The following is a 144,179-nucleotide window of genomic DNA, read 5'->3' as shown; positions in this document are numbered from 1 at the left end:
TGGGGGAGCCAGGGGCCCGGCGGCAGATCATGGGGGAGCCAGGGACCCGGCAGCTGATCATGGGGGAGCCGGGGGCCCGGCGGCTGATCATGGGGGAGCCGGAGGCCCGGCTGATGATCATGGGGGAGCCAGGGGCCCGGCGTCAGATCATGGGGGAGCCAGGGGCCCGACAGCTGATCATGGGGGAGCCGGGGGCCCGGCGGCTGATCATGGGGGAGCCGGAGGCCCGGCTGATGATGGGAGTCTCAGGGAGCCAGGGGGCCCGGCTGATGATGGGGGGAGTCAGGGGGCCCGGCTGATGATGGAGTGAGCCAGGGGGCTGATGGGGTGAGCCAGGGCCCAGGGGGACAAATCTCCAGCGTCCATGATTAGTAGGCACATTGTTGACTGCCTCCACCTGCAGCTCAGGCCGTAGTCCTATCCTTTTAGTCAGAACAGACTGTGCTGACCAGTACCAGAATGTTGTTGACTGTCTCCACCTGCAGCTCACCCATAGTCCTACATGGGGTATCAGTCTACTCAGGACAAATTGCACAACAACTGTTAGGGTCCAATTTCTCATGTTACACTTGGGAAAATAAAACATTGGGGGGAAAAGATCATTTTTGTGAAAAAAAAATTAGATTTTATATTTTTATATCTCTACATTATATACTGTCAAGCACTTGGGGGTTCAAAGTGCTCACCACACTTCTTGATAAGTTCCTTAAGGGTTCTACTTTACCTTAGTGTTTACTGACCGTGGGAACATACCCTAAAGAGTTTTTGAATTATGACTGTATAAAAGTTAGTAAACTAAATGGGGTGATCAGCCCTTTACTCTTGACTCCTATTTTATTTATTTTTGTTTTTTTACATAATCACTTAGGCTGGTTTCACACTAGCGTTTTATCGCACAGCGCATTGTGCGCTATTGGTCGCCCGCGCAATTGTCCCCTATCTTTAAAATGGCGGGTGCAGTGTCTAGCGATTGCACGCGTGCCTCAGCGTTTTGGTGCGCTGCGCATTTTCCAGGTGTGCGACCAGACGCTACATGTGGCATTTTTTGTTCCGCCCAACATCGTTAAAAAATCGCATGCACGTGTGTGCGCACGCAATGCGCAAAGAAATAGCATTAGAGTCTATGGGGTCGCTGACGTGCGCTGTGAAGTGCGCATGTCAGCTGTTTGTGAGCGCGCGCAATTTCAGAGTAAACAATGTCTAGACACTTGTTTAATCCACCCCCTAAACAAGCAACATTGTTTTGGAGGAGTGTACATAAAAGAAGGGGTCGGTAGTGCCAGACCACACTCTACAGACAGTCTGCAAGAGATAAGAAGCCCTGCAAGAGACAATACACCCACCCAGCAAGAGACAAGACTCATGTTTGGATTACAGCTTCAGCAGCTAAAATGTGAGTATTATAAAATCTATATATGTGTGCCTGTCCTTAAAAATATATTATGTACTAATGTTTTTTTGTTTTTTTTTATTCCAGCATGTCTTCTGGTTCCCAATATTCGCCATCCGAAGAAGAACTGGCCCAAGCTGACCGGGAGGTGAGTATTTTGCTGCCTTTGTGTAAGTATAGCCGCCTCTACAAATGGGTAATAATTTGTGTTCTTTTACAGACCTCAGCATCGGAACCGGCAAGTGAGGCGGAACAGCGGGAGCAGCCTAGCCAAGTTACGGCGAGGAGACGCAATGTAAGTATCAAGTCTTTTAAGGTCCCTTTTTGTAAAAAATTTTATCTTTCTATTACTTTTTTTCTGTCCTGTTTTTCATCTTCTATATCTTTCTTCTTTTCTGTTTCCTTTTCTTTCAATGTGATTCTCATCAATTTCCAAGATTATAATTTTTTTTTCTAGGTTCCACAACGGGATGAAGACATCTATCTCGACAACGAGCACCTGATAGCCTTGTCCAGGAACGTGTCCCGTTGTGGGACAGCCGTGACCAGCAGTACAAAGACACAGTGGTGACCCGGCAGCTCTGGAATGAGGTGGCCGCAGCGTTGATGGAGGGCTGGAACAGCGCCTCTGCAGCTTCAAAAAAGGCTTTTAGTAAGTATTTCCCTGCTATTTGATGCCGCAATGACTCTTGTTCCTGAGGATACTTTTGTGTTTCCTGATAGATATATTCTATCAGGGAACATAACAGTGTCCTCAGGAACAACAGTGACTGCATTGTGTATTGGACTGCTGTATTGATTCTGTTTTCACTCTTGCTCCTGAAGGTACTGGTGTGTTTGTTGCAAGATATATTCTTGCTTAAAACACACCAGTGCTCTCTGGATCAACAGTGACTGCTTTGTGTATTGGACTGCTGTATTCATTCTGTTTTCACTCTTGCTCCTGAAGGTACTGGTGTGTTTGTTGCAAGATATATTCTTGCATCAAACACATCAGTGCTCTCTGGAACAACAGTGACTGCTTTGTGTATTGGACTGCTGTATTGATTCTGTTTTCACTCTTGCTCCTGAAGGTACTGGTGTGTTTTTTGCAAGATATATTCTTGCAGTAAGCACACCAGTGTCCTCTGGATCAACAGTGACTGCTTTGTGTATTGGACTGCTGTATTGATTCTGTTTTTGCTCTTGCTCCTGAAGGTACTGGTGTGTTTGTTGCAAGATATATTCTTGCATCAAACACACCAGTGCTCTCTGGATCAACAGTGACTGCATTGTGTATTGGACTGGTGTATTGATTCTGGTGTCATTCTTGCTCCTGAAGGTACTGGTGTGTTTGTTGCAAGATATATTCTTGCTTAAAACACACCAGTGCTCTCTGGATCAACAGTGACTGCTTTGTGTATTGGACTGCTGTATTGATTCTGTTTTCACTTTTGCTCCTGAAGGTACTGGTGTGTTTGTTGCAAGATATATTCTTGCTTAAAACACACCACTGCTCTCTGGATCAACAGTGACTGCTTTGTGTATTGGACTGCTGTATTGATTCTGGTGTCATTCTTGCTCCTGAAGGTACTGGTGTGTTTGTTGCAAGATATATTCTTGCTTCAAACACACCAGTGCTCTCTGGATCAACAGTGACTGCTTTGTGTATTGGACTGCTGTATTGATTCTGGTGTCATTCTTGCTCCTGAAGGTGCTGGCATGTTTGTTGCATGATATATTTTTGCTTCAAACACACCAGTGCTCTCTGGATCAACAGTGACTGCTTTGTGTATTGGACTGCTGTATTGATTCTGTTTTCACTCTTGCTCCTGAAGGTACTGGTGTGTTTGTTGCAAGATATATTCTTGCAGTAAACACATCTGTGACCTCAGGATCAACAGTGACTGCATTGTGTATTTAATTATTTTGTGATGCCGCATTGAATGTTTGCCACGTTCACACAGGTGTGTGAGATGATACAGATGTTGCCATCAGTGCATTGTATAACGTTTTTTCTTTGTTTTTTCTTCAGTGAACAAAGTCTGCACACGTTGGCGCTCAATGAAGGACCGCTTCAGCACTGATGTTCGTGCTGAGGGACAGGTTCGCAGTGGTTCAGCGGCAAAGACCAGAACAAAGTACCACTATCATCGCGAGTTGGCTTTCCTGAGACCGCTCCTTGCCACTAGAGCGTATTTTATTTTTTTATTATATTTTTTTTAATAACCTGTGCTTTTCTATTCCACAGCTGATGCTTCTAGTAAATGTATGATAGTAGTAATAACCTGTGCTTTTCTTTCCACAGCACCTGGAGCAGCACCCTGCAACCTGTCCCTGGAGCGGTCCTTCATCGATTGACCTCAGACCCGTCCCAGCCATCCGACAGCCAGGAAGCAACTTGCAGGTCAGCAACACGGACAGCTGGTGACCAGGAAGCTGGTCCATCAGGCGTTCCCCTGTCCCAGGTTTCTGCCACTGGTTATGCGGGCACTACCCGCCAGCGGCAGAGGGCCTCGGACAGGCCTGTCTTGCCCGAGTTCATGCACTTGAGCGAGGCCTTTAATGCCAGCCTCAATTCGCTGTCCGACAGAGTGGAAAGCGGTTTTTCACTCATGGAACGTGGTTTTACCCACATGGAACACCGCTTCCACTGTCAACCAGTGCCTTGACCGGCTGGAGGCTGACCTCAACAGACCAGCGCACCATTTCTTTAGTAAAATTGAACAGGGCATGGCGTAACACCTTAGTCCTGAGCAACAGCTGAATGTGTTACAGGCCTGCAACACTACTTTCTTACAGGCTATGCAGCAGAATCAGTACGTGCAGCACTCAGTGGTGTCATTCCCACCTGTGCCACCACTGACTCGCTTCACCACAGTTCTGACTTCTGCTGCATACCACAGCACGGCCACCTGCATTCCTAGCCAAGCCGGACACCACTACACCACACCAATGTCGAGCGCTGCTGGACACTCCACCCCCGCCACCACCATGGCAAGCGCTGCTCCTGTCTGGAGCACCACTACCGCCACCGTTCCAACATCTTGGCGCACCGCCACCAGACAACCAGCTTGGGCCACCACCACCTATTCTCCTGGTCAGAGCACCGACACAACATCTCTGTCTAGAAGCACCGCCACCACTCAGCATCAGCATGGGAGCACCGCCACCACTCCTCATCATTCCAGGAGCACCGCCACCACTCCTCATCATAGGAGCACCAACACCACTTCGCCTCATAGGAGCACTGCCACCACTCATCATCGGAGTACCTCCACCACTTCACCTCATAGGAGCACCACCACCACTCCTCATCATAGGAGCACCGCCACCACTTCGCCAACTAGGAGCACCGCCACCACTTCTTCTCGTAGGAGCACCGCCAGCACTTCTCCGACAAGAAGAACCGAAAACACTTCTCCTTCTAGGGGCACCGACACCATCGAGCAGCAGTGGGGTGACCTACATTCCCTCTTTTTCTCACGGACACGGTCCACCATCTCCAGGCAGGGAAGCAATGTAAGGCGGTCACACGGCGGTAGTTGGTCCAGGCAGGTGACTCCTGCCCCAAAGAAGACCAAAAAACAAAAGACTTTGTTTGTCAGTCCCCCCTCTCCTTCTAATGTTTCTCAACCTGCCTCCGTTTCCATCCCTGATCTCCCTTCCCCCACTACTTTAGTCGCCCCTTCACCTAGAACCCCTTCCTCAACTTCCAGCCGTTCCTTGTCTCTCCACACCCCCAAAGTATCCCACTCTTCCCCCAAACGTCCTTCAAAATAATTTTTTTTTTAAATAAATGTGCAATTCTGCTTTCACAAAAAACTGTTTCATTAATGTGTCTTTCGCTGCCTGCACACACTGTGCCGTACACACACTGTGCCGTACACTTAGTGTTTTTGTCACCACATAGCTCCATTACTGCCACATGTTGTGTCATTCTTGGAGATATGTGTAATCAAAAAAACAAATCTATATGACTTATATTTTCCACACCAGTCTCTTGAGTCAGCTAATATTACACATACTGAATAGAGGATGTTGTTGAGTGCAAGGTGTATCTATTGTTACCTTGCCTGGTATCATCAAAAGTTAATTGACTATGGTGTGTTTTTACCAAAATCATTTAACTTTTTGTGATACAAGGCAAGGTGATTCTAGATATACCTTGTAATTAACCACATCCTCTATTCAGTGTGTTGAGAAACTGAGGAGATGATTGGAAAATACACGCCATATGTACAATACCCTGCCCTTTTATCATAACTATCACACCTGGCCAGGTGAATATACATGAGTTTTAACCTGCAGCGTCGCTTCAGTCTGCATATATTTCTATCAGACTGTAGCGATGCTGCAGTTTACCTCTTGCATCTTGTGTGATAACCTTCTGAAGTCTGGATGCGTTACTTTTAGCGTCCTCACTTCAGCATGTCACCAGGCCTGGGTATTGTATTAGTTGTATAAACTTTATTATGACTACTGTCTGCATTCAAACTGAAGCCACAGTGATGATACAACAAATAATATTTATAGTCACAGCGTTAGGTGTCATAAATAGTGAGGGATGCAGCTGCAGTCCCAAATCACTATTGTTAACATCATGCCAGGTGACACAAAAATTATTTGTATTATCTCCACCGTCGCAGCAAATTGAACTCAAAGTGTAGAGATGATAAAGATCATACAACTTGTGTGTACATATAGTCACCTGGTCAGGAGTACTAGTAAATTCATGATGCACAAAACACAGCATCATTAATTCACTGGTAAACCGGGCCAGTTGATTATTGTATTGAAGTGTAAGAAGACAGAGTGCACTCGGTACAGGTATCAACACAGGTTTTTTTTATAAACATACACACAAAAGAAAACTTGGTTTACACCATTTGATCTTGCCATTCCACCCGTCCCACATCTGAGTTGAAGTAGGCCAAAAATTGGTCCCTCATTTGGCCAACTTCAACGGATGACCTGAGAGGGTGCTGAGTAAATTCAGGCAATGGGTTAGGAGCTGCATCATCGAGTTCAGGTGCTCTCTAACCATGACAAAATTATGTAGAACCACACAGGCCTTCACCACCTCATCCACTGTTTCCAGTTTCAGATTAATGGCTGTGCTGAGAATGTGCCATCTGGAGACAAGTATACTAAAGGCACACTCAACAGTTCTTCTGGCCCTGGTCAGCCTGTAATTAAAAATTCTTTTGGTGTGGTCCAAGTTCCGGCTGGACAAGGGCTTGAGCAGGTTTTGGCACATCTGGAATGACTCATCCACAACATTACAAAGGGCTGAGGCGGACCTTCGGTTTTGGGAAGAGGCCGTGGCCTGGGGAAATTGAACTGGTTGCCATACAAGCTCCGGCCCATGTCAGAGTTCTTAAAAGCCAGGGAGTCATTCCCACGGCCAAATACCCCAATGTCCACTGCAATAAACATACCATCTGCATCCGAAATGGCCATGAGTACAGTACAAAAGTACTCAGAGCCTGTTCTTTTTGGTTTTATAATACGGATGTGTTTCCCATCAATGGCTCCCAAACAGTTAGGGAAATTGCAGACTGTCCAGAATCTTTCAGCAATTTCAAACCACTTTTCCACGGTGGGCAGGGGCATAAAATCGGGACAGAGAACGTCACACAAAGCCCGGCAGGTGTCCGCAACTATTCCAGACAATGTTGATATTCCAATAAGGTACTGGAAGTGCAGTGAAAAGAGGCTCTCGCCAGTAGCCAGGAATCTGTGAAACCGAGAAACAAAAATTGATATTTGTGTATACGGATTGTTTAGAACCACAAAAAATACATAACACAAGAAAAAAAATAAAGGCATCCAAATATATATGTAGCCTTTTCTTTACTACAAGGCATAAAAATAATACTGCAGCCTTTGCTTAACTACATGGCAGAACAATAATTCTGCCAGCTTTGGAATAGTCCATGTGAGAACAAAGAAAACTGTTATGAATGAGTTACCGAAGGAGGAGAAAACAAAAATACAAGCTAAGTCCAGAAAACCGGAGAGGTTGGTAGCTATCGGATTGCAGACCCCTGATCCTATACACCACAACTAACAGTAGCCGTGGGGGGGTTCCTACGGTGCCCTAGACCCCTCGTCACAGCCGGAGAACTACATAAGCCTAAAGAAGGAAAGGGGAAATCTAAACTGCCCCAGAGCAGCCCCCAAAGCAACAGCCCCCAACATGTATTGCCGGTGAAAAACAGATGAAAACACAAACACAGACAGAAAGACAGGCTGAGCAAACGATGGGGCCCAACTAACTAGATAGGACAGGACAGAAAAGATGCTGGCTGCAATCCGCAAAAAACCCTACCAAAAATGTCCCAACCGTCTGATAGGGAAAAAGGCCCTGAAGTCGCTAGACTTCAAAATCACTATATCAGCACTCAGGTATATTCTGAAAACAGAGCAAAGAGATCAACTGATCAGAGACAAAAATGGGATTCAGCCAGTCCCAACCAGGACTGGCTGAATACAAACACTAAGGAAACCAGACAAAATCTCATGGAATAATAGCAGGGCAAAAACTTAGCTTTTAGTAGACAGGAACTAAACTGGATGCCAGAGCTCAGAGCAGAAAGGATCACCAGCAGCCCTGCACGGTGTCGGCTGCCTTATATCCACTCAGAAATTCCAGATGTCCAATCACACTCTGCCTGTTCAGATGACAGGTTCTTCCCATCCCAATCAATTTCACTACCTCTCTTCACCAGCAGAGGGAGTTCATCAGACATCAAAGGTGAAGGGGAGAATGAACTCACAACAGAAAACTATGCAGGCATTGTTTTTGCAATACTACGTACCGTAATGTGACCAGGAGCCGTTCCTCGGGAGGAATCGCACGACGGAGCTATGTGTCCTGTCTCCGGATGGCATCTTGGACACGACCAAGCAAATACCTGAAGGTTTGTTGGAACATCCGTGTGTAATCAGTAAATTTATCCGGGTTTGCCTGGAGCTTGCTGTAGAGGGTGTGGTACGCTCCACGGCTCTCCTGGAGTTCAATAATCAGATGTATCCACAAACTCCGCCGCTGCCGTCTTTGCTGTCTCTCTCTCTCCCTTTGTTGATGGCAAGCAACTGCATAAGCCTGAGTCATCCTGATGTCCAGATCCAAGTTGAAGTGAAAACTCTTCCAGCGCAGATCCATGTTGTCAAGAGAAAATCCAAGGAAATGTGAAGAATTCAGCTGTAAACTGGGTCTATATAAAGAATTTCCATAACACAAGCCCATTGGTGGAGTCTGTTGCAAGAATTTTTCCAGAATTTTCCTCCTGTGATTGTGACACCATGCGCATAAAAAATGCAAAACGCATGGAAAACGCATAAAAACGCATACAAACGCAGCGCTTTTTTGTCGTAATGTGCACGATGATGCGATGAAAAATGCAGCGTTTACAAGCGTTTGTAAGCGTTTTTTGCATGCGATTGATGTGCACTCGAAACGCTGCGCAAAAAGGCGCAAGTGTGAAACTAGCCTTAGAGTTACGTTTTGAGGTGTATTTACATTCTATAATTTATCGGTTTTTAATAATTACCAATAAAGATATTTTTTTGTAGTGTATAATCAGTGATTATATATGCAGTAATATACACTTTCCATTTATTTGGTGGCCAGGCTGAGGCGGCAGCGGTGGGCAGGCTGAGACGACCATTAGATTCTTCTTGACTGGGTGGTGGGTGCGGCGAAAACACCGGCCGTGTGAGTAAATAACAAGTCCATGTATTCCAATAATAAGGATGAGGAGGGCACCACCGACAATAAATACTGGGATACACCAATAGTCAGTACAGATAAATGATACAGTAAAGGAAGAAGAAAGCTACTGACCAAACACTGGGATCACCACAATACATCACTGAATATATAAATTTTATTAAATTTCAGACAGACCAAAACACAGTTTAAAAACATTATAAAGTCACTCAATGACAATTACAATAGACCCAAGGGGTTAATGATATATGGAGGTAAAAAAATACCTGCCCAAAAAGTCAAGCATGCTTGAGTCCAGCTCTCAGCAACCAAGTCCCGCATGCTGAGTGCAACTCTCTCCATAGTCGTCACTCCACCAAGCCATGCAAGCACTTCCTGCCAACACCATAAACTGTGACTCCCCCACGCCATGCCAGCCCTTCTTGCAGACCACCCAGCTGCCACTCGTCCCCTCTGGCTCGGCTGCGCAGGACTCGAGTTCAGCTCCTTCTTTCACCCAGGCTTCCTTGTGAGTGACTAACACACAATATCACCAAAAGTGATTGAACCCACCTGGCTCCCTTTTATAGAGCCTAACACCTGATTTGTAATTGCATGCACATTAACCCTAAAACTAAGGTGCGATACCACTCACCACCACCGGGGCAACTTAGAATGAACGACACCACGTGTAATAATTCCAATGGCAACCGGGGGCAATCAACCCACTTTGGCAGTAAGCTAAAGGAAAAAAAGTTCACTTTGTGCATTTAAACTGGCAGATCCACGCTGGATCATGACACTTTGCCTTAATGAATATATTGCGTGGACGTTTATGCCGCATCATTGAGCATTTGCACATTTGTGTGATTGGCGTCCCTCCTCAGGGAGGTATATATTTGATGACTACTTTGTATGTATGACATCTCTTCAATAAATTTATGCGCGGACGTATGTCTAACAGTGCAGTATCGCTACAAACTCAATGGGAGCAACGACTATCTTCCCATGATACTTTCCCTGTGTATAGATGCATGCACAGCGGTATCACTCAATATTTTTATGTGCGGATGTATATGTAATAATGTGGTACCGTTATCAACTCAGTGGGAGAAATGATTTTCTCCCTATGATACTATATGTATGCGCAGCAATGCAATATCGCCACTAGCTGAATGGGTGAAATGACTTTCTTCCTCTTAGGGAGTTAACTGTGTACATACAACAGAAATTCCTCTGCGCAGGCGCACTAGCCGATTTCGGCCATAGCGTTTCAAATGACCTTCTTCCGCAGGAAGTGATGCTTGTGGGTGCCCCTGGGCCGAGACTGGTCACTAGACTCCGCCTCTCTCTATACGCGACTGTGCAGGTATTTACCGCAGCTGTCTCTTATTTTGTACTTTATATAGCATATATAATCTACGTCTTTCAGACCTTACCTCCAGCCCCTGACGAAGCTACCTTGCGTTAGCGACACGCGTGGGGCATTTCCACAGGCTCCCCCTATCTTTGGTATGGTATTGTTGATATGCACCTAGCGCTCATGGTATGCGCTATTTTGGAGGATGGTTACCTGGTTCTGAACTAATGCAATCAGGGTCCAGATGTACGTATTTTTTTACCTCCATATTATGTCTTTTCTCTGCTTTATAGGGAAACCAGGTTATTGGTGCATTTCTTCACTATATAGCAGCATATTTATTCTGGTCTTTTAGTGCTGCCACTTGGGTTTTATTTAAATGTATATGTGTATGATATTTTTGACATTACATGATCTTGTCATTTATCTAATATATTGACTAGCTATTTTCCTTGCCTTATTGTCAAGGATAAAGGGCTTTATTCAAATGCATATGTTTATGATATTTTGCACATGATCTTGTCATTTATTTAACATATTGACCAGCTATTTGTCTCTTACTGTACACAGGTGATAGGGGAGTCTTACAGGGTTATATCATTAACCCCTTGGGTCTATTGTAATTGTCATTGAGTGACTTTTTAATGTTTTTAAACTGTGTTTTGGTCTGTCTGAAATTTAATAAAATTTATATATTCAGTGATGTATTGTGGTGATCCCAGTGTTTGGTCAGTAGCTTTCGTCTTCCTTTACCAAGTCCATGTATTCGTTTGTCCACCATTTCAGTATGCGATTGTACTTAACGTATATATACATTGCTATTGGGGAGTCGAAGGGGGAGGAGGAAGGAATGATTGTATAATGATTCCTTCCCCCTCCCCCTTCGACTCCCCAGTAGCAATGTATATATAAGCTACTGGATGATCCTGACCTGCTGGAAAACCAAATGCCCAATGACAACATAAGGCAGCAGTGCTCAGGATAATCCGGTAGCTTAGGCCGGTTTCACATTTGTGCTTTATGGCGCAGCGACGGCCTGTGCACGGCCACCGCTAAGCCCCGCCCCCTGCCGGCTCCCTGCCCGCCCCATCTGGTCATCGCCGCCTACTAGCGCACATGGACGCTTGCGATCTGCGCACCCTATCTTTAGCATAGGGTGCGCAGATCGTGCGCTGGCCGTGCGCTAGCAGGATTTTGCTGTGCGCTGCGCACTTTTGAAGGTGTGCCCGTGTGCGCCAAACGCAGCATGTTGCATTTCGGCGCGCACGGCGCACCTTCAAAAGTGCGCAGCGCACGGCAAAATCCTGCTAGCGCACGGCCAGCGCATGATCTGCACACCCTATGCTAAAGATAGGGTAGGAAGGTAGGATTTTGGAAGGTTTGCGTGGTGGAGGAGGAGCTAGGGTGGAGGCGGAACTGGGGGTGGAGCCTGAGTGGAGTCTCAAGGGGGGCCCCATAAATTTTGCCAGTATGGGGCAATTCCTAGTGGCAGCCCTGAGGTGGAGATAGAGGAATACTTGAGACAGGAAGATACTACCCAGCTCTGTCTCATCTCATCTGCTCAGCACGGAGAGAGTAACAATGAGGAGGTGGTTGCTAGCGCAAAAGAGGCTAGTACCCACACAATCTTTGTCCTGTCTCTCCTATGTGGAAGGGCTGAGCAGGGGAATGAGAAGGAAAAATAGAGGATGCAATCATCATGGTAGAGACATATAGGAGTTGGCTGTAGGGAGCTTGGCACATTTGGCCGACTTTATGTTCCACTGCCTTTCACGTGACCCTCACGTTACATTCATCTTGGCCAAAAAAAGAGTACCGGTTATTCAGCCTGCTAGACTCACTATTAGAGTTGAGCGATACCGTCCGATACTTCAAAGTATCGGATCGGAATGGATCGGCCGATCTTAAAAAAAAGTATCGGTATCGCCGATTCCGATACCGGAAGTCCCATTCAAGTCTTTGGGACTTCCGGTATCGGAATAAGAAAAATCCTGTTTTTCCCTTGTACAGCCTCTCTGGGGTCTGTACGGGCCTTTCGGGGGGCTGTGCCGGCCTGCCAGGGGGTCTGTGCAGGCTCCGGTGGTCTGTGCCGGCCTGCCGGGGGGCTGTGCCGGCCTGCCAGGGGGGCTGTGCAGGCTCCGGTGGGCTGTGCCGGCCTGCCGGGGGGCTGTGCCGGCCTGCCGGGGGGCTGTGCACCCTGTGGGGGTCTGTACCGGCCTGCCGGGGGGCTGTGCCGGCCTGCCGGTGGTCTGTGCACCCTGTGGGGGTCTGTACCGGCCTGCCGGGGGGCTGTGCCGGCCTGCCGGGGGGCTGTGCTGATGTCCGGGGGTCTGTGCAAGCATCGTCCGATGGGACTACAAGTCCCATCTGGCGATGCCTGCTACCATGACAGTGATTGACACATTAGCCAATGATGGGACAGTAGTAGTCCCATCATCCGGCTAATGTGTTGAATGTTAAAAAAAAAAAAAAAATACTACATACATACTACATGCATGCTACATACATACTACATGCTACATACATACATACTACATACCACATATATACTACATACATACTACATACATAACACATATATACTACATACATACTACATACATACTACATACATACTACATACATACTACATATATACTACATGCATGCTACATACATACTACATGCTACATACATACTACATACATACTACATGCATGCTACATACATACTACATGCTACATACATACTACATGCATGCTACATGCTACATACATACTACATACATACTACATGCATGCTACATACATACTACATGCTACATACATACTACATATATACTACATGCATGCTACATACATACTACATGCTACATACATACTACATACACTCACTGGCCACTTTATTAGGTACACCTGTCCAACTGTGTGTTAAGACTTAATTTCTAATCAGCCAATCACATGGCGGCAACTCAGTGCATTTAGGCATGTAGACATGGTCAAGACAATCTCCTGCAGTTCAAACCGAGCATCAGTATGGGGAAGAAAGGTGATTTGAGTGCCTTTGAACGTGGCATGATTGTTGGTGCCAGAAGGGCTGGTCTGAGTATTTCAGAAACTGCTGATCTACTGGGATTTTCACGCACAACCATCTCTAGAGTTTACAGAGAATGGTCCGAAAAAGAAAAAAAATCCAGTGAGCGGCAGTTCTGTGGCCGGAAATGCCTTGTTGATGCCAGAGGTCAGAGGAGAATGGGCAGACTGGTTCGAGCTGATAGAAAGGCAACAGTGACTCAAATTGCCACCCGTTACAACCAAGGTAGGCAGAAGAGCATCTCTGAACGCACAGTGCGTCGAACTTTGAGGCAGATGGGCTACAGCAGCAGAAGACCACACTGGGTACCACTCCTCTCAGCTAAGAACAGGAAACTGAGGCTACAATTTGCACAAGCTCATCGAAATTGGACAGTAGAAGATTGGAAAAACGTTGCCTGGTCTGATGAGTCTCGATTTCTGCTGCGACATTCGGATGGTAGGGTCAGAATTTGGCGTAAACAACATGAAAGCATGGATCCATCCTGCCTTGTATCAACGGTTCAGGCTGGTGGTGGTGGTGTCATGGTGTGGGGAATTTTTTCTTGGCACTCTTTGGGCCCCTTGGTACCAATTGAGCATCGTTGCAACGCCACAGCCTACCTGAGTATTGTTGCTGACCATGTCCATCCCTTTATGACCACAATGTACCCAACATCTGATGGCTACTTTCAGCAGGATAATGCGCCATGTCATAAAGCTCGAATCATCTCAGATTGGTTTCTTGAACATGACAATGAGTTCACTGTACTCAAATGGCCTCCTCAGTCACCAGATCTCAATCCAATAGAGCATCTTTGGGATGTGGTGGAACGGGAGATTCGCATCAGGGATGTGCAGCCGAAAAATCTGCGCCAACTGTGTGATGCCATCATGTCAATATGGTCCAAAATCTCTGAGGAATGCTTCCAGCACCTTGTTGAATCTCTGCCACGAAGAATTGAGGCAGTTCTGAAGGCAAAAGGGGGTCCAACCCGTTACTAGCATGGTGTACCTAATAAAGTGGCCAGTGAGTGTATATACTACATACATACTACATGCATGCTACATACATACTACATACATACTACATATATACTACATGCATGCTACATACATACTACATGCTACATACATACTACATATATACTACATACATACTACATACATACTACATGCATGCTACATACATACTACATGCTACATACATACTACATATATACTACATGCATGCTACATACATACTACATGCTACATACATACTACATATATACTACATGCATGCTACATACATACTGCATGCTACATGCATGCTACATACATACTACATACATACTACATGCTACATACATACCACATATATACTACATACATACTACATACAATACATTCATACAATACATACATAGACATACAGTACATATAACATAGAGTAACATACTTACCAATACTTGTCACATTGTTCCCCGAAGCCATTGTCTTTTACGGAATAAATATTAACATAACAAACCACAAAAATACTCACCCACGATCCGAAGCAGTCCACGAGTGTGTCCCACGACGATCTTGGGTAGAGAACTGCAGCATCAGCTGTTGCTGCCGTTCTCTACGGGCTGCAGGAATCCAATGACGGAAGGTAGGTATCCTTCCGCACTGTATTCCTCCGCCACTTAAAAAAAAAAAAAGTCCCTAGTCTCACTTTATGCCATTGCTGCGTGGGAATTTCCCACACAGCAATGGCATAAAGTGAGACTAGGGACTTTTTTTTTTTTAAGTGGCGGAGGAATACAGTGCGGAAGGATACCTACCTTCCGTCATTGGATTCCTGCAGCCCGTAGAGAACGGCAGCAACAGCTGATGCTGCAGTTCTCTACCCAAGATCGTCGTGGGACACACTCGTGGACTGCTTCGGATCGTGGGTGAGTATTTTTGTGGTTTGTTATGTTAATATTTATTCCGTAAAAGACAATGGCTTCGGGGAACAATGTGACAAGTATTGGTAAGTATGTTACTCTATGTTATATGTACTGTATGTCTATGTATGTATTGTATGAATGTATTGTATGTAGTATATATGTGGTATGTATGTAGCATGTAGTATGTATGTAGTATGTATGTAGCATGCATGTAGCATGCAGTATGTATGTAGCATGCATGTAGTATATATGTAGTATGTATGTAGCATGTAGTATGTATGTAGCATGCATGTAGTATGTATGTAGTATGTATGTAGTATATATGTAGTATGTATGTAGCATGTAGTATGTATGTAGCATGCATGTAGTATATATGTAGTATGTATGTAGCATGTAGTATGTATGTAGCATGCATGTAGCATGCATGTAGTATGTATGTAGTATATATGTAGTATGTATGTAGCATGTAGTATGTATGTAGCATGCATGTAGTATATATGTAGTATGTATGTAGCATGTAGTATGTATGTAGCATGCATGTAGTATATATGTAGTATGTATGTAGCATGTAGTATGTATGTAGCATGCATGTAGTATGTATGTAGTATGTATGTAGTATATATGTAGTATGTATGTAGCATGTAGTATGTATGTAGCATGCATGTAGTATATATGTAGTATGTATGTAGCATGTAGTATGTATGTAGCATGCATGTAGTATGTATGTAGTATGTATGTAGTATATATGTAGTATGTATGTAGCATGTAGTATGTATGTAGTATGTATGTAGCATGCATGTAGTATATATGTAGTATGTATGTAGCATGTAGTATGTATGTAGCATGCATGTAGTATGTATGTAGTATGTATGTAGCATGTAGTATGTATGTAGCATGCATGTAGTATGTATGTAGTATGTATGTAGCATGTAGTATGTATGTAGCATGCATGTAGTATGTATGTAGTATGTATGTAGCATGTAGTATGTATGTAGCATGCATGTAGTATATATGTAGTATGTATGTAGTATGTATGTAGTATGTATGTAGTATGTATGTAGTATATATGTGGTATGTATGTAGTATGTATGTAGTATGTATGTAGTATGTATGTAGTATGTATGTAGCATGTAGTATGTATGTAGCATGCATGTAGTATGTATGTAGTATTTTTTTTTTTTTTTTTTTAACATTTAACACATTAGCCGGATGATGGGACTACTACTGTCCCATCATTGGCTAATGTGTCAATCACTGTCATGGTAGCAGGCATCGCCAGATGGGACTTGTAGTCCCATCGGACGATGCTTGCACAGACCCCCGGACCTCAGCACAGCCCCCCGGCAGGCCGGCACAGCCCCCCGGCAGGCCGGTACAGACCCCCACAGGGTGCACAGACCACCGGCAGGCCGGCACAGCCCCCCGGCAGGCCGGTACAGACCCCGGGCAGTCCACACAGCCCCCCCGGCAGGCCGGCACAGCCCCCCGGCAGGCCGGCAGAGACCCCTGGAAGGCCCGAAATGACGGCGCATCATGATGCGCACACACCGCGCATCATGATGACGTCAGGCTGTCAATCAACTTTGAACTTCCGATTCCGATGCCGACTTCCGATATTGAAAAAATATCGGAAGTCGGTATCGGAATTCCGATACAGCAAGTATCGGCCGATACCCGATACTTGCGGTATCGGAATGCTCAACACTACTCACTATCCTTCTGAGGCAGAGGTCTACTAAAGTGGTGCTATACCAGAAGGCCATTGTGGAAAATATGTTGAAAAAATTCCTATCAGACAATACTCGCATCAGAAGGAAAGCGTCCCCTTGCCCAATCATGGATGAAAGTTGAGGGAGACATTCACCAACGCCAGGGACAGCAGTGGCAGGGTTACACTGTCAAAGGCCTGAGCCAATTTCATGACACCCTCCCAGCATTCAGGCCCTGATGACTGGATATTTTTGACAAGGAGGGGAACATTTTTTAAAGATGGTTAAGCAATACCTGGCGACAAAACCAGCCACTCCCTAATTCCTCTGCAATCTTCAGCTATTGGGTCTCAAAGCTGGACACCTGGGCAAGTAACTCTGAAAGCCAATAATGCTCTTCATTTTTTTTTTAGTAGTTAGCCAAGAAATGTAATATTCGTTCACATGCCTTACTAACATATCTGCATGTTGTCAGGATGCTTTGCTGTAGTGTAGAAAGCAGTAACTGTGTGTGGCTCCTACCTTGTTACACTATTTTAGTTGGTGCTATGTAATGTATTCCCTTCTCAAGGATCCTATCCCATTAAGTAGTAGGTATAATATTATTAGCAAATCCCTCCTGATAGAGAGGTATTATAGTTGTCCTGATAACCTATGTCGCTTACCCTATGTGCAGGCATTGCAGTAGCTTAGGTATCCATGGTTATGACCATTCATATAGTGAGTTAGTGGTTGTAACCATGGATACCTAATTTACTGCAATACCTGCACATGGGTAAGTGACATAGCGAATAAGAATAACTATACCACATTTCTAATTTTAGGTATGTTTATGTATATATACTTTTAGAAAAGACTACTACCCTGGGCACCAGAATGTAGGTACCATAGACATTTACTATGTATGGGGCAGATAGGTATTTGTCATTTTTCTCCAATTATTTGCAATGTGTGATGCGTAACACTAGGTGGCACTACAGTTCACACTAAAGGGGTTGTCCTATACTACAACCCTTGCTATGGAAGGACCTGCTGAATCTATGCACAAATGCACTGTAAGCAGGGGCAGACATATCACTGCTGCAAACAATGCAGCTGCACAGGGGTCCTACAGGAAAGGGGCCACTACCACCTCCACAGCAGATGCATTTGTACTTTCTCAAGAGCCGTTGGACTGCAAAGGGCCATATATTGTTCTTGCACAGGGGCCCTCAATATGGCGAAACAATAACTTTTTTGCAATTGTGTCTATTTCAATGGTTCAATCTTTAATAAAGATTTTACAGATATACTGCAAATATAATCAATCACATCTTTAGATCGACCACAGCTTTTCTTCCTGAATTGTCCATTTGTGGGTGGAGTTTCTACTCCATAATCCACATAAAAAAATTATGTACGCTTATGTAAATGGAGAATCCTAAAAAAAAATAAAACAAGGCACAATGGGGTTATTTTGCTATTAAAATCAATAGAAAACTTATTTAAAGGGTTTTGAAACATTATGTGGAATTTGTAACAGATAACGCTTTAGAATCCTCATTAAAGGGGTGTTGCCATCTCCAGGATCCTATCCCGATATATATGAGGTTTAATAATATATTAGCAAATACTTCAAAGTAGAAATGTAGTATAGTTCTTCTGATTTCGTTATGTTGCTTACCCCTTGTGCAGGACATTGCAAGAACAGTGGCATGTAAAAGTTTGGGCACCTGTGGTCGAAATTACTGTTATTGTGAACAGTTAACTAAGTTGAAGTCAAAATGATCTCTACAAAGCCTAAAGTTAAAGATGATACTTTTTTTTGTATTTTCGACAAAACAGATATATATATTTTCATCTTTTACATTTTACACATTACAAAAAGGAAAATAGGCAGATGCAAAAGTTTGGGCACCCTGCATGGTTAGTACGTAGTAGAACCCCCTTTTGAAAATATCACAGCTTGTAAACACTTCTTGTAGCCAGCCAAGAGTCCTTCAACTCTTGTTTGAGGGATTTTCATCCATTCTTTCTTGGAACATTCTTCCAGTTCTGTGAGATTCCTGGGTCATCTTGCATGCACTGCTATTCTGAGGTCTAGCCACAGATTTTCAATGATATTCAGATCCTGGGACTGTATGGGTCATTGTAAAACCTTCAGTTTGTGCCTTTTGAGGCAGTCTATTGTGGATTTTGATGAGTGTTTAGGATCATTATCCATTTGTAGAAGCCATCCTCTTTTCAACTTCAGCTTTTTTACAGATGGTTTATGCTTGTATCAAGAGTTTGTTGAAATTTCATTGAATCCAAGCTTCACCCTACCCGTGAAATGTTCCACATGTCTTTGACTGTAACACAACCCCAAAGTGTGATTGATCCACCCCCATATTTAATGTTTGGCAAGGTGTTCTTTTCCTGAAATTCTGTGCCCTTTTTTTTCAACACATACACTCTTGATCATTGTGGTCAAAATGTTTTATTTTAGCTTCCTCGTTCCACAGGATTTGTTTCCAAAATGCATCAGGTTTGTTTAGATGTTTTTTCTATACTTCTCATGCTGAGTTTTATGGTAAGAATGCAGGAGAGGTTTTCTTTTGATGACTTTTCCATAAAGACCATATTTGTGCATGTGTCTCTGAACAGTAGAACAATGTACCACAACTGTCTGCTAAATCGTCCTGAAGGAGTTTTGCAGTCAAGCGGGGGTTTTGATTTGCCTCAGTAGCAATCCTACAAGCACCTCTAACTGAAATTTTGTTTGGTCTTCCAGACCTTAACTTGACCTCTACTGTTCCTGCTAACTGCCATTTCTTAATTACATTTTGAATTGAGGAAAGGGCAACTTGAAAATGTTTTGATATCTTTTCATGCTTTGTGGGCCTCCACCATTTTCATTTTCAGAGTGCTAGGCAGCTTCTTAGAAGAACCCATGGCTGCTGTTTTTTAAGCATAAGGTTAGAGGAGGTTGGGTTTTTATAAAGCTGGGAAATTTGCATCATCTGGCCTTTGCTAAAGATGATAGTGAACAAGCCATAACCCCAACACGCTAATTAAAGTCTGAAACCTTGGTCAAAGTTATCTGAGCCCACAAATCTCCAAGACTGCCCAAACTTCTGCATTGGCACATTTTCCTATTTGCAATTTTTAAAATGTAAAAAAATGACATTTTTTGTGTAAAATTTAAAGAAAATGTGTAATTTTAAACTTTAGGCCTTTCACAGATCATTTCCTCTTCAACTAGCTTAACTATTCACAAAAACAGTAATTTGACCAGTGGTGCCCAAACTTTTACATGCCACTGTAAGTTAGGTATCCCTGGTTACAATCACTCATAGTGAGTTAGTTAGCTGTTAGTGGCCGGAACCATGGATACTGTATCTAAGCCAATGTAATTCCCTTCACATGGGGCAAAAGCGACATATTAACGCAAAAGAACTAATACTATATTTCTAGAGGTATTTGGTCATATTATTATTAGATTTTGGAGATGGGAGTAGCGCCCGCATCTCTGCCTGCAGTCCCTCTCTCTCTGCAGAGACATCAGCGTACTCACCGCTGAGGCTACCGTCCTGCACCTTCCGGGTCTGCTGCTGCCCGGGGTGTACACACTCCTAGCAGATCACCAGGCACTGTGTTTAGAGTGTGCGAGCACGCGCACTCTTCCCCTTTCTTAAAGGGGCCTTGCATTTCTCTAAAGTGTCCCCAGCCAATATCTGGAGGTCTCTTACTATTTAGAGTGCCTCCTCCAACATGGAGGTCCCCGTTCAATGTTGTGAGTTTGTTCCTAACACGCTTGTCAGTTCTCAGGTCCCTGTACTAGCATCTCAGCCTGCTGCACCCGCCATTGCTTCTTTCAACGGTAGCCAAGTCTGCTGCACCTACCAGTGCTTCTTTCAATGGCACTCGAGTCTGCTGCACCCGCCAATGCTCTCCTCAACGGCAGCCGAGCCAACTGCACCCACCAGTGTGCTCCTCAATGGCAGCCGAGCCAGCTGCCCTGCCAGTGCTCTCCTGAACAGCAGCCGAGCCAGTTACCCCCGCCAGTGCTCTCCTCAGTGGCAGCTGAGCCAGCTGCCCTGCCAGTGCTCTCGTAAACGTCAGCTGAGCCAGCTGCCCCCGCCAGTGCTCTCCTCAACGGCAGCCGAGCCAGCTGCCCCTGCCAGTACTCCTCCACGGCAGCCGAGCCAGCTGCCCCCGCCAGTGCTCATCTCACCGTTAGACTGTCCTGTCTGCACCTGCGGTTCCTGTCATCTTCTCTGCCTGTCTGCATCTGCTGGACATTCCCCCGGGCCATCCCAGCTACCCGTTCCTAGGGGTCAGCTGCCATCTACCCAAGGTCAGTCCTGGAGTAGCACCTAGATCAACTCCCTAGTCTCTCCACGGACTGCGGTATCGTTAGCTGCTGCGTGTCTGTGGTCGGATTGGGTGAGGCTTCTAGTCACGTCCCTCCAGGTCTTCCTTGGGCTTTGGCACGGTGGTTCCACCACCCAGCCCATTACAATGGGAATACCCCTTTAACTACTCCTGAGACTTTTAATGTCTGTCCACTTTGCATATTACTCTGCTTCATGTTTTAGAGCGGTATTGCAGTGTAAACAGCTGCACGAGTTGGGTGTCCGACACAGCCTGACTCCCCACAGAAAAGGCAGAGATGGTACTAAACAATCCGTCTTGCTATATACTGTACATAGTGGCCATTTTCATTATTGCATTTGTTTTTTTGCCTAATTTTTTATATTTTTAGCCTGTTTTTTTCCATCTAATCCTTATTTATAATTTTTATGACCCAGTTTTCCATTGCAGATGTTTTCTTCCGATTCATCAATTGTAATTTTTTGGAAGCGTCGCAACTGTGCTCCAGTTCTTCCCTGGAGTGATTTTGTGTGCCCAGCTATTTTGCTGCAACAGTTTGAGAGCAAAAATCTTTTATTTTTGCACTAAAAAAGCGTCAAAGCAGGTTAAAGCAAAATAAAGAAAATTTTACAACAGAATATTAAAAATGGTGCATATGGTTCATGAATTTTGCCATGACAAAAGAAAAATGACTTGAAAGAAACCCCGCAACTAAAGAAGTGGGGCCATAGTGCCGAAGAAATGAGCTACTGGGTTCTAGAAGACTTAGATAAGCCCTGCAGTCCAGAAAGGAGGAAGATTTTAACTGTGTAACTGGGCTAATTTGTCAACCCCAGTTACAGGGGAAATCGGCAATATTAAAAGGTTGCAGTGCCCCTCAATAAGGCAAAATGTGAAATTATTATTTTTTTTTAAAAAAGGAAAAAATAAAAAGTAACAGAAGCCATCGCCAGTTTCACTGGTGTGATGGGTTTCCTCTAAATTTTACCAGTATAAGCAAAACATGAAATGGAAAAATGGTTAAAAACAATGTGACTATCTTCTTGCATTCATTAATCACTGACGTCTTTTTTCCCGACTTGTGAAGTATATTACAGACCTCTTGTACGGCATTGCCAGTTCTGCTTCATATATCCAGTCAGTTTAATAAGATATCTCTGATGCATATCTGCGCTCAACTATTGCCACTGACACTGGATACGTAAACTAGGCTCAGCATTATGTGCATCACATATGTCAGCCGTAGATACACACTGTCCTCTGCTGCAGTTGGGCCTACACAGCCACATCCAGTGTACTGGTGGCCCACATTGTAGGGTGGACGTTGGGATCATGATGTTGCTTTGATATCACAGTATTCCCCTACATAGATCCGACTTATGATTATTTTATTTGTAGCTAATTTTTCTTTGGAACAGTCGCCCTGTCACCACCATCTAAATCATCCAGTGCACCGTGTTAGACCTTCTGACCAGCACTGATTTACAATAGATTTCTAAAATATATATATTTTTTCCCTCTATGGACCATCGTTTCTGATCAATTACTTTGCTGTCGTGCTACTATTCTGAGAAAGATTTTAAAAATCTCAGGCTTTAATCATCTCTCTTTATTTACAATCACGATTATACAATCCCCATGCAAATTTATATTTGTCTGTTCTGACCTGCTGAGAACATGAGATGTAGCGTGACACCAGATTCTAGCAGTATTCCTGAGGGGGCCTTAGCCTATTCCTCATCAGACATGACCTCCCGCATCAGTCTCTCATACACTACCCCTGACTAGTGTCTGCTCCTGCATACACTACACCCCCTAATATCAGCCTCTCATATATTGCACCCCCAGTATCAGCCCCTCATATATTGCACCCCCCAGTAGTATCAACCTCTCACATATTGCACCCCTCCATGTCAGCCTCTCATATATATTGCACCCCCCAGTAGTATCAACCTCTCATATATTGCACCCCCCAGTATCAGCCTCTCGTATATTGCACCCCCCAGTATCAGCCTCTCATATACTGCACCCCCCAGTATCAGCCTCTCATATATTGCACCCCCCAGTATCAGCCTCTCATATATTGCACCCCCCAGTATCAGCATCTCATATATTGCATCCCCAAATATCAGCCCATCTTGCACTGCAGCCCACGTAACACTTAGTCATCCTAGTATCAGCCCCTCATACACTGCACCCCTAAAAATCAGACCATTGGTTCCTCATCCACCATACCCCCCAGTATCAGTCTCTCACGCTGTACCCCCAATATTAACCACTTATACACTGCACCCCCTAGTATTAGACCTCTCTATCCTAGTATCAGACCCTCATACACTGCACCCCCCAAGATTTCCCCAACTTAGTATCAGACACTGATACACTGTCCCCTGTGTATCCGCGTCTCATCTACTACTCCCCACACGGCATCAGCTACTCATAAATTGCATAACCCAGTGTAAGCCCCTCATACACTGCACCCCCAAGTATCAGCCCCCCATATACTGCACAAACACCCTAACACCTTTCCATCCTAGTGTAGGATACTAGCTGGTGCGTAGGATGCAGTGACGAGCAGGAGGCAGAGCAAGGGTTAGCGGGAGTTTTTTTATATATATTAAAAATGGAAAGCAGGACTAACAATGCTTTCTCCACACAGGGAGTTGGTATACACAGCATGCACAGTAGTGCCGTGAGAACAGATAGGTTGGTAAACAATATAAGACAGTAACGGTGTCCTCAGCTGTAAACAGCGGTAAACACAATAACAAACGGCGGGTAATAGCGTTAGATTCAACTTATCTGTTGTTCAGAGGGAGGTGGTTGGAAAATCCCACGATTGCGCTGCGGTCGGCGCGTCACGACGAGGAAGCGGTCCTGAATGTACCGGAGGCACTGTCTCTGTGTGGAGGCGAAGAGTTCTGAAACTTTCCGTGGTCATACTCTGTGTCCGGGTACTTGTAGCTGCTGTTCCAGGGGAAGAGGAGGAGGAATCCGGTATCACGACAGCAGCCGCAGCTGAGGCTACAGAGTCTCTCACAGGGGCACTTAGCCTAATGCTGACGCTTGGCGCAGGTGTGGTAGGGGCTGGCTGGGCTAGGGGGGTGGACCACTGCTTACCAGACGAGGCAAAGACGAGACGGAGACAGCTTCCACTTGTAACAGTTCCGGATTTATTTGTCGTCCTCCTGACGACCACCAAACACGCACCGCAGCTTCTTTACACCACTGTATCGCCAGGCCCAGGTACCTATTCTTCAGCTCCAGTCGCAGTAACGCACCTCGCGGATCTTTCACTGGGGGCTGTCCTAGACCAATCTACCCCCAGCGCTTCACCTGCCCGAGGTCGTCTTCCAATCGGTACCCCCGGGGCCTCGTCTGTCTTGCGGTACGTCGAGTCAGGGTCTCCCCTCTCGCTGCCTCTTCTCCTTGCCTGTCCTGCAGTCCGTCGAGTCAGGGCCACCCCCGACTGTCTCTCCTTTGTCCGTCCCCCTGGCCGAGCTCTTCTCACTTTCTCCGTCTTCTTCTGAGCTCCTCCTGGGACTAAACTCTCCTGGAGCCCCGCCTTCTTCTATTTATCCCCTCTCTCACAGGGGAATTTCCCACCCGGGCTCCTATCTCCCCGCCCCCCATGACTAAGCGGATTCCTAAGCCCTAAGCTGATGTTAAGTCGTGTACTACTCTCCCCTGCCATCTTGTGGTCATTTCACGGTACTGCACTCCCTTTTCTGTCTTTCCCTGCTGTTACCTTTCTAACCTGTCAATCTATGTCACTAGTGCACAAACCGTCCCCTCCTTCTACCAGTCACGTCTGTCCGTCAAGTCACCTTCCCACACTCCGCCACCCTTTATCCATTGTCGTCCCGACAATCGTACGTCCTACCTATGTCATTCTGAAGCTTGTCCACAGTCTGTTGTCGAACCGGTCGTTGGGCCACACCCGCCACGGGGACCGAACTAAACCAGGAGCACCATGCTCGGAGCAGCCTACTGCTACCCGCCAGCGCGCACGCCATGTGACAACTTCCTTCGGGTTGGCGAGGTCCACCCGGACTACTCTACGGCGTGTACCTCCCACTGCTCTCCCCTTCCACTACCTTCAACCATTTCTTCCTTTTTGGGGTGTCCGTGGTGTTGGGGATCTGACTTGGGACCACTGTCTGGTTCGATATCTGTCATCTCCTCGTCCTTCATTAAAAGAGTCATGGTCGGTGTCTTCGTCACAACTACCTCGTACCCGGAACCTGTTACATACATTTTTTGTTAAACACGCTACTTATTAAATCAACTTTAACATACCATATATATGATTACCACTATTCTAATAACAATAGGAGTTACTCAACCTGAGTACCCCTTTTTCTCTTTCTCTTTTGTTTTTCTCTTTTTTCCCAAAACACATTAGCATATTTTTCCACAGCATTTTCTGCACAGCATTCTTAAAAGAAAGACTCCCCCTCCTTTTAACATTAGCACTTTTTCCCACATCCCCCCTGTATCAGGAGAAAACAATAAACCTTTTCCTCAACTTTGGACGCATAACTGTCCTCTTTAGGCCTGCACAACGGTGCAATGAAATCCCAACAGTCCGGGCCATCTCCTGACGGCGGATGTTGCGCCAGTCCAGCAGGGGAACCCCACAGCCGTGTGGTTCCCGGGATATCTCAACTGTTCCCGAGCCCTGAGTGTTCTTTTTGCCCAGGGCTCAGGGGCCATCTCCCTCCTGAGAGATGAGTCAGAAGGGGTAGAAGGGGCCGAAAGTGGTTCCACGGCGCGCGTTCCACGCCAGTTCTCTGCTTGGGAACCAGCAGCCCACCACCGGTGGTGGCATGGACGCTCTCATTTCTGTCAACGTGGTGGCTTCGCTCCGCCCGGCCCCCAGCTCCTGCAGCTCCAACCGCATGTGAGGGACCGGGGTCGTGGACCGATGAGAAGCGGAGCGGCGAAGCTGGGGCCTGCTAGTGTAGATGGCAGACGGCTTCGCAGAGGCGGCAGAGCCCAATGACCCGGCCGAAGCCGCAATCCGGAGTGAGGCCGGAGCAGCCACGGACCTTGATGGGCAGGCCGCAGCCACAGTATGGCATGCGGCATAGGCGGCCGCGGACATCGGTGAGCGGGCCGCAGCTGGAACCATGAGCGAGGCAGAGGCGGCCGCGGGTGCCACTGGGTAGGCCGCGGCCAGTGCCGCGATCGAACCGGGGCGGCCGCGGAGCAGGCCGCAACCGGAGTTGAAGACGGGGCCGGAGTAACAGCCGGCTTCATGGACGGGGCCGCTGCTGAAAGGGGGAACGTAGCAGTGTCGGCCGAGGGCTGGCTCCGCACCGGCGATACCAGACATGGCGCCGCCGGGTGGGGTGGTTCGAGGACGTGGCAGTTCCGCACCGGCGACACCGGACATGGCGCCGCCGGGCGGGGTGGTTCGGGGACGTGGCAGTTCCGCACCGGCGACACCGGACATGGCGCCGCCCGGTGGGGTGGTTCAGGGATGGGAGCAGGGGCATCGATCAGCCCGGCGGAGGCCGCCAAGTCCTCCGCGGCTGAGACTCCAGGAGCACAGGAGGCCGCGCAGTGCGGCAGGGTGGTGGGGGCTGCTTGCGGAGCCGCCGGCAGAGCCGGGGGGAACTCTTACCTTCCCCAGCGCTGCAGCCTCCGACACGTCATCCCGCAGCTCCTCCCGCAGCCTCCGTTCTTCACCCCGCCGTCCGGCGGGGCTAGCCTCCAGGCTGGGGGATCCCGCAGGGAGGCTCCCTGGCGATGTATTCAGCGGCCGCTCCCGCGGCCCCACAGTCGCTCCTCTTCTCCGCCCGTTGTCTGGCGTTCGTACCACCCCAGATCCTCCGATGACAAGCAAGGATCCGGAGCACAGTCTCCAAATTATAATCCACAGGTCAGCGATTTGTAATCCACAGGTGTTTGTAATCCACAGGCACTTGTAATCCACAGAGGAACAGTCCAAGTCCTTCTAGGTTCTTCAAACGCAGGCCTGCCGCGGAAGGTGTCGTATTAGCGGCAGCGATCCTGCCGACTACGCCAAATGTGGTAGGAGTTGGCCGGGCTAGGGGGGTGGACCACTGCTTACCAGACAAGGCAAAGATGAGACGGAGACAGCTTCCACTTGTAACAGTTCCGGATTTATTTGTCGTTCTCCTGATGACCACCAAACACGCACCGCAGCTTCTTTACACCACTGTATCGCCAGGCCCGGGTACCTATTCTTCAGCTCCAGTCGCAGTAACGCACCTCACGGATCTTTCACTGGGGGCTGTCCTAGACCAATCTACCCCCAGAGCTTCACCTGCCCGAGGTCGTCTTCCAATCGGTACCCCCGGGGCCTCGTCTGTCTTGCGATACGTCGAGTCAGGGTCTCCCCTCTCGCTGCCTCTTCTCCTTGCCTGTCCTGCAGTCCGTCGGGTCAGGGACACCCCACTGACTGTCTCTTCTTTGTCCGTCCCCCTGGCAGAGCTCTTCTCACTTTCTCCGTCTTCTTCTGAGCTCCTCCCTTCTTCTGAGCTCCTCCCGGGACTAAGCTCTCCTGGAGCCCCGCCTTCTTCTATTTATCCCCTCTCTCACAGGGGAATTTCCCACCCGGGCTCCTATCTCCCTGCCCCCCATGACTAAGCGGATTCCTAAGCCCTAAACTGATGCTAAGTCCTGTACTACTCTCCCCTGCCATCTTGTGGTCATTTCACAGTACTGCACTCCCTTTTCTGTCTTTCCCTGCTGTTAACTTTCTAACCTGTCAATCTCTGTCACTAGTGCACAAACCGTCCCCTCCTTCTACCAGTCACGTCTGTCCGTCAAGTCACCTTCCCCACACTGGGAAGGGTGAACTGGAACGTGGTCTGCAGTCTGCTAGGTTTACAGCAGGGAGGGAACTAACCTTCACCTGCAGTCCCTTCTGTCTTCCCGCAAAAAGCCCCTTGTTCCTGCACTCAGCCCTTTTTATCACAGACCCGCCCTTAGCAGCAGGGGTAACAGGTCTGTCCCGGTCAGAAACCTCATCCCCCTGCAACAATAGTGACAGTCCCAATGGTTCCGGCCCAGAGACTGTTATTTTTACTGTCCTGGTCCTTCCTCCCACACTAGAATCAGGCCGTCATACACTGCACTTCCCAGTAACAGCCCCTCATATATTGTACACCCCTAGTCTCAGCCCATCTTACACTGCGCCTTTCCAGTATCAACCCTCATGCACTGCAGACTCGGCTACCATTGAAGGAAGCAATGGCGGGTGCAGCAGGCTGAGATGCTAATACAGGGACCTGAGAACTGACAAGCGTGTTAGGAACAAACTCACAACATTGCACAGGGACCTCCATGTTGAAGGAGGCGCTTTAAATAGTAAGAGACCTCCAGCTATTGGCTGGGGACACTTTAGAGAAACGAGAGGCACTGCAAGCCTCCAGTTTCAGCCCCTTATCCCCTTTACCTGCTCAACTGCTCACACGCTGCGATCTTCCAGTATCACCCCCTATAGTTGCTATTTCTATTTCATTGGCACATGAGCTTACAATTGAAAAATCACAGATTTTGAAGCGTTCTCTTGTAAGGAACAGATGACATTAGTCATTTTCCTGAGACCTGAACCTTTTATGCATACAGTGGAAAACAAGTATTTGATACTCTGCTGATTTTGCAAGTTTTCCCACCTATAAAGAATGGAGAGGTCTGTAATTTTTATCTCAGGTACACTTCAACTGTGAAAGACAGAATCTAAAAATTAAAAAAACAGGAAATCATATTGTATGATTTTTACACAATTAATTAGCATTTTATTACATGAAATAAGTATTTGATACAATAGAAAAACAGAATTTAACCCCTTTCTGACCTTAGACGTACTCTTCAGTCCATGTGCCCTGGGACTTAATGCCCATGGACGGAATAGTACCGTAAGTCATCATCGACGAAGCATGCGGTCAAACACACTGCGCATCTAGATAAGTTCCTTGGGGGGTCTAGTTTCCAAAATGGGGTCACTTGTGGGGGTTTCCACTGTTTAGGCACATAAGGGGCCCTCCAAATGCTACATGGCGTCCAGCCAATTCTGCGTTGAAAAAGTCAAATGGCTCTCCTTCCCTTCCGAGCTCTGCCATGCGCCTAAACAGTGGTTTTCCCCCACATATGGGGTATCAGCATACTCAGGACAAATTGCACAATGACTTTTGGGGTCCTGTTTCCCTTGGGAAAATAAAAATTGGGGTGAAAGGATCATTTTTGTGGAAAAAATTATTTTTTTAATTTTACGACTATACGTTATAAACTGTGAATCATATGGGGGTTCAAAGTTCTCACCACACATCTAGATATGTTCCTTGGGGGGTCTAGTTTCCAAAATTGGGTCACTAGTGGGGGGTTTCCACTGTTTAGGCACATCAGGGGCTCTCCAAAAGCGACATGACATCCGCAGACCATTTCATCAAAGCCTGCATTCCAAAACGTCACTACTTCCCTTCCGAGCCCCGACGTGTTCCCATACAGTAGTTTTCTCCCACATATGGGGTATCAGTGTACTCAGAACAAATTGCACAACAACTTTTGGAGTCCAATTTCTCATGTTATCCTTGGGAAAATAAAAAAAAATTGGGGACTAAAAGATCATGTTTGTGGCAAAAATATGATTTTTTTATTTTCATGCCCGGGCATTATAAACTTCTGTGAAGCACTTGGGGGTTCAAAGTGCTCACCACACACCTAGATAAGTTCCTTGGGGGGTCTAGTTTCCAAAATGAGATCACTTGTGGGGGGTTTCTACTGTTCATGCACATCAGGGGCTCTCCAAATGCGACATGGCGTCCAATCTCAATTCCAGCCAATTTTGCTTTGAAAAAGTCAAACTGCGCTCCTTCCCTTCTGTGCTCTGCCATGCGCCAAAACAGTGGTCCCCCCCACGTATGGGGTATCAGCATACTCAGGACAAATTGCACAATAACTTTTGGTGTCCAATTTCTCCTGTTAACCTTGGTAAAATAAAAAAAAATTGGAAGTAATTTTTTTGTGAAAAAAAGTTAATTGTCCATTTTCTTTTAAACATTCAAAAAATTCCTGTGAAGCACCTGAAGGGTTAATGAACTTCTTGAATGTGGTTTTTAGCACCTCGAGAGGTTCAGTTTTTAGAATGGTGTCACTTTTGGGTATTTTCTATCATATAGACCCCTCAAAGTGACTTCAAATGTGATGTTGTCCCTAAAAAAAATGGTGTTGTAAAAATGAGAAATCGCTGGTCAACTTTTAACCCTTATAACTTCTTAACAAAAAATAATTTGGGTTCCAAAATCGTGATGATGTAAAGTAGACATGTGGGTAATGTTATCTATTATGGTAAGTATTTTGTGTGCCATATCTCTGTGATTTAAGGGCATGAAAAGTCAAAGTTGGAAAATTGCAAAATTTTCAAAATTTTTTCCAAATTTCCAATTTTTTTTACAAATAAACGCAAGTTATATCAAAGAAATTTTACCACTAACATGAAGTACAATATGTCACGAGAAAATAATGTCAGAATCACCGGGATCCATGGAAGCGTTCCAGAGTTATTACCTCATAAGGGGACAGTGGTCAGAATTGTAAAAATTGGCCCGGTCATTAACGTGCAAACCTTCCTTGTGGGTTAAGAGGTTAATATTTGGCACAGAAACCTTTGTTTGCAATTACAGAGGTCAGACGTTTCCTGTAGTTCTTGACCAACTTTGCAAACACTGCAGCATGGATTTTGGCCCCTTCCTCCATACAGATCTTCTCCAGATCTTTCAGCTTCCTCCAAAGATTTTCTATTGGGTTCAGGTCTGGAGACTGGCTAGGCCACTCCAGGACCTTGAGATGCTGTTTATGGTGCCACTTCTTAGTTGCCCTGGCTGTATATTTTGGGTCATTATCCCATTTTCAATGCTCTTACTGATGGAAGGAGGTTGTTGGCCAAAATCTCACGATACATGACCCTGTGGCGCCTCCAGGAGCATGGTCGCCACAGTGTCTTCCTCCAGGGAGGGTGATGTCAGGCTTGGAGGCAATGAAGGGTCTCTCTAACAGTTAACCATGTCATGCAACACAGTTCCCACTCCAGGCCAACAGAGGGAGCTCTGAACCAGAAATTGGGGAGGAGTGCTCTCTGAGGGCCAGGAAGGGAAATCAGGAGTTAGTGTGAGGAGGGCAAAGTGTAGACGTGGGGAGAGAAGCTGGAGGTAGAGCTGAGGATAGAGAGCTCCCTCACAGTGAAAGCGCATGATCTGGAGCCTGGTCTCCACGGTTGTACGGATACTGAAGATCCTGCAACAGAAACCAGAGGAATAGGAAGCTGTAAATGCTCTATTCCCAACTAAGACTCGGAGGCACAACAGCGATGGGTGAGCCGAGAGAGATAGAGGGCTACAGCTGTCTGCCATACGAGGTAGTTCTAAGAGACGATAAGAAGGAGGAACTTCAGTGTAACACTGTACTGTATGTACATCAAGCCAGCGCTAGGAAGGAGACTACACAACCCATCTGATAGAGAGATCCCTGAGTTGCTTCCAGGCTAGCCTGCTCCTGTGCCATCTGTAATCAGGACCCTGGACTGCGTTTGCCAAGTAAAGGTAAAGAAACTGCACCCTGTTGTGTCCTTGCCTCCTTCCTGCAACATCCTCCGCACTGCTACATATCTGTGCCAAACACTGCACCCTCTTCCTAAACATTCCGCTACACTGCCCTGGGACTACAGCCCTACCTGTGGAGGGCTACACCGTCATTGCTGCACCCCACCATCAGTCCCAGAGGATCTGTCTGCAGCGTCGGCTTAACACCTCCCTTGCCGAACACCACAGGTGGCATCACGAATCACTTATAAACTTTATTTCCAACTCAACCCCTTTTACATGGGCGCCCAGGACCACGGACCGGGTCACCGCTGCTGTGACATTCCCCTCTGAGAGACCGGCCCGGTACCGAGTACCCCACAGCCCTGGGAGGGTGACCCAACCCCATCCATCCTCCCGTCAATACGGTGCAGTCTGTAGCAGAGTGTATCTTTTGAGAATCCACCGGTACACAGGAGAACTTCACTGAGCAAGTTATCTTGAGTAAACAGCTTTTACTTCTTATGGGTAAACATAAGATGTGCTGCTGGTGTAACACAGTCAAAAGCAAAAGTAAAGCTTACAATAAATAACAAGAGAGCTTCCCTCCCCACAATACAGCAAACATATAACTTCACACTATCGCCATCTGCTGTCAGGCTAGTGTAAAGTCCTCCTTTATATAAACAATAAGTCCATTTCTGTTGCATATGCCAACACAGTCGTCTTGTGCTTTTTACAGAAAAGCACCCCCAAAGTATGAGGTTTCCCTCACCATACTTCATGGTTGGGATGGTGTTCATGGGGTTGTACTAATCCTTCTTCCTCCAAACATGATGAGTGGTGTTGATACTAAAAAGTTCTATTTTGGTCTCATCTGACCACATGACATTTGCCCATGCCTCCTCTGGATCATCCAGATGGTCACTGGCGAACTTCAAATGGGCCTGGACATGCGCTGGTGTGAGCAGGAGGATCTTTTGTGCTGTGCAGCATTGTAATCCATGACAATGTAGTGTGTTACTAACGGTATGTTTGAGATTGTGGTCCCAGCTCTCTTCAGGTCAATGACCTGATCCTCCCATGTAGTTTTGGGCTGACTCCTGACCTTTTTTCAGAATCATACCCCCTGAGGCGAGATCTTGCATGGAGCCCCAAACCAAGGAAGATTGACAGTCATCTTGTGTTTCTTCCATTCTCTAATAATTGCGCCAATAGTTGTTGCCTTCTCACCAAGCTGCATGCCTATTGTCCTGTAGCCCATCCCAGCCTTCTGCAGGTCTACAATTTTGTCCCTGGTGTCCTTAGACAGTTCTTTGGTCTTGGCCATGGTGGAGAGGTTGGAGTGTGAGTGTGTGGACAGGTGTCTTTTATACAGGTAACGAGTTCAAACAGGTGCAATTAATACAGGTAATGAGTGCAGAGTAGGATGGCAAGTAACAGGTCTGTGAGAGCCAGAATTCTTGCTGGTGATCAAATACTTATTTCATGCAATAAAATGCAAATTAGTTATGTTTTTATATTATGTCTCTTATAGTTGAAGTGTACCTATGATAAAAATTACAGACCTCTCCATTCTCTGTAGGTGGGAAAATGTGCAAAATTGGCAGTGTATCAAATACTTATTTTACCCACTGTATATGTATGTAAATATTTTATGCATGAAAAAGTCTATTTTCTATAACTGTTGGAAACTAGCGCTGCGGCTGAAGAATGCATCGTGTGGGTCAGAGATTGCTGATTGGCAGTAGGAGACTTGCCTTCCTAAGAAATGAAGACAACTCCATCCTGCAGTCCCCCAGAATAAGCCCCTATGTCCTGCTCACCCTTAGCCGTGCGTGCGTGACAGGAGCTGAAAGTTAGGGGAAGTGAGTGCTATAAACAGTGATCAGTTCCAGAGTGCACGCTCCTACTATTCGTGACTGCAAGCTCCCCTGCTCCTAAACGGCCAATATTCTCACATGCAAATATCAAGTACGATCCTGGCTGGCTCCACAGAATAAAAGGGGGTCAGGCAAGAGGAAGGAAGAAAGCATGGGGTGTACAATAGTCTTTATCGGCTAGTAATTCCCAAAATACAAACCCATAAGACAGGAATAAGGAGGGGGCTGTATTAAAAAAAAATGTATAATGGCAAACACACAAGTGAGCTGGGAGTAATTACGATTGGAAACACTCAATGTTTAGGATTCAGTTACAAGAAGTAATTCTGCAGAGACGTCTCATAACTTTCTTTTTTTCTCAATGGAGTGTGGTTGAATGGAGTTTCCCTGCCAATTAACCCCACATTTACCAAAACGCAATATATTTCTTATTTCTTTCCCGTCAGTTCTCAAAGTGAAATATCCAAAATTCTCATTTTTCTTAAAAATCCAACGCAGTGATAACGGGTCAGAAATGAACAAAATCACACAAATGAGAACAAATATTCAGTAGCAGCAGAAAAGATAAATGCTTGTTTCCCTGTATTAATGGAAGTCTGCCAGGTCGCCCAACACCCCAAATTGCCAGTAATATCCATCAGAGCCCTATACACAAAACTTCCAAAACTTGCTCGCTACGTGCAGGAAGTCTCACCCCGGCGCGCAACATTGTGCGCTGAAGATGACGATGAAGCCTTGAGTGAGTAATCACAGCCAGACTAGTCCTGACCCATTTGCAAATCAATTGAGGTGATATAAGATCATCTTCACATGGAGTTTTTGTTTTAAAGGATCATTTGAAGTAGAAATTGAGCAGAAAATCTTCTAAGCTACAAAAATGCTACAGGAAAAAAAAATCTTCCAAAATTCTTTAAGAAATGAAAAACTCCACCAAATACTTCTCAAAGACAAAACGTGACCGGGAGCTGTTTTCATTAGAAAGCTTGTCATTATTGACCACCTCAATAAAAACCTTTTGTGTGCCGAGTCTGAGTGTATTTTGCTGAGTTTTTGGAGTTAAAAGGGTGTATGCACATATTTTTTTAGTAGGTTTTGGAGCTGAAACAGTGGAAACTCCAAATTCTGCTCCAAACAGATTTGTCACATGACATCTTTTTCAGGCAAACTCGGCCTGCGACCCACCTGAAAAAGTGCCATGAAACTACTGCAAACAAATTGCGCGGCATTGTCAAAACAAATTGTTGTGCTCATGTTCTGTCTTTTGTAACTTCTAACCGCTTTAGGCCTATAAAGCTGTGAATCGGCTAAAAGAAGTAACCTGTTCATTCTTCTGGCGGCTTCAGCTGGGAATCTAGCACTATTTTATATATTGAATGCAGAAAAAAGCAGCCACAAAAGATGTCCAGAAGAATGTCACAAAAGGCGCTTCAGGAGAAAGAACACCGACATTTTCCTGAAGCGCCTTAACCTTGGAAAACTCTGTGGGTAGGTTGGTGTCTAATGGACGTTGTGTGCACATACCCTAAAAATGATTTTGCCGCGTATAGCAAGTGAGTTTTGGAACAGCATAGACTTCAGTAGAATGCCGGAATAATGCCCCAAAGGATAATGGTGGCAATCTGGGGACACATGCTCTGAAATTCACATTGCAAAAATCCACAAGCTTTCCCAATTCTGCTGCTCTTTTTGCTTTACGCTGCGTTGCTCCATTGCAGAAATATTCACATTTGTTGCTTTTGGAGTGCAGTATGTGAAATCTCTGCTTGTAGTGCAACTAGGTGTTTCTTCGGAGTCTTCTCTGCGGGTGTGCGCTTTCACCTCTCACTCTCACATGCTGCTAATGCATCTGGAATGGAGGCATAAAAGCGCACACCCACAGAGGAGACTCTGAAGAAACACCTAGTTGCACTACAAGCAGAGATTTCACATACTGCACTCCAAAAGCAACAAATGTGAATATCTCTGCAATGGAGCGACGCAGCATAAAGTGGAGAAGAGTGGCAGAATCAGGGGAGTTTTATATGGTATTGTTTTGAGCTAGTGACAGGTCCTCTCTAATGAGATTTCTGGCCAAAAACCAGTTCTGAGCAGATATTATTTTTGGACCACCTTTATTTTGGATATTTGGTAGCTTAACCCATACATCCTACATGCACATTCAAGTGTACCCGCCATTCATGTTCTTAGGCAGTCCTGGGCTTACCACTTGAGGATTTTTAGACCCTTCAAGGGGTCCAGGTTCTAACTCAGTAGTGGGCTCTTAAAGTCTAGAAGAAACAAAAAAAAAAGTCTGCCAGTACTTACATAGGACTGCCAGTAAAAAGTCTGAAGTATTTATGATATGTAGACTTTCCTTGCCCTCCAAATGCTGATTGATAGATTTATCTCCATGCACGGTGATAAGAAATCTGTCAATTGGGGTCTTGAGGGTGGGGGACTTCTGCAACTCATGAATATAATGGACTCCTCCCTGGCAGCACTCACAATGTGCTGCAAGGAATGAGAAGCAAGTTAATAATAATCTTTATTTTTTTTATATAGCGCCAACATATTCCGCAGCACTTTACAGTTTGCACACATTATCATCGCTGTCCCCGATGGGGCTCACAATCTAAATTCCGTATCAGTATGTTTTTGGGATGTGGGAGGAAACCGGAGTACCCGGAGGAAACCCACGCAAACACGGGGAGAACATACAAACTCCTTGCAGATGTTGTCCTTGGTGTACCGAGGACTCCAGCGCTGCAAGTCTGCAGTGCTAACCACTGAGCCACCGTGCTGCCCTACCCATTCTTCCAAACGCATGTGACCACTGCTGACAATCAGTAATCTCAGCTGCGCAAGTACTTGGCTGCAGCAGTCACTTCTGAAGCTGTGACGGAGAGGCATATCGAGATTATGGGCTCTGTTTGTTATTTGAAGCAAGTGCAAGTCGCCAGGCTTTACAAATGATAACCAGAACCCCCTTCTACATATTACATGTCTGGTCTGACACCGATTAAGTCTTCACGCTCACACCAGTCATCGTGTAGCAGAGAAGAAAGGAGCTTGTTCACAGTGAACATCCACTGCAAATACAATGCTTATACTTCACAATTAAGAATATATATGTTTCTCCGGCCGGTGACGCATTAGATCAGTCAAGAAATGAGCAGGAAGCTCAGATCTGGAGGCAGACAGAAATCTGGAGATTTATTATTCTAACTAGAAAGTGTCGTGAACAGGCCCGTCATTTCCAGCAGAGGTGCTGCGCCAAGCACGGCCCCATCCATACACTCTGGACTCGGATCTTCAGCTTTCCTTATCAAGGAATGTCGCTCAAAAGGCCGTGCCATTGTGGCGATAATAAAGGGGGGGGGGCTAGAAATACATCAGCAGGTATAAAGCAGTGATGTGTATGTCGTCCGTCTCATGTCCACCTATCTACAGCAGCTGTGACCATACCCATAGGTGAATTTGCTGTATATGGTCTGTGCTTGGCTGTAATTTATGTATCTCATATCTATATAAATATCTAGCCTAAATCTATTTTATCACAGAAAATAACCTCATTACCAACACTAGGTTACATCACCAATGCACTGCTGGATGCAGCAGACCCTGATGATGAAGGTGGGGGCAGCACAGGTGCAAAATACTGATGGAGCAACCACTCACACACCAACCATTCGTGGAGAGGGTGGCTGCCTAGTAAAAATGCACACAGATATAGGACGCCAGTCACACAGGTACATGTAGTGCACAGAGTCCGGCTTACAGCCTATTGATGATGCCCATACTTTTAGATCAGGCGGGCTGCCCAGCAATATGAGTGCACTGTCGCGGTCACGCGGGCCGGGCATACTCGGTAGCCAGGCAGGCAGTACATTGGGGAAATCACAGTGGTGATTGCCCAGCACAGTGACCCTAACTGGACAAATGAAGGGGGAGTATTTACAGGGGACAATAGTTTATGGTTGTATCGTGATGCCAGCTGAGGTGTCTGGCCTGGGGTAGCCAGCACTGCAAGTTGGGTCCCCAGGGAATAGATTGTAATGCAGCAAAATGGATCACTCCCCTCAGCAAGAGCATGCCCCTGGGGTGATGATGGAGGTTGTAGGGTGCAGTGTAGCAGAAAGAAGCAAGGAGGCGAAAGAATTCAGTTTGATGGTAGATGCAGGTTGAATCCAGGGGTCCTGGTCGCTAGGTTGAGGGTCCAGCTAGTCTGAAGCAGCTGGAATCCACTCCACCAACTGGGTAGAATGAGCCTTCCTTTGTATGCTTGTCTGTCTGAAGATTCAACCGTTTATGAGCTGATCTGTAATCCTTGCTTGTGTGCTCTATGGCATCTACATGTGTCATTCGCGAACAAACCAAAACAAAGTGCCGGCTCCCTGCTGTGAACGATGGGAGTCGGCAGCCCAGTTAGAGCCACTTAAATCCCTGATGTTATGAATGGGTAACTGAGGAGGAAAAAAAGACAACAAGCTAAGTCTCACAAAACCAGAGAAGTTGGTAACTATGCAGATTGCAGATCCCTGTTCTTAACCGCACAGCTAGCAGCAGTCGTGGAGCGTTCCTACGTTGGTCCTAGACGCCTTGTCACAACCGGAGAACTACATAAGCTTAAAGCAGGAAAAGAGGAAAACTAACTGCCCCAGAGCAGACCCCAAAGGAAAGACAGCCCCCCACATGTATTGACGGTGAAACAAGATGAAAATACAAACAAAGGCAGAAAAATAATCTGAGCAAACGATGGGGCCCGACTAACTAGAAAGGACAGGAAAGGAAAGACACTGTCTGCAATCTGCCAAAAAAAACCTACAAAAATATTGTCCAACACTTCTGATAGCAAAATTAACCCTGAAGTCACTAAACTTCTAAACCTATATCAGCACTCTGAAATATTCTGAGACAGAGCAAAAAAGAGGCCAATCTAATAAGGGCCAAAAAGCAGATTGGCAAATACTGATTAATAGGAGTGGAATTTCAGCATAGCCCCAGCAGGGGCAGGCTGATTACACAAAAAACTGAATAGACCAACAAGCGCAAGTGTGAACATTAGCAAAAAACAAACTTAACTTGAGAAGACTGGAAGAGAGCTGAAGTCCAGGACCTGAGAAGCAGACTGAATCACCAGCACCCGGATAGGGCGTTGGCTATCTTATATCCAGGGTACCTCTCTTGCGCCGAGTCCGGAACGGTCTGGTCTGTCACCATTGTTGTCCGGGAGAAAGCTTAGAAACCAGGACCGACCTTTGCACTTGACAGCAGGGGGCGTGGCTAAGCCAAAAGAGCCGAAGAGCGCGAAAGAGTGGGGAGACTTGGCGGGAACATGCACCACGCAGCAGGGGAAGTTTGGTGCTCAGTCCTCCGAGCACCGTGACAGTGCGGGCCTGCGCTATAGAGTTCCTGTGACCACTTGCAAAGACTGTGACATAAGACATGCCAAGTGCCCGTTGGCCCCCCCCGCAACTGAAGATGCCAAACGCTCTGGGCCAGCAAATACCGCACGTATGCCGCTTAGGAAGGACCGGGTGACTCACCGTGAACAGTGCCCTTTCTCACCCGCATACATCTGTAGAGCTACATTAAGCTCCGGCAGTGTTGGAGACTCCGCACAACCAACCCTGGACCCCATACAAGACATCAAGGACTCACCATCACCGCCGGGAACCGGATCATCAATGCCTTCAGGACGACACCGGACTCCTCACGCGCTAACCGCATTATCGCCACCGTTTGAACCTAGGACGCTGCAGTTAGGAAGCCGTCGGACTGATAAGTTAACCCTTAATGAACAGTTGCTTTACGTATTACAATTGTTACCTGACCCTGCACACCCTTTGTGCTAATATCATCTGCTATACCTGTTTTCTCCCTTCTCCTGTTCAAGTAAAATTAACGATAACGATAACGATAGCTCTGCCTCCTGACCGTTACTGCATCCGGCAACCTTCTCACATATGGACAGATACTCGAGTCTCTGCTGCGCCTTCAGCTTTACCTTTTGTCTCTGGCTTCCTCTCGGACTAATGCCCTCCATAATAATAATAATAATAATAATAATAATAATAATCTTTATATAGCGCCAACATATTCCGCAGCGCTTTACAGTTGAACAGTTTCAAACACAACAGTCATAAGTAACAACGTTAACAATACAATAATTAAAGCGAAATAAGACAACCCTGCTCGTGAGAGCTTACAATCTACAATGAGGTGGGGGCGATACAGAGTACAGGTGTAAATATACAATGGTGTATTTACAATGATGGTCCAGCCATCTTCAGGGGGTGGGGGATAGATGGAGATAGTGAATGGGCAACACACACACAAGCATAAAATGACTTTGATTACTGAATGTGATAGGCCGCTCTGAACAAATGTGTTTTGAGCGAGCGCCTGAAACTATGCAAATTGTGGATGGTCCTAATATCTTGGGGTAGAGCATTCCAGAGGATTGGCGCAGCACGGGAGAAGTCTTGGAGTCGGGAGTGGGAGGTACGGATTAGTGCAGAGGTTAGTCGAAAGTCATTTGCAGAGCGCAGTGGTCGGTTAGGCCGATAGACAGAAATGAGGGAGGAGATGTAAGGTGGTGCCGCACTGTGGAGAGCTTTGTGGGTGAGAACAAGTACTTTGAATTGTACCCTGTAATGAATGGGCAGCCAGTGTAATGACTGGCGAAGAGCGGACACGTCCGAGAAACGATTAGCCAGATAGATGACCCTGGCTGCTGCATTAAGGATGGACTGGAGAGGGGAGAATCGAGTGAGGGGGAGGCCAATTAATAGAGCGTTACAGTAGGGAGTGGATCAGGGCGACAGGGAGGGTTTTTGTTGTTTCCATGGTGAGAAAAGGGCGGATTCTAGAGATGTTCTTTAGGTGTAAGCGGCACGAGCGGGCAACAGACTGTATATGGGAGGTGAAGGAGAGATCGGAGTCAAACATAACGCCCAGACAGCGCGCCTGCTGTCGGGGTGTTATTATGGTGCCACCCACGGAGATGAACGGGCTGAGAGGTTTGGTGGACCCTCTCTCGGCAGGTTTGTTGTGGTACCATGTTATTTCCATTTGATGATAATGGATTTGATGGTGCTTCAAGGATCATCAGAAATGGGGATAATTTTTTTAATAAGCTTACCCCTTTAACGACCAGGGATATTTTTGTTTTTGTGTTTTCGTTTTTTGCTCCCCTTCTTCCCAGAGCCATAACTTTTTATTTTTCAATATGGCTATGTGAGGGCTTGTTTTTGCTGGATGAGTTGTACTTTTGAATGACACCATTGGTTTTACCATGTCGTGTACCGGAAAATGGGAAACAAATTACAAGTGCGGTGAAATTACAAAAAAGTGCAATTTCACAGTATTTTTTTTTTTTTTTTTTTTTTTTAAACTATGTTCACTAAATGCTAAACCTGACCTGCTATTATGATTCTCTAGGTCATTACAAATTCATAATCTAGGCTCTTTTTTATTTAAGTGGTGAAAAAGAAATCCAAAGTTTGTAAAAAAAAAATTGTGATGTTTTTATTGATATCATTTTAGTGTAGATATGATCTTTCGATCGCCTGTTATTGCACTTTAATGCAATGTTGCGGCGAACGAAATAAAAACAACAAAACTCAATTCTGGCGTTGACTTTTTTTTCTCATTACTCCTATTAGCGATCGGGTTCATCAGGTTCACTATCTTTTTTTATATTGATAGATCGGGCGATTGTTAACGCGGAGATACCAAATATGTGTATGTTTGATTTTATTGATTTATTTTGAATGGGGCGAACAGGAGAGGGAGGTATTTGAACGTTAACTTTTTTTATTTTAATATTTTTAAAAACTTTTTTTTTTTTACTTTTTGCATGTCAATAGTCTCTATGGGAGACTAGAAGTTGCACTACTTTGATCGCTTTTGCTACACATAGGAGATAATCAGATTGCCTGTATGTAGCAAAAATGCTCACTTGCTATGAGCGCCGACCACCGCGCGGCAATCATAGCAATCCGGCAATGACAACCATAGAGGTCTGCTGGAGACCTCTGGTTGTCATGCCGACTGATTGGTGACCGGCAATCACGGACAGTTTAACTGGTGGGTGAGATTAGTGACGCGCTTCCGGTAAGCGTGAGTTAAATTCTGCTGTCAGAGATTGTCAATGGCATTTAACTAATTAACAGCCTCGGGTGGATCGTGATTCCACCCGCTGCTGTTGCAAGCACATATTAGTTGTATATATCAGCTGACGTATCAGAAAGGTGAAGCCTCAGTGCCATAACCCGCACCAAACAGGGGGAGTCTGACGTACAATTACGCACAACATCAGAAAGGGATTAAATAGAGAATGGACAGTATCTCCAAAAATCATACATTGATCTAATGCCAATAAACAAAAATACATATAACTGAACATGAGGTTCTTAGGTAACATTCTGATCAGACTGTATGAAGCCCACTGCCACTTCACTGCGAACCTCTCAGTGGGTCCCTATTACCCTAACAGAACGGAGCAGTGTGTTGACCACGGCAGCAGCAACAATGTACCGGCAGAACGGGTGGCCTGGTGCCTCACAACGCCCATGCTGCAAGACTGAGTCCCCATGACTCCAGGCCGTGCCACACCACCAGCACAAAACCACAGCAACAATGGCCAACAGCACCTAAACATATGAAAGGAGCATTGAAACTCTCCTTCAAGCTCTCCAGTGAAGGCAAAAATAGGCTAGACCCTTTTCTATGCAGTCTTTTGCTAATTTAAAATCACCTGTGCCAAATGGGAGTAGTGCACATCCGAAAAGAAAAAGGACAGATCATGCAACCCACTGAGAGTGAACCTCATAAACGAAGACCCTCATGGTCAGTTAACAATATATATATTTTTGTCTAGCGGCATTAGATCGATGTATGATTTTTGGAGGTGCGCTCCAGGTTCTTTTTCTGCATATTGCATGATCTGTCCTTTTTTTTTTTTTATTTCGAATGTGCACTCCTACCATTTGGCACAGGTGGTTTTTATTAGCACGAGACTGCAAAGAAAGGGGTCCATCCTAGATTTACTCTCACCGGAGAGCTTGATGAAACTGAATTTCAATGTTCCTTTCATTTGGTGTGGGTGCTGTGTAGCGTCCATTGTTGCTATGCTTTTGTGCTGCTGGAGCGGCGTGGTCTGGAGTCATGGGGACTATGTCTTGCAGCATGGGTGTTGTGAGGCACCAGGCCATCTGCCCTGCCGATGCATTGTCACTGCGGCAGTGGTCAGCACACGGCTCTGCTCCATTAGAGCTATAGGGACCCACTGAGAGGTTTGCCATGACGTGGCAGAGGACTTCATACAGTCTGAATGTTAAACGAAAACCCTCATGTTCAATTATATATTTTTGCCTCGTGGCCTTAGATCTATGTATGAATTTTGGAGGTGTGGTCCAGGATCTTTTTCAGCATATTGAAAGATTTATTTTATACCCCAACCCTAACATGTACTTCTCAACAACTTTGTCCATGTTTGGGGATCTCCTTGGTCTTCATGGTGATTTATAGAGACCTCCTTGGTCTTCATGGTGTGGTTTGGTTAGTGGTGCCTCTTGTTAATGGTGTTGTAGCCTCTGTGGCCTCTCAGGAAAGGTAAAGTGTAGTGTTGAGCATTCCGATACCGCAAGTATCGGGTATCGGCCGATATTAGCGGTATCGGAATTCCGATACTTAATTCCGATACTTTTTTCATATCGGATTCCGGGATCGGAATCGGAATAGGAAGTTCCCATCATGCTATGAGCCTGCTTGCTTTGATTAAGCCAATGGGAATCCTCCGAAGTGTGGGCACATCCTGTTAGGCATGTAGGCATGTTAACTATTGGCATGGCTGTGATTGGCTGCCGAAATGATGTCATGATGCACTATAAAAGCCACCGCAGCCGCCATTTCTGGTCACTCTGCTGTGAATTCAGTTAGGGACAGGCTGCTGTAGAAGACTGTGAGGGACAGTTAGAAATAGCGATTCCACCAAACATCTAGTGCTTTACCCAGGCTACATAAACCACCACTGTAGCCTTCTTTGCCCTAGCAGCAGTGTTCACAGCTGTCTGCAAGGGCTGTGTGAGTGCAGCTCACGCTGTGGAGTGGGTCCTGCAGCCACGTCAGGCTGTAGGCCACCCAGTGTGATCACTGCTGCCTCATACATCTTTTATTTTTTGAGCTGCATTTTTTAAATAATTTCAATCTAGTGTGCTTCCATCCGTATCCATATACGTTGGTTGCAAACACTAGTAGTAGACAGCGGAGCCTTTCTGCAGCCTTTCAGTGCTAGTGTCCACTTTGCTGCACTGTTCACGGCTGTCTGAGAGGTCTCTGACTGTGTGTGAGTGCAGCTCACGCTGAGTAGTGTGTCCTGCAGCTACGTCTGGCTGTAGGACGCTCAGCGTGCGTCACTGCCTCACACATATTTTTATTTGAGTGCAGCTCATTTTTTCTTCTATTAGTGTGCATCCATCCGTCTCCATCTACGGTGGTTGCAAACACTATATAGGAGTACACAGCGGAGCCTTTCTGCAGCCTGTCAGTGCCAGTGCCCACTTAGCTGCACTGTTGACGGCTGTCTGAGAGGTCTCTGACTGTGTGTGAGTGCAGCTCACGCTGAGTAGAGTGTCCTGCAGCTACGTCTGGTTGTAGGACGCTCAACGTGCGTCACTGCCTCACACATATTTGTCTCTGAGTGCAGCTCATTTTTTCTTCTCCTATTAGTGTGCATCCATCCGTATCCATCAACATTGGTTGGTAGGAGTAGATAGAGGAGCCTTTTTTTCTGGCTTGTGCCCTGCCGGCGCAGCCAGATTAGTATTACCCAATTTTTTTGGAGCCTCATCTTTTGCATTGTAGGTTACCTGCCTGCATTGTAATAGCTCCAAAAAGTTGGTGATACTATCAGTTTCAATTCTTTGTTCTCATACTTTGAGTTTGTTTCAAACAAAGAAACCACATAAAAAGTTCACCAAACACTACATTTTGAACTTGTGTAGGCCACATCAGCTCCTATTAAAGTCTAGTCCACACACACACACTTCATAAAATTAGTGTTTCTTGTACCTGTAACCAGCTGTTCAGGAATAAGCACACTAAGGCCCCCCTTTGTACTTTTTTGCCTATCTTAAGCAGTCTTGCAAGATGAAGAAGGCAGGGAGTAAGGCGCGGGGGCGTGGGCGTGGAGTTTCAGCAGGGAGAGGACGTGGGGATTCTGCAGGGAGAGGACGTGGGGATTCTACAGGTAGAGGACGTGGGGATTCTGGGCCTGCTGCGGGCACCAGTGGATCAGCATCCCCCAGTTTTAGCAGGCAACAGTCCTTTATGCGCAGCTTTGTAGGACCTCAACGTACCCCACTGCTGCGGGAGGAACAAATTGAAGCCGTTGTCGGATGGATGGCAGCTAACGCATCGACTTCAATTACTTCCGCATCCTCTCAGGGTCAGAGCACCGAAGAGCAACCATCTGTCTCTTCACCACCTGCCAAAGTGCCCAGGCAGTCAGAGAGACATGGACAGGAGCCATCACAGTCTCTACTTCTGTTCTCGGAATCTGTTGGCTTGGAAAGAGGGGGCCAGCCAAGCAGCATTCCTGAATGTGAAGAAGAGGGAGTATGCAGTGATGCGCAACTTCTTTGTCCCTCTGAATCTGAAGAGGCGAGTGGGCCAGTGCCTATGGTCAGCACACCTCAGTACGCATCAGATGATGACGAGACTCAGTTGCCACTTTCTGGTGCGTACGGTGCTGGCGAGACAACCCCGGAGAAGCAGCTGTTTGAAGAGGGGAGGGAAGATGATGAGGTCCTTGACCCATCATGGCGTGAGCAACAGGAAGGTGGTGGGAGCAGCTCGGAGGAAGAGATTCCCCTACCGGCCAAAACAGGAGGCAGAGGGAGGGGGAAGACTTGGTTGCCTGTACCCTCCACTTCGGCACCCGTTAGGAGCATTCCTCCTTCCAAAGGCAAACCGGGCGCTCACAAGAGTTGCAGTGCGTGGTCCTTTTTTGACACAGTTGCAGATGACATTTGCTTTGTCAAATGCAAGCTGTGTCATCAGAGAGTCAAAAGAGGGAGAAATGTCAGCAACCTCAATACCACAAATATGTGGAAACATGTGCGCACCAAGCACGAGTTGGAGTTGCAGAGACACCCTGAAGACGTAGGCCAACGTACAGCACCACCTACCACCTCTTCAGTTCGTGTTGGGCCCTCTTCCTCCAGCTCACACACTGCTGGTTCGGCTTCCTCACAGGATCGCCAAGGAAGAACCTCTGCCACTGTTGTCCGGAGACCCTGTCAGATTCCACCCATAACAGCACGTTCCCATCCATCACAGCCATCGGTAGCACAGGCATGGGATAAAAGGCGCCCTTACTCGGCAAACCATCCCCGAGCACAGTCTCTGAATGCTGGCATTGCCAAACTTCTGGCAGTTGAAATGCTGTCATTCAGGCTGGTGGACACTGACACCTTCCGGGACTTAATGGCATTGGCAGTCCCCCAATACAACGTGCCCAGCCGCTTTTATTTCAGCAGGCGAGCCGTCCCTGCCCTGCAGAAACATGTTGAGGGCAAAATAAAACATGCGCTACTAAACGCCGTTAGTAGCAAGGTCCACCTGACCACCGATGCGTGGACCAGTAACCATGGACAGGGACGATACCTTTCCCTCACTGCCCACTGGGTCAATGTTGTGGAGCCGGGTACGGATCTGGAGAGTGGCGCTGTACGTGTTCTTCCAACGCCACGGATTGCAGGACTCCAGTCTGTACACATAGACTCCTCCTCCTACTCAAGTTCCTCAGAAACAGCAGAGCAGGAGCCTGTTACGACCGATATGAGCACAGCCGTGGCCAAACGTCAACAGGCTGTACTCAAATTAATTTCTTTGGGGAATCGAAGCCACACAGCGCAGGAGCTCTGGAATGCTATCAAGCTGGAGAGCGATGTGTGGTTTGGGCCAGCGAATCTCCAGCCGGGCTTGGTAGTGTGTGACAATGGCCGAAATCTGGTGGCAGCTCTTGGCCTAGGCAACCTCACACACATCCCATGTCTGGCACATGTTCTTAACTTGGTCGTGCAGAGCTTTCTGAGGGACTATCCGGATCTTGATGCACTGTTGCACAAGGTCCGCATAGAGTGCGCTCACTTGCGACGTTCCAGCACGGCAAGATCGCGCCTCGCTGCTCTGCAGCGACGATTTGGCCTTCCGGAACATCGCATCATATGTGACCTACCCACCCGGTGGAATTCAACGTTACATATGTTGGAGCGGTTGTGTGAGCAGCAGGCAGCAGTCATGGAGTACCAGCTGCATCAGGCGCAAACAAGTCGCACTGTGCGCCGTTCACACTTCAGCACCATTGAGTGGGCCTCTATGAAGGACATCTGCCTCGCTTTGCGTGCCTTCGATGAATCCACGCGGATGGCGAGTGCAGATGATGCACTAGTCAGCATGACTGTCCCCCTTATCTGCCTGCTTCAACAAACACTGCAAGCACTAAGGGATGAGGTTTCAGAAGAGGTGGAGGATGAGGAGTCCCAAATGCCATCTGCTTCTGGACAGTCTGCGCTACGTGTTTCCTCACAAAGGCCTAGGCAGGGGACACTTTGTGAGGAGGATGAGGAGGAGTCGATGGAGGAGGAAGACATCTCTCCAGAGGAGGGAGGTACACAAACCTCTACTCAGTATGTACAGCGAGGGTGGGGTGATGCAGAGCAGGTCGAGGTCACGCCTCAAACAGGGGACAGCGGTTCTTTGGCAGTTGGGAGTCTGCAGCACATGGTTGATTTCATGCTGCAGTGCCTGAGAAACGACCGCCGCATCGCCCACATTCTCGTCTCGGCTGATTATTGGGTGTACACCCTCCTAGATCCTCGCTACCGGGACAGCGTACAAAGGCTCATACCAACGTTGAACCGGGAGCGTAAAATGCGGGAGTACGAAGAGTCACTGGTGCAGTCCATAATGTTTTCCATTCCACCCGACAGCATTGTTGCTAGTGCTTTACAAAGCAGCTCTGTGCGTCGAGGCAGTGGAGGAAACTCTGCACAAAGAGGGAGCAGAGGCAGTGCCGCAGCACAAGGCAAGACCACTATGGCCCAAATGTGGCAAAGTTTTGTGTGTCCACCACAATTGTCTACACCATCAGCGACGCCTCGAGTCAGCAGGAGGCAACGCTTCCGTCAGATGGTGTCAGACTACATGTCTTGCCCTGTCGCTGTACTCCCAGATGGCTCTTCCCCCTTCAAGTTTTGGGTCTCTAAGCTGGATACATGGCCAGAGCTTAGCCAGTATGCATTGGAGGTGCTGGCTTGCCCTGCTGCCAGTGTATTATCGGAACGTGTCTTTAGTGCCGCAGGTGGTGTACTAACAGACCGTCGCACGCGACTATCTTCCGATAATGTTGACCGGCTGACTTTTCTGAAAATGAACAAGGCCTGGATCTCCAAAGACTTTGCCATTCCTCTTACAGACTAAATTAGTGGTTGGCAACTGTATCCAGGTCTGCTGGTGTGTTCATTTTTCTACCACCTGAACTATAATCCCTGTGCTTCAACACAGCCAGTTGTCGCTCAGATGTGTCGTCTGCACAGAGAAACACACTAGCTCCTGTGTTACTGGGGTTCAGTAATGCCAGCTGATCCCCTGCTGTGTGGACGGCAGAGTCACCAGCTCCATCAACATTCAAACCACTACTGATTTTTAACCGTGCCCAACTTAGGTCTCTGGCTCCACTGTCTCTACTATTTCCCCTGACCTCCAACCCCGCCATCTACATCTCTGAAGTGGCGTCAGCACAATCTACACTTGTTCCTGTGGCTCAGTCCCATCAGTTTATCCCCTGATGTGTGTCCGGCAAGGTCTCCTGCTCTGTCCACATTCCCATAACCAGTAGTGGGAATGAGGACAGAGCTGGCGAACTTGCCGGACAAACATCAGGGGATCAACTGATGGGACTGAGCACCAGTAACACAGGAACAAGTGTAGATTGTGCTGACGCCACTTCAGAGATGTAGCTGGCGGGGTTGGAGGCCAGGGTAAATAGTAGAGACAATGGAGCCAGAGGCCTAAGTGGAGCATGGTTAGAATCAGTAGTAGTCCACAACCTCCATAAAAACCGATGCCCATTGGCCTCTGCATGCGGCATGCGTAATCCTGGGCTCCAACAGCGTCAGTTGGTGTTCAGAAGTGTCGTCTCCACAGAGCCAAACACATTCGTTCAAGTGTTAGTGGGGTTCAGCACTGTCAGCTGTTCCCCTGCTGTGGAGATGGCAAGTCTCCTGCTGCATTCACCTGCCAAAATCAAGTAGGCCCCAGCCTGCTCCTCGCCTAATCCTGGGCTCCAACAACGTCAGTTGGTGTTCAGAAGTGTCGTCTCCACAGAGCCAAACACATTCGTTCAAGTGTTAGTGGGGTTCAGCACTGCCAGCTGTTCCCCTGCTGTGGAGATGGCAAGTCTCCTGCTGCATTCACCTGCCAAAATCCAGTAGGCCCCAGCCTGCTCCTCGCCTAATCCTGGGCTCCAACAACGTCAGTTGGTGTTCAGAAGTGTCGTCTCCACAGAGCCAAACACATTCGTTCAAGTGTTAGTGGGGTTCAGCACTGCCAGCTGTTCCCCTGCTGTGGAGATGGCAAGTCTCCTGCTGCATTCACCTGCCAAAATCCAGTAGGCCCCAGCCTGCTCCTCGCCTAATCCTGAGCTCCAACAACGTCAGTTGGTGTTCAGAAGTGTCGTCTCCACAGAGCCAAACACATTCGTTCAAGTGTTAGTGGGGTTCAGCACTGCCAGCTGTTCCCCTGCTGTGGAGATGGCAAGTCTCCTGCTGCATTCACCTGCCAAAATCCAGTAGGCCCCAGCCTGCTCCTCGCCTAATCCTGAGCTCCAACAACGTCAGTTGGTGTTCAGAAGTGTCGTCTCCACAGAGCCAAACACATTCGTTCAAGTGTTAGTGGGGTTCAGCACTGCCAGCTGTTCCCCTGCTGTGGAGATGGCAAGTCTCCTGCTGCATGCACCTGCCAAAATCCAGTAGGCCCCAGCCTGCTCCTCGCCTAATCCTGAGCTCCAACAACGTCAGTTGGTGTTCAGAAGTGTCGTCTCCACAGAGCCAAACACATTCGTTCAAGTGTTAGTGGGGTTCAGCACTGCCAGCTGTTCCCCTGCTGTGGAGATGGCAAGTCTCCTGCTGCATTCACCTGCCAAAATCCAGTAGGCCCCAGCCTGCTCCTCGCCTAATCCTGGGCTCCAACAACGTCAGTTGGTGTTCAGAAGTGTCGTCTCCACAGAGCCAAACACATTCGTTCAAGTGTTAGTGGGGTTCAGCACTGCCAGCTGTTCCCCTGCTGTGGAGATGGCAGTCTCTCCTGCTGTCTCCGCATTACAAAGACAGTAGGCCTCTGCCTACACCCTCCTATTTCCTGGGCTTCAACACAGCCAGTTGTAGTTCGGAAGTGCCGTCCACACGGAAAGAGATACTTGCTCCCGTGTCTCAGTGGGGTTCAGTAACGTCAGCTGATCCCCTGCTGTGTGGATGGCAGTCTCTCCTGCTGTCACCTCATTCAAAATACAGTAGGCCTCTGCCTACACCCTCCTATTTCCTGGGCTTCAACACAGCCAGTTGTAGTTCGGAAGTGCCGTCCACACGGAAAGAGACACTTGCTCCCGTGTCTCAGTGGGGTTCAGTAACGTCAGCTGATCCCCTGCTGTGTGGATGGCAGTCTCTCCTGCTGTAAACTCATTCAAAATACAGTAGGCCTCTGCCTACACCCTCCTATTTCCTGGGCTTCAACACAGCCAGTTGTAGTTCGGAAGTGCCGTCCACACGGAAAGAGATACTTGCTCCCGTGTCTCAGTGGGGTTCAGTAACGTCAGCTGATCCCCTGCTGTGTGGATGGCAGTCTCTCCTGCTGTCACCTCATTCAAAATACAGTAGGCCTCTGCCTACACCCTCCTATTTCCTGGGCTTCAACACAGCCAGTTGTAGTTCGGAAGTGCCGTCCACACGGAAAGAGATACTTGCTCCCGTGTCTCAGTGGGGTTCAGTAACGTCAGCTGATCCCCTGCTGTGTGGATGGCAGTCTCTCCTGCTGTAAACTCATTCAAAATACAGTAGGCCTCTGCCTACACCCTCCTATTTCCTGGGCTTCAACACAGCCAGTTGTAGTTCGGAAGTGCCGTCCACACGGAAAGAGATACTTGCTCCCGTGTCTCAGTGGGGTTCAGTAACGTCAGCTGATCCCCTGCTGTGTGGATGGCAGTCTCTCCTGCTGTCACCTCATTCAAAATACAGTAGGCCTCTGCCTACACCCTCCTATTTCCTGGGCTTCAACACAGCCAGTTGTAGTTCGGAAGTGCCGTCCACACGGAAAGAGATACTTGCTCCCGTGTCTCAGTGGGGTTCAGTAACGTCAGCTGATCCCCTGCTGTGTGGATGGCAGTCTCTCCTGCTGTCACCTCATTCAAAATACAGTAGGCCTCTGCCTACACCCTCCTATTTCCTGGGCTTCAACACAGCCAGTTGTAGTTCGGAAGTGCCGTCCACACGGAAAGAGACACTTGCTCCCGTGTCTCAGTGGGGTTCAGTAACGTCAGCTGATCCCCTGCTGTGTGGATGGCAGTCTCTCCTGCTGTAAACTCATTCAAAATACAGTAGGCCTCTGCCTACACCCTCCTATTTCCTGGGCTTCAACACAGCCAGTTGTAGTTCGGAAGTGCCGTCCACACGGAAAGAGATACTTGCTCCCGTGTCTCAGTGGGGTTCAGTAATGTCAGCTGATCCCCTGCTGTGTGGATGGCAGTCTCTCCTGCTGTCACCTCATTCAAAATACAGTAGGCCTCTGCCTACACCCTCCTATTTCCTGGGCTTCAACACAGCCAGTTGTAGTTCGGAAGTGCCGTCCACACGGAAAGAGATACTTGCTCCCGTGTCTCAGTGGGGTTCAGTAACGTCAGCTGATCCCCTGCTGTGTGGATGGCAGTCTCTCCTGCTGTCACCTCATTCAAAATACAGTAGGCCTCTGCCTACACCCTCCTATTTCCTGGGCTTCAACACAGCCAGTTGTAGTTCGGAAGTGCCGTCCACACGGAAAGAGACACTTGCTCCCGTGTCTCAGTGGGGTTTAGTAACGTCAGCTGATCCCCTGCTTTGTGGATGGCAGTCTCTCCTGCTGTCACCTCATTCAAAATACAGTAGGCCTCTGCCTACACCCTCCTATTTCCTGGGCTTCAACACAGCCAGTTGTAGTTCGGAAGTGCCGTCCACACGGAAAGAGACACTTGCTCCCGTGTCTCAGTGGGGTTCAGTAACGTCAGCTGATCCCCTGCTGTGTGGATGGCAGTCTCTCCTGCTGTAAACTCATTCAAAATACAGTAGGCCTCTGCCTACACCCTCCTATTTCCTGGGCTTCAACACAGCCAGTTGTAGTTCGGAAGTGCCGTCCACACGGAAAGAGATACTTGCTCCCGTGTCTCAGTGGGGTTCAGTAATGTCAGCTGATCCCCTGCTGTGTGGATGGCAGTCTCTCCTGCTGTCACCTCATTCAAAATACAGTAGGCCTCTGCCTACACCCTCCTATTTCCTGGGCTTCAACACAGCCAGTTGTAGTTCGGAAGTGCCGTCCACACGGAAAGAGATACTTGCTCCCGTGTCTCAGTGGGGTTCAGTAACGTCAGCTGATCCCCTGCTGTGTGGATGGCAGTCTCTCCTGCTGTCACCTCATTCAAAATACAGTAGGCCTCTGCCTACACCCTCCTATTTCCTGGGCTTCAACACAGCCAGTTGTAGTTCGGAAGTGCCGTCCACACGGAAAGAGATACTTGCTCCCGTGTCTCAGTGGGGTTCAGTAACGTCAGCTGATCCCCTGCTGTGTGGATGGCAGTCTCTCCTGCTGTCACCTCATTCAAAATACAGTAGGCCTCTGCCTACACCCTCCTATTTCCTGGGCTTCAACACAGCCAGTTGTAGTTCGGAAGTGCCGTCCACACGGAAAGAGACACTTGCTCCCGTGTCTCAGTGGGGTTCAGTAATGTCAGCTGATCCCCTGCTGTGTGGATGGCAAAGTCTCCTGCTGCCTACACTGTCGTACCACTACTGATTTTTAACCGTGCTCCAATTAGGCCTGTGGCTCCACTGTCTCTCGTATTTCCCCTGTCCTCCAACCCTGCCAGTTACAGCTCCGAAGTGGCGTCTGCACAATCCACACTTGTTCCTGTGTTACAGGTGTTCAGTCCGGTCAGTTAATCCCCTGATGTGTGTCCGGCAATGTTGCCTGCTCTGTCCACATTCCCATTATCGGAATGTGGACAGAGCAGGCGACATTGCCGGACACACATCAGGGGATTAACTGACCGGACTGAACACCTGTAACACAGGAACAAGTGTGGATTGTGCAGACGCCACTTCAGAGCTGTAACTGGCGGGGTTGGAGGACAGGGGAAATACGAAAATCAGTGAAGCCACAGGCCTAAGTGGAGCTTGGTTCAAATTAGTAGTCTACAACCGATCTTAAAATTTCTTCAATGCAGCCTAAGCCTGCTCCGTGCTTGTCCCTGGGCTTCAACACAGCCAGTTGTTGCTCGGAAGTGCCGTCTTCACAGAGTAAAACACTAGCTCCTGTGTTTGTGGGGTTCAGTAACGTCAGCTGTTCCCCTGCTGTTTTGATGGCAATCTGTCCTGCTGCCTCCCAATTGACAGCACATCAGGCCTCAGCCTGCTAAGTGCTTGTCCTGGGCTCCAACATCGCCAGTTGCTGCTCATAACTGACTTTGGCACGGGTACTCCCTCCTGCCCAGCTTGGTTCCAGCCCTGCCTGCTGTTTCCGGGAAGTGTCAATGTCAGTTTGCCACCCCAAGTTGCCATGTCGTGTTGCGGTTGGGTTAGCCGAGGCTAGGGTGCCAGCAGTTTAGGTGCTTCCTATGTGGACTGCGGGTTCTGGTAAGAAAGGTTTGTTCCATAGTGCCAGTAGGACAAGCACCCCCTGTAGGACTGTGTGATTCGGTAACTGCGGCCAGCTTGCGGCATGCCAACTTTGCTTTTCAGGGGTAACTTCTGATACCCCTCCGGGTTCCAGCACCGTCAGCTGGTTCTCATCAGAGCCTTTGGCCTAGGTGCCTCCATCTCGGTATCCGAGTTCCGGCAACGTCTGCTGGTCCTTGGTAGTGCTTTGTAGCACAGGTACCTCCTGCTTAGTAACCGGGTTCCAGCACCGTCAGCTGGTCCTCGGTTGTGCCATTGGCTCTTATTCCTTCTGCTGCCCGTCCGGGTGCCAGCACTGTCAGCTGGTCCTCGCTATTTCCATTTGCTCTTGCAGCTTATGCTACCCCTCCGGGTTCCAGCACCGTCAGCTGGTTCTCGTCAGAGCCTTTGGCCTAGGTGCCTCCATCTCGGTATCCGAGTTCCGGCAACGTCTGCTGGTCCTTGGTAGTGCTTTGTAGCACAGGTACCTCCTGCTTAGTAACCGGGTTCCAGCACCGTCAGCTGGTCCTCGGTTGTGCCATTGGCTCTTATTCCTTCTGCTGCCCCTCCGGGTGCCAGCACTGTCAGCTGGTCCTCGCTATTTCCATTTGCTCTTGCAGCTTATGCTACCCCTCCGGGTTCCAGCACCGTCAGCTGGTTCTCGTCAGAGCCTTTGGCCTAGGTGCCTCCATCTCGGTATCCGAGTTCCGGCAACGTCGGCTGGTCCTTGGTAGTGCTTTGTAGCACAGGTACCTCCTGCTTAGTAACCGGGTTCCAGCACCGTCAGCTGGTCCTCGGTTGTGCCATTGGCTCTTATTCCTTCTGCTGCCCCTCCGGGTGCCAGCACTGTCAGCTGGTCCTCGCTATTTCCATTTGCTCTTGCAGCTTATGCTACCCCTCCGGGTTCCAGCACAGTCAGCTGGTTCTCGTCAGAGCCTTTGGCCTAGGTGCCTCCATCTCGGTATCCGAGTTCCGGCAACGTCTGCTGGTCCTTGGTAGTGCTTTGTAGCACAGGTACCTCCTGCTTAGTAACCGGGTTCCAGCACCGTCAGCTGGTCCTCGGTAGTGCCATTGGCTCTTGTTCCTTCTGCTGCCCCTCCGGGTGCCAGTACCGTCAGCTGGTTCAAGAGGACAAAGAACAGGAAGACAACCACCAAGATGCAGAACAACAAGAGAGAGAAGACAAAGAAGCATAAAAAAAACAAAGCAGAAGAACATTAAGCATAAGACTAATACTCTGAGCAAATGATATTATCTTATTTATAAGCAGAAGAAGACTAAGCAGTGTATGGGGGTGAGTCCGTTCCTCCTCGTGGTGCCCCTGGAAAAGGCCTGCTTCTGCAGGCCAAACTGAACGCGGACAAATCCTGTTGTAAATCTTTTGTGACAGGCAGAACGGAAGGTGTAAACTTCTAACTTTTCTAGATAACAACTACAGGAATGCCTGACACAAACAAGAATATGATGAAGAAGAATAGGAAGAAGATGAAGAAGCTGAATATGTAGAATAATAATTGAAGAAGAAGAAGAAGAAGAAGAAGAAGAAGAAGAAGAAGAAGAAGAAGAAGAAGAAGAAGAAGAAGAAGAAGAAGAAGAAGAAGAAGAAGAAGAAGAAGAAGAAGAAGAAGAAGAAGAAGAAGAAGAAGAAGAAGAAGAAGAATGTAAAAAAAGGAAGAAGAAGAAGAAGAAGAAGAAGAATGTAAAAAAAGGAATAAGAAGAAGAATGTAAAAAAAGGAAGTAGAAGAAGAAGAAGAAGAATGTAAAAAAAGGAAGTAGAAGAAGAAGAATGTAAAAAAAGGAAGTAGAAGAAGAAGAAGAAGAATGTAAAAAAAGGAAGTAGAAGAAGACATACATGTCTGGCAAAATATAAATGAGGCTAACATAGTCAATATCTTTGTAACTCCTAACATCTTTAAAAAAAAAAGTTTAATTCCTGCTATTCCATTTGATTGGGCTAAACCTCTATGGCTTTAATGTCTCCTCCACCTCCCACAATACATTCTACATTATTCTTAGTTGTTTTTCTTCATGTAGAATTAACCTACAAGGAAAGAAAGGGTTTTTTTTAATTCCGATATTTTGGCCCCATTGACTTGCATTGGTTCCCGGTATCGGAATCGGCGATACCGACACTTTTTTTAAAGATCGGCCGATCCATTCCGATCCGATATTTTCAAGTATCGGCTGGTATCGCTCAACTCTAGTAAAGTGCATATACTGACAAACACGTGACACTTAGATTGCAGACAGGGGGACGTCCTGTCACTAAGCATGAGACTGATAAGGAAATTGCTTGCACCAGAAATGTTTAGGGGCTTCATCACAAAAGGGGGTGAACACATATGCACATGACAATTTTTAGTTATTTGGTCCTATAACTGTAATTTATGCCTATAAAAATAGGTAAAAAGCCAAGAATACTTTCACAAGCCACTGTATGGGTATTTTTTATACCCATATCTATGTCTAAATGAATATCCACCATATATCTATCCTTTGCGCTCATAACGATTTATCATATCTACAGTGTATCCACTCCCAATCACCAAGTTCAGTGACTCCCATCCCTCCCTGCATTTCCCCTGGCTCACTCTCCACATTCGATCCCATCACAGAAGAAGAAGTCTCCAGTCTCCTCTCCTCTTCTCGTCCGACTACATGCACAACCGACCCCATTCCCTCACATCTCCTCCAGTCTCTCTCTCCAGTCGTCACAACTCACCTAACTACAATCTTTAATCTCTCCCTCTCCTCTGGCATTTTTCCCTCCTCCTTCAAACACTCTATCATTACTCCATTACTAAAGAAACCCACCCTCGACCCATCCTGCACAAACAACTACAGACCAGTCTCCAATCTCCCCTTCATCTCTAAACTCTTGGAGCGCCTGATATACTCCCGCCTTACCCGTTACCTCTCCACTCACTCCCTCCTAGACCCTTCACAGTCCGGTTTCCGCCCCCTACATTCGACAGAAACTGCACTCAAAGTGACCAATGACATTCTGACAGCAAAACGTAACGGTGACCACTCTCTGCTCATTCTTCTTGACCTTTCTGCAGCTTTCGACACTGTTGACCACCCTCTCCTACTCTCTAGGCTCCAGTCACTAGGCATTAAGGACACTGCTCTCTCCTGGTTCTCCTCCTATCTTTCTGACCGCTCCTTCAGTATTCTGTTCTCTGGCTCCACTTCATCTCCTCTTCCTCTCACTGTCGGGGTACCTCAGGGCTCAGTCCTTGGCCCCCTTCTCTTCTCTCTCTACACAGCCCCAACTGGACAGACCATCCGCAGATTTGGCTTTCAGTACCATCTTTATGCTGATGACACACAACTATACACATCATCCCCTGACCTTACCCCCGCTGTACTACAAAACGCCACTGACTGTCTGTCTGCAGTCTCCAACATCATGTCTGCTCTCTATCTGAAACTCAACCTCTCCAAAACTGAACTTCTTCTGCTCCCGCCATCTACTAACCTCCCTAAATCTGATATTTCCCTCTCCGTGGGTGGCACCATAATAACACCCCAACAGCAGGCGCGCTGTCTGGGCGTTATGTTTGACTCCGATCTCTCCTTCACCTCCCATATACAATCTCTTGCCCGCTCGTGCCGCTTACACCTAAAGAACATCTCTAGAATCCGCCCTTTTCTCACCATGGAAACAACAAAAACCCTCACTGTCGCCCTGATCCACTCCCGCCTGGACTACTGTAACTCTCTATTAATTGGCCTCCCCCTCACTCGACTCTCCCCTCTCCAGTCCATCCTTAATGCAGCAGCCAGGGTTGTCCATCTGGCTAATCGTTTCTCTGACGCGTCCGCTCTTCGCCAGTCATTACACTGGCTGCCCATTCATTACAGGATACAATTCAAAGTACTTGTTCTCACCCACAAAGCTCTCCACAGTGCGGCACCCCCTTACATCTCCTCCCTCATTTCTGTCTATCGGCCTAACCGACCACTGCGCTCTGCAAATGACTTTCGACTAACCTCTGTGCCCTAAACCGTACCTCCCACTCCCGACTCCAAGACTACTCCCGTGCTGCGCCAATCCTCTGGAATGCTCTACCCCAAGATATTAGGACCATCCACAATTTGCATAGTTTTAGGCGCTCGCTCAAAACACATTTGTTCAGAGCGGCCTATCCCATTCAGTAATCAAAGTCATTTTATGCTTGTGTGTGTGTGTAGCCTATTCACTATCTCCATCTATCCCCCACCCCCTGAAGATGGCTGGACCTTCACTGTAAATATACAATTGCAAATACACACCTGTACTCTGTATCTCCCCCACCTCATTGTAGATTGTAAGCTCTCACGAGCAGGGTCATCTTATTTCGCTTTAATTATTGTATTGTTAACGTTATTACTTATGACTGTTGTTTTTGAAACTGTTCAACTGTAAAGCGCTGCGGAATATGTTGGCGCTATATAAAGATTATTATATTATTATATCTAGGGGGTATCTTTTCTTTCCTTCTCTCCATTCATCTATAGCTATTCTTCGTTCTTATATCTATTATATACAGTGACTTGCGAAAGTATTCGGCCCCCTGGATCTTTTCAACCTTTTTCCACATATCATGCTTCAAACATAAAAGATACCAAATGTAAATTTTTGGTGAAGAATCAACAAGTGGGACACAATTGTGAAGTAGAACGAATTTTATTAGTTATTTTAAATTTTTGTGGAAATTCAAAAACTGAAAAGTGGGGCGTGCAATATTATTTGGCCCCTTTACTTTCAGTGCAGCAAACTCACTCCAGAAGTTCATTGTGGATCTCTGAATGATCCAATGTTGTCCTAAATGACTAATGATGATAAATATAATCCACCTGTGTGTAATCAAGTCTCCGTATAAATGCACCTGCTCTGTGATAGTCTCAGGGTTCTGTTTCAAGCACAGAGAGCATCATGAAGACCAAGGAACACCACAGGCAGGTCCGTGATACTGTTGTGGAGAAATTTAAAGCCGGATTTGGATACAAAATGATTTCCAAAACTTTAAACATCCCAAAGAGCACTGTGCAAGCGATCAAATTGAAATGGAAGGAGTATCATAACACGCAAATCTTCCAAGACCCGGCCGTCCCTCTAAACTTTCATCTCAAACAAGGAGAAGACTGATCAAGAGATGCAGCCAAGAGGCCCATGATCACTCTGGATGAACCGCAGAGATCTACAGCTGAGGTGGGACAGGCTGTCCATAGGACAACAATCAGTCGTACAATGCACAAATCTGGCCTTTATGGAAGAGTGGCAAGAAGAAAGCCATTTCTCAAAGATATCCATAAAAAGTGTCATTTAAAGGTTGCAACAAGCCACCTGGGAGACACCAAACAATGGAAAAAGGTGCTCTGGTCAGATGAAACCAAAATCAAACTTTTTGGCAACAATGCCAAACGATATGTTTGGCGTAAAGGCAACACAGCTCATCAACCTGAAGACACCATCCCCACTGTCAAACATGGTGGTGGCAGCAGCATCATGGTTTGAGCCTGCTTTTCTTCAGCGAGGACAGGGAAGATGGTTAAAATTGATGGGAAGATGGATGGAACCAAATACAGGACCATTCTTGAAGAAAACCTGTTGGAGTCTGCAAAAGACCTGAGACTGGGATGGAGATTTGTCTTCCAACAAGACAATGATCCCAAACATAAAGCAAAATCTACAATGGAATGGTTCACAAATAAACGTATCCAGGTGTTAGAATGACCAAGTCAAAGTCCAGACCTGAATCCAATCGAGAATCTGGGGAAAGAGCTGAAAACTGCTGTTCACAAACGCTCTCCATCCAACCTCACTGAGCTCGAGCTGTTTGCCAAGGAAAAATGGGCAAGAATTTCAGTCTCTCGATGTACAAAACTGATAGAGACATACCCCATGCGACTTGCAGCTGTAATCGCAGCAAAAAGGTGGCGCAACGAAGTATTACGTTAAAAGGGCTGAATAATATTGCACGCCCCACTTTTCAGTTTTTGACTTTCCACAAGAATTTAAAATAACCAATAAATTTCGTTCAACTTCACAATTGTGTCCCACTTGTTGTTTATTCTTCACCAAAAATTGACATTTGGTATCTTTATGTTTGAAGCTTGATATGTGGGAAAAGGTTGAAAAGTTCCAGGGGGCCGAATACTTTCGCAAGGGACTGTATCTATATAAATATCTAGAGTATATCTTCTATTTATATTCTTTGCTTTCATATCTACAATATGAGTATGTGCTGCTTATCTATATCTATCCTTTGTTATGTCTATCTCATATCCATGTAATCGGTATATATCTAATTTTGTCTCTATTCTTTGTGCTGACATCTAATTTCTATATGAATATCTTTTTGCTCTCATATCTAAGTACTTGGTGCCTATCTATTCTTTACGATCATCCATTTATCTAATATATCTATATACAGATATCACAATATCTAATGTGTATCTATTTATTTCTATTCTTCTATTTTTCTCATATCTTTATGAAAAATCTAGTGCATCACTATTTTTCTATCTACTACATCTATATTCCACATATCTGAATAGTTCATGTATACCTTTTTTTCTATCACCTATTTATCTATTATCTATCCATTAATCTATTTTATATCAATTATCCATCATCTATTATCCAAATATTATCTTTCTCAGATCTATTCAGAAATCAGCTTCAGCATCTATCGCAGTGACGGTCCATAGCATACATCCTCTCTCCATAGAGGTCCATCCGGATTGTCCTCTGTTGTATATATATACGTTTTATGTGCAGCTTTATAGTGTTCATTTTTCAGCATCAGCATCTCTACAGGGAATCCACATAAGTAAAACGTCTAGTAAACATGCTATAATATCTGGTTGCAGTTTAACATTTTCTGTACATTAATGACCATGTTTCTTCACTTTTGTATCTGTTCCTTCCAATATTCCTATTTTCTTTTCACTTTGACTTGTGAGGAAGTACTGGAGTTATGTGCAGAGTGGGGCTGGAGGAGATGGAGGGTCCAGAAGATTGGGAGGGGTAAGGCTCTACCCACCTCACTCCTACATGCTATAAATACATGACAGCATTGCACATCTACAAGTAGGCATAAATAAGAGCAGGATACGCAAAAAAAAAAGTTTTTAAGAATTTACAAGGAGTTAGATACATCTTATTCTTCAAGTTCTAAGGAACCTGTGATATGGACTGAGATATTTCATTTTACTCACATCCAGTGATAACAGAAATTTGCAAGATGACTACATTAAGTGATCTAGATGGAACTGGATCATGGGAAGACTGGAGGAGCAGTGTCCACCAAGCCCTGATGTTCTCCTTTTTGTTACTCATCTGTCTAGGAGCTTGGTTGTGGGTCCGAGGTCATGGACAGAAAAAATGCCTTCCAGGACCTATGCCTTGGCCACTAGTGGGTAATGCCATGCAACTAGGGCAAATGCCTCACCTAACATTTTGTAAGATGGCGCAAATATACGGAAATGTCTTCAAGATCAAACTGGGTGCACACAATATAGTGGTTCTGAATGGAGAGTCAACCATCAGACAAGCTTTGGTGAAGCACAGCACAGAATTTGCAGGTAGACCCAACTTCCACTCCTTCCAGGTGATATCAGGAGGCAAGAGCATGGCTTTTGGTGCATACAGTGACTTATGGAAAGCTCACAAGAAAATTGCCCATTCAACCCTTAGAGCCTTTTCCACTGTGAATACAGAAAGCACCAGGCTGTTTCAGCAACACGTGGCAGCTGAAGCTGAAGACCTCATCCAGGTGTTCCTGCGCCTCAGCTCTGGTGGTGGTGAGTACTTTGACCCTTACCATGAGTGCACAGTGGCCATCGCCAATGTAATATTTGCCCTATGCTTTGGTAAACGTTACAGCCATGATGACCTTGAGTTTAAAGCTCTTGTTGGAAGGAATGACAAATTTGGGAAAACAGTGGGTGCAGGAAGCTTGGTGGACCTTCTCCCTTGGCTACAATCCTTCCCAAACCCAGTGAGGAGCCTCTATCAGAGTTTTAAAGACTTAAACATTGAGTTTTTTGACTTTGTGAAGGATAAGGTAAACCAGCACAGAGAGACATACAACCCTACGGTCACCAGAGATATGAGTGATGCATTTATAGGGCTCATTGATCATGGGCAAGGAGCAGGAGAGGTGCTTGGCAAGGAGTATGTGGAGGGCACAGTTACAGATTTGCTAGGTGCTGGACAGGACACTAATTCTGCAGCCTTGACCTGGATCCTTCTTCTGCTAATTAAGTATCCTCACATACAGAAGAAGCTGCAGGACGAGATAGATAAAGTGGTGGGACAGGACAGGACTCCCACTGCTGAAGATAAAGCCCAACTTCCTTATGTTCAAGCCTTTATATATGAAGCAATGCGTTTTAGCAGTTTTTTGCCAATGACCATCCCTCACTCTACCACCAGAGATGTCATCATTGAAGGCTTCCACATCCCCAGAAACACTATAATTTTTGTCAACCAGTGGTCAGTTAACCACGATGTGGACAAGTGGATAAATCCTAACCAATTCCAACCCGAGAGGTTCTTGGATGAGAATAACCAGCTCAACAAAGACCTCATCTATGGAGTGATGATATTCTCAGTGGGGAAAAGAAGATGTATTGGAGATCAGCTTTCCATGCTGCAACTTTTTCTCTTCACATCTACTCTCTTACATCAGTGTTCATTCCACTCAAACCCTAAAGAAGAACTGACCATGGACTACAGCAATGGCTTGACCCTGAGACCTCTTCCATTTGGACTATCTGTGAGATCCAGAAGACTGCACAGAAAGCAGGATACTCAGTACTGAACCAGCACCTTCAAACCACTTTACTATCTCAGTTTCCAGCAATCTGGGCTGGGGGGAGGGGGTATGTGGATGATCTACACTATACTTGTTTGCAGTAAGAACACCAATTTGTAAAAATACCATCCTCTAAATGAAAAAAGAACACAATGCAACAATCACAGCTCTCAGCATCTGGAATTCAATAATGAAGACATCAACCTTGTAGTTCTATGTGACCCGACAGCCACATGTTACCTTATAAAACCCGTGCACTACATGGGATGCATAGAACAAAAGCACTTACTTATACTCCAGCCGTCGAGCGTCTTCAGCTGTCAATTCGGTTAATGAAGAACAGTCCAAAAATAACATAATACAAGGAGACCAATGTACTGCCTCCTTACAGGACCTGATCACAAAATCCAGCATCTATAACTGTAAGGACTCAAGACGACTTTTGTGTTGTACATAGAATCAGAATTATCTACTATTATCAGTCTATTTTATACCTATGTGATATACATACATAGGTGTTTATCTAATCACTACATGCACATAATGTATACCTCATGTTATGCACACACCTTCTCCGCCCCATATGTTATGCGTATACCTTCTCTACAGCACAAAAGACAAGTTACAATATTTTCCAAAAAAGTACAATTCTCTCCAGGTCATGCTGTGATAGAGGAAATTACTTCAAAGTCAGACAAATAAAAGTTTCTAACTTGTATCGGCACTAAAGAAAGTGACCTTCATATTAAGCAGCTGTGGATGTGTATATGTTTATATATTCCAAAAACGGAGGCAGCAGTTCAAAGTCAAATGATGAAATACAAATATTTTGATCAGCCCATGCGACACTTTGGCTCCAAATGGTAAAGCATGGGCTGATGAAAATCCATTTTTACATCATATAAGTTTTGACTGCTACATCCCAATATTTATAATTCTTGTATGTAGGAGGCTGTGGTGATAACTTTGGGGGCTCTGCATATATACATACACACTAACATACAGACATCTATATATGGACACACATTCTTAAACTTATGGAGCACATGTATGAAAACGATTTATACTGTACAGCCTCTCATCTTCCCTTGGTGGTGACTGCAGCAGCCAGAATAGGATGAACAGTCCCAAAATTACACCTCTTTATACAGCCACAGGATAGGTGATAAGTTGATCGCCAGGGGTCTCAAAGCTGGGAGCTCATCGGTTAATAGGAATGGGGGCACCACATACCCCCACTTTAATGTGGAATGGGGCACCAGTGCCCAACCTACACCTCCACCAAGTCAGGACCCCATTCTTGTTGCCGAAGAAGGTCCTTGTGGTTAGAACTGGCATGATCAGTAATTTCTCACCCATCATGTGGATATGTGATATACAAGATCAACATCTATCAATGTATTAGATTGTTGGTCTGTCGTCTCTATATTTTATTAATTTTATAACTGTTTTGCTTCTTGTGAATGTACTTTTATATGGTACTTTTGTACATTAAAATGTTAATGTTTGTTCCTTGCTTATTTAAGAGAGTGTGTGTGTGTGTGTGTGTGTGTGTGTGTAAGTAAAATGGCGCTTTACCCAGTGTAGCCATCTCGATGGCTAAACAAAACGGGTCCGCTTAACTTTTTATTTGGCCTCTTGTGATAAGAGTGAGTGGACGATCCACCAGTAACCAGTGCAGTGAATGGGCCATTTATAGCATATACAATAACCCCACATACCAGTCTCAATATCTACTAGACATATACACCCTTATTGTAAGTCAGAGACTAACAATGTAAAAAAAATACTTCCAGATAAAAGCATAGTGCTGCATTAAAACAAAAATAAAAAATTTTTGGAAATCGCCAAAATCTGTGTGCCATCTTTACTTCCCAGGACCAGAGTATTTAATGAGTTAAAGCGCTTTCTAAGGTTAGAAAAAAAAATGGCCCGATTGCCAGAAATGGTGCCATTCAAGCAGTTCAGGAGTGCCATGCTGATGTATATGCTCTGACTCGGGCTTTCACCAATGAAATTCCCACAAATAATCCCTACATGTCTTACTGTTTTATCACTGCAGAGAAGAGCGACCAAGGTTATTAGGGAACTAGGGGGTCTGCAATACCAAGACAGGTTATTACACTTGGGGTTATTTAGTTTGGAGAATCGAAGGCTTAGGGGTGATCTTATTACAATGTATAAATATATGCGGGGACAATACAAAGAACTTTCTAATGATCTTTTTACTCTTAGACCTGTGACGGGGACAAGGGGGCATCCTCTACGTCTGGAGGAAAGGTTTAAGTATACTCACAGACGCGGATTCTTTACTGTAAGAGCAGTGAGACTATGGAACACTCTGCCGTATGATGTTGTAATGAGTGATTCCCTAATAAAATTTAAGAAGGGCCTGGATGCCTTTCTTGAAAAGTATAATATTACAGGGTATATACACTAGTTTCCTTAATATTGCGTTGATCCAGGGAACTAGTCTGATTGCCGTATGTGGAGTCGGGAAGGAATTTTTTTCCCCAATGTGAAGCTTACTGTTTGCCACATGGGTTTTTTTTGCCTTCCTCTGGATCAACATGTTAGGGCAAGTTAGGATAGGATATGGGCTGAATTAGATGGACTTAAAGTCTCCCTTCAACCTTAATAACTATGTTTTTTAATTTACAGGACCCCAGCGGCCAGACACATCAAAAATGTCATACTCCACATCACCCCCACCTATTATTTGTGTGTGCATGTTGCTCTTCCAAAGACAAGTTCAGCAATACTTTTACATGACCAGTCCTTCTGTTACTCACAAATTAGTTGGTACAGATATGTAAATGAAGTTTAAGAGTTATGGTAGATCAGAAGCCTCTGTCACTCCAGCTCTATTGTCTGCCCAGTATCATCTAATGCTTCTTCACTAATGGCTTCTTTTCCTGAAGTCACACAGTATAGAGGCTGTCAGTCAAGCCGGAGGAGGTATCGATGGGTGAGAAATAGAGCTGGAGTGACAGAAGCTGAAGATCTAATATAGATTTTCAGCCTCATTTAGACATCAAGTCAAACACAAATTTCTCAGGTCATGTAAACAAATTGCTGGACTGGTCTTTGAAAGGGCTACATGTGCATATAAATAGTTTGTGGTGTGAAATCCTGCTTACTGATTCCCTTTAAAAGGGTTAGAGCCATAAATACAAGTAATCGCATATCAACAGGAAAAGTCACCCCATTGAAGCCAATAGCCGGGCTCTGAAGTGTTCCATTTGGTTGGAGTGATGGGAGCCTCCGCTTCATTCATTGTCTATGGGACTGAGGGGAGATAGCCGAGGACTGTAAAGTGAATATTAATAAAGAACGAGAAAACTTGGGATTTTACAAAGGAGTTACAAGGAAAACGGATATAAAAGGCTCATGCTACAATTACGTATGAGTAAAAAAAGCCTCTTTCTACCCTCAAACACTTGATAATTGGCTACAGCGGTAATGTCTTGAGACTGGCAAGGAACAGGTTCAAAGCAGAGGAGTAAGTATATATTTTTAATTTAAGCAGCATACTGATGCACTAAATAATGGGTTGTCCAGTAGTAGACAGCCCCTTTAAGAAGGCCTATCTTACAATAAAGGGTATTGAGGGGTGCACATAATTTACCAATAAATGATACACAACTGATTTGAGAAATGTTGAACTTGATACTTGGGTTAAAAAAAAAAGACATCTAACGACTTTAGCCTATTAAAGGCAATTAGGAAAGTATATTTGTATTACCAATAGCAATGTCGGGAACCGGTTTTTGCAATTTTATGCTTTAGAATCAAATAACAAGTGTAAAATAGAAAGACAATAGTATATGACTTTATTAGTAACATCATTATATCCAAACCACCCCATTGCTCAGTGCACATTTTACACATATTAGAGATAGTTAAAAACATAATCAAATTAAATGTCAATATAAAGTAAATAAGTTTTCTAGTGAAATTATACATTTATTTTCACATAGACTTTACTATTTCCATTATTTTTATTGCATCTAAAATAAAAAAAAAAAAATCAACTTAGCAAAAAGTCTAAGATGAAATCTGTCAGAAGGTTTTTGCCATGTAATCTGAGAGCAACAAAATGTAGGGGCTGAGACTCTGATTCTAGCAATGATTCACTTACTGGGCTTCTTGCTGCAGTTTTGATAAAATCCCTGCTTTCTCTGCTGCAGCTGTAGCAGAGCTCAGAATGCTAAGTTGTGTATAACCCCACCCACACCACTGATTGGCAGCTTCCTGAGTAACATTATCTGCAAGCTGCCAATCAGTAGTGGGAGCGTGGCTACACAGAGTCTAGCTGACTGTCTTGTATGGGACCTAGTCCAGCAGTGAATTGTCTGCTGATAATACACTGATCGTATTAAAACTCCAGCAAGCAACTGAGAACGTGATATCACTGGAATCAGGCTTTCTGCCCACACATCAGGCTGCTGTCAGATTACATATCAAAAACCTGCTGACAGATTCCGTTTAACATAAAAATACTTATTCTGTCTACAGCTCATAAGCAGGCCTGAATGTTTCTATGGTAACACACTACAAACAAAATCTTTGTAGTCTGATCTTCGAGTCATACTAAATCTGTTCCCTACTGCTTACTAACTACTAATTTACTGAATGGAGAAAGATGGAAGGGCGATCGACTGCAGCATCAGACTAGAGAGGATTTGTATAGTATGTTACCATGGAGACACAATTCTACATAGAAGCTGCAGACACAAAACAGATTCTTTGCAAAATTGCTTTTTTTTTTCTATTTTAGTTGCATAGGAGCAATACAAAAATAGTTGTAAAAGTCTACATAGGTCCCAATTCATCAAATCCGGTGTTGGTGAGGAGATATGCTGGAGTCTGATGCTCCCGATTCTTGCAGAAGTACCCGCCTCTTTAGGAATCAGAAGCATTGGACAAGTACCAGGCACCTGTGTGTGCATCCCGCCACAAATCCTACTCCATTCCCTGCTGGAGTAAACTTTGTGGTGTCGCCATGCTCCCACCCCAAGCTCTGTCCTCATTATTAGAGTTGAGAATGGCAAATGTCGTAACATTTTAGATCCGCCTCGAGTTGCGCCAAAATGGTGTGACTTCTCAAAGCTTAGATGAATCGGACCCATAGTCTTAAAGTATAAAGTGGGTAGATATTGTTGTATCCCCACATGTGTACTATTATTTAAAATATAGAATTAAGGATGGAAAAAAACTAAAGAAAAAAATAAAATAATTTGGTCACCTAAGAAAAAAAAAAAAATTTAGCAAAAATCTTTATAGAAGACATGATGGTAGGAACTTTGGGAAAAAAAAAAATATCCAGGTTTGCAGCCAAAGAGATTTGATGATGCATGCCAGGGTAATGTGTTATTTGGGGGCTTGTCACCATTGCGTGTGCTCAGAAGCCACACGAGAGATGAATATCAGTCATGACGGATCCCAGAGGTCTCACTGGGTCACTTGTCACCGCAGCATGTGCTCATACACGAACGTTACGCTATAGATTTACACACGTGGGAAAACGTGAGGCGGTATGTCATAGCCAAAGTAATAGTAATGGTCCGGAGAAGTCGCCTTCACCCCTGCTCAGTGCCTGTCTGGACGCAGATGGGAAAATAAAGACAAATCATTAGCCTGGGAATGTAGAAAACCATTAATGGAAAGGAAAACTCCACTGCGTCCTACAGAAGTGAATGGCTTGGAACTAAAGGAATGTTTAAGCCTCTGCTGTGAGTCCAGAGGTCGTGAAATATTCCAATTTTTTTCTGACCTGAGAGCCTTCTCCTATGTGAATGGCTGCTGTAGTGTTACTGCATCTAGTACTCCTAATAATGTGAAATGAGGTCATGGATTGAAGAAAAATAATGTCTATATATAATTAAAATATTCTAATAAGAATATAAATTAAATTATTAATTGTCAACCTCTTTAGGTAAAGTTTGGGAAAGTTAGTTCTAGGCTGTAACGCAACATTCCCAAACAGAAGGCAGCAGATTATGCTCACACATAAAAAGAACTTATAGGCTTGGGTTAAAAAAAAAAAAAAAAAGGAAATACATAAAACTAAAGGACGATAATGTGGAATTTTCAAATTTTTTGTGCGCAATAGTTCGTACTAAGGCATAAAAAAAAAATTTTCATAAAAACTTTGTCTTTGACCCAAGTTTCAAATGATCCTCACTTTGTCTTCAAACATATATTACGTTTAGCACCAGAAAAATCGAGAACACACAAGTCTGTCTTCACATCAGTATCCACTAGATTTACAAGGGAACACAGTCACTGTCCAAAGGAAAGGACGGGAGGCGAGGTCTCCCAGCCCCGCCGTAAACCAGCCATCCTTAATAAAACGGATACAGGCAGGTATCCCCGTCAATAATAAATAAGCTGTGATCATTATTGGAATGCTAGAGCTCGGATGGGCGGTGAGATCTTCCAGCGGTTTGGGTAAAACGATGATCTGGGTCATGGAGCAGATACACTTAAGCAGTGGCTGACGCAATCATCTCCTCTATGGTAGAGGCGCTATTTAAATCCTGTAGGAATAAAAAAAAAATAATCAGATTTGGCATAAATACAAAAAAAGCCAACATTCTTCTGAATACAAACATATGACATAAAAAAAACATCCAACACACCCAAATTTATCTAACGCAGAAGTGCACAATCGGTGACCCCACGTCCTTAATACTTCATCTGTGCCCCCAGCTGAAGGAGTCCCATAGGAGAAGACTGGAGCATTGGGGTGTACGTCTGTGCATACGTACAGTGACACCGTAGGAAAGCAAGTGGTGTCACTGCGCATCACTTTTCAAATGGATACACAAGCCTGTACATTCAGGTGGTCCTATATTTTGGGGGAGCGTGTCAATCAATGTACATCATGTTGTGTCTTAACATTTGCACCCTGACATTGCATGGGACAAAGATGGCATTACAGACTATCAGACTACAGAAAACATAGGCTTGCCGTCACAAACATGCTTGGCTATCCTTAAATCATTCTCCATCCCCACCAGAAATAAAATGTAGGAAGTCACGCTGTTCTGCCATTACAAATATTCCAACCAATGTATAACACATAGTTGAAATACCGGGTGTCCACCTTTCTAGTCCCGTCCAGACACTTGCCAAACAGTGAATAGCGGATGCGTATATATGGAGCTGAGCTTGAACCGCAGAAGTAGACTGCCAGCTGTGTAACAGCTGGCATCTGCCTCTGCCAGCAGAGATCTGCTATCTTACAGAGGTTATCCAGTGGCGTCCAGTGCTGAAAGTGAGCGACGTCAAAGACACGGAGACCCTGCACACCTGCCGACATGCGTGCAGTCCGGAGGTATGGTGCACGGGTCTTGTCCAATCTCTGACAGCAGCATATGAGTACAGTAATCCAGTATGTGCATGTGTGTAACGTTCTGCTTCCCTGGGAGCCAGCAATGAGATCGGATGCACGCTCCCCAGCGTCATCGCTGCACTGTGCATGCCCAAGGAGGCAGCAGTGATGCAAGACTCATCACCCACGAGATGTGAAGAGCTGGCGGAGATGTCAAATCATGTGACTCACATCCATAGCGGCGAAATATCATTATGGGAGGGAGGATTAGTCCGGGATAATCAACGTCACCCACTGAATTGCATAACGCGAGCACAGTGTTTATAGTTCATTTTACGTTTTTTTCAATTTCTTAGCAGCAAAAAATGGCTTCTTAAAAACCAGCTAAAGGAGAGAAACATTGTGGTGCTTTAAAGGGAATCTGTCACCCTTTTTTTTTGGCCTATGAGCTGTCACCACTGACATCAGGGGCTTATCTATAGCATTCTGTATTGCTGTAGATAAGCCCCCGATGTAACCTGAAAGATAAGAAAAACGAGTTAGATTATACTCACCTGGGGGGGGGGGCGGTCCGGTCTGATGGCGATCCGGCACCTTCCATCTTCATACGATGCCGTCCTCTTCTTCTCTTCCTGTAGTGGCTCCGGCGCACTGCTTTGCCCTGTTGAGGGCAGAGCAGAATACTGCAGTGCGCAGGCGCCTGACCTCTCCCAGCGCCTGCGCACTGCAGGACTCTGCTCTGCCCTCAACAGGGCAGAGCAGTGCACGTGCGCCGGAGCCACGACAGGAATGGAAGAAGAGGACGGCATCGTACGAAGATGGGAGGCGCCAGACCAGACCGCGACACCCATCGGATCGGACAGCCCCCCGGGAGAGTATAATCTAACTATTTTTTCTTATCTTTCAGGTTACATCGGGGGCTTATCTACAGCAATACAGAATACTGTAGATAAGCCCCTTATGTCGATGCCGGCAGCTCATAGGCCAAAAAAAGGGTGACAGATTCCCTTTAAGAGAACTATAGCAGCTGGTAGATTCACTTTAAGGCAAACCTGTGAAACGTTTCATGCTGTTGAATCCACGGGTGGTATGAATCGCAGCCGGGCTGCACAAACTCTGTGAGACGCTCCAACGTTTCAGAGACATACACTTTAAAGATTCTAGTTAGTGACAATAGCCAGAGACCAGACTAGTCTGGCTACGCCCCTGGCCGGCTCTTCCCAGTGCCACCACAGGTGATTGACAGGACTTTCCTTTGCGAGTACAAAGGGAGAGAGACATGACAGTCACCTTCTGCAGCGCTGGGAAAAGCAGAGCGTTTCAGACAATATAATAATGATATTATTGATGTAGCGCCAATATATTCCGTAGCATTTTACAATGAAGCATTCACTACATTTTTTTCACAATTTTACAGTACATTCAAAAACACAGCCCATCCTGCAAAAAAACAAGTCCTCATATGGCTGTCAACTATGACTGCGCTTTGTATGTATGATTCACAGCCCCTGCTCCGGGCTCCCCTCAGACTGGACATACTATTCTTTATTGGTAGGAGACCCTCTTTGCTGCAAAAAGGGGAACGTGGGACATTGTAATTCACTATATAACTCAATGACATAGGATCCGGCCATACTTGCCAACAACGGTCACAGTACCTGCAGTACGTACACAGGCTACTAGGATATAAGACGGAGATGGTGCAAAATACTACTGCAGCACTCACACACCAACAGATGGGGGAATGGCTACTCGGTATTATAAGGGCACCTGGATAAGGCTTATATAGGGTGTCAGTCACACCGAGACGTGTACTGCACCATGCCCTATGATGCTCTAACTATTACATCAGACGGGGTGTTTCAAAGCTGCCTGAATATATGCAAGTTCCAGGTAATGTATGTGAAAATACAAGAATCGGTGCTTACATCCTTTGTGCGGTCAGGAAGCTCCGACGCCAATTTTATCCAGCGGGCAGCTTCACTAGTGTTCCCCAGGTCCCTGTAACACTAATAACAAGAAAACAGAAAAGTACTGATCAGAATGGCCTAGAATTAGACTACACTTTCCAGTACAGTGGGAATAAAACTGATGCCAATGCTCACTGATCCAGCATGAGCTTACTCACTGAGCCACGAGGACCTGCACGACATGACTGTAGGACAACTCCATCAAAAGCATTTTAAGCACCGAGTATTACTCTCTGGGTTCAACGCCAGATCTCCACCAGTGCCCCTGGTCTCCATTTGTCTGCAGCGCTTAGGCCACGTAAGTAGAGCTGCAGTCAATCATGAAGCTCTGCCCACATAGACATGATGCTGCGCTGACGAAATGACGCAAGTGCTGAAGGAAAACAACATATAGCAGGAGCTGGACCCAGGGAAGGAATTTAATGCTCAGTGTACTTTTTTTGTTTTTTTTGTTGGTTTGCTTTAAAGCTACCACAGCTCATGACAGATTTGACAACCCCTCAACTGTATGTTGGCCCCCTACAGATATTGCTAAAATAGCAATTCCATAAAAAAGTCTGTCATGTTCTAGTGGAAAATTTCTAAACATTAATAATGTAATAAATGTTATCATAAAGTGATAATAGATTCAGTGATGGGTCAAAATGGAAAATTTTTTGAACAATTCCACGCAAGTTTGTTAGCTTGATTGATGATCCCACATAACAAACACCCTGCTGTAAGTAAGAAGCAAAATGCAATAGTGCATATAAATAGCATAAGGTACTTTGCAAACCCGATGTTTGGTTACAAAACAAACAAAAAAAACAACGGTAAAAGCCATCCCACCAGCGCTAAGGTGACCCAAATTGGGATGGTCCTAGCCTCCAGTACTGAAACCTTACCATGCATCAAAAATGACCTCATCGTAGGGCCCTTGTCCTGCTCAACCCTTATTCACATAGAGGTCATTTTTGACACATGGTAAGGTTGTAATACTAGAGGTTAGGGCCATCCCGACTGGGTGCACCTTGCCGTGGTGGAATGGCTTTTGTGCTTTTTTTGATGAAAACCGGCGTTTACTAAGCACTATTGCCTTTTACTCACTTATAGCAGGGTATATACTCATTTTATTCCTATCTAAGGTTTTGTCTATATAATGGAATAGCCCACTAATTAGTGATTTTTCTTTTTTTTCACTTGGGCCTCACCAAAGCGGCTATAAGGGGCCAATCAGAAGAAAGCTGTCGGCCAAATGTTTGTTCTACAGATGGCTATCACTTGAGACTCCCTCATATTTGCGAGCACTTGGCACTAGTGAGAGTACAGTTTTTTCCAATGGGAAGAGAAGAGAAAGCTGCTGTAAAAGGATTAGGCATGGAAAATTCAAGTGACCGATCCTACTCGCCTCATCATCTGTCAGGGGAGAGTCGACGGTCCTGCTGAAATTGTCAGGTTTGGCCGACTCACATCTAACATGTATAGAGGTCATACATGACAGATCACGATCATACCTGGGCTTCCTCCTCAGTAGTAATGTAAAGAATAAAATAAATGTTTATATTTCACAATTTTATATTGTGATCTCTTATTATTCTTATATTTATTTCCCTCATTTATATAGCGACAATAATTCCTCAGCGCTTTACAGATATTATTGGCTTGGAAGTATCATTTTTTTTAGTGTGTGCAAGATTAGAAACAGCAATTTGGCTGCTTTTTTATTAATTTATTTTTTCTTGCTATTTAATATTTAATTTATTCCTAACATTATGACCCTCCTTCCCCCCCCCACACACACACTATCACCTACCTTAAGGTGATAAAAGGCCTTATATAAATATTAGTATTGTCAATTTCCCATGCAGCTGTGGCAGATACAAGGCACACATAACCTATGGCTGCCCTGCAGTGCTGACCTGGGTTTCTTAGGACCTAGCAGCTCCTGTTACCTCCCGGCATCCGGAGATCACATGAAGGAGCACACTTCCTAAACTGTTGTTCAGCACTATGTCTACAGCAATCGGGAACGCAGAGATGGTGACAAACCCTCTCTGCCTTCTACGTGGTTAGTTTGGCTCCTGTAGCTGCATACTTGGCAATGACATTTTAGAACATCACTGCAAAGTCAAATGTGGACAGCTCAGCGTTTCAAAGTCTATGAACGATAGAAAGGATTGTGCAAAATATGATCCCTTCCATAAAAACTGCCTTCTGAGGGTGCCTCACCAACCCATATGGGGTGCCTCACTGGGGAGTCTAACCTCCCAGTTTGAAGCAATGGTTTATAGCTCGTTTCTGTGGACCTTCCATCACAATCTGGATCATATTAGGTGCTACAAGACATACTAAGGCCTTATACTGAATTGTTACTGGGTTTTAGGTCCCTACTTTGCTTACATTTATGTACTAGTTCCTGTAAGTAGGTTCCCAGAGAATATCTGTTAAATAATATGAAAGACAATGCACAGATTATTAAAACAAGAGGACGCAGAGTGTATCAAATGTCAGCATTCCCCCACTATTTAATGGTAGAGATATGACGTATCTTAGGAAAAGCATGATAACTGCACTGTGTCAGGCTGATATACCACTTATAACAGACATTACTGCTCCCCAGTGCACCTCTGCCTGGCGCCCATCCAAATTCTCAATTACATCCTGTTACGCTGCATAAATGTGAAGAGAAATATTTAAAAATGTCTTTAAAGAGGACCTGTCACCAGGCCAAGAGTGGAAAGTTTTTCTTTTTATTTTATTGCTGCTGGTCCTTTGAATATTCTGTTTTTCTTTTTTTTTTTTTTTTTAAATCCAGAAAAAGAAGCATTTATATTTTGTGCAAATTTTATGGTGTTTATAAGAGGGCCTGGCTCACAGGGGAATGCACTGCTTCCTAAAGACACGCCCCAGAGGAACCAGTGAGCCACACCCCCTTTTTTATGTAGGTTTTTGGCTATGAAATTTTCAGAATGAAGAATTCACATAATAAAAAACTTAATGTGAACATACCCTTATTTTTGACTCCTTCCCTCCAAATTGAAGTAACTACTGTATATGTCAAGATTGCAAGTAGTTTACCAAAATCTACAGTAAGGCTATGTTCACATGTTGCTGTTTTTTTTTTCTTCAGCTTTTTTTTAAGCAAATTTTCACCTGCGTTTCATAGTCTATGAGATTGCAGAAATCTCATGCACACACATTGCTTTTTTTTTTTCTGTTTGTCATAAGAGCTTGCTAAGCAAGCAAAACACAACACAGGTATTGAATCAGAATTTTTTTATGCGTTAGGGTACCGTTACACCTAGCGACTCACCAGCGATCCCGACTAGCGATATGACGCGGTCAGGATCGCTGGTGAATCGCTAGGTGGTCGCTAGTGAGCTGCCACACAGGCAGATCTCACCAGCGACATCGCAGGGGTCAGGGGTCGCTACTTACCTGTCAGACAAGGCGATCCTGACGTCCTCCCGCACGCGTGACTCGTCGGCGCCACAGGAAGCCCAGCAGGAAGCTGATGACTAGAAACGGCCCAGGACGTTCTCGCGCGATCAGCGATAACCAGCGGGGAGCCGGTCGGAGGTATCAGACCTCACAAACCTCGCAAAGGTGTGCAAAGACGACCAGGTCTCAGCTTTACGAATCTGTGAAGCCGAGGCCTGGTGACGAACTGCCCAGGAAGCCCCCACCGTTGTCGTGAATGCAGTATGCCTCCAATATTGCCAAACGAATCCAACGGGCAATAGTGGATTTAGAAGCTGGGAGCCACTGTGACCTTCAGAGATGACAAACAAGGCATCAGAGAGGCGAAAGGAAGCAGTCCCTGAAAGGTAGACTCGGATAGCACATACCAGATCCAACTTGTGGAGGGACTTCTCCAGGGGATGGACCGGAGAGGGACATAGAGAAGGAAGGACAATGTCTTCATTAATGCGAAATTAAGAGACCACCTTAGGTAGGAAGGAAGGAACAGGTCTGAGAACTACCTTTTCCTGATGTAGAATCAGGAACGGAGAACAAAAGGATAATGCTGCTAGTTCAGAAACTCTCCTGATGGACGTAATGGCAACTAAGACGACAACTTTCCAAGAGAGGATAGAAAACGGAACATCTTGAACGGGCTCAAAAGGAGCACGCTGGAGTGCACTAAGGACAAGGTTAAGATCCCATGGATCTATTTGAGGATGATAAGGAGGTGCCAGATGGGCGACTCCTTAAAGTCTTTACCTGGGAACGAGAAGCCAGATTTCGTTGGAAAAGAGCTGACAGAGCGGAAACTTGCACCTTAAGAGTACTGAGTGATAGACCAAAGTCAAGACCCGCTTGTAGAAAACCCAGGATGGAAGGAAGGGAAAAGGACATAGGGACCAAATTGTTGTCCTCACACCACCGGAAGAAGGCTTTCCAGTATCTGTGGTAGATACGCGAGGATGCTGATTTTCTCGCCCTAATCATGGTCTGAATGACCTGACGGGAAAAAGCAGCCTCCCTCAGGACTGCAACCTCAACAGCCATGCCTTTAAACTCAGATTGTGAACTCTTGTGGAAGAGGGGGCCTTTCGAGAGAAGATCTGGAAGCCTCCAGGGAGCGTCCATGACCATGTTCACCGTTTCGCCAGTCAGGAGCCATCAGGATTACGGGAATGCATTCTGCCTTTATCTTTTTCATGACTCTCGGAATCAAGGGGAGAGGCGGAAAAAGATAAGGCAGTTGGAATTGGGACCACGGGATTACCAGAGCGTCGCAACCGATGGACAGCCAGTGGATCCCGGGATCTGGCTACGTACGGAGGAACCTTGTGGTTCATCTGAGACACCATCAGGTCGACGTCTGGTGTGTCCCATTTCTGGCATATCTGGCTGAGAGACCACTCGCCCGATGAGAGACCCTGATGGCTTAGAAAGTCGTCTGCCCAATTTTCCACCCCCGGAATGTGCACGGCTGATATGGTGGGAACGTGACGTTCTGCCCATCGCAGAATCCTTGCTACCTCTACCATAACCAGTTTGCGGCGAGTCCCGCCTTGATGGCATATGTAAGCCACGACGGTGGCGTTGTTCAACTGTATGCGGACCTGCTGGTCTGCGAGAAGGAGCTGCCAGCGGCGAAGGGCAAAGAAAATTGTCCTGATCTCCAGGAGATTGATGGGGAGAGTGGCTTCTTGGGCATTCCAGCGACCCTGCATTGTGTGATGTAGAAAGACCGCTCCCCAATCGAGACTGGCATCAGTGGTGATGACCTGCCACCGGAGGGGAAGGAAGGACTTCCCTCGTAGGACTGATGCGGATAGCGTCCACCACATCAGGGACTACCTCACCTTGAGAGGCAGAAGCACAGGTCGGTCCAGGGAGACGGTCCTCTTGTCCCAAAAAGACAAGAGGGCCCGCTGAAGAGGACGGGTATTGAACAGGGCAAAAACACACGGCTTCCATGGTGGCAATCATCTTCCCCAGAATTCTCATGCAGGACCACAGAGGAAGAGGAGCTGGTCGCTTTAAAGTGCGGATCTCCTGGTAGAGGGATAAAAACCTCTCCTTTGGAAGGAAGGCTTGGTTCGTTTTAAACCTCATACCCTGAAACATCAAGTGCTGAGCTTCAGGGAGGACAATGCAGCCGAGACGGACCAGAGTGCCTGGAATGATCTGAAGACTCTGGTCGCATTCTCGACGGGATGGCCCCTTGATCAGATTGTCCAAGTAAGGAATTATGAGAATCCCCTTGGAGAGAAGGATGGCCATGACCGCTGCCATAACCTTCGTGAATACTCTGGCGGCAGAGGCCAGGAAGAAGGGAAGAGCAGTGAACAGTGGTCCTCCTGGATCGCAATCCGTAGCAATCTCTGATGCTGAACACAAACAGGAATGTGAAGATTAGCATCCTGAATGTCACAGAACAAAGAAATTCTCCTGGTTCCATGGAGGAGATTACCGAACGTAGGGACTCCATCCTGAAATGACGGATACGAAAATGACGGTTCAACCGCTTAAATCCAAAATCGGGCGGAGCGATCCGTCTTTCTTCGGGACTACAAAAAGATTGGAGTAGAACCCTGAAAACCGTTCATTCCGGGAAACGGATATGATTACTCCTGTACGTAAGTAGGGAAGACACAGCCTGAAGAACCCCTGGAGCCTTAGACAGATGTCTTGGCGGGTGAGACTGAAAGAAACCTCTTCCTGGTGGGTGGGAGTGACTAGTCACGCCGAGGAGAATCTGTTGGCGCGGAAACCTGAAGAATTGGAAGAGCAACTCTTTGGTCACCAGTGAGGGGCAGGTTTGAAAGACAGCTTCTTCCTTTCCTTACCCCTTGGGCTGAAGAGCTGTCCTGCTGGGTGGAAGTTCCCAAAGTAGAAAAGGGCCGAAAGCAACGAAAATGCAGAGACGTCCTCTTAATATAAGGACATTTAGGCCTGGACTGGGGACGCAAGGTGCTTTTTCCGCCTGTAACATCGGAAATTATTTGATCCAGTTTGGACCCAAAAAGTTGCCGTGGATCCTGCGTCTGGAGGCACGTTTGCCCCCTGCTCCACACCATACTAAGCTTACCAGCCCAGTCTGAGGACAGTCTGTCCCTATACTGGGCACACAGAGCGACTTTATAGGTTGACATCCTATTGCAAGAAATCTATTATAAACACGTAACTGAAGAAGGTCATTAATTGACCGAAACGTTTTACCTTCATACTACAATAAATCTCCTTTGATTACACTTAAGTTGAGTGCTAAGTTTATACCTATTAGTCAAGGATTCTGTCTATCCATAGAATCCTTAAGTGATGCACCATCCGGTAGAGACAAGACTGTTTTGGAAGAGGTGAGAAACCGGCAGATCAACATTAGGAGATTCTGCCCATCTACCAACGAGGTGGGCTAAAGGGATAGAGAATATCTAGCCTCTTCCTTCCTGGGAAGCCCTTTTCAGGGTGTTCCCAGTGTTTGGACATAATCGCTTAAAACTCCATGTGATTAGGGAAATTCCGGGAGGGACGTTTTACCCATTTGAAGGAAAAGGAGTGCTCCTGAGCAGGTGTCTCATCCTCCTTTAGGCTCAAAGTTTGAGTAATTGCCAGGATAAGGCTATTGACCATATCCTGCATCTTTGAGGTCTGGTGCGTATCAGACTCAGAATGGGAAACCTCATCTGACCCAAAAGCCGCCTCCGTGGAGGGGGTATGGGGTGAGGAATGCATCCAGGAGGATGCAGAGGGACCCGGAGAACTGGAGGATGAACCAGAAAGAGCTCGCTTGTACCCAATTTGTCCCTGTGAAGGTCGCAGTCAGGTGCGTGCGGATCACCTTGAGAGGCGTTCGGAGCACTGGTGGTAGTAGACAAATGCGGAAGTCATTCCAGGACCTGGACCAGGGACTGTGAGACTTTTGTCAGGTCAGAGACCAACTGTGACATGGCAACAGCCCACTCCGGAGGGAGGGGACTGCTCTCATCCCGGGCGTTAAGAGGGCTCCTGTGGGGTGGACTGGCCTGAAGAACCTTTGTAAAGGGCACAGACGTAGTGAATCACAGTGTGCTTAGAGGGGCAAGAAGAAGCCTCCTCTAGGGTTGGACATCAGTTTAGCCTTGGGGATACTGCTGTGGAGGAGTCAAGACAAAAATAAAATAACAGAACCTACCTGATGCCAGCGACGACTAGCAGAAAGAACTGTGTCCTCCTTTTGTGCAGAGCGTCCGCAGGTCTACAGAGTGCAGGATATGCAGAGCACGCAGTATATGGCGGTAAGAAGAGGCTGATGCAGCCTTGGCTTGTCCTCACACCGCTACAAACTGCCGGCTGGCAAAAGAGAAAGCTAGCATCCTATTGGCTGACACGCCCTGGGCGTGAATAGCCAGGACAATCTGCCGGCGGGTGAAAAAAACGAAAGTACCCCTCCGACTGGCTGACACGCCGGGGGCGTGGACAACCAGGAGGGAGAAGTTCCGTGATAGGAGCGGAAAAAATGCGCCGAGGAGAGAGGTGGAGAAAAGGCAAAGGACCAGCCACCTGGAATCACCCTGAAACAGCCGTAAGGGTGACAAGGGATTAGGTCCTGCCTGCGGGTCTGAGAGTGGGCGATGTGGGTGACACGACACTGCTCTCTCAGTCGCATAGGCACGGGAAACCAGGGTGAGAAATTACACCCTTTTACCCTAAGAAAAAAGGAACCTGAAAGACAAAAGGGAAAAGGTTAAACACACACAGGGAATCTGAAAAGGAAAAAGGAGATTTTTGTGTACTCACCGTAAAATCTCTTTCTCTTAGCCTTTAATTGGGGGACACAGAACCGTGGGTGTTATGCTGCTGTCCACTAGGAGGCGACACTATGCATAATCTGAAAAAGATTAACTTTGGCTCCTCCTCTGCAGTATACACCCCTGGACGGCGTCAGCCTTCTCCAGTTTTGTGCAAAAGCATTAGGAGGAATATACCAGAAACATAACCATGCCTGTAAAAAAAGGCTACTATAAACAGGCTCAAACAACAATATGAGAACCCAACCGTAACAACGGCCCGCAAGGGCAACAGGGTGGGAGTTGTGTCCCCCAATTAAAGGCTAAGAGAAAGAGATTTTACGGTGAGTACACAAAAATCTCCTTTACTCTGTCGCCTTATTGGGGGACACAGAACCGTGGGACATCCCAAAGCAGTCCCTGGGTGGGAAGCAGTGGACGAATATTGTGCTGACAGTCCTCTAGACTTGGGGTACTGCCGCCTGCAGGACCCATCTACCCAGGCTCGCATCCGCTGAGGACTGGGTATGCACTCTGTAGTGTTTTGTAAATGTGTGCAGGCTAGTCCAAGTGGCTGCCTTACACACTTGATGTGCTGAGGCTTGATGCCGAATGGCCCAAGAGGCCCCTACCGCCCGCGTAGAGTGTGCCGTGATACCAGCCGGAAGGGGAGAATTGTTGAGGCGGTAAGCCTCTTGAATGGTGGACTTGATCCACTTAGCAAGGGTGGCTTTGGAAGCCGGTAGGCCCTTGCGAACGCCTTCTGGAAGAAGGAAAAGTGAATCAGACTTCCAGAAGGGAGCAGTCCTAGACACGTAAATACGCAATGCCCTGACAAGGTCAAGCGTATGCAGAGCCTTCTCTACCCTATGAACGGGAGCCGGGCAAAGAGACAGTAGTGATATTTCCTCATTGAGGTGGAAGCTGGACACGACCTTCGGAAGGAAGGATGGTACTGTACGGAGAACCACCTTGTCCTGGTGAAAAACCAGGAAGGGTTGTCTGCAGGAAAAGAGCTGAAAGTTCAGACGCCCTGCGTAGCGAGGTGATTGCCACCAGGAAAAACCACTTTCTGTGATAGAAAGCGGAGTGAGACCACCCTAAGGGGTTCAAAAGGAGGTGACTGTAGTGCTGTCCAGACCAGGTTGAGATCCCACGTCTCCAACGGACGTTTGTAGGGGGGAACCAATCGGGAAACCCCTTGGAGAAAAGTCTTCACTTGCGGCTTGTTAGCAATACGCCTCTGAAAGAGCACTGAGAGCGCTGACACCTGGCTCTTCAGCGAGCCCAGGGATAGCCCGGCGTCCAGGCCTGACTGAAGGAAACCGAGGACCTTTGGAAGAGAATAGGGAAGTGGAATCTGCCCACGAGAGTCGCACCATGTGAAGAAAATCTTCCAGGTACGATAGTAAATCCTGGCTGGAGTTGGCTTTCGAGCCCTGATCATGGTTTTAACTACGTCCGGTGAAAAACCTGCTTGGGTCAAAACCCAGGTCTCAATGGCCACGCCGTCAAATTGAGAGCCCCTGAGTTCTGGTGGAAGAACGGGCATTGTGACAGGAGGTCGGGACGTGTGGGGAAACGCCAGGGGGCGTCTGCTGTGAGTTGCACGACGTCGGCGTACCATGTACGCCTGGGCCAGTCTGGAGCGATCAGAATGGTGGGAACACCCTCTTGTTTGATCTTCCTCAGGACTCTGGAGATCAGGGGGAGGGGTGGAAAAATGTACAGAAGCTGGAACTGGGTCCAGTCCTGAACCAGGACATCTGCTCCGAGCGACCGCGGATCGCGCGTCCTGGCCATGAAATTGGGAACCTTGGCCTTGAGATGGGATGCCATCAGATCCACGTCCGGGGTCCCCCAACGATGACAGATCTGACAGAAGACTTCGGGATGGAGAGACCATTCCCAGTTGTCCACACCCGGAATGTGGACCGCGGAGAGTACCGACCTTGCAGCCTCTGCCCATTGTAGGATACGCGTTACTTCGGTCATCGCCTGGATGCTGCGGGTGCCGCCTTGATGGTTCACGTATGCCACTGCCGTGGCATTGTCCGACTGTACTCTGATATGAGAGTCTGCCAGCAAGTGATGGAAGGCTTTCAACGCCAGGAAGATGGCCCGAATTTCCAGGATGTTGATGGGCATGGTCGATTCCCTTGGTGACCACCTGCCTTGCGCTCTGATGTAGGTGCACCGCGCCCCAACCCATAAGGCTTGCGTAGGTGGTCAAAACCTTCCATTGACCGGAGAGAAAGGATTTTCCCCTTGCAAGCGAGGTTGGCTTGAGCCACCAGTGCAGGGACCTCCTGGTGTTTGCTGATAACCGGAACTCCCTGTCGAGGGAGAACGGATTCCTGTCCCAGGACTTGAGGATGGCCAGTTGAAGGGGTCTGAGGTGAAACTGGGCAAATGGTACCGCCTCCATTGCTGCTGCCATCCTGCCAAGTACGCTCATGGCATACCGGAGAGATCTGGGGGACTTGCGGAGGAGTGTGTGAACTCCCAGACAGACAGCCAGTGCCTTGTCCCTGGGGAGGATCACCAGACCCTTGGAGGTGTCGAATAGCATCCCCAGGAAGGTCAGAGACTGACTCGGGGTAGTCGAGGACTTCTGTAAATTGACTAACCATCTCAGGCGCGTCAGAGTGTCGATCGTGATCGAGACGTTGACCTCGCAGTCCTTGAGGGTGGGGGCCTTGATGAGAAGGTCGTCCAGGTTTGGAACGACTACTATGCCTCTGGAGTGCAGAACGTCCATGGTAGCTGCCATGACCTTTGTAAATGTTCTGGGAGCCGTGGCGAGACCGAACGGGAGGGCCACAAACTGGTAATGGTCTTGGTTGATTGCGAATCTGAGAAACCTCTGATGGGCGGGAGCAATCGGTATATGCAGGTATGCGTCCTGTATGTCTATGGAGGCAAGATATTCTCCTTTTTCCATAGATGCAACGATTGACCGGAGGGATTCCATGCGGAAGTGACGAACTCGAACATACTTGTTGAGTTGCTTGAGGTCTAGTATGGGTCGGACGCTGCCTCCCTTCTTGGGCACCACGAACAGGTTGGAGTAGAACCCTCGGAAACGCTCTTCTGCTGGGACTGGCACTATGACTCCTGCTCGCAGGAGGAAAGAAACCGCTTGACGGAAGGCCTGAGCTTTGAGCGGGGATTTTGGAGGGAAAAAACCTGTGCGGTGGGCTGGTAGTAAACTCGATTTTGTATCCTGAAGACACTATTTCCTTGACCCACTTGTCTTCTGTAATAGGCAGCCAGACCTGCTGAAAGAGTAGCAGTCGTCCGCCTACAAGTGGGGTGTCTTCCAGAGGGCATGAGTCAGGATGAGGGAAAAGTCTGAGGTTTTCCTCCTTTAGGTTTTGCCTGGCTTGTCTTTGATTGCCAGTTCCTGTCCGGCCTCTGTGCCGCACGTGTGTTGTCCCTGCGGGGGGAACGATTACGGTTTTGTGCTGGGCGTGAGACGGACCAGCCTGAAGAATTCCGAAAGGATCGGAAACGAGATTGATTACGCCTTTTAAACGTGCGTTTTGGTCTTAGTTAGGGGAAGTACTTTTGCCCCCGTAGCAATGGATAACATTGTATCCAGCTTTCCACCGAAAAGACGGCCACTGAAGTACGGGAGATTTGTTAAGGATTTTTTTGAGGCCGCGTCCGCTTCCCATTCTCTTAGCCAGAGAATACGCCGGATTGTGATGGCGTTTGATGCTATTCCCGCTATTCCTCTTGCAGAGTCCAACGCTGCATGGACCATGTAATCTGCCACCACTGCAATTTGCACCGCCTGGTCCGCCAGCTGAGGATTTGACGGTTGAAGGCCCTTTTTGCAATATAGATCAGCCCAAGCCATGATGGCCTTGGCTGCCCAAACTGAAGCAAATGCGGGAGCCAAAGAGGCACCTGCCGCTTCAAAGATTGAACGAGCCATGCGTTCGACTTGTCTGTCTGCTGTGTCCTTGAGGGTTGAACTGTCCGGCAGCGAGAGAAGCGTTTGTGCTGCCAGCCTAGAGACTGGAGGGTCCACTTCAGGCGAATTTGTCCAATCCTTGGTGTCTTTCTGTGGAAAGGGGTAATTTGCTTCCAAATACTTGCAATTGGCGAATTTTTTTCTCAGGCTGCAAAAAATGCTTAGAAAGGATTTTTTGAAATTCTTGGTGATTAGGGAAGACCTTCGATGGTTTCTGAACACTTTCAAAGGAAATCTTGTGTTTTGGTGCTTCCGGGGTTGGATCTGAAATGTCCAGCACCCGAAGGATGGAAGAGACGATATCCTCAACTATTGCAGTATTGCTAGGGGGACAAGAGACGAGATAATTCTCTGTTTCGTTGTCTGGGTTAGAGTCACATATGCCTTCCGAGTCTGTGGTCGGAAATCGTTGCGGAGATCCGCATTGTCTGTCTGTCAGGGGACGGACTAGGTGACCTGGAGCCACTGTGTCTCTTCCTGGAGGGGGACGACCGAGTGCTATGTGAGGACGCAGATGAATGCGACCTGTGGGTCCGCTTACATCTGAGACTTTCGGAAGTGGCATGTCCCCGAGATTAAAACGCATGACCCCGGACCTGCTAGCGCGGGCTGGTCTCCCATTTGGGTTCCGGCCAAGGCTCAAGCTGCTTAGCGGCCGCCACCTGACGAATGCAGTCACGCTCGGCCTAGAACGGCCGGTGGCCTGGGTAACGTTCATAGCTGAGACATGACCCTGCAAAGCCTGCAGTAGTGTAGAGGTCAGGCTATGTATGGACTGTGTTATAGACTGCAACATCTGAGTAGCCCATTCCGGTATGGAAGAAGACGCAGAAGCGTTGGTTCTGACCCAGTGTTTTGGACACAGTCCCGGCAGTGTGGGTCCGTGCTGCCCCTGGGGAGTTGTCTTGCAGGCTGTGCAGAATGCTCTTGCCTGGTTTTCTTCCTTGAGCCCGGCATCATGTACAGAGGCTGGCTAGCAGGGGTCCTCTACAGGGGCTATGCAAAGGGGAGAACTTATAGGTAATATGAATGCACAGCTGAGTAAAGAGAACCCAGCTGTGATCTTACCCCACCAGTGTGCCCTTAAGTCCAGCGCCGACAAATCACAGTCCTGTGCCCCCCGGAGACTGTTGTATGGCTGTCAGCTATGTTTCCTGCTGCAGCAAGATGGCCACCGGGATTCTGAGGTGGAGGGGGAAGGGGGCGGAGAGCTGAAAAGGGCGCGCTGAGCTATGTAAAAGCGCGCCCTTCCTGCCTCGATCCGCCCCTTCTATGACACTGCAGAGTGTCATTTTCGTCATCCGGGGGGCGGGCAAGGTGGCGGGAAGATGGCGGCGACTTCGGCTAGGCCGAAGCCGCGGCCTAAGTTTGATACCTCATGCCCAGAAGGGCTCCAGGACGGCACGGTTGTACGGGGGGGGGGGGGGGGGCGGGGGATGTCGGATTCAAACCAGACCCCCCCGGATTGAACGGCAGGCTAGCGGTGGGGACATGAGCGCCACCTGGGCCCTGTGGGGGGTCCCTTTGAGGCCTAGCAGGGAGCCCTGTCTCTGACAAGTGCCATGCCTGCACCTCCCCCGGTCCCAACAGGAGCCCGCAGCTGGGCTGGGGTCCCTGGACTTGTAAGTGGCCGAATGGTGCCTGATACAGGCCCTACCTGCGGAGTCTCAACCTAATGCCCCCAGAGGGGGATTAGGGAGTGTGCTGCTGTCACCTTCAGGGGGGCTTCATCCTATCCTCGACCTCAACCTAGAGCCCAAGGGAACTGGGGAAGGAGGGGGGGGTCTCGACTTCGAGCCAGTACCCGATGGACTGGCGAAGGAGTGACATGGGGAATAGCCGTCTCGACCTCAACCGGGTACCCCTTAATAGGGGACCGAGGAGGGAGCCATGCCGGGAGTCTCGCTGGGGACCCGCTTTTCTTCATCTGTAATCCGTTGAAAGAAAAAATCAAGGAAAAAAACGGAGTAAAAACTCTTAGGTGTGCCTCCTTGCGACACTAAGCAAAAACTGGAGAAGGCTGACGCCGTCCAGGGGTGTATACTGCAGAGGAGGAGCCAAAGTTAATCTTTTTCAGATTATGCATAGTGTCGCCTCCTAGTGGACAGCAGCATAACACCCACGGTTCTGTGTCCCCCAATAAGGCGACAGAGTAATGTGGATCTGGTAGCAGACACGAAGCTTTAACTGAAGTACTTTGTGCCTGCCGGTGGGTGTATACTGCTGAGGAGGAGCTATTTTTTTCTTTTTTGCCTCGTGTCAGCCTCAGCAGCATACACCCCATGGTTACCAGTGTCCCCCAATGAAGAAAAAAAAACGCACCAAAAACCTAAGCAAAAAAATGTAGCAAAACCAGCTTTTTGTAAGCAGCTTAAACAGGACATAAAAAAACTGGAGCAAAAACGCAACATGTGGACATAGCCTAAAGTGGGATGGCACAGAGTTATACATGCTGAGCCCTTGCTGCGTATACTAAGACCAGATCTAGCTCTGATCCCAGACTTGAACCCCTCTGATGCCGTAATTATGAAGTAATAAGGTTGTATGTAACCAAGATGGTAAAAAAAATAGCTTATTCAGTAAAATAATAAGCCCTCATAAGCTCTGTGGTGTCTGTTATTGTTTGCAGCGCTGACATCATGTCAATCAGTAAGTTCAGCAACTCATCAGTTCGTGCAGTATAACTCTGGTAGAAACTCTGAGCTCAATGATTGGCTGCAGTGCTGTCAATGGGACATCAGCACCGCAGACAATAACCGATACTGGGAGCAGAGGTGAGACTGGAAAACTCCCTTAAAAGGAATCGGTCAGCAGGTTTCTGCTATTTAACCTGAAGGCAGCATAATAAACACATGGAGCAGAGGCTCAGACCAGAGTTGCTGGACCGGAAAGGTTGAGTAAAGGGTTTTGTTTGTTTTTTTAATTACACAAACTGCCACTGGGGATCAGGAGATTTCTGAAACCAGAATTTCTTTAACATTAACAATAAATACATTTCTAATTCCTTTATTTTAACCCAGAAATTATGGGTTCTTGCAGAATTGCAGCTGTCAAACAATAAATTTCAATCTAAAGGCACAAATCCACTACAATCCCCTAACCGTCATCCCTTGATCATCATCCCTTCTAAATTATTCTTCGTAATGGTTTATCTAATATATAAAGCTCAAGTGTGTGTGTGTGTGTGTGTGTGTGTGTGTGTGTGTGTGTGTATGTGTGTGTATGTGTGTGCGAGTGTATGTATGTGTCCGGGATTGGCATCCGCACCGTCATAGCATCAGCCACAAAATCTGGCACAGTCACACGTCTGGACCCCGAGAGCGTCCTAAGCTATGTTTTGAGGCAAAATTTTAACCCCGCGCATTCCAATTCACCAAACAATTTTGCCCCTATCTACATAATGGGGGAAAAGTGAAAGGGAAAGTGTTGGAGGCAAATTGACAGCTGCCAGATGTGAGCAAGGGGGACTTAAAGAATGAGAGTGATGGTGCCAAAGAGTATATACCGTACAGTTCCTAAGGTGAGGCCCTGACATGGGATACTCACCACACATGGGGATATGAACACACACACAAAATGCGCCACACACTACCACGTGCTTCAACACATATACCACCCTCAGCACACATTTCACCGCACATACACCAACCTCGCCGCATAAAAGTCAAAACACAAAAGTCGCCACTCAAAACTCGCCACGCTGTCCCAGAGCTGTTTAAAAGATGAAAAATGAGCTGTGATTGGTTGCTATCAGCAACAGTTTTCTTTGTAGACAGTTGTGGTAACTGAGGCCTATTATTCTTATCATTTCTATGGTGTTATCGTCTATTAGATACACGGCTCAGCAGACAGTATCACACAGGGGAGGATTAGATACACAGCTCAGCAGACAGTATCACACAGGATAGGATTAGATAAACGGCTCAGCAGTCAGTATCACACAGGATATGATTAGATACACGGCTCAGCAGTCAGTATCACACACGATAGGATTAGATACACAGCTCAGCAGTCAGTATCACACAGGATAGGATTAGATACACGGCTCAGCAGTCAGTATCACACAGGATAGGATTAGATACACGGCTCAGCAGTCAGTATCACACAGGATAGGATTAGATACACGGCTCAGCAGTCAGTATCACACAGGATAGGATTAGATACACAGCTCAGCAGTCAGTATCACAGGATAGGATTAGATACACAGTTCAGCAGTCAGTAACAGGATAGGATTAGATACACAGCTCAGCAGACAGTATCACACAGGATAGGATTAGATACACTGCTCAGCAGTCAGTATCACACAGGATAGGATTAGATACACGGCTCAGCAGTCAGTATCTCACAGGATAGGATTAGATACACTGCTCAGCAGTCAGTATCACACAGGAAAGGATTAGATACACGGCTCAGCAGTCAGTAACAGTGGCACACACGATAGGATTAGATACACAGCTCAGCAGAAAGTATCACACATGAGAGGATACTTGGGTAATCGTTTAGTTAATTTGTGTTGCAAATCTGTAGTGCTGAATATATGATGTGAAATGTTTTTTATGTGCAATATAATCATTATAATTTGTTATAACTAACCACAGTTGGATACTATGCCCAGGCAACGACGGGCTCTTCAGCTAGTTTATAATAAACAAGGTCATTAAAAAATGCCATTTAACAAGAAAGCACTTACTTTTGCAATATTAACTCTTGCAACCTTGGAAAATCCTGGCGACAGCTCTTCAGCCTTGATGAAAAGCAAACAAATCGGAAGATGTAAAAAGTGCGACCGATGTAAACCGAGCAGCAGTCGCCCTCACCCACACTTGCCTTCAGCAGGTTTTCTAAGGCTTCGTCAACAGTAGCACTTGGTGGGGTGTCGTAAAGGGCAGAAGCAGTTTTCCTTTCCAGCCAGCCAAGATTAGAGACCTATACAACGTAATATTAACACCAGCTGTGTGCAATAACATGAACCATAACCCACCTTATAAATCCCCCCCTTGTGCCAGAACCGCTGCTCTGGTGGTCTTTGCCAGTCTGTGTTTGTACTGCACTGAGGATGTGTTATTCCATGCATGCAACTATTGAAGCTAATCACTGATTGGCTGCAGTGGTCACGGAAGTCAAAGCCCTAGTCATCAGACACTAGTGGGGATTTGTCATGGACAAAAAAAACTGGCTATAACTTGTCATAAATTTCATTTTTTTTTTACCTGGTATAAATTACCTTTTTATGCTCCGCACATAACTCTAGTCTTGTTAGCCAAGAGGGCATGTTCCTCAACACTTTTTTTTTTTTACAGGCATCTTTTTGAGGATCACGCCCCCTTGATGGATAAGACTACATTTATATACAAGGAAGGGGGGGGCATATGTCTCATGTCTGCACTCTTTTCGCCTCCTCCATGGAAGAGGTCATAGACTCCCTAAGAACAGGCGCACAGTTACTTCCCGGGTGACCTATCATAACTGATACCATTTAATCTCTAGGTAGGGCACAGCAGACCCCAGGAGTAGGAGACACATGCAAAACAAACAAAAAATGTTGCACCTAACAGGCTGTTCTCTAACTGCTACTTGAAAATGTGCTGCAGTATAAAGCATCACACATACCTCGTAACACCAACGGCCAAGTAAGTAGTAACTCTGGGGATCATTTGGTTGTAATCTAATTGCTTTTTCGATGTGCTCCTTAAAAAAAGTAAAAATGACATTAAAAAATAATGAGGCATTCCGTTTTACAAAAGTGACCACCACTGGATAACAGATAAATGTTAAATCATTGTGGGGCCCAGCCAATGAAACTGCCAGAAACTTGAAACTGTTCTCCCCTTGCCAAAAGGCTGTGACCAGGAGGAGGCCCTTTTACATTTAGCGATGCACCAACGATCCGACCCGGTCAGGATCGCTGGTGCATCGCTAAATGATCGCTAGTGAGCTTTCATACAGAAAGATCTCACAGCGATGCAGCAGCGACGCAGCGCACGATACTTACCATTCACACACAGCGATCCTGCGTCCTCCCGCCCGCCTCCACGCGTCGCTGGACGTCACAGCAGGAAGTCTCAGCAGGAAGCGCCCGACGAGAAATGGAGCCGGACATTCTCGCGCAATCAGCGATGGACAGCGGGGGAGCCGGTCGTTGGTAAGTATCACACATAGCGATATCGCTAGCAATATCGCTATAACGTCACAAAACCAGTGACGTTTTAGCGATATTGCTAGCGATATCGCTTAGTGTAAAACCCGTCATATCTGAAGCTCAGATGTCTACATCTTCAGTGAGAAAAACACTAAGCATGGAGTGGCAGGTTGCCTGTGCGACCAGCTGCATAATTCAACTTGCCCTAGCATCTTGTCGCCAGAGTTGAAATAGGGTAAAGTGGGGCACAAAACTAATTAGTCTAGGCGATTGATGGGAGCCTAAACTAGTCAGTCCAGGGGCGATTGATGGGGCCTAAACTAGTCAGCCAAGACGATTGATGGGGAAGTAAACTACTCATTAGCGGCAATCGGTGGGAGCCCATTCATGGAAGCCACAATGATTCACAATTATCACCTATAGAGTGAATAGGTGATAATTTATGTAGTATGAAATACCGACCTGGCGCTCAAGTAATGATATAAAAAAAAAAAAAAAAAAAAAAAAAAAAAAAATCTACTTTCATGATGAGATTGCAAGCCATAGGTGCCTTTAGGAACCACTCGGCAAAAACACAGGGCCATTAATGTGTGACCCCACCATAAGGTCCCTGCCACAGGGCAGCAATAAATAACTACATTATGTGGAACGGCTATATGGACAAATTGTGGAAATAATGGGCTATAGTGCAAAAAAAATCAGACTTTGGAAGTAAAATGTATCCTCTATAGGATAAGAATTTGTGAGCGATGAATAAGTGGAATATGGGGCAGCTGTAACACAGGGACTATAGAAAAGAAAATCAATAAAATCAAGCCCATTTCATGACTTCCCAGAATTATTCCGGCCTGCAAGAGCCATAACAAAGATTACCTTAAAAATATATCCGGTTTGAATGCGCTTCTGAATGCCTTCATGCTCTGACAGATGCCCGCAAAGGATGGCAAACCTAAAGGAAGAAGTAGAGAAAATAAAAACCGTAAATGTAGCCCTTATTTTTAAGACTACGAGTGCATTTTACAGTTTTGCAGATAATGGCGGATAGTCGTCACATTTTGCTGCATCAGCAAATACATTTATATCTATGCAGTTCATAAAAAGCTCTAAACCTAAACGGATGCAAGACAGAAGAAAAGGGAAAAAATACAACAGATTACATTTGACCTCAAATATTTTTCTTGCTTTTTGTCAACGCAGTAAAACCTGCAATTTGTGACCTATGGTCTTGTGTTAGTATGTGGCCCTCATACAGAGCCTGAAGAATAATAAGGAGATTTCCCACGGCGCTCAGGCAGCTGAACAAATACATCTCATTTTACTGTGTACGGACAGAAGAACATTCAGAAACAGAAAATAACATATCTATTTCCTATCTCAGCGGGGTCTAAACGTGAACGAGAGAAGAAGGGCTCCACTATCAGGAATCATTCTGACATTTAATTCCCAGAAATGCAAAAAAAAAAAAAAAAATATTGGTTAAGATGGAAGATGAAGATTAAGAGGCTGATAACAGAACCACATCCAGATCTGGGCATTCATATGTATGGCAAGGCTAGCAAAAGGGGCAGAGGCCGATCAGAGCTAATAGCTGATTAGTGGGGATCCTGGCTGTCAGGCCACCACTAGTCCGATATCGGATAGCTCCTTAGAGTCAAATGTGCCAGGGTTATTTAATGAACATAAGGATGAGTGACCTCATGGAGATCAACATCCAACACTGCGGAGACACCATCACATGTTTCTCAACGCAGTGATCTAGAGCAATGCCCCCATCCCTTATGGGAAATATGCAAAAGCATGTAAATCAACAGCCGCGGAGACACCATCACATGTTTCTCAACGCAAGCAATGACTAGCCAGGTCTTTCCCCGGGAAGGAACAACCACGGGAAGGGCAGTCTCCAATGAAGGAAACCACCTATGCCAAAACATGGTATCCATCCACAGACAGCTGTTTCGGGGTATTGCCCCTCATCAGTGTGGAGTAGGAAACTGGCTAGTAGGAGCAATGCCTAGTGAAAGGCTATGAACATAAGGATGAGTGACCTCATGGAGATCAACATCCAACACTGCGGAGACACCATCACATGTTTCTCAACGCAGTGATCTAGAGCAATGCCCCCATCCCTTATGGGAAATATGCAAAAGCATGTAAATCAACAGCCGCGGAGACACCATCACATGTTTCTCAACGCAAGCAATGACTAGCCAGGTCTTTCCCCGGGAAGGAACAACCACGGGAAGGGCAGTCTCCAATGAAGGAAACCACCTATGCCAAAACATGGTATCCATCCACAGACAGCTGTTTCGGGGTATTGCCCCTCATCAGTGTGGAGTAGGAAACTGGCTAGTAGGAGCAATGCCTAGTGAAAGGCTATGAACATAAGGATGAGTGACCTCATGGAGATCAACATCCAACACTGCGGAGACACCATCACATGTTTCTCAACGCAGTGATCTAGAGCAATGCCCCCATCCCTTATGGGAAATATGCAAAAGCATGTAAATCAACAGCCGCGGAGACACCATCACATGTTTCTCAACGCAAGCAATGACTAGCCAGGTCTTTCCCCGGGAAGGAACAACCACGGGAAGGGCAGTCTCCAATGAAGGAAACCACCTATGCCAAAACATGGTATCCATCCACAGACAGCTGTTTCGGGGTATTGCCCCTCATCAGTGTGGAGTAGGAAACTGGCTAGTAGGAGCAATGCCTAGTGAAAGGCTATGAACATAAGGATGAGTGACCTCATGGAGATCAACATCCAACACTGCGGAGACACCATCACATGTTTCTCAACGCAGTGATCTAGAGCAATGCCCCCATCCCTTATGGGAAATATGCAAAAGCATGTAAATCAACAGCCGCGGAGACACCATCACATGTTTCTCAACGCAAGCAATGACTAGCCAGGTCTTTCCCCGGGAAGGAACAACCACGGGAAGGGCAGTCTCCAATGAAGGAAACCACCTATGCCAAAACATGGTATCCATCCACAGACAGCTGTTTCGGGGTATTGCCCCTCATCAGTGTGGAGTAGGAAACTGGCTAGTAGGAGCAATGCCTAGTGAAAGGCTATGAACATAAGGATGAGTGACCTCATGGAGATCAACATCCAACACTGCGGAGACACCATCACATGTTTCTCAACGCAGTGATCTAGAGCAATGCCCCCATCCCTTATGGGAAATATGCAAAAGCATGTAAATCAACAGCCGCGGAGACACCATCACATGTTTCTCAACGCAAGCAATGACTAGCCAGGTCTTTCCCCGGGAAGGAACAACCACGGGAAGGGCAGTCTCCAATGAAGGAAACCACCTATGCCAAAACATGGTATCCATCCACAGACAGCTGTTTCGGGGTATTGCCCCTCATCAGTGTGGAGTAGGAAACTGGCTAGTAGGAGCAATGCCTAGTGAAAGGCTATGAACATAAGGATGAGTGACCTCATGGAGATCAACATCCAACACTGCGGAGACACCATCACATGTTTCTCAACGCAGTGATCTAGAGCAATGCCCCCATCCCTTATGGGAAATATGCAAAAGCATGTAAATCAACAGCCGCGGAGACACCATCACATCTTTTTTCTCAACGCAAGCAATGACTAGCCAGGTCTTTCCCCGGGAAGGAACAACCACGGGAAGGGCAGTCTCCAATGAAGGAAACCACCTATGCCAAAACATGGTATCCATCCACAGACAGCTGTTTCGGGGTATTGCCCCTCATCAGTGTGGAGTAGGAAACTGGCTAGTAGGAGCAATGCCTAGTGAAAGGCTATGAACATAAGGATGAGTGACCTCATGGAGATCAACATCCAACACTGCGGAGACACCATCACATGTTTCTCAACGCAGTGATCTAGAGCAATGCCCCCATCCCTTATGGGAAATATGCAAAAGCATGTAAATCAACAGCCGCGGAGACACCATCACATGTTTCTCAACGCAAGCAATGACTAGCCAGGTCTTTCCCCGGGAAGGAACAACCACGGGAAGGGCAGTCTCCAATGAAGGAAACCACCTATGCCAAAACATGGTATCCATCCACAGACAGCTGTTTCGGGGTATTGCCCCTCATCAGTGTGGAGTAGGAAACTGGCTAGTAGGAGCAATGCCTAGTGAAAGGCTATGAACATAAGGATGAGTGACCTCATGGAGATCAACATCCAACACTGCGGAGACACCATCACATGTTTCTCAACGCAGTGATCTAGAGCAATGCCCCCATCCCTTATGGGAAATATGCAAAAGCATGTAAATCAACAGCCGCGGAGACACCATCACATGTTTCTCAACGCAAGCAATGACTAGCCAGGTCTTTCCCCGGGAAGGAACAACCACGGGAAGGGCAGTCTCCAATGAAGGAAACCACCTATGCCAAAACATGGTATCCATCCACAGACAGCTGTTTCGGGGTATTGCCCCTCATCAGTGTGGAGTAGGAAACTGGCTAGTAGGAGCAATGCCTAGTGAAAGGCTATGAACATAAGGATGAGTGACCTCATGGAGATCAACATCCAACACTGCGGAGACACCATCACATGTTTCTCAACGCAGTGATCTAGAGCAATGCCCCCATCCCTTATGGGAAATATGCAAAAGCATGTAAATCAACAGCCGCGGAGACACCATCACATGTTTCTCAACGCAAGCAATGACTAGCCAGGTCTTTCCCCGGGAAGGAACAACCACGGGAAGGGCAGTCTCCAATGAAGGAAACCACCTATGCCAAAACATGGTATCCATCCACAGACAGCTGTTTCGGGGTATTGCCCCTCATCAGTGTGGAGTAGGAAACTGGCTAGTAGGAGCAATGCCTAGTGAAAGGCTATGAACATAAGGATGAGTGACCTCATGGAGATCAACATCCAACACTGCGGAGACACCATCACATGTTTCTCAACGCAGTGATCTAGAGCAATGCCCCCATCCCTTATGGGAAATATGCAAAAGGGTTATTTAATGGCTGTTTTCCCCTCATTCTGGGTCAGATGCAGACGGCACATGGGTAAAATCTATGCTGGTTGTTGGAGCCTGCCACCTGTAAATGGGAAAATGGGTACACCTGAAATGGGTGTCTCCAAAAGCTATGGAGGGGAGATCTCTCTTTGGCTATCCTCGGCATACCTGCTTGCCAAAAGAGGAGGAAACCACCACCCACAAAGTAAGGATGGGAAGAGTAGAGACTGTTTAATCCCAAGCCATGGGTGGCTGTGCCGGATCATTAGAAAGGTCCACTTGTATGGGGACAGTTAGGCTATGTGCACACGTTGCGGATTCACCTGCGGGTTTTTCCGCGCGGATCCGCAGGTAAAAAACATAGGTAAAGTGACCTGCGGTTTTCCTGCGGCTTAGCCTGCGGTTTCACACCTCTACTATGTTAAAGGTGTGAAACTGGGTCTGAGCAGAAAAAGTAAATTAATGTGCATGCAATATGTAATTGCATATGAACACATGACCTTTACACAGAGAAAACCAAAAACAAAATACAAAACAAATATCCTGGAATAAAAAAGTAAAAAAAATATTGCAAAAATTGCATGAAGGTAGTAATAATAGTAATAATAAGGGTATTTAGTTAACATCATTTTGATCAAAATAATGTAGAAGCCATCCCGCCACGTCACGGCAACCCTTGTGGGACAGTCCTAACTCTTGTATTTAAAACCTTTCCACTTGTCAAGTGACGTAAATGTGAACAAGGACAGAGGGACTGAACCACCAGTAATAGTGTAGGCCAGACAGGATGGATTTTCCAACTCAGAAACAGGGCGGTCACACCCTTATATGCACAGAATGCACAATGAAACAAATGAGAAACTGGGTCTGAGCAGAAAAAGGTTAAAGGTGTGAAACTGCTGCGGAAACCGCACAAACAATTGACATGCTGCGGTTTGTAAACCGCAGCAAAACCGCGCGGAAAAAAACGCAGCGTGAGCACAGCGGTTTTGAAAAGCCATAGGGTTACATGGTACTGTACCATGTCTGCGGAACTGCTGCATTTCCGCAGGGCCAAAAACCACTGTGGAAACGCAGCAGAATTCGCAACGTGTGCACATAGCCTTAGGAGTTTGCCAGCAAGATTGTCAGGCCTATTAATTGTATGTGTGTGTCTTGACTTGCTGTCAAAATTAGGAGAGAGTTGTGTTGCAGAAAAGTGGCCAGAAAAGATTTGTGTGGGATAAGTGTAACATGTTTTGGAAAACACCTGTGTTTTGGCTGTATTTTGTTTAAAAAAAAAAAATAAAATAAAATGGGCTTCCCAAAATTGGATTTATCCTTAAAGGGGATCTGTCAGTAGGTCTTGGCTACCTCACCTGAAAGCAGCAGGATGTAGAGAAAGACACCGATTCCAACAATGTATCACTTAGATTACTGGGTGTAGCAGTTCTGACACAATCAGAGCTTTTACATTTAGCAAAGAAGGAGAGCTGAGAAAGCCAACCCCACCCACACCAGGCTCTGTATATACAATGTCTATAGACAGTGAGCTGCTTATTCACAGGAGGAGGTGTGTCGGTTGGACCAGTGCTCTTGCGCCAGATAGTCACAGAAAGGATAATTTCCTGAAGGCAGTGTAAGTAAACAACAGCACACAGCCTTACATGCGACACATTGCTGAATTCTGCATTTTAACCCCTACCTCATGTGGTCCTCAAATTACATAGCAAAAACCTGCTGATAAATTCCCTTTAAAGCCAAATATTTTACTTATAGGGCCATCCTATTACCGTATATACTCGAGTATAAGCCAAGGCCCCTAATTTTGCCACAAAAAACTGGGAAAACTTATTGACTCGAGTATAAGCCTAAGGTGGGAAATGCAGCAGATACTGGTAAATTTCAAAAATAAAAATAGATACCAATAAAAGTAATATTTAATTGAGACATCAGTAGGTAAAAAGTTTTTAAATATCCATATTTAATCAGAAGCCCCATATAATGCTCCATGAAGTTCATGACGGGCCCCATAAGATGCTCCATACAAAAATATTCCCCATATAATGCTGCACAAAGGTTAATGATGGCCCCATAAGATGCTCCATATTAAAATATGCCGGTGTCGCCGTTGGCTCAGGCCCCCACCACTTGCGATATGTCTTCCGTCTCTCTGCAGTGACTGTTCAGGCAGAGGGCGTGCACTAAACACGTCATCGCGCCCTCTGACCTGAACGTCACAGCCAGAGGACGCGGAAGACAGCACAGCACGGAGGTGGGACAGGTGAATATCACATGGCTCACCCTCCCGGCGCTGCTAGATCGCAATCCGGTGGGGGCGCCGGCATCTCTCTTCCTGTCTTCCTTCCAGAGCTGAGTGGTCACGTGGTACCGCTCATTAAAGTAAACAATATGTGCTCCACGCCTATGGGAGTGGAGACGCGTGCATATTCATTACTTTAATGAGTAGTACCACGTGACAGCTCAGCACTGGAGGGAAGAAGACAGGAAGAGAGATGCCGACGCCTGGACTGAGATGCAGAGACTGATATTCAGCGATAACGCCAGGAGGGCGAGTATGATATCTGCTCTCCCATCCCCCCTCCCCCGCCGGCAATGACTCGTGTATAAGCCAAGAGGGGCGTTTTCAGCAAAAAAAAAAAAAAAAAAATTATATTTATATTATATACACACACACACGTGTATATTTGGCACTTATGGCCTACCACACAAAGTCAGTGCACATTTTATATACATATACAACTCTTGTACTGTACTTATCGTATATACACTGACACTTCGTGTGCTTCCATATACAACACTTGTATTGTACTCACTTTTGGAAACGTTTAATGTGTTTCTATGGGTTTTCATGTCACCAGGTCTATAGCATTATTAATCTACAGTAATTCTGTCTTCACCGTCACAATGAGGACTTCTTCACACACACACAAATGTACTTTTTTTGGAACAGATCCAAATTGTTGTGTAAAACTACCGAAACCTGGGAGTTCAGCTCTGCTTATGTAAATGAGTCCTAATTCCACAAACCCCAGGAAAGCGATACACAAATAGGAAGTAATTTCACCATCAACCTGACACAACATTCATTCTTCTGAAACTCTGCACGAAACTCCTAGGGGAGGATCCGTTCTTCAGCTGTCATGCGATCATGAACCATCCCCCCAGCACGCACGCTAGGAAATTGTCAGCTAGGTTTTATTCAAGTACTACTTTTTTTTTTTTTTTTTTTGCTCATTACTTACACCTCTTAAAATGGCTGCAGTGTAACCTGCTCAGGAATAATACCATAAAGCAAATTCTATCCTTACAGGTCCATGTAAGACGAAAGAGGAAATCCTACAGGAAAAGCTAAAGAAAAGCCTGAATATTGTAAGGTCAGTGACTGACTCAAGTCTGGACATCAAATACTGACATTTTTTAAAGGTTATTTCCATCCTTATAAATGGATATTGTCAGACAGTCCTTGTAAGTACAAGACATATAGACATTATATATACAGTACAGACCAAAAGTTTGGACACACCTTCTCATTCAAAGAGTTTTCTTTATTTTCATGACTATGAAAATTGTAGATTCACTCTGAAGGCATCAAAACTATGAATTAACACATGTGGAATTATATAATTAACAAAAAAGTGTGAAACAACTGAAAATATGTCTTATATTCTAGGTTCTTCAAAGTAGCCACTCTTTGCTTTGATTACTGGTTTTCACACTCTTGGCATTCTCTTGATAGTCTAATTGTATGGGGGACTTAAAAGGAATCTGTCAGCAGGTTTTTGCAATGTAATCTAAGAGCATCATAATGTAGTGGCAGAGATCCTGATTCCAGTAATGAGTCACTTACTAGGTTGTGCGTTGATGTTTCAATAATGTCACTGTTTTATCAGCAGGAGATTATCACTACAGGATTAAGTGTCTCGTGCCTCCTAGTAAACTGCTCTGTGTAGCCTCGCCCCCACGAATGGGATTATACAGGGCTCAGAATTCAGAGCTCTGCAGTAGAGAAAACGGAGATTGTATCAAAATGACAGCAAGCAGCCCAGTAAGTGACAATTCCCTGGAATCAAGGTCTCTGCCCCTGTATTACGTTGTTCCCCTTTAAGGCTTGGTTATTAGCATCTAAGTAGCAGACAGCTCCTTTAACTATGGCTTCAATCTGGAGAATGCGCACTATTGCGGCTTTATAATGGATGCCTCGAGTTATTTTTGCTGTTGAAGTCAAAAGTTTTACAGGCAGAGTTAGTAGTTCATAGAAAGAGCAATAACTCATGACAGCACGGCTTCACTCCTGTATCGGAGTCAGCAAAACAAGAAAACGCTAACGCGAGACAGATGTGAGCTCCTAACACGCTGCACTCTTCCGATCAATGCCAAATGTGCATATTGCAGTGCAGAGAGGAGTTTACATCTGAGCGCAGAACAATTGTAGTGAGAAAGCATGGAGATACCCCGGATTATCGTACAGGACGCTGGGACGTCACCTGTACTACATGAACTACCAGCAACAACATGAAAGCAGCCTGTAGTAAAGGGGAGAAGTAGAATGACACATAGAACAATAGATACAGAGAAGGTGGCAGGTCCTATGTCTCCGGTAATTCATCTCCTGACATCCACACAAAGACACTCAATCATTACTCTTCAAGCCGGGTAGTCCCGTTATCTCAGTTGATGGATGCCATATGTGACACCTACATTCATACAAGCACCATTGCACTCAAAGCCATTTTTCCAATATGGTAGTCCAAAAGGAGTCCATTTCTTACTAAACAGGATACTTATAAGACCCCAAGGGCTATTACTGGCTAAATATTGATCCAGACGTTGTGCGGTGGAGAACTATTACTTAACTGCTTCAGGGATGATCACAGACTTTAAAAGTTCGGGTGGTCCCAGCTGCTGCTCTACAGTGAAGCTCCAAAATATGCCCCATATTACCACAGTCAAGCTCCCCATACAGAAGGCAGGGAGGAGTTATTACCATCTCTGCATTCTCCATTTCTGTATACACAGTGCTAAATGATGTGTATGCAGTAATAGGAGACATTGACCACACTTCTTCCACCATACACAGAGTTCAAGTGATCACTGTATAGAGAGGGAGCAGGGGCTGCTGGGTCATGGGTGACTGAAACAACTCTACTATGCCATCTGGACGCTGAAAGTTCCCCTGTAACTGGGGATAATATATCAGCTCTAGTTACAAGGGAAATAAGAAGAAAATAAAAATATTTCAAATATTTAAAATGCCTCTCAAAAGGTCTTTTATAACCTTATGGTGGATAACAATGTGCAAATAAATAAAAAATAAACAAATAACAGGTAAAAAAATATATGCTAATATAAAAAAAAAATGCCACTGTCAATCCAAATCATTGCTACCAGCCACATCCCGTAAGAAAAATCTTAGTTACTTACCGGTAACAGGATTTTACAGAGCCCATGACAGCACCACCTAAGAGAGATGGTATCTGCCTACCAGGACAAGGAAACTTACTGAATAAAAAGGCGGTACCTCTCCTCTACAGTTTGATTTCAGAGCATGAGAGGGACTCCAGACAGTATCATCACAGTCACCAAATACATTTCTCTCAACACCCTTAAAAGTGCACACCACAAGTGACAAAGCGAGGGAGGGAATATAAGGGTGCTGTCATGGGCTCTGTAAAATCCTGTTACCGGTAAGTAACTAAGATTTTTTCCCTTCTCCCATGACAGCACCACCTGAGAAACCTAAATAGATCAAAAGCACCCTAGGGAGGGATCACCACTTGCAATACCTTCATCCCAAAGGACAGGTCACCAGAGGAGGACAGTCTGAGGCGATAACGTCTATAGAAGGTGAAAGATGAAGACCATGTGGCTGCCTTACATATCTTGTCGATCAACACCTCAGCTCTCAGCCCAGGAGGTCGCCATAGTCCTGGTGGAATGGGCTTTCAGATTTCCAGGAACCAGCTTATTACTAGAGGTGAGCTAAGCTAATGGCGTCCCTTATCCATCTAGCTAGGGTCCCCCTTGTAACACTACACCCCTTCCGGATTCCCTCGAATGACACAAATAAGGCCTCATCCTTCCTCCATTTAGTTCTGACTACGTACTGTATCAAGGCCCTCCTGACGTCTAGCGTGTGAAGTCTGTGTTCCTCTGCAGTTTTTGGTTTACTATAGGAGGCGGGAAGAACTACCACCTGAATCCTATGAAACTTTGTGGCCACTTTGGGGAAGACACGCTTGGATCTGGCCTCAAAATCACTATCATCTAATACCTGTATAAAAGGATGATTGATAGATAGGGCCTGCAAATCACTAACCCTGCAGGCCGACGTCAGCGCCACTAGAATCACGGTTTTTAGTGTTACTATCTTATCTGGCACTTCATGTAGGGAGTCAAATGGCGATTTTGCTAAGGCTTCCAGGACTAGATTTAAGTCCAACGGAGGCATTTTTGGAGCTGGTATAGGCCTAGACCTCTGGCATCCTTTAATGCACCTAGCCACCCATCTATTCACTGCCAGGTTATACTTATATAAGGCTGCTACGGCGGATACCTGCACCTTAAGGGTGCTGGTGGCTAGGCCCATCTCCATATCCCTCTGAAGAAAATCTAAAATAGGTCTGATTGGGATCATAATCAATAGACTGCCCTGAAAAAGTCCAACACTTAGCCCATATCCTGCTGTATATCCTAGTTGTTATAGGCTTCCTACTTTGCATCAGGGTAGTGACCAAGGCAGGAGAGAACTCTCTTTGTGCTAGCAGCACCCTCTCAAAATCCAGGCCGTCAAACGTAGACCTGAGTTCTGAGACTCTGACATTGGGCCCTGCCTGAGGAGACATGGAAGAATTCAGGGTTCTGCCAAGGACATCCTCCTCATCCATGAGAACCATGGTCTCTTGGGCCAAAAAGGAGCAATGAGGATGACATCTGCGCCTTCCTCCCGAATTTTCCTCAAAACTGCCAGGATCAACATTAATGGGGGAAATGCATAAGCCATTCAGAAACCCCAAGGGATCTGTAGTGCATCCACTGCGTATGGTTTTTCTCTTGGGTTTAGAGGGCAGAAGATCTTTGTCTTCCTGTTGGCAAACAAGTCTATCTCTGGCTGCCCCCAAAGATCCACAATCTGCTGAAAAACTGATGGATCCAGCTCCCATTCCCCCTGTTTTAAGGTTGTCCGGCTAAAGAAATCTGCTTCCTAGTTTTCCTTCCCCTTTATGTGTAAGGCCGATATCAGTAGCTGATGTTCCTCCATAACCTGGAGAATTTCCCGAGCTAATCGCATTAGGGGCCGGAATCTTGTGCCCTCTGGTGATTGATATAGGCAACTGAAGTTCGATTGTCCAACATTATTTGAACATGGCTCCATTCTAAATGGGTAAGGAACTCTATTACTACGTTCCTTATTGCCAGCAGCTCTTTGTAGTTTGAGGAACCACGTTTCTGCCTCTGACCAGATTCCCTGGATTATACGGTCCCCAAGATGTGCACCCCATAATTCCGCGCTTGCATCTGTCACGATCAAATCCGATATATAGTGGGACCATGGAATACCCTGCGACAGATTCCTTGTATCCTGCCACCAGGCCATGGAGTCTACCGTTTCCTGGGAGAGAATAATCTTCCACTCTAGGCATCCAGCAAGCTTCCTTTCTCTCTCTAGGACATCCTGCTGCAAGGCCCTGGAATGACACTTGGGCCCACTGTACTGCTGGGATGCATGTCATTGATCCTAGTAGAGACATGGCTTTCCTCAGAGACATACTCCGGTTGGTCAATACTGCTGACACTAGGGCTATTATCCATTCTTTTCTCCTGGTAGGGCTTATTTTGGACTAGGAAAGGCAGGTCTGTTTCCTAAGAAGGATTGAACCTTCAGGTGCTGCAGCCTCGACTTTTCAATATTTATCATCCAACCGAATCTTGACATAGTGGCTCGGATATGATTTAGTCGAGAACTGCATTTGTGTTCTGTTCTGCTGATCACTAAAAAATCATCCAGATATGGCACTACTAACAAATTCTTCTCCCGTAAATGTGCCGTCATCTCCAGAACTATCTTGGTGAAGATTCTCGGGGCCATGGACAGACCAAAGGGCAGAGCCCTGTGCTGGAAATGTCCGAGTTGTTAGTGTATATATACTGCTACCCTCAGGTATTGCTGGTCTTCCTGATGAAAAGGGACATGTTAATATGCATCCTTCAACTCTAAGGCTGGAGTCACACATAGCGACTCACCAGCGATCCTGACAATGATATGAATGTGTCAGGATCGCTGGTGAATCGCTATGTGATCGCTGGTGAGCTGTCAAACAGACAGCTTCACCAGCGATCAGCACAGCGACGACCAGGGTCACTGTGCACGTTAGTAACCAGCGCGCTGATGCAGGGCGCTGGTAAGTAACTTACACATCGGATATCTAAGGGACGCACATCCCTTGGATACCCGATGTGTACATTAGTTACCAGCAGATCGCTGGTCTCCCGCCTGTCACACGCAGCGATGCGTGGTGGCCAGCGGGAGACCAGCAACCAAAAAAACAGTCCTGGCCTTTCCTGCAGCGATCCCGGCAGGTGGGCCGGTCGCTGATTGCTGTCACACACAGCGATCTCGCTGGTGAGATCGCTGTTGTGTCACAAAAATTGTGACTCAGCGATCTCGCTAGCGAGATCGCTATGTGTGACAGGACCTTAAGACACTCATGTAGCAGCCCGGGAACAAGATCTTTATTGCTGTTTTTATCAACTCCATTTTGAATGGTCCGTAGACCAGGAACTTGTTGAGGTCTTTGAGATTGATAACAACTGGTCGGGCTTCCTTATCAGAAACAGGGGAGAATAGAACCCCCTCCCTTGCTGCTGAACAGGCACCTCTACCAGTACCCTCTGTTGAAATAGGAGTAACACCTCTGCTTCCAGGGCCTGTTGTTCCTTCCTGTATCTGGGTGACAAGATCCTGAAGCTGTGCCTGGGGATGGATGTGAACTCTAGTCTCAGCCCTGATCTTATTAGGCTGAGCACCCAGGCATTAGCTGTGATCTCCTCCAAAGCAGGTTGGAAGTGGGACAGCCGTCCTCCTACATGGGACAGTCCATCACTTGGAGGATTTTCGGCTCATCGTCAAGGAACCCACGAACATGAAGCCCTTGCTCCTCGGTTTCTTATCCTTCCAGTCGCTCTCTTCCTTGGAGGGTCTACGCCTGCTCCACCTTCTCCTACGAAAGGAACTTTTAAACTGCGGACGGGACACACTGGGAAAACCTTTTTTCCTTGTCTGCTGCCTTGTCAAGAATATCATCCAGGGCTTGACCAAAAAGATATTTCCCCTCACACAGGATAGAGCATAGCCTAGTCTTGGACTGGGTATCTCCTGGCCAGCTCTTGAGCCATAGCCCTGTGGGCAGCATTAAAGAGGTTTGCCGAGCTTGCTGCTAACTGAATCATCCGAGGCATCAGCAAAAAAGGAAACTGCTCCCTGTAACAGCGAAAGATCCGCCAGGATCTTCTCTCTTGGAGTATTGTCTCTTAGATGGTCACCCAGCTGCTGTAGCCACACCATCATAGATCTTACAGTGCAGGTTGCTGCTATTGCTGGCTTTAACGAGCCTGCCGATGACTCCCAGGCTTGTTTTAGTTAGACCTCTGCCGTCTTATGCAAGTGATCCCTGAGAGTCCTAGGTCTTCTAAGGGCAACATAGGTCTTATAACTTTTAACTGACTTAGCAACCGCAACATTGATCTTTGGGGTCTTCTCCCATATGCCTGCCTCTTTTTCATCAAAAAGATATCTCCTTTTTGAAGAAGATGGTAGTGGCCCTTTCCTTTCTGGCTTTTTCCACTCTATTAACCCCTTTACCCACAAGGGTGGTTTGCACGTTAATGACCGGGCCAATTTTTACAATTCTGACCACTGTCCCTTTAGGAGGTAATAACTTTGAAACGCTTCCATGGAACCTGGTGATTCTGACATTGTTTTCTCGTGACATATTGTACTTCATGTAAGTGGTAAAATTTCATTCATATAACTTGCGTTTATTTGTGAAAAAAAAAAAAAAAAAAAAAAAAAAAATGGAAATTTGGTGAAAGTTTCGCAATTTTCCAACTTTGAATTTTTATGCCCTTAAATCACAGAGATATGGCACACAAAAAACTTAAGTAACATTTCCCACATGTTTATTTTACATCACCACAATTTTGGAGCCAAAATTTTTTTTAGTTAGGAAGTTAAAAGGGTTAAAAGTTGATCAGCGATTTCTCATTTTTACAACACCATTTTATTTTTAGGGACCACATCACATTTGAAGTCACTTTGAGGTGTCTATATGATAGAAAATCCCCAAAAGTGACACCATTCTAAAAACTGTACCCCTCAAGGTGCTCAAAACCACATTCAAGAAGTTTATTAACCCTTCCGATGCTTCACAGGAATTTTTTGAATGTTTAAAAAATAAATAAATGAACATTTAACTTTTTTTCACAGAAAAATTACTTCAGGTCCAATTTTTTTTATTTTACCAAGGGTAACAGGAGAAATTGGACCGCAAAAGTTATTGTGCAATTTGTCCCGAGTACGCCGATACCCGATATGTGGGGGGGACCACTGTTTCGGCGCATGGCAGAGCTCGGAAGGGAATGGGCGCCGTTTGACTTTTTCAACGCAAAATTGGCTGGAATTGAGATTGGGCGCCATGTCACGTTTGGATAGCCCCTGATGTGCGTAAGCAGTGGAAACCCCCTACAAGTGACACCATTTTAGAAACTAGACTCCCCAAGGAACTTATCTAGATGTGTGGTGAGCATTTTGAACCCCAAGTGCTTCACAGAAGTTTATAACGCCCAGGCGTGAAAATAAAAAAAAAACAAAAAAAAACAAACATTTTTTTCCACAAACATGACCTTTTAGTCCCCAATTTTTTTATTTTCCCCAGGGTAACAGGAGAAATTGGACCCCAAAAGTTGTTGTCCAATTTGTCCCGAGTACGCTGATATCCCATATGTGGGAGAAAACTACTGTATGGGCACACGTCAGGGCTCAGAAGGGAAGTAGTGACGTTTTGGAATGCAGACTTTGATGGAATGGTCTGCGGGTGTCATGTCCACATTTGGAGAGTCCCCGATGTGCCTAAACTATGGAAACCCCCCACAAGTCACCCCATTTTGGAAACTACACCCCCCCCCAAGGAACTTATCTAGATGTGTGGCGAGCACTTTGAACCCCCAAGTGCTTCACAGAATTTTATAACGTAGAGCCATAAAAAAAGTATATTTTTTTCCACAAAAATGATATTTTTGCCCCTAATTTTTTATTTTTCCAAGGGTAACAGGAGAAATTGGACTCCAAAAGTTGTTATGCAATTTGTTCTGAGTATGCTGATACCCCATATGTGGGAGTAAATCACTGTTTGGGCGCATGGCAGAGCTCGAAAAGGAAGGAGCACCGTTTGACTTTTTCAACGCAGAATTGGCTGGAACTGAGATCAGACACCATGTTGCGTTTGGAGAGCACCTGATGTGCCCAAACAGTGGAAACCCCCCAATTCTAAGTCCAACCCTAACACCAACACACCCCTAACTGGAAAAAAAAAATTTTTTAATTTTATTATTTTTCACTAACTAACTAAGGGGGTGATAAAGGTGGGATTTGATTTACTATTTATGGTGGGTTTTTATGTTTGGCAGCTGTCACACGCTAAAAGACGCTTTTTATTGTAAAAATAGTTTTTGCATCACCACATTTTGAGAGCTATAATTTTTCCGTATTTTGACCCACCGAGTCATGTGAGGTCTTATTTTTTGAGGGACGAGTTGACGTTTTTATAGGTACCATTTTCGGGCACGTGAAATTTTTTGATCACTTTTTATTCTGATTTTTGGGACGCAGAATGAACAAAAACCAGCATTTCATGAATTTCTTTTGGGGGATGTGTTTACACCGTTGCGCTTGTGGCAAGATTGATAAGGCGGTTTTATTCTTTGGGTCAGTACGATAACAGCGATACCTCATTTATGTGTTTTTTTATGTTTTGGCGATTTTTGCAATGAAAACAATTTTATATAAAAAATTATTATTTTTGCATCGCTTTATTCTGCGAGCTATAACTTTCTTATTTTTTCGCTGATGACGCTGTGTGGCAGCTCGTTTTTTGCAGGACTAGATGACGTTTTCAGCGGTACCATGTTTATTCATATCTGTCTTTTTGATCGCACGTTCTTGCACTTTTTGTTCGGCGGTATGATGATAAAAAAAAACAAAGCAAAAACCAATGCTTTAAGGGGTTCACTAAAGGGGTTAACTAGTGGGACAGATTTATAGGGCGGGTCGTTACGGATGCAGCGATACTAAATATGTGTACTCTTATTGTTTTTTTTTATTATTTAGAAAAAAAAAGAATTTAATTAGGGAATACTTTTTTTTTTTTTTACTTAGGAATTTTTTTAAAAATTTTTTTACAAGTGTTTTTTTACTTTATTACAGTGTCCCAGGGGGGACATCAGTATCTAGTGTCAGATCGCTGATCTGACAGTTGCACAGCACTCTGTCAGATCAGCGATCTGACAGGCGCTGCACAGGCTTCCTCCTTGCCTGCTCAGAGTGGACCTTATTGCCCTGACCAGCCTGTCAATATCTACAGCTGGGAAGCAGGGCCTACCCCCCATGTCCTCATCAGATGAGGAAGAGGAGTACGAATCTGTTAGGTCCGAATCCTCCTGGAACTCTACTGATCTTTCAGTCTCTGACAACAGTGGTTCTGACTTCCCCTCTTCTCTTTGTCCCATCAGGTGTCTTAAGGACTCCTAGACCTCCGATCTAATGATGGCCTTTAGGTCCATAGCAAACCCAGGGGTTTCTTCTGAGACCGTCTGTTGTATACACTCAGGGAAAAGTCTCTTATTATCAGTGCCGGGTAGATCTCCTTTGCACAGGGCATACTCCCTATTGTTCTGCTTGGAACTACGTTTCAGGGGCCTTCCCTAGTAAAGGAATACACAGAGAAAGGGGGCCAGTTTTAGTACAGTGCACTTTCACGTAGATCACTCACCATTCAACTGATTAATCTACGGTACCGGAGACGGAGGCTGAGGCTGAGCTGGTTCAAAATTGCGTCTCTACCTGGAGGTGGGCTCGTGACCTGCCTTGCTCTTTAGACTGGTCCTGCTGCTTATATGACTGCCATTGCGTCCTTGCCGATGCTGCTGGCGGCGCTGAAAAGGCTCCTGTGTCGACTGCAGTTAAGAGGATGGTGGTAGCGTCAGGTGACGCTGTTGCTGTGGCTGTTGTAGCTCATCCACGATTCGTATTGTTTCAGGAACGCCATCTTGCTGGGCACTTCCCTTTAAATATCAGGTGGCCGGCCCATATCTGGCTCCGTCTCCTGAGGTTTCAAATCTGGCACACTGTGTGCATGGATCCCCTTAGCCCTGTGCATGCGCAGTCCCGGATGGCCGCTGTAGTCCCCAGTGCGTTATGTCACCAGGATGCGCCAGATATCCTCCTGCGTCCCGCACGTGCGCAGACCTGGGCAGCCTCGTTTTTCAGCGCACTCGGCCTTCAGGACACGCCAGCTTCCTCCAGCGTCCCTGGCCGTGTGCAGACCTGGAAGCAAGTCCCGGTGCACATCGCTTGGGCGCTACTGCAACTACAAGCACGTGCAGACCTGGGACCTCATGCCAGCTCGAGACATTTGCCCAAGAAGTCTCAGCCTGCACGGTGCTGCACGAACCTTCCGGTCTGAGTCACCTCACCCGCGGACAGCATCCTACGTTCCCTGACACCCTCCCAGGTAAGCGTACCTCTTCTTTCTACAGGTTCCCTCGAGGACAGGAAACCGAACAGACGTTAGGAGAGGTACTGCTTTTTTATTCAGTAGGTTTCCTGTCCTGGTGGGCGGATACCATCTCTCTCAGGTGGTGCTGTCATGGGAGAAGGGGAAAAAAAACAAAACAAACAAAAAAAAAAAAAAGTTGTGTCTGAGTTAAAAACATATTTGATTCAGAATAGGGAAAGCATTAAATCCTTTTTATTCCTGGTTCTGTGCAGTCAAAGAAAGAACTAAAAATAGGAAAAAAAAACCCATAAAAATTAAGTCTCGTATATCATGGAGAAAAAAAAAAGAAAAGGTGCAAAAATTATTTGACTATTTGAAAGGAAAAAAGAAGTTATAGCTCTTTAAACCGCATGTATGAAAAACGCAAACTCTGAAAACGTGCCTGATCTGGAAAGAGGAAAAACTGCCCGATCATGAAGTGGTTAAGCATAAAACCAATGATGGTCAGACACGTCCCACAGCGGACTGCCAAGGGCTCATTAAGCGTCAGCTCTCTCCCGGATACCCCATACACATGAATGTGTGGAGCTCAATGTGTGCTCCTGAAGGTGGACATCTCAGTCCAGCAACATGGTCTGAACTGTGCCCTCTCCAATGCCATGTGTTGCAGCTTCTCCCCTGCAGCACAAGGCAAAGTACCGGGGAACTGAAGCTTCAGCTTCAGAGTAGCGCTTCCAGGCTCTAAAGCATCACGCATGCCTAGGAGACTGGCCACTGCCGTCAGAAGAGGTGGCCAGTAACCTCCGCAATAAGAAGTAAACTAGAAAATTAAAAACCCATGCTTTTTTTATATTTATATTTTTTTAAAGAAGTTTTAATAAGATTAATAGCAAAAAAATATTTTTTTTTCAAGCACTTTGCAATTTCAGCCATTTCTAATTGTCTGGAGCTTTTTATTCCAGATACATCACCCTTTATAGCCATCCCTCTCACTGGGGGCAGACAATAACGCGGTGGTACGAGAAGCACTACTTGGCGGTATAATGTTGTATACACAGATATAAAGGCGGCAGTAATGTTTTTTTTTTATCTTTGGTGTAAAGTCTGCAATTCGAGGGTGGATAAAAGTTTGCTTCTTTGAGGTACCAAAAATAACCCACTTATCTGTATGAAGTGTCTGCTAAAGAGCCAGTAAAATCTCCTGAGAAAAGCGGGAAGGGTGACCCTGTGAGTAGAGCGTAGGCAGAGAGCAGCGAGCTGTGTGTTCTGTGTTATGTCTACGGGAAGATGAATGCTGAACACGACCCTGAGCCTCCCCCACAGCGAGAAACGTACCATTTGTGGCACTCAGCACTTTGATTTTCTGTCTGAAGTGCAACTTCAACTTCTTCTTTCCCTAAAAAAAAAAAAAAAAAAAAAAAAAAAAAAAAGTCATTCCTTGTCTTTCTCACTGAATAAATAACAGGCCAACTCTTTAAATCTGTCGGTCATCATAGAGGATACTGCAAAATAACAGTTGTCAACGATTTTAGTCTTCATGCCACTTCCAAAATCACTTACTAGTGAGACAGGCTTGTAGCCGTAACACAGGTTAATCAGTGACATGGGATGATTAAATTTCATCAAATCAATGTAAAGGGCAATTCCCATCTTAACAGATGGATATTGTTGGATAGTTCTTGTAAATACAAGCAATTATACAATTTACTGTTTATTAAAATCTTCAGCCGTTCTTGAGATAATAACACTTTTCTTTTGTTACCATTTGTTACCTTAGAGACCGATCACTGCTGTTAAACATGTGCAGTGCTTACAAGCTATTTTCTATTGAGCTTGTAAGCACTGTTTTGAAGCTGGGCAGGATCATTGATCACCTTCTACACTCACCGCCGTGCTTACAAGCAGTGGTCGGTCTGTTAGACAACAAGCTGTAAACAAAGGTGTTAATTTCTCAAGGACGGCTGCAAATTTTAGATAAGCAGTAAATTGGAAAAGTGCTTGTATTTACAAGCTATGTGACACTATCTATAAAAAAAAAAAAAAAAGAAAATACCCCTTTAAGGCCAAGTTTAGATGTGTGTATGGATAATTTTTGTGGATATAAAAAATAAACTACATCTGGATATGATTTTGGCACATACAGAACATCAAACGTATGACAAATTGTCATGTGTCCCAGAGCGCAAAATGGGTGATTTTTAAACTCTGGTTGGCTCCAAAATTCCCTCTCATACATTAGTAGCTCATGACATGAGGGGTTTTCCAACTTTTCGTAAAAAAAAAAAAAAAAAAAAAAAAAAAAAAAAAAAAGAGAAAAACAAAATCCATGATCACATCTTATTTTCCATACCAATTCAGCGCTTAACCTTAAAGGAAAACTGTCACCATGTTTTGGCCACCTAATCAGAGAGCAGAACGATGTAGATACATAGGCGCTGATTACAACAATGTATCACTTACTGGGCTGCTTGCTGTAGTTGTGATAAAAACACAGTTTTATCAGCAGAAGAATAACACTAAAGGACTAGTAAACCTGCTGCCACATATCCCTCAATATTCATGAGCTGTGCATAACCACACTCCCACTAATGATTGGCTGCTTTCTGTGTACAATGTACATGTGCTGCCAGTGGTGTGGGCGGGGATTATACAGAGCTCAGCATTTAGAGAACTGCTAGATAAAACCGTTTTCAATCAAAATTGCAGAAAGCAGCCCAGTAAGTGACACCTTGCTGGAGTCAAGGTCTCTGTCCCTAAATCTAGCTGCTTTTAAATGGGGTAGTAAAAACTTGGGTGACAGATCCCCTTTTAAGCTCAATGACACAAACACATCATGTAGCATTAATTTATTAACGGTCATGACGGATGCATTTATCCCGTGATATATATTAGGGCTGCTTTTATGGGACAATGAAGACATAACAAATGATGTCGACATCAAAGGGTTAAACAGCCCCCTCTGTTTACTTGCTATTAGCATGCTATTGTGACCAACGGGGCCGGGACACCGGTTGCGTGACCCACGACCAACGGGGCCGGGACACCGGTTGCGTGACCCACGACCAACGGGGCCGGGACACCGGTTGCGTGACCCACGACCAACGGGGCCGGGACACCGGTTGCGTGACCCACGACCAACGGGGCCGGGACACCGGTTGCGTGACCCACGACCAACGGGGCCGGGACACCGGTTGCGTGACCCACGACCAACGGGGCCGGGACACCGGTTGCGTGACCCACGACCAACGGGGCCGGGACACCGGTTGCGTGACCCACGACCAACGGGGCCGGGACACCGGTTGCGTGACCCACGACCAACGGGGCCGGGACACCGGTTGCGTGACCCACGACCAACGGGGCCGGGACACCGGTTGCGTGACCCACGACCAACGGGGCCGGGACACCGGTTGCGTGACCCACGACCAACGGGGCCGGGACACCGGTTGCGTGACCCACGACCAACGGGGCCGGGACACCGGTTGCGTGACCCACGACCAACGGGGCCGGGACACCGGTTGCGTGACCCACGACCAACGGGGCCGGGACACCGGTTGCGTGACCCACGACCAACGGGGCCGGGACACCGGTTGCGTGACCCACGACCAACGGGGCCGGGACACCGGTTGCGTGACCCACGACCAACGGGGCCGGGACACCGGTTGCGTGACCCACGACCAACGGGGCCGGGACACCGGTTGCGTGACCCACGACCAACGGGGCCGGGACACCGGTTGCGTGACCCACGACCAACGGGGCCGGGACACCGGTTGCGTGACCCACGACCAACGGGGCCGGGACACCGGTTGCGTGACCCACGACCAACGGGGCCGGGACACCGGTTGCGTGACCCACGACCAACGGGGCCGGGACACCGGTTGCGTGACCCACGACCAACGGGGCCGGGACACCGGTTGCGTGACCCACGACCAACGGGGCCGGGACACCGGTTGCGTGACCCACGACCAACGGGGCCGGGACACCGGTTGCGTGACCCACGACCAACGGGGCCGGGACACCGGTTGCGTGACCCACGACCAACGGGGCCGGGACACCGGTTGCGTGACCCACGACCAACGGGGCCGGGACACCGGTTGCGTGACCCACGACCAACGGGGCCGGGACACCGGTTGCGTGACCCACGACCAACGGGGCCGGGACACCGGTTGCGTGACCCACGACCAACGGGGCCGGGACACCGGTTGCGTGACCCACGACCAACGGGGCCGGGACACCGGTTGCGTGACCCACGACCAACGGGGCCGGGACACCGGTTGCGTGACCCACGACCAACGGGGCCGGGACACCGGTTGCGTGACCCACGACCAACGGGGCCGGGACACCGGTTGCGTGACCCACGACCAACGGGGCCGGGACACCGGTTGCGTGACCCACGACCAACGGGGCCGGGACACCGGTTGCGTGACCCACGACCAACGGGGCCGGGACACCGGTTGCGTGACCCACGACCAACGGGGCCGGGACACCGGTTGCGTGACCCACGACCAACGGGGCCGGGACACCGGTTGCGTGACCCACGACCAACGGGGCCGGGACACCGGTTGCGTGACCCACGACCAACGGGGCCGGGACACCGGTTGCGTGACCCACGACCAACGGGGCCGGGACACCGGTTGCGTGACCCACGACCAACGGGGCCGGGACACCGGTTGCGTGACCCACGACCAACGGGGCCGGGACACCGGTTGCGTGACCCACGACCAACGGGGCCGGGACACCGGTTGCGTGACCCACGACCAACGGGGCCGGGACACCGGTTGCGTGACCCACGACCAACGGGGCCGGGACACCGGTTGCGTGACCCACGACCAACGGGGCCGGGACACCGGTTGCGTGACCCACGACCAACGGGGCCGGGACACCGGTTGCGTGACCCACGACCAACGGGGCCGGGACACCGGTTGCGTGACCCACGACCAACGGGGCCGGGACACCGGTTGCGTGACCCACGACCAACGGGGCCGGGACACCGGTTGCGTGACCCACGACCAACGGGGCCGGGACACCGGTTGCGTGACCCACGACCAACGGGGCCGGGACACCGGTTGCGTGACCCACGACCAACGGGGCCGGGACACCGGTTGCGTGACCCACGACCAACGGGGCCGGGACACCGGTTGCGTGACCCACGACCAACGGGGCCGGGACACCGGTTGCGTGACCCACGACCAACGGGGCCGGGACACCGGTTGCGTGACCCACGACCAACGGGGCCGGGACACCGGTTGCGTGACCCACGACCAACGGGGCCGGGACACCGGTTGCGTGACCCACGACCAACGGGGCCGGGACACCGGTTGCGTGACCCACGACCAACGGGGCCGGGACACCGGTTGCGTGACCCACGACCAACGGGGCCGGGACACCGGTTGCGTGACCCACGACCAACGGGGCCGGGACACCGGTTGCGTGACCCACGACCAACGGGGCCGGGACACCGGTTGCGTGACCCACGACCAACGGGGCCGGGACACCGGTTGCGTGACCCACGACCAACGGGGCCGGGACACCGGTTGCGTGACCCACGACCAACGGGGCCGGGACACCGGTTGCGTGACCCACGACCAACGGGGCCGGGACACCGGTTGCGTGACCCACGACCAACGGGGCCGGGACACCGGTTGCGTGACCCACGACCAACGGGGCCGGGACACCGGTTGCGTGACCCACGACCAACGGGGCCGGGACACCGGTTGCGTGACCCACGACCAACGGGGCCGGGACACCGGTTGCGTGACCCACGACCAACGGGGCCGGGACACCGGTTGCGTGACCCACGACCAACGGGGCCGGGACACCGGTTGCGTGACCCACGACCAACGGGGCCGGGACACCGGTTGCGTGACCCACGACCAACGGGGCCGGGACACCGGTTGCGTGACCCACGACCAACGGGGCCGGGACACCGGTTGCGTGACCCACGACCAACGGGGCCGGGACACCGGTTGCGTGACCCACGACCAACGGGGCCGGGACACCGGTTGCGTGACCCACGACCAGCTTGTATACAAAGTCCCGGAGGATTTATGGTGCACACGGGAAAAGAATAGGAAGTGTCGTGCATTTGGTATTTTATAGCATTTGAAGCTGATTTAAAACATTTTTTTTTGCCCTTTTTAACGTTGGTTGACCCCTAGAGATTTTTCACCCTACGAATATACACAAGTGTGCTCTCATCAACTCACAGAAGACAACTAACTTCACAATGGTGAGGAACTGCAATACAAAAGAGTATTAGTAAGGCTAGTTTCACACTAGCGTTACCGGGCGCAGCTCACGGCCGCCGCTAAGCTCCGCTCCCGGCCGCGCCCCCTCTGGTCATCTCCTCCTCTGATCACATGATGCTGCACGTGATCAGCGTACCCTATATTTAGCGTTGGGTACACTGGCCATGCGCTGACATGATTTTGCCGGCGCTTGTGCCGAGCGCACAAAAATGCAACACAGTGCTTTTGGCGCACGTCGGCGCAGTGCTAAAAGGGCGCATTCGCCGTCAAAAGTGTACCAGCGCACCCAACGCTAAATATAGAGTACGCTGATCGCCTACAGCATCATGCGATCAGAGGAGATGACCGGAGGGCGCGCAGTAGGGGCGGAGCTTAGCGGCACCCGGTAACGCTAGTGTGAAACTAGCCAAAGTTGTCCAACTTTGCATTCATTTCGCTTAAAACTTTGACAATTCGAGCCTGCGGAGAAATCTGCTCATGTCTGCATCGCACCTTCCGAGGAGTAGGACTTCTTCTCGGCAAGGTCTTCGGTAATCTCACACATATCGCTGTAGGACCGGGCTAGTCTCCATACAAAGTCTTGGCGGTTGCCGTACTGAGAAAAGGAAAATAAATATTTAGGCGTTTCAGTGGTTTCCACGATCAAACAGTGGCAGTAAACAGGTGAGATGCAGGGCTACAGGAACTAAACATACAGCCACATACGTGGCCACCAGACCATCGCACTTATATGAGCTAGCTTTTCAAAACCGTGGACCTTAGTTGAGGCTTGAGCAGCTTACCTTTATCTGGGGGGGGGGGGGGGGGGGGAAATGACTTATTTTGGGTTACACATGTTATTTTGATAGCGCTTTATAGCATTTTTTGGGGGAAGGTGAGGAGAAAATTAAATTTTTCTTTCATTTTTCAGCGTTCAATTTAATAGTTTCCTAGATTAAACCATTACACATGCAGAGATACCACATGTGAAAAAAAGAAATTTAAAATTTTTTTTTTTTTTTTTATTTCCCTCAGGTAGCTGAACCTGCATTTATTTGAGCGCTTCTACTATCTACTACAACATTACGGGGGGGGGGGGGGGAAATTGAATGACATTTATCTAATATTTATACAGTGCATTTTTTACCTTGTGGTCTTTTTTTTTTTTTTTTATAACCCGTGATGCTTTTCTTTAAAAACGATCTCAGCTATTTTTTTTGCATGTTTTTTTCTTGGTGAAAAAGATGCATCAAAAAAGCTTGGTGTGAACATCTGCGAGTGTGTGGCCAGTTGGCGCGCCCATCAGCATGTTGTCTGACCCTGCCCTTACACTAATGTTTCTCTATGGAACTTGCACGACTGAATGCTTTATTTTATACACCTGTTAGAAACCCCCTGAACTCACCCACTTGGAGGGGTGCCTACAAACTTTTGGCGATACATTGTATTTTTAATAATTGTACACTAGGTCGTTGAAAGTTTAGGTCTGGAAAAAAAATAAATAAAAGTATTTAAAACATTGGATAGCATCATGAAAATGGTTTAATGAATGTAAAATTACAGAAACATTTCTCCTCCATAGTTGAATATTGTCACTTTTGCAGTTTACTGCTTATTAAAAACAGGATTTTTTGGGTTGCTTACCGTAAAATCTGTTTCTCGGAGCCTTCATTGGGGGACACAGATACCATGGGTGTATGCTGCTGCCACTAGGAGGATGACACTATGCACAAAAAAAGGTTAGCTCCTCCTCCGCAGTGTACACCCCACCGACCGGCAGGAAGTTCCTCAGTTAGTGAGAAAGCAGTAGGAGAAGTAACAGAATAGATTGAAAACAGAACAAACAACTCAACTGTAACAAACCGACAAACATAAGAACAGGAGTTGTAGAACATGGGAGGGTGCTGTGTCCCCCAATGAAGGCTCCGAGAAACAGATTTTACGGTAAGCAACCCAAAAAATCCTGTTTTCTCGTTTGCCTTATTGGGGGACACAGAGACCATGGGACGTCCCAAAGCAGTCCCTGGGGTGGGAAACAAACTTCCATCAGGCCAGTGGACTCGCCACCGCAGCCTGCAGAATCCTTCTACCTAGGCTGGCGTCCGCCGAAGCGTAGGTGTGGACCCTGTAGAATTTCACAAAGGTGTGAACCGATGACCACGTTGCAGCCTTGCAAAGCTGCAGCGCGGAAGCTCTGTGGCGCACTGCCCAGGAGGCACCCACCGCCCGGGTAGAGTGCGCTCTGATCCCTGGAGGGGTCACTCGATGCTTGACCCGGTATGCCTCCAAAATTGCCGATCTGATCCAGCGCGCAATAGTGGCCTTTGAGGCTGGGTGATGAACAGAGAGTCTGACTTCCTCAAGGAAGTCGTCCGGGCTAGATAGACTCTCAATGCCCTGACTAGGTCCAGCTTGTTCAAAGACCGCTCCCGAGGGTGAGCTGGGCTCGGGCAGAAGGATGGCAGAACAATGTCCTCATTGAGGTGAAACGAAGATACCACCTTCGGAAGAAAAGAGGGCGGAGGCCGCAGAACTACCTTGTCCTGATGAAGGACCAAAAAAGGAGAGCGGCAAGAAAGTATCGCTAATTCCGACACGCGCCGGATGGAGGTAATGGCCACCAGAAAGGCCACTTTCCAAGAAAGGAGGGAAAGGGAAACGTCCCTGAGAGGTTCAAAAGGAGGACCCTGCAGAACCTGAAGAACCAAATTAAGATCCCAAGGATCCACGGGAGCTCGGTACGGAGGAACCGTGTGAGCCACACCCTGGAGGAAGGTTTTGACCTGGGGCCGGGAGGCCAGCGTTTTCTGAAATAAAATGGACAGTGCCGAAACTTGACCCTTCAAGGAACTGAGAGCAAGCCCCGCATCCAGCCCTGCCTGAAGAAACGCCAGAATAGAAGGGAGCGAAAAAACCAAGGGCACGATGTCATTGGCCTCACACCAGGAGAAATAGGCTTTCCAAGTACGGTAATAGATCTTCGAAGAAGGCGGCTTTCTGGCGCGGATCATGGTATGAATTACCCGATCAGAGAATCCTGCCCGTCTCAAAACCTCGGTCTCAACAGCCACGCCGTTAAATTGAGCAACCGAGAATTGGGGTGGCAAATCGGGCCTTGAGACAGCAGATCTGCCCGTCGGGAAGCTTCCAGGGGGCGTCCACGAGAAGGTTGACAATGTCTGCGAATCAAGACCTTCTGGGCCAATTCGGGGCGATGAGGATGACTGGAATCCCCTCTGCTTTGATTTTCTTCAACAACTTGGGAAGAAGAGGCAGAGGAGGGAACAGGTAGGGGAGCACGAACTGTGACCAAGGGACGGCCAGAGCGTCGGCGCCCACTGCCAGAGGGTCCCGAGACCTGGACACGAATTGTGGGACTTTCCTGTTGAGGCGAGATGCCATGAGGTCAACATCCGGGGTTCCTCACCGACGGCAGAGCAGATGAAACACCTCCGGATGTAGGGACCATTCCCCTGCCGCGAGACCCTCGCGGCTGAGGAAATCGGCTGCCCAGTTGTCCACGCCGGGAATGTGAACTGCGGAAATCGTTGGAACAAAGGTCTCTGCCCACTGAAGAATTCTGGACACTTCCGCCAGGGCTGAGACACTCCGTGTCCCCCCTTGGCGATTGATATACGCCACCGCTGTAGCATGGTCTGTCTGAATCCTGACAGGCAGGCCCTTGAGGCGCCTTTCCCAGTGGACGAGAGCTAGATGGATCACCCGTATCTCTAGGACATTGATCTGCAGAGCTGATTCCTGAGTCGACCATCGACCCTGAACAGTGTGATTGCAGAACACTGCACCCCAGCCGATGAGGCTGGCGTCCGTAGTGACAATCTGCCAGTGAACGGGAAGAAAAGACCGCCCCAAGAGAATGAGGGGAGACGTCAACCACCAGTTGAGAGACCGCCTGATCCGGCAGGAAAGGCGAACCGGACGATCCAGAGACAGAGCCGACCTGTTCCACCTGGACAAAATGGCCTGCTGGAATGGCCTGGCGTGAAATTGGGCAAAGGGAACTGCCTCTATCGCCGCCACCATCTTCCCCAGGACCCTCATGGCTGTCCTGAGGGATGGAAATCGTGTGATCTGTAATGATCGCACGCCCTGCTGCAGGGAAAGAATCTTGTCTTGTGGGAGAAATACCCTTGACCGACGAGTGTCGAACAGAAGGCCCAGAAACACAAGGCGTTGAGTAGGGACCAGACAGGACTTTTCCCGGTTGACGATCCACCCAAAACTGGACAGGGTGTCTAGAACGATCACCACACTTAGGCGGGCCTGTTGAAAGGAGGGGGCCTTGATCAGGATATCGTCGAGGTACGGAAAAAGAACGAGACCTCTGATCCTCAACAAGGCCATCAACGCCGCCATAATCTTCGTGAAGACTCTGGGAGCGGTGGCGAGCCAGAAAGGAAGCGCGACGAACTGGTAATGTTCGTGAAGAATCGCAAACCGCAGGAACTTCTGATGTCCGGGAAATATGGGCACATGTAGATAGGCATCTTGGATGTCTATGGAACCCATGAATTCCTGCTCCTCCATGGAAGCAATTACCAAGCGAACTGACTCCATCCGTAAGTGGCGAAGGCGAACTCTCTTGTTGAGTAACTTGAGATCCAAGATGGGTCGAAGTGTCCCGACCTTTTTCGGCACCACAAACAGGTTTGAATAAAACCCTGTGAAGCGTTCCGATTCGGGAACGGGCACAATCACCCCGGAACTGAGAAGAGAGGCGATGGCCGAACCGAACCCCGGAACCAAGGCCGGATCCCTCGGCGGACGGGATTGTAAGAAACGATCCTGTGGAAGAGAAATGAACTCTATTTTGTATCCTGTTGATACAACCTCTCTGACCCAAGCGTCCTCTACTGAGGCGAGCCAGACATCGCTGAAGAAGAGAAGTCGACCTCCCAATTGGAAGGGACCCACGGGAGACCGATGGTAGTCATGCGGACGTAGACCGTCCAGAAGTAGATCTGGACGGTCTTCCCTGGGAAGAGTGGGACCGCCAGGATGGAGTGGGCCTGAAGGAAACCTTCTTTCTTTCCTGACGTGCCTGTGGCCTTTGCTGGTTGGAAGGGTTTTCCGCCGTATTGAAACGGCGGAAAGTCCGAAAGGGACGAAACTGACGCCTTGGAGGAGGTCTGCGAGGCTTGGAGGGGAGAAGAGAACTCGTACCTCCGGTAGCGTCCTTAATAATCTGATCCAATTGTGATCCGAAGAGACGCACTCCCTGAAAAGGCAGATTGGTCAGAGACTTTTTAGAGGACAAGTCCGCCTGCCAGGCCTTGAGCCAAATTGTACGTCGGATTGCCACGATGTTACTTGACGCCTGAACTGCGCAAGATGCGGCATCCAAGGAGGCAGAAAGCAGATAATCCCCCGCATGGGAAATCTGATTGGCGAGATCGGCCAAATGCTCTGGTCGTGCCTTATCCAGAATGCCCTGCCGAAGGTCATCTGCCCAAGTGGATATGGCCTTTGCTGCCCAAGAAGAAACAAAGACTGGACATACCGCTGCTGATGCCGCTTCGAAGGCAGATTTTGCTAGAGATTCTATGATCCTATCATTAGAATCTTTTAGCGACGCCACACCTGACAGCGGAAGGAGCGTATTATTAGAAAGTCTGGACACGGGAGGGTCCACCGAGGGAGAAGCGGCCCAGTTGTCCGTGAGCTCTTTAGCAAACGGGTACAGCACGCCGAGACGCTTTCCTCTTTGAAAGCGTCTGGTCGGATCTTCTCTCTCCTTTGTAAAAATCTTTCCAAACTCAGAATGGAAGGGAAACACCCTGGATGGTGTTTCCGCCCATCTGGACGAAACCTCCTGATCTGAGGATTTCGCAGGGGCGTCAGCGATGTCAAAGGTATGGTGAATCGCGGCAATGAGGTTTTGCACCGTAACCTTCATGTTCGCATCCTGGTCCGAATCCAGCTCTAAGACCCCTTCCGATTCCGAAAGCGCTTCGCCTGACTCGGGGGAGGAGGCCCGAGAGGGAGACTGCTGGGGACTATGGGGTGAGGTAGGACGAGGGGAGGACTCCGCCTGGAGGTCCTGCCTGGGCCTCTTGCGACTGCCGCTGGCTGGCTCAGATGGGACGTCCTGAGACGTGCTGGGTCCCGCCGAAGCTCCCAAGGGAAACTTGTCCAGAACGGCTACTAGGGACTGAGACACCTTGATGAGGTCTGCCACTGACTGTGATTGAGAGGAGGCCCAACCCGGCATGGGGGGCTCACTCGCCCCTGGGGCTATGGATGGCTCCTGAGCGGCGTCGGGCTGGACGCAGAGCGGGTACGATCAGACTTAGCGTTGGACATAGTGAAAAGAGAGGCAGTGCCGGTCGGTTGGGGGACAGAAGGCAGAGAAGGGTGTCAGTCTGCAGGTGCAGAGCTACTCACGGTCCGGTGTCCCCAAGGGCGACGCTCTCTGATCTGGCTGCAGGATGAGACCAGGCCAATCCGGCTGAAAAAAAGGCCCAGCGACCGAAAACCGGCAGGGAACGAGGTCCGGCTGGCAGGCTGAGAAGATGGCGACCACCAGGGAAAGGGCGCGCTGCCAGAGGGAGAAGAAGGGCGGAGCTCGCCACAGAGATCCCCTTAGCACCGCCCGCTGTCCAATAGCAGGCTGGTGTGAGGCAAGGGGGCTGGGAAGGCCTAGGACGGGCGGGAGAGAAGCCCGCTTGGAAGAAAGGGGCAGGGGGCGTGGCCGCGACGCAGCGGTAGGCCCGAGAAGAAGCCGGGGCCTAAATTAATAGCGCCGGCCGCCTGTCAGCAGGGGGTCGGCGCAGAACAAGGCCCGAAAGAACAGGGGCCTTCATGGATGCGGCGACCGTGGGGAGAAGCGGGCGCGCAGGCCCTACCGTGGTCCCCTGGCGACCGCCTTAGGATGAAAACGCCGGGGGACCGCTAGACCGCATACTCACCCAGGCCGGGAGCCACAATAAAGGTACCTGAGAATCCCACGCTGTCTGTCGTCTTTATGGAATCCACGCCTCGTCCAACAGTCAGGCTCTGGTAGGCGAGATGGTGGGAGGCGGGGGGCAAGGACCGTCCGTATAGCTGGCACGCACCCGTGCGAGGCTCCTGGTCCTGCCGCGGAGACCTATGAGGATACGGGGTGGCAGTACACGCCGTACTCATAGTCTCTTTGTGGGAGTACGGATGTGACTGTTCACTCCGTATCCCTCCGAAACCTGTAAAGGAACGACGCACGACGAGGTAGATAGGGGTCTAATAAAAGACCCGTGTCCACCTCCTACTGACACTAAGCTAAACTGAGGAACTTCCTGCCGGTCGGTGGGGTGTACACTGCGGAGGAGGAGCTAACCTTTTCTTGTGCATAGTGTCAGCCTCCTAGTGGCAGCAGCATACACCCATGGTCTCTGTGTCCCCCAATAAGGCGAACGAGAAATACGAACACTTCTTTCTCTTATTTACAGCCTGTTGCCTAAGAGACCGACCACCGCTGATTTTTAGCTTGTAATCTGGTGGGGATTATGAGGTAACAGAGCACTCCAGTGATTTTGGTCAGCTTAAAAACAGTGCTTACAAGCTCAATTAAAAGGAGCTTGTAAGCACTGGGACATTGCTGCGGTTTAGCAGTAGTTGTCGGTTCTAAGGCAGTGAGCTGTAAACAAAAGTGTTAAGCTTTCAAAGAACGGCTGCAAATTTTAATAAGCAGCAAACTGCAAAATGGTTTGTATTTACAAGGACTATTTAATAAAAGCATTAGCAAATATTCTTAACCCCTTCCCCTGCTTTGATGAGGGCTCCAGGCGCTGAGCCCGCATCAAAGCCGGGACATGTCAGCTGTTATGAACAGCTGACATGTGCCCGCAATAGGCGCGAGCAGAATCGCCGTCCGCGCCTATTAACTAGTTAAATGCCGCTGTCAAAGCTGACAGCGGGCATTTAAATAGCATTTCCGGCCGCCGGGCCGGAAATGACCTCATCGCCGACCCCCGTCACGTGGTCGGGGGTCGGCGTCATGTTGTCTGGACAACCAGAGGTCTCTATGAGACCTCTATGGTTGTTCCAGGCATATGGCTTTCAGCGCCACCCGGTGGTCGGCACTGAAAGCACAGCAGTAAATCTGCTACATATGGGCGATCTGCTCATCGCCCATATGTAGCAGAGCCGATCGGGTTGCGCAAGCTTCTAGCCTCCATAGGAGGCTATTGAAGCATGCCAAAAGTAAAAAAAAAAAAGTTTAAAAATAAAAAAAATTAAAAAACCTAAAAGTTCAAATCACCCCCCTTTCGCCCCAATCAAAATAAAACAGTAAAAAAAAAATCCCACATACACATATTAGGTATCGCCGCGTTCAGAATCGCCCGATCTATCAATAAAAAAAAAGCATTAACCCGATTGCTAAACGGCGTAGCGAGAAAAAAATTCAAAACGCCAGAATTACGTTTTTTTGGTCACCAAGACATTGCATTAAAATGCAATAACGGGCGATGAAAAGAACGTATCTGCACAAATGTGGTGTCATTAAAAACGTCAGTCCGGCACGGAAAAAATAAGCCCTCACCCGACCCCAGATCATGAAAAATGGAGACGCTACGGGTCTCGGAAAATTGCGCAATTTTTTTTTTTTTAGCAAACTTTGGAATTTTTTTTCACCACTTAGATAAAAGAGGACATAGACATGTTTGGGGTCTATGAACTTGTAATGACCTGGAGAATCATAATGGCAGGTCAGATTTAGCATCTAGTGAACCTAACAAAAAAGCCAAGCAAAAAACAAGTGTGGGATTGCACTTTTTTTGCAATTTCACCGCACTTGGAATTTTTTTCCCGTTTTCGAGTACACGATATGGTAAAACCAATGATGTCATTTAAAAGTACAACTCATCCCGCAAAAAATAAGCCCTCACATGGCCATATACACGGAAAAATAAAAAAGTTATGGCTCTGGAAAGAAGGGGAGGGAAAAATGAAAATGTAAAACCAAATATACCCCTGGTCGTTAAGGGGTTAAATATTGGACGGCCATAGAGAAGCGTGTAAAGTTAGAGCACCTGAGGAAGCATGGTGTTACAAAGTATTAGACATGGGCGGTTTGATTCATGGGACTCCATGCCATCTGCCTGATGTAGTCTCTGGCCTCAGGATGGGAGGTTTCTCAAGAAAGGCTTACCCTCAGATTCCTATAGCAGCTTTTGATTAGCCAGGCTGGAGCGACATCATTTGCGCCAATACGATGACCTCACGCCAGTCTGACTAATCAAAATCTGCGATAGGGATTCTGGAAAGTAAAAGATAAGGCCTCTTTCACACTGAGGGAGAGGGAGAGGGAGAGGGAGAGGGAGAGAGAGAGAGATTTTTTTTTTGTCCGGCACCCAGAAAGAAATTCGGGTTAAATCAGTGTTTGCAGGATCCGCCATAGAAAAAAACGTTACAAGCTCCGTTTTGAAATTTTTGAGGATGGTGACGGACAGCAACTTTTGGCGGATCCTCACAAAAAACGGATGCAACGGACAGCAATCCGCCATTAATGCAAGTCAATGGGAAAAAAAACGGATCCTCAAAAAAAAATTTGAGGATCCGTTTTTTTTTCAAAACCTGGCGGATTGTGACTGATTGTAAAAAACGGAAGTGTGAAAGAGGCCTAAGAAAACGGTCCCTTACCAGCAATTTATTAGCACACAGCATCTGGAATCCCTCTCTCTTCTGCTCAGCATCGCCCTTGTGCAATTCATCAGACCTCTGGAGCAAAAGCATCAACTCTTCATCTATGGGGTCGGCAGCCAACATGGTTGCTTCATCATCGGTGACTAAATCCACAGAGTCTCTCCGCATTGTCCTCACGGTCTCACAGCTTACTTCATCTTCCTCCTCCTCTTCATCGCTCCCCTTGCTACTTTCCCGATCATAGTCAGACTCGGCATTTGCTGTAGTGTAACTAGAAAAGCCAATACACGATGCAATTAATGCGAGATAGAGAATTAAACAATTGGGTTTCAGAACCTGCACCTATCTCAAGATCAGGGTCCGCTCTCCCGCTGATCAGTGATCAGTGGCCAAACATTCATGTCTCTTTCTATTTACCACCAGCTCAGGTATTTTCGGTACAACCACAGATGTATATGTGGCCACTTCTCCATTTACATCAGGGCCAGTCAAGGTTCCGTTCTAGAGATTGGTGGGAGCCGCACCTATCAGAAACGTATGGCATATTCTACAGATTTGAACTGCATGGCCATCTGTAGCTTCTCCTGTCCATCACAGCTGATGCCGGGTGATGAGCCGATTGCTGGGCTGCCTCTAAGAGTACTCATCATCAGATCTAAAGTGCTCAGTTTTAGATTATTTTATTCTCGCTGCTCCACTGAGGATTCAGTATTTTTTTTTTTTTTTTTTTTTTTTTTTTTAAATCCACCAAATAGTTCCAGAGATATGAGCCTTTTTATCTAGTGCTAATTTTTATAGTATTTTAGCAAAGGGGTATGGTTCACAGGGTAACAATGCAGCACATCTTAAAGACCCACCCCCGAGGACCAGAAAACTAGTCTCTAAATAAAAAGGCTCAATTTCTGGAACCGTATAGTGTGAAAAAAACAAGAACAGAACAGAGTACTCAGGTGTGTAGCAGGAATATACTAAGCGCAAGAACATCATCACTTTTGACCTAGTAACAGGTCCTCTATAATTCCTTAGATTTTTGGGTTTCTCTAGTAAAAAAGTGTTCTACTCCACCATATCCTGTTTTTGGAACAAATCAGATTCATCTTTTCAGCAACCGATAAAATGAGTCACTTATTCTTGTGACGACTGTGACCCCTCCCAGCAGACATTTTTATGGGTGGCATGGTAAATGTGAATTTACCAAATCTCTTCCATGTGCCTTGTAGAAAATTGACCTGTGGTGCAGATTTTCAATCCGTAGCATCATTTATACTGCAGATTTTTTTTCTACAACAAAGTTTGGAACAGAAATCACATGATTTGTGACATGGAAGACTTCTTTGCAGAAAATGTGGACACACCCTCAGTGTGTAGCATGAGAGGAGTAGTATTAGCAGAAGATATTCTGCATTTAGAACGCCAAGTATGTGACCAACAGCAATTTTGGGATTCGCTTCTTTTCTGACATCCGCGATATATGTCCAGCAGATGGCGGGGCGCATGTATGGAACAGGCATGGGAGTTGATGTGCTATGTTTAGGGTATGTGCACACAGTTTTTTGAGAAGTCATTTTGAATAGGTTCAATCTGAAAAACGCCTAAAAATTGTAGAAGTACTTTGCTGTTCATATGCTCAGTCTTTAGAGCGTTTTCCACTTTAGGTTTTGCAAAACGCAGAGAGGGGAAAATAAGTGTCACAAAGTTACCGCGACAGTGTGGAGCCAGAAGACAGCAGTGTTGGATTTCTCCTACTCTGGTGCTGAGAAGAAGCACTACTTCATTTTTAATGTGTTTAATCCTTCTGGCAGAACAAGCGTTTATCGGTCATGTTGGAATACTCAGCTCACAGCTGAGCTCGGTAAGCCACTCCTTTCCCCTTTATAATCTGGGCTCTGTTACAAATCCTTGTCAGGGATAGCATTTGCTGCATGGCTAATGCTGGCAGAGGAGTGCTTATGAGACGGAGAGTTGGAGGAGTAATCTGTGACTGTTGCTTGGTTTGTATGTGTGGTAACTCACTATCCTTCTCTATTTTGGTTTATTCCCCTACTTCCCCCTACCTCCACATCCCGCTGCATTCCTCTAGTATATGTGAGTGAATATTTGGTATGCCTGGAGTTTTCTATTAACCCTTGTTTGTGTTACCCTCTTTATCGGGTTGGTATACTGCGGTACACAGTAGCGTCCCTGTTCCCTGGGTGGGGGAAGAGAATAGACGGAGGGCTAACTCAGCAGATAAGGCAAGGGTGGCGGCCCTGGCATCTTCACCTTCAGAAGTATTCCGGGGAGCAGGGCGAGCTAGGGCTCCCCTAGTGTTAGGGACAGGGAAGGAGCCCAGGGTACCGGGTCACCTGACAGCTGTGTCGTGACAATAAGAGTGCATGTCACTTCTTGGAAGTGGCTCCTAATGGAAAGCTACAAACTAGAAAGAGATGCAAAAATAATTGAAAAAAAACTTTTTCAAAGACTGCTACAGGAAATTAAACACTGATCCAAAAACGCCCCAAGGAAAGAGGATTTCCTGAAATAGTTTCCATTAGAAAAAAAACCTCTGTGTGCACATACCCTTACCGTACAGTGGACTGCTGCAATAATGGTGGCACTGAGGGTTATTTTTATTCTCTATTCCACACCACAAAGAAGTTTTTCAGAACCTTGTTAAGTAAATAAAGAGCAGCACTCAAAACTACAATATGTCCCCCAAGCCTTTATCTACAATTATGGTTCTTGGAAAACAGGGAAAAAACAAAACTTAAATGTTGTCTGCAGTGTGAAAGGGTTAAACACAGAATTACTAAAGCCAGTTTTTGCTGTGCCCCGAACATCTAGATCAGGAAGGGCGCCTGCTATGGGTCCAGTAACAACAGCGGACTTGTCAGTTTGGCCGGTATAACGCTGAGCGGCAGGTTTTTTTCCTCTTACGCTCCAGTTAGGATTTGGAAGGCTATGGACAATGTGCGCTCTGGGGTTTTTGGTTCTGCTAAAAAGTTGAAAAATGAAACAGTCAAAACGGACCTTGAGGATTCTCATGAAAAACAGGGAAAGCGAAAAATTTAACCTCAGTTCCACAGCGTCAGCCAAAAAAAAAAAAAAATGGCGCTGGTGTGCTTAGGAGCCAAGAAATCCGTTGAGTGCTCCATCTTTGTGATGGTTTTACCTTTTTTTGTGAAGAGCCTTGGATGACTACACGACAGAGCAGCCCCCCTGAAAAATATTCCCAGCGCTATATGGTTGGAAATATTCCCAGAAACCCTATTTTAACCCTGGTTAACTCTTTAAAGCCTACATTATGTCTTACTGCTGACCGGTGAATTAACAGCTGCATTAAAAAAAAAAAAAAAAAAAAAAAAAAAAAAGAATTTCTGCAGCTGCAGACGCGGATCCAGGGTGTCAGTGACAGGCGGTGACAGCAGCGAGAGTTCAGGCCTGGTGTAAAACCTCAAGGACCCAAACTGCTCCCGGTCTAAAACATGCTGATCCACCATAGCAGGAAACGTAGCTGCGTGGGATCGGCTCAGGACGTAATCAATAGTAGGCTCTTCTTCACCAGGCTCATATTAGGCCTTGTCAATATGTCCTATTGGGGTATATATGAATGTCATACAGAGGAGTCTCCACGCAAGTACTGGTTCTTGCTCTGGCAGACTTTATTGGGTCATGTAGAATATCCATATTAGCTGTACGTTACACAACTTTACACTGCATAGTTGACAGTAGGTTCCCTTGGCAAGATCAACTGCAGTGCCAAAAGCCTGACCTGGAGAGATAATCCATCCATAAAGCAAGCTGAAAACAAGGAAACCAGCCCTCAAATCCCTTCACACACCCTGCTATAAGGAGTGGGCTCAGGAGCCGACACAGTCTGTTACATAGCTGGTATCTGCTTGTTACACCTGTGACCAGAGCAAGCTCTGATCACTGCTGAATCCCCTTTAAATACCGCTGTGAATCACTGACAATGGCATTTAAAGGGCATCTGTCAGCAGAATTTCACCCCCTAAACTATATATATGCACATGTAACTGTTACAGCAATACCTGTATATGGCCAATGTGTTCATCTATTACAGAGAAATCAGCACTTGGACTGATAAGCTAATGAGGCTAAAGAGCCATGTTAGATCCAAAGCTCAGTCACTCCAGCTCTATTACCCACCCCATTTCCTATCAACCAGATCATGGGATGCCGAAGGGCTACACTGGCCACCAAGAGCTTTATGAAGACCCCCATCGTGCCCTTCAGAAAGCTCTCTGTCAAACACTGCAGTAGCTATAAAAAATGTAATAATCAGTGTCCCCGGGTCCAGCAGATACTCTGCACTACTGCTCCAGTCTCATCAATATTACTGCATTTAGTTTAATCACAGCCTAAGAATTTATGGGACATTAGAGTGCAGCTTTTTTATGTGTCTCTTATTATAAGATCCATCCTGATATAATTTTCCGAATCAAAGATGAACGCATGATGAACTGAAACACGTATTACTCCTTAGACGATGGGTAAACCAGCAGGAGAAGGGCCGCATCTTGTAGCGCTTACCCTCCTTCACTTTCCACATCGGTCTGGGCTGCCCCGGAACCTGCTGTAAAGTAAATGGAACTGGAGCCTGTGGAATCTGTCCTCTCTCTGTGGGGCAGGTATCTCCGCCGCCGAGTAGCCCGTTGGTTTTCCTCCAGATGTGACCTGAAAAAAAAAAAAAAAAAAAAAAAAAAAATTATACAATTTTTTTTTTTGCGATGTGCCATGGATTCAGGTTCTCTACATTTAAACCAGTTCCAAAGCAAAAAGTTTATTTTGGATTAAAAAAATAGCAGTTACATTACATTTAATACACAAACTTTCACAATTTACACTAACTTTGCAAAAGTCAAAAATACAAGCAAAAAAAAATAAAAAATTATAATATACAGAGATTCTGAAATATACTTCTTTCTACATTTACTAGCCACTTCAACTCGCTCCCCAACCACATCCTGAACTCAATATTAACTCTGATAAACTGCTATTACTTCTATTGCATACAGAAATATATGGACAATCATGGAGACAGAGATTGCAGCATTCTAGTAAGTGTTATTTTAACACCAGTGCTGGATTCACAGCTACACTTCTCAGTGCTGCTTCTGAACATGTGCTACATAGAAACAGGAGAACAGGAATGCCTCATGTTTCTGTGTTGTGTATAGGTGACATCTTAGCAGCCAGCGCCTACCCACTATCTCCGAGACAACTGAAAATTAGAGATGGGGCTTACGGAGGAGAAAACTGGTGAAAATGCAGGGTACAAGCCATATACTGGCTATGAATGGAGCTATTACCCAAGTGCACACAGGGCAGCTGTTTATTTTAAAGTCACCCTCAAGTGGAGCGATGAATTGATCAGATGACTGAGGGTCCTAGTCACAGCCCCCACCGATCAATTGATTGAAAGCTCTGGAGGTGCCCCATGAGTGCCACCGCTCTATACATACTGTGGGTACGGAAAGTATTCAGACCCCTGTAAATTTTTAACTCTTTGTTTCATTGCAGACATTTGGTAAATTCAAACAAGTCAATTTTTTCTCATTAATGTACACTCTGCACCACATCTTGACTGAAAAACAAAAAAAAAAAAAAAAAAAAAAAAAAACAAATGTAGAAATTTATTACAAAAGAAAAACTGAAATATCACCTGGTCATAAGTATTCAGACCCTTTGCTCAGTATTGAGCAGAAGCACCCTTTTGACCCAGTACAGTCATGAGTCTTCTTGGGAATGATGCAACAAGTTTTTCACACCTGGATTTGGGGATCCTCTGCCATTCTTCCTTGCAGATCCTCTCCAGTTCCGTCAGGTTGGATGGTGAACATTGGTGGACATCCATTTTCAGGTCTCTCCAGAGATGCTCAATTGGGTTTAGGTCAGGGATCTGGCTGGGCCAGACAAGACAATGACCCTAAGCACACAGCTAAAATAACAAAGGAGTGGCTTCAGAACAACTCTGTGACCAGAGCCCTGACCTAAACCCAATTGAGCATCTCTGGAGAGACCTGAAAATGGCTGTTCACCATCCAACCTGACGGAACTGGAGAGGATCTGCAAGGAAGAATGGCAGAGGATCCCCAAAATCCCCAAATTCAGGTGTGAAAACGGATTTTTGTGTGTACTCACCGTAAAATCCTTTTCTCCGAGCCAATCATGGGGGGACTTAGGACCATGGGTGTTATGCTGCTGCCACTAGGAGGACACTAAGCAAATACACATAGAAATTGACTGCTCCTCTGCAGTATATACCCTCTGCTGGCTCTATCCTGAACCCGTTCAGTGCTAAAGCAGTAGGAGCTCACAGATAGCAACCAAAAAATGTAACATGTCAAAAGAACAAAAAGGATAACCACAAGCCAACAGGGTGGGTGCTGTGTCCCCCAATGATTGGCTCGGAGAAAAGGATTTTACGGTGAGTACACACAAAAATCCCTGTTTCTCCTTTGCCTCATTGGGGGGGGGGGGACACAGGTCCATGGGACGTTCTAAAGCAGTCCCTGGATGGGAAAGATCACAACAGCTGAAGCCTTATGTACCCAACGATTATTCTGGCCTACAATTGCGCTGTCGATTGCAGAATTTGTCTGCCAAGGGCAGCACCTGAAGAGGCTTAAGAATGAATGCTGTAATGCTTAACTAACATGTGAAGACTTGACCAAGTTTCAGCCTTGCAAACTTGCTGTACCGACGCCTGGTGCCGAATGGCACAGGAAGCCTCCACTGACCGAGTGGAGGTTGCCTTGAGGCCCGCCGGGATAGGCTGACCTCTGACACGGTAAGCTTCTTGAATTGGAGAGTTGAAAAATCTGGCTACTGCAGCTTTAAAAGCAGGTAGGCCTTTACAGTGTCGCTCTGGAAACACAAAGAGGGAATCCGATTTGAGGAAAGGTGCTGTTCTGGAAATGTATTTCCTGAGTGCTCTCACTGAATCCAAAGTGTGGAGAGCCTTTTCAGTACGATGAACTGGAGCTCGGCAGAACGAGGGCAAGGCTATGTTCTCATTCAGATGAAAAGAAGAAATGACCTTAGGCAAGAAGGCCAGAGATGTTCTTAACACCACATTGCCTTGGTGAAAGATCAGAATGGAGGATTGCAAGACAAAGTCGCCAATTCCGAGATCCGCATGATGGATGGTACTGCCACAAGACAGGGAACTTTCCAAGAAAGAAGAGTGAGTGATGCGTACTGCGGGAATTCGAAGGGGGCCTCTTGTAAGGCACCTGAGACTAGATTAAGATCCGAAGGCTCCAAAAGCATCTTGTAGGGATGAATAAGGTGCGACACTCCCTGTATGAGGGTCTTTACCTGAGATTTGGAAGTTATTTTTCTCTGGAACAGGACGGATAGGATTGAAAGTTGGCATTTGAGAGAAGACAGTGCCAGGCTTGAACCAATCCTGCTTGGAGAAAGCTCCAAAATGGACAGAATAGAAAAGACAAGTGGGAACATCCGTAGTTTTTACACCAAGAGAAGAAGGCCTCCCAGATAGGACGGTAAATACGCATAGAGGTAGGTTTCCAAGCGTAGATTATGGTGGACGCTACTAATCGCAGGAGCCGGCCTGGCTAGGATCCAGGATTCAATGGCCAGGCTGTTAAACTCCACACTCTCGAGTTCTGGTGGTAACTGTGCCCCAGAGAGAGGAGGTCTGGGCAGACTGGTAACCGCTAGGGAATGTCAGCACTAGTTCCGCACATTATGCTCAGTGTGGCCAGTCTGTGCGACGAGGATACCCTCCGCTTGATATTTTGGATGAACTTTGGGATTAGCGGAAGCGACGGAAACTGTAAGGGAGGCGAAACAGATGACACGGAAGCACCAGAGCATCCGCCCGATGGCTAATGGGTCTCGGGCCCGAACGCCTGATACCGGAACTTTGGCGGTTAGCCTGGAAGCCATGAGAATTACCTCTGGAGTACCCTAGCGCTGACAAATCTACTGGAAAAAAACTTCCAGATGAAGGGACTACTTTGCCAAGGCCTGCATAAACCAAGAAGACAGTATTTATACTGACTCCTAATGAAGAGAACCATGAATGAATGACAAATAATTTTATTTAGCCTATTAAAATACATAAAATGCTACCTGTATTCATAACAAACAAACATACCCCAGGGGAATAGCACAATACAGGAACACAAAAACCTCAAAAAATTCCCATAGGCATACCATGTGTGAGATGAAATAGTAAACAAGTCAATATTACATGTGGAGAGAGGGCCAAAAACATCTTTATTATTAATTGCCCAAAGGCATTAAATTACTTAAAGTGCCCTTTTTCCTAGGAATGACCATTTATAATAGAGTTATACCACAATAAGTTTGCAAATCGCATGAGTGCCAATGATCTAAGAGGTGTACTTACTGAAGGGAAAAGAGGTGATTGCAGCCCGCAGTGATAACCCCACGCCCCAACGTGCGTTTCGCCCGCTTGCTTCTTCTGGGTAATTTAATGCCGTTGGGCAATACCCCTGGGGTATGTTTGTTTGTTATGAATACAGGTAGCATTTTATGTATTTTAATAGGCTAAATAAAATTATTTGTCATTCATTCATGGTTCTCTTCATTAGGAGTCAGTATAAATACTGTCTTCTTGGTTTATGCATATTGTTAAGGAAGTGCCATTGTAGCATTAGTGGACCTTTTTTGGGATTAATTTTGCCAAGGCCTGACCTAGACGGCTGAGAAAATCTGTCAAATACTGTACTCCCGGGATATGAACTGCCGAGATGGCTGAATGGTGTTTCTCAGCCTACTGTAGAATGTGCTATTATGAGCATCGCTCTTCTGCTCCGTGTGCCCAGAGTGGCGTTGTCCGACTGGATCCGAATGGAGCGGCCGGTGAAAAGTCTATTGGAATAATGAAGGCCATTTTGATTGTCCGAATCTCGAGGATATTGAGCGGGAGACTTGATTCTTGAATGGACCAGCGTCCCCGAGTCGTGTGGTGACGGAAAATTGCACCTTAACCCAGGAGACTGGTGTCGGTGGTTACCACTAGCCGGTGAACCGAAAGAAAAGACATTCCTTGACCCAGTGAGGACATTGACATTCACCACCAAAGAAACCGCCTGAACTCGGGAGACAGGTGAACCGGCGGTCAAGGGGGGGGAGGAGTTTACGTTCCAAGCCGAGAGCAATGTGTGCTGAAGAGGATTGAGATGAAATTGGGCGAATGGTACCGTCTCGAGCGACGCTACCTCTCTCTTTTTTTTTTTTTTTTTTTTAATTACCGAGGATCTGCATGTTGAACCGCAGGGAATGTGGGCGGGCAAGAGAAAAACTTCCAGGCTCCCCGGATCAGCGTCAAGATCTTCTCTGGAGGGAGAATTGCCAACTCCCGGGGAAGTGGTCATGATGATGAGGGAGAGAGAGAGAGAGAGAGAGAGAGAGAGAGAGAGAGAGAGAGAGAGAGAGAGAGAGAGAGAGAGAGAGAGAGAGAGAGAGAGAGAGAGAGAGAGAGAGAGAGAGAGAGAGAGAGAGAGAGAGAGAGAGAGAGAGAGAGAGAGAGAGAGAGAGAGAGAGAGAGGGTGTGAGAGAGAGAGAGAGAGAGAGAGAGAGGGTGTGAGAGAGAGAGGGTGTGAGAGAGAGAGAGGGTGTGAGAGAGAGAGAGAGGGTGTGAGAGAGAGAGGGTGTGAGAGAGAGAGAGAGAGAGAGAGAGGGTGTGAGAGAGAGAGGGTGAGAGAGAGAGAGAGAGAGAGAGAGAGAGGGTGTGAGAGAGAGAGAGAGTGTGAGAGAGAGAGAGAGAGAGTGTGTGAGAGAGAGAGAGAGAGTGTGTGAGAGAGAGAGAGAGAGAGAGAGTGTGTGAGAGAGAGAGAGAGAGTGTGTGAGAGAGAGAGAGAGTGTGAGAGAGAGAGAGAGAGTGTGAGAGAGAGAGAGAGTGTGAGAGAGAGAGAGAGTGTGAGAGAGAGAGAGTGTGTGAGAGAGAGAGAGAGAGAGAGAGAGAGTGTGAGAGAGAGAGAGAGGGTGTGAGAGAGAGAGAGGGTGTGAGAGAGAGAGAGGGTGTGAGAGAGAGAGAGGGTGTGAGAGAGAGAGAGGGTGTGAGAGAGAGAGAGGGTGTGAGAGAGAGAGAGGGTGTGAGAGAGAGAGAGGGTGTGAGAGAGAGAGAGGGTGTGAGAGAGAGAGAGGGTGTGAGAGAGAGAGAGGGTGTGAGAGAGAGAGAGGGTGTGAGAGAGAGAGAGGGTGTGAGAGAGCGTGTGTGTGAGAGAGCGTGTGTGTGAGAGAGCGTGAGAGTGACCACCGTGACTCTCAGCAAAGGTCTGCAGGGACGATCCCTTGAGGAGGGGGTAAGGTAGAATTACCACGTCCCAAGAGCGCAGAAAGGGCATGACAGCAGCCCTGACCCTGGTGAACAGTCTGGGGCAGTGGTGAGACTGAAGAGCAAGGCCGTGAAGTAAAAATGTTCATCTCCAATGGTAAAGCGCAGAAAGCTTTGGTAACCTGAGAAATTTGGAATGTGAGACATGCATCCTTGATGTCAAGAGACACAAGGTATTCTCCTGTTTCCAATGAGGAGGTAACAGGCTGAAGAGATTCCAATCTGAAATGACGCACTGTAATGAACTAGTTTAACAGCTTTAAATTTATGATGGGACGCGTGGCTCTGTCCTTCTTTGGGACTGCGAATAAGTTTGATTAAAGCTCTTTGAACCTTTCCTGTGAGGAACCGGGATGATGACTCCATTGTTGCGGAGAGCGTATATGGTTTGGGAAAATGGAACTGCATGCGCCTCTGTCCTCGGAAAATGCGACTGGAAGAAGCGTGGTGGCGGGAGAGACGCGAAATCTATTTTGTATCCAAAGGACACCAGATCTCAGACCCATTGGGAGAGAGACACACCCCCTTGTGACCAGACCAGAAGGGTCAGTTTCTCCAGGATTGAGCAGGCTTGAATGAACTTTGAGAATTCCTATCCCTGAGCAGGAAATGGGCCGAGGTAGAGGAAGCGGATGACCAGCTTAAGGTACTGCAAAAATGCCAGACGCGAACCTGAAGCAGGTTCCGAAAAAAGGAGAATTAGCCTAGGTTGAGGGAGGAATTTGCTTGTTCCAGTTAGCTGCCTCTAGGGAGGCATGCACAATGTAATCATCGTCTCAGGCAATGTGGTACGCGAGATTGACCGCTGCAGAAGGCAGGTTAATGTCTGGACTGGTCTTAGCTACAGACTTCGCCCAGGCTATCATAGGCCTTGCCACTATGTGGCGGCAAATTAAGTCGATCAGAGGGGTTTCTAATAGACGAGCCATCAGAGAGAGGCAGGAGAGTTTTGGAAGCGAGCAGCGATATGGCCGATCCACAGCGGGGGGCTTAGTTCACTCCTTTGATGCAAAAAAGGGTACCTGGCTTCCAGTTGCTTTTGCTCTGTAAGGCACTTGTCTGAGCAACTTCTATGCCTCTTGTTTATTTTTGTTTTTTTTTGGAAAGACAGATGTGATCGGGACTAGTACCAGGTGCTTCTTATACTTTCAGGACACTATTAACCGCATCCATTAGAGGATGTAGACTCCTGGTACTCAGCGAGTCCAGGTCTACTGCCACATAAGACTTGTATTCTGAAATGTGTTCGAGCAAAATCCTGGTGAGGGGAAGCATAAAACAGGGATTGCGGACACCGAAGCACGAGAGTGTCTGGGGAAGGTAGTCTGCACTGTGAAGTCCTGTAGACACACTGCGCATGAGGCATGGTTGCGTTGCCGCAGTCCAGCCCTGAGAAAGACTCTCGTGAGGCTAGAGGATCTAAAGCCTTGGCCTAAGAGGCCATGTACTGTACCAGAGACGTGGCTCTACAGACTAAGCCCACTAGAGTCGGCATTAGCAGGGGTCCAGATTACCATATGGTGTCTGCATGATAGTGTGGGCCTTACAAGCAGCACCTAAAGCGTACACCACTGCTATTAACCGCATCAATTAGAGGATGTGGTGCGTGTTTTCTCAGATTCCTTGTAAGTCTTGAATGTGACATAATGCCCGTATTATGATGCTGCTTAGCGGCTGCTGCCATGAAGGCGTTAAGCGCGGAGTACCGGCTTTCCCAGGTCCTGTGCCCCAGCTGTATGACAAAGTACCAGAACAAAACAGCGCTTCTCGTGAGGAATGAGACGTGCCAGCAGAGGGGGGCGGAGTCAGGGCCAGGATGTAGCTGCAGCGCTGCTCTCCAAGAGCGAGGCGCCAAACAATTGGGCAGAGCCGCCGGGTGGGTGGAGCTTGGCCTATCCCATTCAGAAGCTGGGGGGCTAAATTTTCGGCCGGAGTGGTGTCGCGGCAATGGCCGAGGCGGCGGTAGCGCCTGGGCCGCGGCGGTGCTGTAACGCATTAGCCCTTCTGCACAAACCCTCTGGGGACCCGGACAACAAAAAGGACATCAGAGAAGCCCCTTTCTCGCTCTTCCGGCCGCAGGTGCTGCACAGCTGAGAGGGGATGCAGCAGAGCCAGGTGGTCTAGGGTGCATGGTTCTGCAGTGTATTAGGCCCAGATTGGGAATTATGGGCAGCACAGATCCTTCTCAATCCACCTTCCCTTTGATAGGGAGGTGGAGAGGTTTTGTTCCCCTCCAGTCACCATCCACTTTCGGGCAGTGGTGGTGCAGTGGGGCTGCACAGATGCCGCATGGAGCCTCTGCATGTTACCTGAGGTAAATTTTGCTGTCAGTATTGGTGAAGCAAGCTGGCATGTCCAGCTGAAGAACCTGGCTCCTAAAGGAGGTACTTGGGGGCGACACCCCATGTTCCAGTTTGTTGCTGATGTGGGGAGAGCGGACCCATTGAAGGAATCCGTCGCCCCTAAGGAGAGCCCTGGCCGGTGTTGGGGATACGGGGAAACGACACTCCACGTGCCCGCCGGTTGATGATTTTGGGAGATCGGGACCTTAAAAGGCCCCGCTGCCCCTTCAATCCATGGAAACAAAAAAAAAAAAAAAACAGGTAAAGTAAAAGTTGGGGTCTGAAGGCAGACCCTAGTGCCTCCTACAGACACTAAGCAAGAATTGGTTCAGGATAGAGCCAGCAGAGGGTATATACTGTGGAGGAGGAGCCAATTTTCTTTGTGTATTGGCTTAGTGTCCTCCTAGTGGCAGCAGCATAACACCCACAGTCCTGTGTCCCCCAAAGAGGCGAAGGAGAAAACTTGTTGCATCATTCCCAAGAAGACTCATGGCTGTACTAGCTCAAAAGGGTGCTACTACTCAATACTGAGCAAAGGATCTGAATACTTATGACTATGTGATATTTCAGTTTTTCTTTTTTAATAAACTTGCAAAAAAGTGTCTACATTTCTGAGTTTTTTTTTCCAGGCAAGATGGGGTGCAGAGTGTACATTAATGAGAAAAAAAAAATGAAATTTTTTAAATTTACCAAATGGCTGCAATGAAACAAAGAGTGAAAAACGTAAAGGGGTCTGCATACTTTCCGCAGCCACTGTATTATAGGGCCGAGAATGATACTGCAGTGGTCTCTCATTCACTTTTATTCGATGCCATCAATTCTTCCATCTATTCCGTAGGAAGATGCCCTTAAGCTGCAATCATTTTAGTTGGATCATGGTGAAATTTTTTCATCCACTGGATGAAAACCTAAGGCCGGGGTCACATTTGCAACTGCAATGTGAGTCTCTCGCATCAATACACAGCACTTGAGACCGGAGCGCTCAGCTGCATAGAAATACATGCAGCCGCACACTCCGGTCCCGAGTATTGAGGCGAGAGGCACGCACGAGTTTCTCGCATTGCAGTTGCAAGTGTGAACCTGGCCTAAGACTTTTCATTCACTGAAAGCTAGCGGAGTTCTTGGAACAAGAAATTATTAAAGCATAATGTATAATCAATGTGGGATAAAGGGTTGTGTAACTTCTACCAGAGTTGGAGGGGGTGCAATCTTACTGTGCCTGGAGCATTGCTGTAAATACCCTGGATTTAATCAAACAAGCCTTAAAAGGGATAAACTGGTCTTCATCAATTGGTATTTGTCGGATAGAGACTGTAAATACAAGCACTTTTGCAACTTCCTGTGTATTAAAATTTCTAGCCATTCTTGAGATATTAACACTTTTCTTTCCAGCTTACTGCCTTGGAGACCGACCACCGTTGTTGGACAGCTGAACATGAACAGTGCTTACAAGCTCTTTCCTATTGTGCTTGTTTTTGGGTTCAGTCCAAAATCACCAGATCGCTGTTACCTCTTATCCTGGCCAGTGCTTATGAGCTAGACAGCAGCGGTGGTCGGTCTCCTTGGCAATGAGCTGTAACAGAAAGGGAAGTCTTAATATGTCAAGAATGGCTGAAAATTGTAATAAGCAGTAAATTGCAAAAGTGCTTGTTTTTACATGCTCTCTCCGACAGTACCCATCTATGAAGAGGAGGTGAAGGCCTTTAATATTTATTTACATAAACAAGAAGTTATTTCACATAAACACCCAAGAATGGTATAAGGAATAGCACCACCATGCTAACATGTACCCACCGGACTTCTCCTACAATATCTTCAGCGAGGCCGTGCAGAATGCTCCGCAATGAGTCAATCTCCTGCCGCAGATCTGTGATGCTGCCCAGGACGTCATCCAGACGCGTCAATAACTCCGTCTGCTCACGACGGGAGGCAGCGACAACATCTGAGCTTGCTGACAACGCTGGGAGGAAGCAGATGTACAGGCGCGTTACTTAGCAGCACGCAATGTTACACGTCCAGACAGGTGACACACGACAAACCTTGGGAACAATTCGCTGTAAGCGTATGATCACCATCTGCCCTCACATGGTACCCATTTTGCTTTGTGGCTTTTTTATTAGGATCCCTATTTCGGTGTTGGTGAAGCAAGTATACTACCACCCCGGCCGCCACTCCGGCCACCAGGCCAAAGGCAACCTGAGGTGTAAGGCTGAATTTTGACATGACGTCTTCCTGGGAGAAAGAAAAAAAACATTGAAATTAGAATTGTCATGTTAGGAAAAAAAAAACAAAATAACATTTACTCAAGTGGTATAGCGTGATGGAGCAGAGGGGAGCGTGGACTTCTGGCCGGGGGCTCGGGGTAGCGCCACTTTTACTGTGATTCTGATTAACCCCATATATAGTTGCCTTGTTTTATGAGGATTTCCCTGACATTTTCTTAGTTGCATTTTACAGCAGTCTGCAAACAGCTGACGACACAGCAAAGGGATCTTGTTGTGGAAAGTTATCAGTCAGAAGATGGGAATAAAGTAATGTCCAAGGTATTAATTAGATATAGCCTGGACACTGAAGACACCATAAAGAAGTGGCTTCAATTTGGCACAACAATGACGGTACCTAGTACTGGACGTGCCACAAAAATTGATGAAACAAGAAAAATGGTCCCTGAAGCTGCCAAGAAATGACAGCAACAGTAAAGACGTCCTCTTCCTCCCAAAGTTTTATCCTCTTAATATATTGCAGTCATCATGCTACATAGCACTGTGTACTTACAATTGCTGATTTTCCCTTTTACCCAGCTAATTCATCTCTTTTCCATTAGGTCTATGACATCACGTGATCAGATGAGCTGACTCCTAAGAGCTATGCAGAAACAGGTCAATTTTCCTATGTAGGAGTCATGAGTCAGTGAAACGTCCCTGGCAGGGTGAATAGAGGAGCAGTGAGGGATGATAAATGCAGGGACAAGAGACTTCCTGTCTCTACATGGCGCAGAGAACAGAGAAAAATTATCTGGGTAGATGGGAAAAATGAGCAATTGTAAGTACACAGTGCTATATAACATGGTGACTGCAATATATAAAGAGGCTAAAACTTTGATGGGAGGAGGAGGAGCGGGAGAAGGACTGCTTCTTTAAAGGAGCTTCAGGAATGGCAAGTACTAGTTGTGATCTGCATGTGATAATCTACGTTCTTCACATGTTTGGCCTGTGCGGTAGGGTAGCAAAACAGAAGATTTTTCTTACAAAGAAAAACATTGAAGCCTGCCTAAGTTTTACTAAAACAAACATCAAATCTGTGACTGGGGAGCCTGCCGGGCACATGGTTATTGGGGAGAATGACAGACATGGGTAACTGGGGGACATGTGGGCCACATAGCAGCCACACGGTGACTGGGGACATAGTAGGTATATAATGGGCACACGGGGGACTGCGGAGTGTGGCAAGTACATAGTGGGCACACGAGGAAATGAGAGGCACATAGTGAAAGGGGAAAGTTGTGGCAAGCAACTGGGGAGCATAGCGGGCAACAATGAAGCATGGCGGGTATGCGGGTGACTGGGGAGCACGGTGGGCATATAGTGATAACACTGACTAGGGAGCATGGTGTACACACAGGTGAATGGGGGGAAATGTGGGCACACAGGTCACTGGGGGGCATGGCAGGTGATAGTGGAGCACGGCGGGCGACAGTGTAGCGTGGCGGGCATATGGTGTGCACACTTTTACTGAGGAGCGTGTAGTACACACGTGAATGGGAGGCACGTCAGGGGCATGTCAGGCACATAGTGGGAAGACAGGTCACTGGGGGGCGGCATGTCAGGCACATAGTGGGCAGACAGGTCACTGGGGGGCGGCATGTCAGGCACATAGTGGGCAGACAGGTCACTGGGGGGCGGCATGTCAGGCACATAGTGGGCAGACAGGTCACTGGGGGGCGGCATGTCAGGCACATAGTGGGCAGACAGGTCACTGGGGGGCGGCATGTCAGGCACATAGTGGGCAGACAGGTCACTGGGGGGCGGCATGTCAGGCACATAGTGGGCAGACAGGTCACTGGGGGGCGGCATGTCAGGCACATAGTGGGCAGACAGGTCACTGGGGGGCGGCATGTCAGGCACATAGTGGGCAGACAGGTCACTGGGGGGCGGCATGTCAGGCACATAGTGGGCAGACAGGTCACTGGGGGGCGGCATGTCAGGCACATAGTGGGCAGACAGGTCACTGGGGGGCGGCATGTCAGGCACATAGTGGGCAGACAGGTCACTGGGGGGCGGCATGTCAGGCACATAGTGGGCAGACAGGTCACTGGGGGGCGGCATGTCAGGCACATAGTGGGCAGACAGGTCACTGGGGGGCGGCATGTCAGGCACATAGTGGGCAGACAGGTCACTGGGGGGCGGCATGTCAGGCACATAGTGGGCAGACAGGTCACTGGGGGGCGGCATGTCAGGCACATAGTGGGCAGACAGGTCACTGGGGGGCGGCATGTCAGGCACATAGTGGGCAGACAGGTCACTGGGGGGCGGCATGTCAGGCACATAGTGGGCAGACAGGTCACTGGGGGGCGGCATGTCAGGCACATAGTGGGCAGACAGGTCACTGGGGGGCGGCATGTCAGGCACATAGTGGGCAGACAGGTCACTGGGGGGCGGCATGTCAGGCACATAGTGGGCAGACAGGTCACTGGGGGGCGGCATGTCAGGCACATAGTGGGCAGACAGGTCACTGGAGGGGCATGTCAGGCACATAGTGGGAAGACAGGTCACTGGGGGGGCATGTCAGGCACATAGTGGGCAGACAGGTCACTGGGGGGGCATGTCAGGCACATAGTGGGCAGACAGGTCACTGGGGGGGCATGTCAGGCACATGGTGGGAAGACAGGTCACGGGGGGGCGGCATGTCAGGCACATAGTGGGAAGACAGGTCACTGGGGGGGCGGCATGTCAGGCACATGGTGGGAAGACAGGTCACTGGGGGGGCATGTCAGGCACATAGTGGGAAGACAGGTCACTGGGGGGGGCATGTCACGCACATAGTGGGAAGACAGGTCACTGGGGGGCCATGTCACGCACATAGTGGGAAGACAGGTCACTGGGGGGGCATGTCACGCACATAGTGGGAAGACAGGTCACTGGGGGGGCATGTCACGCACATAGTGGGAAGACAGGTCACTGGGGGGGCATGTCACGCACATAGTGGGAAGACAGGTCACTGGGGGGGCATGTCACGCACATAGTGGGAAGACAGGTCACTGGGGGGGCATGTCACGCACATAGTGGGAAGACAGGTCACTGGGGGGGCATGTCACGCACATAGTGGGAAGACAGGTCACTGGGGGGGCATGTCACGCACATAGTGGGAAGACAGGTCACTGGGGGGGCATGTCACGCACATAGTGGGAAGACAGGTCACTGGGGGGGCATGTCACGCACATAGTGGGAAGACAGGTCACTGGGGGGGCATGTCACGCACATAGTGGGAAGACAGGTCACGGGGGGCATGTCACGCACATAGTGGGAAGACAGGTCACTGGGGGGGCATGTCACGCACATAGTGGGAAGACAGGTCACTGGGGGGGCATGTCACGCACATAGTGGGAAGACAGGTCACTGGGGGGCATGTCACGCACATAGTGGGAAGACAGGTCACTGGGGGGCGGCATGTCAGGTACATAGTGGGCAGACAGGTCACGGGGGGGCGGCATGTCAGGTACATAGTGGGCAGACAGGTCACTGGGGGGCATGTCAGGCACATGGTGGGAAGACAGGTCACTGGGGGGGCATGTCAGGCACATAGTGGGCAGACAGGTCACTGGGGGGGCATGTCAGGCACATGGTGGGTAGACAGGTCACTGGGGGGCATGTCAGGCACATAGTGGGCAGACAGGTCACTGGGGGGGCATGTCAGGCACATGGTGGGTAGACAGGTCACTGGGGGGGGGGCACACGGGTCAATGGGGGCCATTGCAGGCACAGAACATTATTGGGGGAGGGGTCTGTGGCAAGGAAAATTACATGTGCACAAAGTGAAAGTGACCGAGTAGCAATGTGACTGCAGGACCGGACACCACACACCTACACGTTACCCGGTCACCCCGGCTCCTGCCACCTCTGACTGCTGCCCGGGCACTGCTCTTCCACAGTCTCAGCGGAGAAACGCCCCCTACCGCGGACAACCGGACTTCAGCGCCCTCCTCACACCCTGATATTCATTAGTTACCCGGCGTCACGTCACTGCCGTACAGCGAGCCTGTCACACAGTAAAAGTCACAGCCACAGTGCAAGGTCGGAGAAGATGCTGGAGCCAAGAGGACCTCTGCTGACGTCACGGTCATGTGATCAATCATGTGTAGGCGGAGTCCGCCTATGAGAGTGAGGATGAGTGAAAGCACGTGACGTGTATGACAGCCTGCAGCGGCGCTGTGTGTGTCATGTGCAGGTGCATGGGTGACCGTGCTGCTGAATTCGGTGATTAGCTGCAGCGGTGAAGTAGATTGTATTCCTGACGTTACCCCTGCAGCTAATGAGCAAGGAGCAGAGCCGCAGCAGAGAGCAGCGCTTGGGAGGGGGGATAGTATTTCAGACGTGCAAGCTCCGAAGTCAAAAAGAACCTGTGCCTG

The 144,179-nt window shown here is 47.2% G+C and overlaps 1 protein-coding gene and 1 pseudogene across 4 annotated transcripts; one reads left to right on the top strand and one right to left on the bottom strand.

The window, feature by feature from the left end:
• The first annotated feature begins 60,928 nt into the window (after positions 1-60,928).
• LOC141082685 (cytochrome P450 1B1 pseudogene) lies at positions 60,929-64,502 on the top strand (annotated as a pseudogene).
• Positions 64,503-66,453: 1,951 nt separating this feature from the next.
• Positions 66,454-143,933, bottom strand: RMDN3 (regulator of microtubule dynamics 3). 4 transcript variants are annotated; one of them, XM_073566697.1, is made up of 13 exons: positions 143,780-143,933; positions 139,594-139,786; positions 139,349-139,514; positions 129,410-129,553; positions 124,874-125,147; positions 115,748-115,850; positions 110,346-110,406; positions 91,148-91,223; positions 89,746-89,823; positions 88,963-89,061; positions 88,826-88,879; positions 71,911-71,991; positions 66,454-69,185 (listed from the first exon to the last, which is right to left on the bottom strand). In XM_073566697.1, the coding sequence occupies exons 2-13, from the start codon at positions 139,775-139,777 to the stop codon at positions 69,132-69,134; spliced, it is 1,374 nt and encodes a 457-aa protein (XP_073422798.1). In that variant the 5' UTR covers positions 139,778-139,786; positions 143,780-143,933; the 3' UTR covers positions 66,454-69,131. The 4 variants fall into 4 exon arrangements, with proteins under 4 accessions (XP_073422798.1, XP_073422797.1, XP_073422799.1 ...); XM_073566696.1 differs by having other exon boundaries at positions 143,635-143,906; XM_073566698.1 differs by having other exon boundaries at positions 143,646-143,906.
• Between the last annotated feature and the right edge of the window lie 246 nt (positions 143,934-144,179).

The sequence above is a fragment of the Dendrobates tinctorius genome, unplaced genomic scaffold (genome assembly GCF_039654945.1).
Source record: "Dendrobates tinctorius isolate UK_male_01 unplaced genomic scaffold, ASM3965494v1 ptg000019l, whole genome shotgun sequence".
NCBI lineage: Eukaryota > Metazoa > Chordata > Amphibia > Anura > Dendrobatidae > Dendrobates > Dendrobates tinctorius.
The sequence above is the reverse complement of the archived record's forward strand: the minus strand, read 5'-3'. Positions and strand labels throughout refer to the sequence as shown.

Excerpts from the sequence above, each read along its gene's own strand:
- RMDN3 (XM_073566697.1), bottom strand. The coding sequence starts at position 139,777 with ATGTCAAAATTCAGCCTTACACCTCAGGTTGCCTTTGGCCTGGTGGCC. Across the intron at positions 115,851-124,873 it reads TGTGTGCTAATAAATTGCTG|TACGGCAACCGCCAAGACTT; the intron begins GTAAGGGACCGT and ends TCCTTTTCTCAG. Across the intron at positions 91,224-110,345 it reads AGTGCTGAGTGCCACAAATG|GTTTGCCATCCTTTGCGGGC; the intron begins GTACGTTTCTCG and ends TTCTTCCTTTAG.